Source organism: Aotus nancymaae, unplaced genomic scaffold (assembly GCF_030222135.1).
Source record: "Aotus nancymaae isolate 86718 unplaced genomic scaffold, 86718_ANA_hifiasm-v0.15.2.pri h1tg000028l, whole genome shotgun sequence".
Taxonomy (NCBI): Eukaryota; Metazoa; Chordata; class Mammalia; order Primates; family Aotidae; genus Aotus; species Aotus nancymaae.
In genome coordinates, this window is record NW_026988441.1 from 9,065,872 (window position 1) to 9,167,064 (window position 101,193).

Consider the following 101,193-nt stretch of genomic DNA (forward strand, 5'->3'; position numbering starts at 1 on the left):
GACTTCAAGCGCCGCACCAAGGAGAAGCTCGCCCGCGTGCCGCACTCCACGCAGGGTGCCGGGCCCGCCGCCGAGGATGCCTTCTCCGCGGAAGAGGAGACCATTTTTGCCATCCTGGGGCCAGGTGTGGCGGGGCCAGGGGCAGGTGCTGGGGCGGAGGAGCCCCCTGCAGCACCCTCCTCACAGCCGCCGCCCCCAAGCGCCTGCCCCCAACGCTATGTGTTGTCGGAAGACCGCAGGGAGGACCGACGTGCAGGTGAGTGTCTTCAGCATCGCCTTAGCGAGAGCAAACACAAAGTTGGCTGTGTGCCTGCGCTGTTCCAAGCCTTTACGTGGCTCATCCGAGACTTGCTGCAGCCTGTGAGGTGGGTGCTGTCCTCCCCGCTTTATAGCAAGGGAAACTGAGACGCAGAGAAATGAAATGACTTGCCGCAGGTCCCTTAGCTAGTGACTGTCAAGAGTCAGGAATGAAACCAGACCTAGGAGGCCTGACTCGGGTCCACACCTGGGATCGTCAGCACAGGCAGAATTTCATGAAAGGCAGTGTAGTGACTCCGGAGGCAGACTGCCTGGGCTCCAATCACAACTTTGCCACTCCACTGTGTCATCTGAGTAAGTTACTGTACTTCAGTTGCTGCATCTGTAAAATGGAGATAAAAATAGTCTGCACCTCAAAGTGTTGCTGTGAAGATTAAATGAGCTAATATGGGAAAGTTGCTGAGGTCAGCACCTCCTGAACTCTCACTGTTAGTTCTTGATAGAATCGTCATTGCGGCGAGATGCATACTATTTCACTGTTTCCTAAATCAAAAACTCAGACATGTTTGGTCATTTTCCCAAGGTCATGCCTTCGATAGAAGTGTGGAGAGCTGACTACAGAGACTTCCTGCTTAGCTTTGATTATGGATTATTTCTTCTACAGCCATTCCCTGAGCACCTGCTCTGTGCTGGATAAGGCTGGAGACACATGGATGACTGAGCCAGTCCAGTAGTGGGGCGGGGAAGACAGTGATGAGTTGAGGGGACAGGGCTGGGGTGGGGGATCCTAGGGACTGTGGGAGCCCGGAAGGGGTTTCTGACTCTGGTGGGAGAGGTGGGCGGGGTGGGGGAGAATCCAGGAGGGCTTCCTAGAGGAGGGGACATCAGAGCCGAAATGCAAAGAGTAAGATGAAGAGCTGGGAAAGTATTTTTGGTGGAGGAAACAGCATGTGAAATGGCTTACAGCAAGAAAGCTTGGCCAGTTTGGGAAACTAAAAGAAGTTGCAGGGCAGAGGGTGTAGAGGGGAAAGGTTGAAGAAAAGTAACATTTTGAGATGAGCTCAGAGAGGTCAGCAAAGGCTAGACCATACTGCGCCTTTAGGCCAAGGTGAGGAGTTTGGATTTTATCCTGACTGCTATGAGGAGCCAGGAAGGGTTGGAAGAAGGGGAGGAACATAGGCATGATCAATCAAGACAGTTCAAGATCATGTGATTCAGAGAGGTTCATTCACCAACACAAGGTCACACAGCAAGTAAGTGACAGAGTCAGGACTCAAACATAAGTGTGTGTCCAACTCCCATTCCATGGCAGTTAACCACTGGGCTAGATTGCCCAGCAATAACAAGAGTTAATATTGACCAGCAGTTAATGAGTGTGTCAGAATTAGATTACATGTGGTGTGGAAGTCAAGGTCAGGAATTTGAACTTGCTTTTTCCTTTTTCTTAGATGGAGTCTCGCTCTGTTGCCCAGGCTGGAGAGCAGTGGCACAATCTTGGCTCGCTACAACCTCTGCCTCCTGGGTTCAAGTGATTCTCCTGCCTCAGCTTCCTGAGTAGCTGGGATTACAGACGCCCACCACCATGCCTGGATAGTTTTTGTATTTTTGGTAGAGACAGGATTTCACCATGTCGACCAAGCTGGTCTCGAACTCCCGATTTCAGGTGATCCACCCTCCTCGGCCTCTCAAAGTGCTGGGATTACAGGCATGAGCCACCGCACCCAGCCTGGATTTGCTCTTAAGTGCATTCAGGAGGCATGAAAGTCTCTTAAGCAGGAAGGTGACACAATCACGTGGGATCCTTGTTCTCAAACCTTGAATCAAAGCTTGGTGTTTCCATCTGTTAGATGGCCCCATAGGACCAGAGCAGAGATGGCCAACTTATTTTTTCAGAAGCTGTATAACCGCTTCATTGACTCATTTAACAAATAATACATTGAGAACCCCTTCCAAGGCAGCTACTATCGTAGGTGCAGGGAATAATGTAAAGAAAAAGACAAGAGCCCCTTTCCTTATGGAGCCGACATTCTATGTAGTTGAAGAAAACAGACCACAAAGAAGTAACCCCCAAAACAGACTGTGTATACAGGAGGTGGTGAGAAGTAAGGCATATTCAGAGGATGGTGAGTCACGGAAGGAGGCTGTAAGACAGGGTAATCAGGAAGGGCTTCTCAGAGAAGGTGAAATTCAAGTAGAGGTGAGAATAGTGTGAGCCTGGCAGATACCTGGGAAAAGGGCACTCCTGCTATAGGAAACAGCATGTGCAAAGGTTCTGAGGCAGGAACATGCATAGAGCATCATCGATTAGAGCTTTACACAGGCCTGGCACGGTGGCTCACACCTGTAATCTCAGCACTCTTTGTAGTCCCAGGTCACACGCTCATTTACAAGTACAGAAACTGAGGGGCAGGTGCAGTGGCTCACGCCTGTAATCCCAGCACTTTGGGAGGCCGAGGCAGGCACATCACCTGGGGTCAGGAGTTCAAGACCAGCCTGGCCAACATGGCGAAACCCCATCTCTACTAAAAAATACAAAAATTAGCCGGACATGTGTAATCCCAGCTACTCAGAAGGGTGAGGCTGGAGAATCACTTGAACCTGAGAGGTGGAGGTTGCAGTGAGCTGAGATCGTGCTACTGCACTCCAGCCTGGGTGACGGAGCGAGACTCCTTCTCAAAACAAACAAAAACAACAAGTAGGGAAAACTGAGATCTAAAGTTTGCAAATAAATATGATTTTAACTCTTACAGTGAAGCCAGGCACAGAGGTATGTCTGTAATCCCAGCACTTTGGGAGCCTGAGGCAGGAGGATGCTTGATCCCAGGAGCGCAAGACCAGCCTGGGCAACAAAGTGAGACCCCATCTCTACAAAAAAATCCAAAAATTAACCAGGCATGGTGGCATGGCACCTTGGTCCCAGCTACACATGAGGTTGAGGCAGCATGAGGATCCCTTGAGCCTGGAAAGCAGAGGTTGCAGTGAGCCATGATCGTACCACTGCACTCCAACCTGGGCAACAGAACAGCTCCAACCCAACAAAAACAGCTGGGCATGGTGGCTCACACCTGTAATCCCAGCACTTTGGGAGGCTGAGGCAGGTGGATCACCTGAGGTTAGGAGTTCCAGACCAGCCTGGGTAACCTGGTGAAGCCCCATCTCTACTGAAATACAAAAGTTAGCCAGGCGTGGTGGTATGTGCCTATAATCCCAGCTACTCTGGAGGCTGAGGCAGGAGAATTGCTTGAGCTTGGGAGGTAGAAGTTGCAGTGAGTGGAGATCACACCATTACACTCCAGCCTGGGTGACAAAGCCAGACTCCGTCTCTAAAAGAAAAAAGTAAAAACCAAAAAAAACACTTGCAGTGGCCTCTATGACTCCTGTGAACCTGGTGGGCATGAAGGCTGGGCTACTTTCTGTTCCTTTTTACTCAGTAGACCAGAAAAGCCACATTTCTGAGTGGCTGCAATTCCCATGTTCCTTATAAGGAAGACTTCTTACTCATACCCACACCCCAGGCCCACCGCCCTTGCCCCAGGAGTGTTTAAGAGCATGGATTCTGCTGTGGTGAAGTGGTTCACACCTGTTGTAATCCCAGCACTCTGGAAGACCAAGGAGGCCAAGGTGGGCGAATCCCTTGAGAACAGGAGTTCGAGACCAGCCTGGTCAACATGGTAAAACCTCGTCTCTACTAAAAATACAAAAATCAGCCAGGCGTGGTGTATATGCCTATAATCCCAGCTCCTCAGGAAGCTGAGGCAGGAGTGAACCTGGGAGGTAAAAGTTGCAGTGAGTCCAGATTATGCCACTGCACTCCAGCCTGGGTGACAGGGTGAGACTCTGTTTCAAAAACAAAAAGAGCATGGACTCTGGCCATGCAGTGGCTCACACCTGTAATCCCAGCACTTTGGGAGGCCAAGGCAGGAGGATCATTTGAGGCTAGGAGTTTGAGACCAACCTGGGCAATATAGCGAGGCCCCCATCTCTACAAAACAAACAAAAGCACGGACTCTGGAGTCAACCCGGGTTCAAATCCCTTTTCTACATATGACACCTCTCTCTGAGCATCAAGTCACCTCATCTATCAAATGGGGCGATGATCATGATAGCGTCTACCCCAGAGAATGGCTGGGAGGACTCCATGAGATGATGTAAGAGGGGATTTAGCCCAGGGCCTGGCTCAGTTGTCCTGTCACTGTCTGCTCTGCTTCTCTCTCTCCCAGCCTCCCTACCTCCTGCTGGTGACCGGCCCAGGGAGGCTGGACCCCAGCAGCCAGGGCAGGAGGTGGCTGGTTTGTTGGTTTGTCTTTGAGACAGGGTCTTGATCTGTTGCCCAGGCTAAAGTTCGATCTAGTCTCACTGCAACCTCTGCCTCCAGGGTTCAAGCGATTCTCGTACCTGGAGTAGCTGGGATTACAGGCATGTACTACCACACCCAGCTAATTTTTTATTTTGAGTAGAGACAGGACTTCACCATGTTGGCCAGGCTGGTCTCAAACTCCTGACATCAGGTGATCCACATGCCTGGGCCTCCCAAAATGCTGACATTACTAGCGTGAACCATTGTGCCTAGCCTGGATGGCTGGATTTTTGTTTTTGTTGTTCTTTTTTTCTTTTCTTTTCTCTCTCTCTCTTTCTTTGGCTGGCTGTTTTTGAGAGAAGAGCAGGGTAATCTGATTTGGCCAAGGAGCGGGAGGCCAACTTCCCCAAGGAAGGAAAATCCGAAAAAAACATCCGAGCTGATACAAGAGGTAGTGTGAGCCTGGCCCAGGGAACAGCATGTGGGAAGACAGAAAGAAGGAGGTGGGAGCAAGCGCTGAGGCCCCACAGCCGTGGGAAGAGGCTGGACTTTCTCCTGTGGCTGCTGGGAGCTCTGGAGCCTGGGATCCAATCAGCGCTGACTCTCTGGAAGCCCCAGTTGTTTTCTCATTAAAGAAAAAATGTTGCGCTGGACATTATTCTAGGCCCCAGGTAAACAGAAGGGAGCGATACAAAGCCCTGCCTGATGGAGCTGACATCAGGAGGAGGAGAGAGACAGCAGACACAGAGCCATTCCATGCCAGGTGGAGATAAGATCTAGGAGAGGAATCAGGTAGGGTTAGGGGAGAGAAAAGGAAAGGGCCAAGGCTAGACTGAGCAACATGGCAAAACCCTGTCTCTACAAAAACAAAACAAAAATTAGCCATGGTGGTGCACACCTGTAGTCCCAGCTACTCAGGAGGCTGAGGTGGGAGAATCAATTGAGCCCAGGAGGCAGAGGTTGCAGTGAGCCGAGATTGCGCCACTGCACTCCTGCCTGGGTGACAGAATGAGACTCCTACTCAAAAAAAAAAAAAAAAAAAAAAAAAAAGAAGTAGGCCTGATGTGTTTGAGGGTCAGCAAGGAGCCCACATGGCTAGAGCTAAGTAAGCTAAGAGGGAGGGATGGGAGCTGAGGTCAGGGAGGCAGGGCCCTAGAGGCCTCAAGGACTTTGCTTTTACCCTGAGTGAGGCGGGAGCCACAGGACGGTTCGAGCATACAAACAATATCTGACTTATATTTATTTTTTTCTTGGAACAGAGTCTTGCTCTGTCGCCAGGCTGGACAGAGTGCAGTGGTGCGATCTCAGCTCCAGGTTCAAGTGATTCTCCTGCCTCAGCCTCCCAAGTAGCTGGGACTACAGGCACGCGCCACCACCCCCGGCTAATTGCTGTATTTTTAGTAGAGACGGGGTTTCACCATGTTGGCCAGGATGGTGTCGATCTCTTGACCTCGTTATCCACCCCCCTCGACCTCCCAGACTACTGGGATTACAGATGTGAGCCACTGCACCCGGCCTGACTTGTATTTTTTAAAATAATTATATTAGATATAATTCCCATACTATACAATCAACTCACTTAAAGTGTACAATTCGCTTGAGCTCAGGAGTTTGAGACCAGCCTGAGCAATACAGTGAGACCTCATCTCTACAAAAAAAATAAATAAAATTAGCCTGGCGTGGGGTTGTGTGTCTGTGGCCCCAGCAGCTCAGGAGGCTGAGATGGGAGGATCGCTAAGCTGGGGAGGTAAAGGCTGCAGTGAGCCGAGATCTCACCACTGCACTCCAGCATGGGCAACAGAGCGAGACTCTTGTCTCAAAAAAATAAAAAATAAAGTGTACAAATTAATGGCTTTTAGTATATTCACAGTTGTGCAACCATCACTACAATCAATTTTAGAACATTTTCATCACTCCAGAAAGAAACCCTGCACCTCTTAGCCATCCCCAATCCCCCATCTTCCCCCAGCCCCTGGAAGCCACTTGTCTGCTTTCTGTCTCTATAGATTTGCCTATTTTTTTCTTTTTGAGGTAGAATCTTGCTCTATTGCCCAGGCTGGAGTACAGTAGTGTGTTCTCAGCTCACCGCAACCTCCACCTCCCGGGTTCAAGCAATTCTTCTGCCTCAGCCTCCTGAATAGCTGGGATTACAGACATGAGCCACCACACTCGGCTAATTTTCTGTATTTTTACTGGAGACGGGATTTTACCATGTTGGCCAGGCTGGTCTCAAAGTCCTGACTTCAGTTGATCCACCCGCCTCGGCCTCCCAAAGCACTGGGATTACAGGCATGAGCCACCACATCCAGCCAGATTTGCCTTTTTTGGACATTTCACATAAATGGCCCCTAAGATCTGTGGTCCTTTGTGACTAGCTTGTTTCCTGTAGCCTCACTGCCTTGTAATTTAGTTGGACCCCTCAGGCTACTGGTGGAAAAAGATACTGTCAGGGGCAGGGGTGGAAGCAGAGAGCCGTCAGTGAGGTGGTGACTGCAGTGGTCCCGGTGGGAGATGCTGGTGGTTAGACCGGGGTGGGGGACCACGGAGAAAGAAGTTGGATGTATTTAATTTGAAGGCAGAGCCGATAGTGTCTGCACGCAGAGGGTGTCTTAGTAAATAAAACAGCAAAGGTGTTTAACCTGAGCAGCTGGGAGGATGGAGCTGCATCTGCTGAGATGGGGTAGCTGAGGGAGGAGCAGGTTTGGGGAGGATCAGAAGCCCAGCTCTGAGCAAGGGAGTTTGGGGCATTTTTAGACAATCTAGAGTGCCCAGCAGGAGAGAGGAGTCTGGAGCTCAGGCGAGAGGTTCAGGCTGGGCCCAGGAAGCTGGGAGCCTGTGTATGCAGACTGCGTTCAAGCCCATGAGCATGAGTGAGACCCCAGGTGAGTAGAGACCGAGGAAGCCTACCAGGCTGGGGGCTGAACTGGAAAATCCTGCAGCCTTGGTTGGAGAGAGTCTCAGGGAAATGTCCCCAGTACCCGGCTACCCTTACTCTCTCCCAGGCCCCTCTCTCACCTCCTGAGGATCCAGCAGTGGGTGCAGTATCCACATAGTTCAGGGCCTTGTCAAATGTTGGCCCTTGTCTGGGCATGGTCGCTCATGCCTGCAATCCCAGAACTTTGGGAGGCCGAGGTGGGTAGATCACTTGAGGTCAGGCGTTTGAGACCAGCCTGGCCGAGAAAACCCCGTCTCTACTAAAAATACAAAAATTTAGCCAGGCAGGGTGGCACGTACCTGTAGTCCCAGCTACTTGGGGAGGCTGAGGCAAGAGAATTGTTTGAAGCTGGAAGATGGAGGTTAGTGAGCCAAGATCATACGTGCACCACTGCACTCCAGCCTAGGCTACAAAGTGAGACTCTGTCTCGAAAAAAAAAAAAAAAGTGTTGGCTCTTACTGTGGGTGAAATGGGAGCTGCCTGCCAGCAAGGGACTTCCAAGACCTGTTTTCACTAAAGCTGGCACAGACTCTCCTCTGGGTACAAAGACTGGCCTGCCTTGGAACTTCTCGTCTAAGGCATGATCTGGCTTAGGTTTTAAAAGGATCGTTCTGGGGCTGAGTGCAATGGCTCACGCCTGTAATCCCAGCACTTTGGGAGGCCAAGGTGGTGGATGATGAGGTCAGGAGTTTGAGACCAGCCTGGCCAACATGGTGAAACCCCTTCTCAACTAAAAATACAAAAATTAGCTGGGTGTGGTGGTGCGCGCCTGTAATCCCAGCTACTCCAGAGGCTGAGGCAGGAGAATTGCTTGAACTCGGGAGGTGGAGATTGCAGTGAGCTGAGATCACGCCACAGCACTCCAGCCTGGGTAACAGAGCAAGACTCTGTTCTAGGTTTGGGTAGGGGGAAGGTGAGGGAGGGAGGGGGAATGGGGAAATCAAGACAGCATCAAGGGTCACTCACCCCTTACCTGCATTTCTCTCTCTACAGATACATCAGCCCACAGCAAGGGGGACTCCAGCAGCCCCGAGCCCTGGGCCCGGCCCTCCTGCAATCCCCAGGAAGGGGGCTGCCCTCGGCCCAAGGAGCGTGAGTCCCCACCCCCTTCGGCCCTGCAGCCAGTCCAGCTGCCTCGCCTGGCCTTGTCTCCACCGCCCCCAGCCCCTCCACTGCCACCCCAACTGCCGCTGGCCCAAGTGGCACCCTCACCCCCAAGCCCCCCACCCCCTCCTCGGCCTCCACCCATGCTCTCAGCCCCAGACCCCTCCCTGGACTTCCTGCGAGCCCAGCAGGAGACTGCCAACGCCATCCGGGAGCTGGCCGGCACCCTTCGACAGGGACTGGCCAAACTGAGCGAGGCCCTCAGCGCCCTGCTGCCCCTTCTGCCAGGAACCCCAGTCGACTCCCTCCCCCCACCTCTGCCCCCACCCCCACCCCCACCCCCAGCTCCCAGGCCTGTCCTGCCCCCTCCAGCCCCCAAAGTAGAGATCACCCCAGAGCCCGTGTCTGTGGTGGCTGCTGTGGTGGACGGGGCAGTGGTGGCAGCCAGGGGAGTGATCATTGCCCCAAGGAGCGAGGAGGGGGCGCCCCGGCCACCCTCAGCCCCACTGCCTCCACACGACTCCCCCCCACACAAGCGGAGAAAAGGTTTCCCTACACGGAAAAGGCGCGGTCGATGGAAATCTCCGTGAAATCTACTATCTACACTCCTGCCTGCACCCCCTCTTCCCAGCTTGGCGCAGTCAAGGGGGGCGACGCTCTCTGCCCATCCCAGCTGCACCCTAGCTCCCTGCTCCAGGGATGTGAGCACCCACTCCCTGTGCTAGTTAGTGCCTGATTCTCTGGGGGGGCCTCAGCAATGGGCTCCTCCAACCCCTTTCTCTGGTACAGTGCTGTCTGCCTGGCTGCCTCCCTTAACCCTGACTTCTAAGCCATCGATTTCATGTTATTTATTATTGCCCTATGTAGGGTGGGGAGGGAACCTCTCGGGTCTGCACATAGCCCCTCCCTAACAATTCCTGTTCTTGACTTGAAGAGAATTGACCCGTGGGGGACTCCCTATCTCCCCATTCCAGACTTTGGAGGGGGTGGGAGTTGTGAGACAAATCAAAATATGGATGACAAAGAGGATATAGCCGTCTATACCCTAGGGAGAGGAGACTCCGAGTTCTGATAGGAGAGGCAGAGGTTGGGTTCTCTGCCTACCATTGCTATCTCTGACTTCCGGAGCTCAACCCCCTCCTTTCTCCCCAGTGGTGACAAGATATCAATAAACTTATTTTTAATACAATTACTTGAGGCTCTGTCTGAGACAGGCCTGGGGGACCAGCACCTACACTGCCCCGCCTGCTGCATAGGCAGGCAATTGGGAGGCTGGTGGTTTTCCAGCCCTTTTTTTTTTTTTTTTTAGTTTTTAAAGCCATCAAGTCTTATGTCACATGAAATCTTACTCCTACTCATCCTTTAGATACCAGTCTAAATGTCACCTCCAGGCGAAAGCCCGAGATTCCCTCCCCAAGGCTAACGTGGGTTTGCCTCTTAGAGTCTCTCTCAGTGTCTGTGGTTCTTTTTCTTTTCTTTTGTTTTTTGAGATAGGATCTCGCTCTGTTGCCCAGACTGGAGTGCAGTGGCACTGTCACGGCTCACTGCAACCTCGACCTCCCAGGCTCAAGCAATCCTCCTGCCTCAGCCTCCCAAGTAGCTGGGACCACAGACCTGCACCATCTGCCTGGCTAATTGTTTTATTTTTGTAGAGATGGAGTTTTCCTGTGTTGTCCAGGCTGGTCTTGGACCTGGGCTCAGGCAGTCTTCCTACCTTGGCCTCCCAAAGTGTTGGGACTACAAGCATGAGCCACCACACACAGCCAGGTTCTTTTTCACGGTATCTCTAAATGAACACAGGACTTATTTGTTTAAGGCACATTTGCCCCATAATGTCATGAAGGCAGGAACTGGTTCTTTTACTCTACTGCAGGGCCAGGTAACAAAGTAGATAGTCACCATCATCCTGGACTCAGACATGGCTCAAGCCTTGAGGCTGCTCCAGCCAACTGTGTAGCCATGGGCTTCTAGCGTTCTCATCTGTAAATGGGCATAAAGATGTCAGAGGTTTTCTTCCTATAATTATATTATACTTTTTCTTTCTTTCTTTCTTTTTTTTTTTTTTTTTTTTTTTTGAGATGGAGTCCTCTGTTGCCAGGCTGGAGTGCAGTGGCACAATCTCGGCTCACTGCAACTCCACCTCCAGGGTCCAGGTTCAAGCAGTTTTCCTGCCTCAGCCTCCCAAGTAGCTGGGATTGCAGGTGTGGGCCACCACAACCAGCTAATTTTGGTATTTTTAGTAGAGCGGAGTTTCACAATGTTGGTCAGGTTGGTCTTGAACTCCTGACCTTGTGATCACCCGCCTTGGCCTCCCTAAGTTCTGGGATTTCAGGCATGAGCCACTGCGCCTGGCCCACCCAGCCTAATTTTTTAATTTTTAGAGACAAGGTTTCACCATGTTGGCCAGTCTGGTCTCAAACTTCTGACCTCAAGTAATCCACCCTCCTCAAGCCTCCCAAAATGCTGGTATTACAGGCGTGAGCCACCACGCCTGGCCAGGAAAGCTTTCCCTAACATATACTCCACAGCAGTTATCACAAATTTTAGTTCATCATTTTGAGTAAATTTAAGTTTAATATCTGCCTCCATCACCAGGCTGGGGCTTCTCAGGGGCAGAGCTTAAGCCTGTCCCAGTCACTGCCGTGTCCCCAGCAATGCCCAGAACGGAATAGGGGTTGAATAGTTGAATAACTGCACAACTTAAAAACAACTTCCATTTATGGCACTTCTGTTCTGGGCCAAGCATCAAGCTAAGCATTTATATGCATGTTTCCATTCAATCTGAAGGTACCCAAATAAAAACAGACTCGGGGAGGGGGGTGGTTTCCATTTTTCCCATGAAGTTTAGAGATTTGCCCAAGGCCACAGCTGGTCAGAGGCCAGTGCAGTCCACCTGAAGGCTGAATCAGGCCAGAAGTCTTAACTCCAATTAGTGTTTAGCAAATAATGGCCCAAAGGCAATTTTAAGTGACATATGAATACCTCTAGAATGATTCTGTAGTTTTAACTGATATATATTTTTAAAGGTATTCAGTACATGAAACCCATCATTGTGGACCAAGTACCCAGGATGAGGCAAAAGTAGATAAATCTTTTTCTTTTTTTTGAGATAGGGTCTTGCTTTATCGCCCAGGCTGGAGTGCGGTGGCGCAATCATGGTTCACCGCAGCTTCTACCGCCAGGATCAAGCAATCCTCCCACCTCGGCCTCATAAATCTTTTTTTAAGAGAGAAAAGTGTTCAAATACAGGTGGTAGGCAAAATTGTGAAACTATTTTGAAATTGTGAAGTCTGGGTAACAGAATCAGAGCTGCTGCGGTTGCAGTGGGACGGGAGGGGAAGGGACAGGCAGCCCCCTCAGTAGACTGAAAACCAGGGCCAACTGGCACGTCATTCAAATATTTTTAAGCACTTAACACGGACCCAGGCCTAGAAAGAGAAAGGGGCTGTTGTGGGTTAGAACCTGGAGACCCGCCTCCGCCCTTCCCCAAAGACAGCCTCGTCCCGTTCCCAATGCCCGGGAAAGGAAACAGGAGGGTCCCCAAAGCCTGATTGGGCCTCCCAGGTAGTGAGCGCTCAAGGTTGGGGAAAGGTGGTCGGGTATTTGCCCTTCCCCAGCAACTCCCTCCTCTTAGCCGCTTACTCTTCCCTCAAACTGGGGAGCAACAGAGGCTAAGGGTCCCACAAACGCCATGCTTCGAAAACACGCAAAGACCCCCCAGAAAATTGGGGGTGGGGAGCGGGGGAGGTAGCGCTAATGTGGAAGGCCTCCCCCAACCTCCCAGACGGCGGAAGTACGTCACTTTGTCCGCTCCGCGGTGCATTTTGGGAATTGTAGTGAAGCGGGTGGGGGACGCCAAGCGGCCGATGGGGTAACCCTTTAGAGACCAGAGCGCGCGAGCAAAGCTGGGACAGGGTTAGAGGGCACTCGGTCGCCCCCCTCCTTTAGCAAACTGAGGCACAGCTCTGACTTGGGAGCCCTTAGTCCTCTCCCTCCTCTGCTGTGGCGGGCCCCAGAGCCAGGGGTTCCGGGGGAGGACGAAGTGCCAAGTGGCCACCCCGACCCCCTCCTAGTTGGCAGCTAGCTTCCTGTCCCTTCTCTGAAGCCAATCAAGAGCTTCTCCGCCCCGCCCCAGAAGCTGCTGCCCTCCTAATTCGTCATTGGCCCACCTTTGCTGGGCGAGGAAACTGAGGCTCAGAGAGGGCAAGACATTTTGCCTAAAGCTGCACAGCAAATCGAAACAGAAGTTGGAAGCCCGGCAGCCTGTCCACCCACCCCCACAATTTCTGAACCCGGAGTAGCTCTGATGATTGGTATTTCGTCCTCGCTTCCCACCTTTGTGTCCCAGCTCCTCGCGGCGCGCCGAACTCCGGCCCCAAGGCGAGGAGGAGTAAGGGTTGCGCGAGGAAAGGCGGCGATCCCCGCAGCCGGCCGCTGCCCGCCGTTCCCTTTAAGAGCAGGCCCCGGCGGGACTACGTTTCCCAGAAGGCTTTGCCGGCGCGTTATGTAACTTTCCCTGCGAAGCGGCCTCTGGGGCAGAAGAAGGAGGTGGAGGCGGCGGCGGCCGTTGCAGCGGCGGCAGCGAGAGCGGCGGTAGCCCTAGGCGGCGGCGAGAGCGGCCCATCGTGGGACCCGAGCTGTGCGCCTCGGCTCGGAGCCCGGACTGGGCGGGGGCGCCGACGTGCCTCAGCCTGCCTTTGCGAGGGAGGCGGGAGTGAGCAAAAAGGCTTAGGGCCCAGGGGGCGGGGAAGGGGGGCCGGGCCTGGATCCGGCGGGGAGGCCGAGCCGGAGGCCGGACCGTCGCTCGCGCTGTCCCGGGGACGCAGATCGCACGGCGGCGGCGCGGATCGCACGGCGGCGGCCGGCGGAACGCGGGGGCCGGGCGGCGCGCGGACTGGGGCCATGGCGTCTGTGCAGGCGTCCCGCCGCCAGTGGTGCTACCTGTGCGACCTGCCCAAGATGCCGTGGGCCATGGTGTGGGACTTCAGCGAGGCAGTGTGCCGCGGCTGCGTGAACTTCGAGGGCGCGGACCGCATCGAACTGCTCATCGATGCCGCCCGCCAGCTCAAGCGCAGCCACGTGCTCCCCGAAGGCCGCTCGCCCGGGCCCCCGGCCCTTAAGCACCCGGCCACGAAGGACCTGGCTGCGGCCGCCGCACAGGGGCCCCAGCTGCCGCCCCCGCAGGCCCAGCCCCAGCCGTCAGGGACCGGCGGCGGCGTCTCAGGCCAGGACCGCTATGACAGGGCCACATCATCGGGCCGCCTCCCCCTGCCCTCGCCCGCCCTGGAATACACTCTGGGGTCCCGCCTGGCCAATGGGCTTGGCCGTGAGGAGGCCGTGGCAGAGGGGGCGCGAAGGGCCTTGCTTGGCTCCATGCCTGGCTTGATGCCCCCTGGGCTGCTGGCAGCTGCAGTGTCTGGCCTGGGAAGCCGAGGCCTGACGCTGGCACCCGGCTTGAGTCCTGCCAGGCCCCTCTTCGGCTCCGATTTCGAGAAAGAGAAGCAGCAGAGGAATGCGGACTGTCTGGCAGAACTGAACGAGGCCATGCGGGGCCGGGCAGAGGAATGGCACGGGCGCCCCAAAGCAGTGCGGGAACAGCTACTGGCGCTGTCCGCCTGCGCCCCGTTCAATGTGCGCTTCAAGAAGGATCACGGGCTGGTGGGGAGGGTGTTCGCCTTCGATGCTACTGCCCGTCCTCCAGGATACGAGTTCGAGTTGAAGCTCTTCACCGAATACCCCTGTGGTTCCGGCAATGTGTACGCAGGCGTCCTGGCGGTGGCTCGCCAGATGTTCCACGATGCTCTGCGGGAGCCGGGCAAGGCACTGGCCTCTTCGGGCTTCAAGTACCTCGAATATGAACGCCGGCATGGCTCAGGAGAATGGCGGCAGCTGGGTGAGCTGCTGACCGACGGCGTCCGCAGCTTCCGCGAGCCAGCTCCCGCAGAGGCCCTGCCCCAGCAGTACCCAGAGCCGGCCCCTGCGGCTCTTTGTGGCCCACCCCCGCGAGCCCCATCCCGGAACCTGGCGCCCACGCCGCGCCGTCGCAAGGCATCCCCCGAGCCTGAAGGCGAGGCGGCTGGGAAGATGACCACCGAGGAGCAGCAGCAACGACACTGGGTTGCACCCGGTGGCCCGTATTCCGCTGAGACCCCTGGTGTGCCCTCACCCATTGCCGCCCTGAAAAATGTGGCCGAGGCCCTGGGCCAATCACCCAAGGACCCTGGCGGAGGTGGGGGTTCTGTGCGTGCAGGGGGTGCCAGCCCTGCAGCCTCCTCCACGGCCCAGCCTCCAACCCAGCATCGCCTGGTTGCCCGCAACGGTGAAGCCGAAGTCAGTCCCACAGCTGGGGCCGAAGCTGTCAGCGGGGGTGGCGGCGGCACTGGGGCGACCCCTGGGGCCCCCCTGTGCTGTACCCTGTGCAGGGAGCGGCTGGAAGACACCCACTTCGTCCAGTGCCCCTCGGTGCCCGGACACAAGTTCTGCTTTCCCTGCTCGCGCGAGTTCATCAAGGCACAGGGCCCGGCTGGGGAGGTGTACTGCCCGAGCGGAGACAAATGCCCGCTGGTGGGTTCCTCCGTCCCCTGGGCCTTCATGCAGGGCGAGATTGCCACCATCCTTGCTGGAGATATCAAGGTTAAGAAAGAACGGGACCCGTAGGCCACCACTGCCTCCAGGCCACTGCCCTCTGCCCCTTTGCCACCCACCGCTGCCGCGGATAAATTATTCCCTCCCCGACCTAGCCCAGTGCCACCCCTACCTGTGTACATACTCCCTTCCTCTGCCCAGACGGGTCCCCTGGGGTAGATGCATTGTGGGTGGGGGGAGAAAGCTTGTGGTTCCTGTCCGAGGGGGTGTTTGGGGTCCCTTGGCCCCTCCAGTTTCCCTCTGTCCTCCTTGGCTTGGCTTTGCTGCTGCTTGTAGTTGGGGGAGAGGTGCCCCCCTCCTCCTTGAGAAGGGACCTCCTGAAAACTCGCTCTTTATAAACGAGGCAAAAGCATTTTATTGCCCCCCTCTCCCGCCCCCTTCTGCTCCTTCAATAAACCGAAAGATGGGTTTTTTTTTCCTTCTTGGTCCCTTAGTTGTGTGAGATGCTGCGCCCCCTTTGGGACTGAAGTGGTCCTGCGAGGGACAGGACGTTGCGCGGTAGCCTCCAGGTGGCGCCCGGCACCCAGGCGGTCCCGCCGGCTGACCTTCAACGAGTGCGACCCACTGGTCACGTTTTAGCCATCGGCCCCTTTTACAGATGAAAGAACTGAGGCTCAGAGAGGGGATAGCTCCTGCAGGGAGAGGCTCGGGAGTAGATTACCCTTCTGTAGCTGGCCCATCCCCTATCTACCTGGAAGGTGGAGGACTGAGCGCCCACGTGGGGACGGGAAAGAGGCATTGAGAGGCTTCCTAGAAGAAACAGGCAGTGGGTTCTTGCTGGGGAGGGGGAGAATTTGGGGTAGACTGCTACAGGGACTGCCCGAGGAAAGGAAATTTACCTCCATGGGGTAAACTAACAGGATGCCTAGAAACAACTTGGCTACTTCTCGCCCCTGGTGGTGCCCGAGAGGCAGACGTTTGGGAAGCCCCAACTGGACTCCTCACCCTCGTCTCGGGAGACAAGCCCCTTCGGCGGCCACCCTGGAGAGCAGAGTGAAAGGCACTTGCCCCGCGGCTGCCTCTGATGTGCGCGGCCTTGTCCCGCACCTGTCCGGGTGGCTGATCATTAACCAGGACTTCCTGCTCGCTGGCGTCACGGGGCGGGGCCTGAGCGGGCGGGCTGAGGCAAAGCAGGGGTTAAGGGGAGGGGGCGGCCCCAAGAGCCCAGCCTCCACCCCTCCGGCCTCCCCAGCCACGCCAAGGTGGAAATTCCGGGAAGGGGGAATGCGGGGCGCAAAGGCCCGCGGATGGACAGAGAGATAGGGAATGATTGTCCTACCACCCCACAGCACTGTCAGACAGCTCTGGGACCTTAGGCTGCCCCCAGATGTCCTCGGGAACTCAGGATTCCCATCACCTAAATCTGGAGGCCCCTACAGTCCTGACTTCATCAGCTCGGTTATCCTGGGGTCCCACTCACACTTGAATAACTACATGTCCTAAATCCCAGATGTTAGGGATCCTAGGGCTTCAACCTTCGCATCTGGAGGACCTTCTGTTCTTGGACTGAGGGGGGTCCCATCCTCCCCCACCCCCCAGCCATCAGCTCTCAGGTGTTCTACCACCCCTGGTACTGCCAGCCTGGGCTCTGGGCAGGGCTGGGAAAACCAGCCCTGATTAAATACACCAGGTGATAAGCTTGGGGCAAGAGAGACCTGGATGGAACTCCGTGCCTGGGCTCCCCTCCCGGGCTAGCCTGTGGCCTCCCCTGACCCAGCAGTCCCAAGTGCTGGGTATCTCCCCCACCCCCAAATCCTCAGAGCTGGAGGCCTCCAGACACCTGGCCCCTGTGCCCCAGTGGGAGCTAAAGAGCTGCGGAGGACACCTGGTCCTTTAAGAACAGCTGGTAGGTGGGTGGGGGGCAGGGGAGTCACCCCCAGCCTGGCTGGTGTGTATTCTAGATAGAGGTTGAGTTAACCATTAACAGAGCAGAAGGCCTGACCTGTGTGGGTGTGGGGGCTGGATCAGCCCCCCTTCCCTCAGTGCCAGGGTGGGGCCAGGGTGGAGGGGTTCTGGATTTATTTGGGAATCAGGCTATAGGTGGAGAGACTTCAAGACAGGGAAAATGTAGAGAGATACCCAGGGAAAGATGGGAGGCAACAGAGGTGGGAGGGAGAGATGCAGGACCAGCTCACTGAAAGACACAAGGAGAGGCAGGAGCTAGAGACCCAGAGCGACAGGGAGAGACTCGAGAGGACCTCGGGGATGAGGCAGACCAGAGAGGGAGAGACGGAAAAGAAAAGGAAACGGCCAATATTCTGATAGGTTGAGCGAGACTGAGATACACCTATGAGATGCCAACAACAGACACATAAGAGAGGGGACACTAGATGCAGAGAGAAGACAATAAAGAAGAGATGAGAAAAAAAGAAAAAACAACTTAAAAAGGGAAGAAAAAGAGGTGAGAGAGACTGAAGTCAGGAAAAGGCACAGGTGTGAACTAGAGCCAAGACATCCTCAAGCTCGGAAGCTCTGTGAGACAGAGGCGGGGAATGAGAGCTCTGTGAGAAAGTGCAAGGTTGCATCTGTTTGGGTTATTTGGTCCTCAGTCATCAGACCAAGGCACCTCCTCCAGGAAGCCCTCCCTGACCACCAGCCTGTATCAGGTGCCATTTCTGGGCCTCCCATATCCCTCTGTACTCCCCCAATCCCAGCCCTATCCATTCTGGAGTGTTGCTGTCTGGCAAACAGACTGTGAGCCCCAGATGGGAAGGCCAGGGGTGTCTTGATCACCACTGCATACTCAGCATCACCAAGCACAGGGTCAGCTTAAGAGATGGACAGATTAATGGGCTGCTTCTCTTCCTCAACAAGTGTTTATTCAGCATCCACCATGTGACAAGCACTGGGGGAGATAATGTGGATGGAGCAGGGAATAGAATGCAGCCCTTGGGCTAGGGACTGTGGCTCACGCCTATAATCCCAGCACTTTGGGAGGCCAAGGCAGGAGGATCACGAGGTCAGGAGTTGAAGACCAGCCTGGCCAACACAGTGAAACTCCATCTCTACTAAAAATACAAAAATTAGCTGGGTGTGGTGGCCTGTACCTGTAGTCCCAGCTACGTGGGAGGCTGAGGCAGGAGAATCACTTGAACCCGAGAGGCAGAGGTTGCAGTGAGCCGAGATCATGCCACTGCACTCCAGACCAGGTGACAGAGTGAGACTCTGTCTCAAAAAAATAATAATAATGCCTCCCCTACTTTCACTCCAGACCCGGTGACAGAGTAAGATTCTGTCTCAAAAAAAAAAAAAAAAGAATGCAGCCCCTCCTCTCATGGAGCTGACATGCAAGTGAGAGATGCAAACAGGACCATAAAGTGTGACAGCCATGGAGTGGTCAGTCCTAAGGAGAAAAAATAAACCAGGGAAAGGGGATAGAGAGTCATGCGGGTGGCTATTTTATTTTTTATATTAATAGAGACAGGGTTTCACCGTGTTGGCCAGGCTAGTCTCAAACTCCTGAGCTCAAGCAATCTGCCTGCCTCAGCCTCCCAAAGTGCTGGGATTACAGGCGTGAGACACGGCACCCAGCCCCGTTTGCTATTTTATTTTATTATTTATTTATTTATTTTGAGACAGAGTCTCGCTCTATCACCCAGGAGCTTCCACTTCCCGGATTCAAGCAATTCTCCAGCTTCAGCCTCCCGAGTAGCTCGGACTACAGGCATGTGCGACCACGCCTGGCTAATTTTTGTATTTTTAGTAGAGACAGGTTTTCAGCATGTTGGCCAAGCTGGTCTCAAACTCCTAACCTTATGTGATCTGCCCATCTCAGCCTTCCAAAGTGCTGGGATTACAGGCTTGAGACAGTGCGCCCGGCTGGGGCTGCTATTTTAAAAAAGGGATGTAGGGAAGGGCTCACTGAGCACGTAACACTAAGAACTGAAGCCGGGGAGGGAGTGAGCCAGGGGAAATCTGGGTAAAGAGCACATGTGAGGGTCCTGAGGTGGGAGCCTGCTCAGTTTGTCCCAGAAGCAGCTGGCCGACCAGTGCTAGCAGAGAGTAGTGGGAAATGGAATCAGAGGGATGGTGGGGAGCAGTAAGAGGACCTGTACACTGTGATAAGGACTTTGGATTTTGTTTTTTGTATTTTTTGAGACAGTCTTGCTCTCTGTCACCAGGATGGAGTGCAATGGCACAATCTCCACTCACTGCAACCTCCACCTCCCGGGTTCAAGCCATTCTCCTGCCTCAACCTCCCGAGTAGCTGGGACTACAGGTGCACGCCACCACGCCCAGCTATTCTTTTTGTATTTTTAGTATAGACGGGTTTCACCATGTTGACCAAGTTGGTGTCGAACTCCTGACAATCAAGTGATCCATCCGCCTCGGCCTCCCAATGTCCTGAGACTGCAGGCGTGAGCCACCGCATCCAGCCTGAATTTTGTTCTAATAGGAACAGGTGGGAGCTCTTAAGCAGGGGGTGAAGGGATGGAGCAAATGAGACAGAAATGGCACAGAACCCACTGGGACCGACATTTATCTGTATGTTCTCAACACGGAGCCCAGCACAAATGCCTGATGACTGTGCGTGCATGCATGAGAGAGACCCCAAACCAACAGAGAAAATGCCAGAACGGCATCTAGATGGACAGACAGACTCAGAGACCCCCAGAGAGAGGCCAGCTCAGGGCTCAGGGACACTCAGGGACAGCAGATACACACAGACCCACAGCAGCCCAGCTGAGAAGTCCCATTCCTTCCAGAACCCTCCCCACCCGGAAAGCTTCCTGAGCCTGGAAAAAAAAACCCAGGCCCTCCTGCCCGCCTCACCCGTGCCGTGCCCACTCACACCTCAGGCAGAGGAAGCTGGCAGGCCCCACAGGAACCTTTCTGTGCAGGGGGAGTGGAGGCGGGCAGACAGCAGGGACGAAGGGAGAAGAGTGGCAGGCATGCGGGCAGCGGCTACACAAAGGCCCCAGTGTCTTCCCCTGCTGCCCGGGTACAGATATAAATAATATGCACATATACGTTTATATATATATATACCAGCACACTGACGGGGGAGGCTGGGGGCCACACACTCCCCTAAGGGCCCGGGCATGGCAGAGTCTGTGCCTGTGGGGGCTGGGGGCTCAGAGACCCACAGAGATAGTCCCCAAGACTAAGAGGCTCAGGCAGACAGACGACAGAGAGAAGGAGAAGGAGAAACTTACAAAGTGGGACAGAAAGAGACTTGCGGAGAGAGTGCCAGCACCAGCTAGAAAGCAAGTGTCAGGAAGCAGGCGGACTCAAATGGAGACGCATCAGCCGAACATCCAGAGAAATGGAACTTCCCTGCAGAGACAGAAAGAGGGATGGTGACAGAATGAAGAGAGAGGGTCATTCCAGAGAGAGGCAGAGCCATGGAGAAGCCCGGGTGAGAGGAAGTAGGGATGAAGAGAAACAGAGAGATCGACACGCAGCGAGAGAGAAACAGACAGAGTTGAGGCTGAAGGCTTGGAGAGGCTGGTGCCCAGGGGAGGGGGAGGGTCAGGACACATTTCCAGTCTGGGGCTCACTGTCTACAGGGCTCTGGTCCAGCCCAGAACAGGCTGAGGGGCAGGAGCATGGGTGAGGGAGGTGGCCCTTGGGTTCCGGATCTTGGTGTTTACCTGGGGCAGGATTGCAAATAGGCACCCAGCCTGGCCCACGGTCGGCGAGGGTGGGATGGGCTGGGCCACAGCCCTGGCACCGGTGGGCCCGACACACCCACCTGTGGCCTGGGCGATGAGTAACACATGCACGGTGACACCTGGGTAGATGGTGACACACAGAGGGACAGACATGGTGACACACAGTGACAGATATAGACTAGAGCCACAGTGACAGGTCCAGAGTGACAGAGACATAAACAGTCACAGAGACACACTGTCACAGACAGTGACACACACAGTGAAGCGTGCTCATCAAAAACACAATGACAGGCAAACGTGTCGTCAGGCACAGAGGCACGGTGACAAAGCACAGAACGATGAACAGACACAGAGAACGTGGCAACGGCCACAGAGAAGACAACGATAGACAGAACAGTCACCTACATGTGTACACAGGGAGACAGTGACACCAACACAAACCCAGAACAGACAGCAACGCAGAGACGTCCAAGCACACGCACTAACATGCTGAACAGAGACTCATCACAGAGTAACACACAAGCTCACAGACACGGCGACACCGAGACGCTGACAGCCAGACACGTGAATGAAGCCCAGTGACAAACACGCCGACTGGGACACACATGTCCCACCTAGTTGTGAACCGCCCAGTCACCAGTGAGTATGTGGCTTCTGGGAGCCCACCTCCTCTCACATGGCAGGCTGTGGCGGAGAGTGGGGCTGCCTGCCAGGGAGGGCTTGGGGACCCCAGGACTGTGCTGAGCTGCCACTGGCCCTCCCATCCTACAGAACAGCGGGGTGCTTAGGGGCACTGACTCTGCGCCAGACTGCCTGGGTTCATGCCCTAGCACCCCACTTGTGATCTGTGTGACCCCAGGCAAGTCACTTCATGTCTCTGTGCCTTCGTTTCACGAAACAGTAAAGTTGCGGGGAGCGGGAGGGGTGGAGTCTGTCAGTTGTGTAAGGTGCTAACACAATCCCGGACTTGTGGGAAGCCCTAGGAGCTTTTAATCACCATCATCATCATCATCATCATCATTTCATGCCTTCTAATGCTGACAGCCCTCTGCCCACAGCTAGGACCCTGCCCCAGCCTCTGCTTCCCACCCACGAGCCCCTCCCCTGGACCATGTCACCTTAGGCCCACAGCCCAGGGCCGCCTATGTCCCCGTGGCCACCCCACATCCCTGATTCACGGCGTCCCGTGTCTGTCCACGCGTCCCACGTCTGACCGTGGTACTTTTCCACGCTGGACACCAGCCGGCTGTCCCTGGGGTAGGGGTCACACCTGCCCACGCCAGCAGAGCTGGTAGCCACCAGACACCCCAACGGACGGCCCCACCCTCTCCCAAGGACCCTACAACAACACCCCACCCCTCCGGCCACCTGAGGTCCCCAGTGGGGCGGCCTGAGGCCCGAGCCTGGGGACAGGAAGCCCCAGGCCTGGCCGCCCTGAAAGCTTCTTTCAGCCTGGGCCTCCTCCTGCCACCACCGACTCCTCCCGCGGAATAATATTTGGGCTGTTGGCCGGGGGGCGGGGGCCAGATCCGGAGGCCGCCTGGGAGAAGCCAGAAACCGCAGGGCTTCCTGCCTCGGGCTGGCCGACTCCGGGAGAGACCCCCAAGCCCGAGGGAGGGGGGCGGGTGCCTGGGGAGACTGAGGGCCTTTCTCTCGGCCCCAGTTGTTTTTTCCAGGAACCGGGAGGAATTCCCCGGCCTGCCCAGGACAGCAAGGCTGGTGGGACGGACAGGGAGCCAGCGCGGCAGGGGGCGGGGGTGACACGCAGCCTGCAAGGCGGGGCACAGCGACAGGAATAGAGGGCCTGGCCTGCGAGGTGGCAGGTAGAGGCGGAAACCAGGGAGCTGGGAGAGGGAAAGAAGCCAGAGAGAGAGAGACCAGTGATCCAGGAAAGGAGTTGGGGGAGATGGACCCCGGGAAAGAGTCACTGAGAAAAGGAGGGAGAAACCCAAAGTCCCAGGGGAAGGGAGGGCGGGAGTCCAAGCAGTAGAGAGAAAAAAAGAGAGGAGAGAGAGAGAGAGAGAGAGAGGGAGATCGAGGTGGGCCATGGGAGAGACAGCCACACAGAGACAGCACCAGCGACTCAAAGAAACCAAGAGACACAGATAAAGGCACAGAAAGAGGGTCAGGGACAGATAGATACAGAATGAAATGACACCGGCCAGGTGCGGTGGCTCATGTCTGTAATCTCAGCACTTTCGGAGGCTGAGGCAGGAGGACCGCTTGAGGCTAAGGGTTCAAGAATAGCCTGCACAAGGCAAGGAAACCCCCTCTCTATAAAAAAGAAAAAAAATTAAAAATAAACCAGGCATGGTGGTGCGTGCCTGTAGTCCCAGTTGAGGAGGGAGGATTGCTTGAGCCAGGGAGGTCAATGCCGCAGTGAGCTGTGATTGTGTCACGTCACTGCACTGCAGCATGGGTGATAGAGCAAGACCTTATCTCAAAAACAAAAGGAAGGTGGGAGGGAGGGAGGGAAAGAAAAAGAGGAAAGAAAGGACACTAAGAGTCAAGGAGAAAGACGGACCGACAGAAACTGAAAGACACATCACACTGGTGTGCACGCACACACAGGTGGATTAGACAGTCTTTGATCTTCAAATGACTGAATGGCTAGCTGGCTGACTGAGTAAATGAATGAGCAAAGAGAGCCAGCAACTAGGAAAAGCAGATGACAGGTGAGGAAAAGACAGAATCAGATCTGCTCTGTCCACCCACTCCAGTCCTGCTGAATGACCTCAGCCCAGCCCCATCCCATCTGGGCCTCAGTTTCCATTCTGAAAGGAGGGGTGGGAGGTACACAGTTGTGTTTCCAGGACAGTCAATCTGAGCAACAGACAGGCCGACTCAGAGTCACAGGAGAGACCTGGGGGACAGACACCCGGATCCCAAATCCAGAGGAGTGGCTGAAGGAGGACGCAGCTCCTTCCCCACACACCCTCCTGCAAAAGCGACGGACACACACCAGGCCAGCAGACACTCCACACACACTCACATGCAAATGCAATATTACAGGTACGCAGCAAAGGCAGGCAGCAGACACACACAAACACACATGCTTTTTTTGTTTGTTTGTTTTTGAGACACTCTTGCTCTGTCACCCAGGCTGGAGTACAGTGGTGCAATCTTGGCTCGCTGCAATCTCTCCCTCCCAGGTTCAAGCAATTCTCCTGCCTTAGCCTCCTGAGTAGCTGGGACTACAGGAATCATGAGCCACCACACCCGGCCTAATTTTTATATTTGTAGTAGAAACGAGATTTCGCCATGTTGGCCAGGCTGGTCTTGAACTCCTGACCTTAAGTGATCCTCCCATCTCGACCTCCCAAAGTACTGGGGTTGCAGGCATGAGCCACCACACCTAGCCTACATGCTTTCTTTAAAGCATGCAGATATACACGGACTCACAGAGATACACATAGAACACACAAGAACAGCCAGCCCTACCATATGTATGCCGTCCCACACACACGCTCTTTGAGGCAGTGAGTTAGGCAGATAGTGACATACAGACACACACGTAGCACAGAGTGGGCCCCAGAGGGACCCAGGGATAGGTGTACACAGACAGCCACCACACAAGACAATAAAGACATACACAAAAGGCCTGGCGTGGTGGTTGATGCCTGTAATCTCAGCACTTTGGGAGGCCAAGGTGGTCGGATCATATGAGGGCATGAGTTCGAGACCAGCTTGACCAACATGGTGAAAACCCGTCTCTACTAAAAATACAAAAGTTAGCCAGGTGTCGCGGCGGGTGCCTGTAATCCCAGCTGCTCAGGATGCTGAGGCCTGAGAATCACTTGAACCCAGGAGGTGGAGATGCAGTGAGCCAAGACTGTGCCACTGCATTCCAGCCTGGGCAATAGATCGAGACCCTGGCTCAATAAATAAATAAAAGAAATGCACAAGAGTCTGATATTCGCAGCCATCCAGGGCAAGTAAGCACACACCCAGAGTGTGAACAGATACGCAAACCCACATAATCAAGGGATAGCAACAATAGACAACACCCTGGCTGGGGGCTGGGGCTCCCGCCTGTAACCCCAGCACTTTGGGAGGCTTGAGGCAGGCGGAGCACCTGAGGTCAGGAGTTCGAGACCAGGCTGACCAACATAGTGAAACCTTGTCTCTACTAAAAATACAAAAATTAGCCAAGCGTGGTGGTGTGTGCCTATAATCCCAGCTACTCAGGAGGCTGAGGCAGGAGAATCGCTTGAACCCGGGAGGCGCAGGTTGCAGTGAGCAGAGATCAACTACTGAACTCCAGCCTGGGTGACTAGACAACACCCAGCAGTAGGCCATGAGGACCCCACACACACGCACACGTGCGCAGATAAACTCTGACACGTGCACCAACTCCAGTGGCTGAATTGACACCTCATCTGTCCTTTTTCCTCCTCCCCAGCTTTGCCAAAGATTGCTCGGCCCTTAGGCTTCCAGAGCCTCAGAGGTAGAGGTCTGTGTGTGTGTCTGGGAGGTGGGGGTGGGGAGATGGCCTTGGTCACTGCAGCACCACCTCCCCCTCTGCTCTGGCCCCACTGCTGCGGGGGCTGCTATCTGTGAGCAAACTGTCCTTAGGGTCAGGGACAGCAAAGAGCCAAAGGTCAGGTCGATGCCTCCCCCAACTCCTCCCCCGGAGGCAGCCGGCTCTTGGGGGCAGGAAGCAGAAGGGACAGAGGAACAGAAATTCAGGTGTTCAAGCCCCACAGGGCCCACTAGCCAAGGAAAGGAGACATTCAGTAAGAGGCGGACATGGTACCTTTAATGATTAAACGCAGCCAGTACCCCGCTTCCCGGGCAAGAATCAGACTTCGGTAGAAGTTCCCCACACCCTAACCAGCCTTTTCTGGTTTCTCCTGGACCGGAGTTGGGGGACAGGATGGGCTTCGGAGAAAACCAAGGAATATTCTCACCTCCATCCCTCACCCAATCCATGCCAAAGAGAATGGTGATGACATGGCCAACATGGAGCTGCAGCGGCCACCACGGTACGTGATGGCCCCAACATCGTCACTCACCCAGCATGATGGCTATCAAAGCACCCAATGGGCCAAAAAAGGTGTTATGTAGATGGTGGCCAACTTGGCACCCACTGTGCCAAGTACACCAAAAAAGAAGTGGGCACAGCACCTAATGGGCCAACGATGGCACTGAAATGGTATCACTATCACACCCAAAGGGCCAACCAAGTTGGTAGCCATCAAACCATGCGGTGGATCAGCCATAACACGAATCAATGTAGCAGTCCTCACAGTACCCAGGGGGCCTCCAAGATGTATTGACGGTGGTTGTCACAGTACCCAGTGAATCCACACCATGCCCACTGAGATGGCAGTCATTACAGTAAGTAATAGACCAAGCCGGATGTTAACCAGTGGGGCAAGCGATGTGTCACCAGAAGCATCAGGCCTCAAGAGCTCCAGCCATACCCACCACCATGTTCCCAACCCCTGCTAGGATGCATTAAGCAGAGAGCGGGAATAGAGGCTCTGGTAGTATACTGTACCAGGCTCCCCACCCTCAGCCCCATAGCCGCCAAACCCCACGTCCAGTTTGGGAGGCGCTGGTGTCTGTTCCGACATCAGGTTGTTGATGGAGAAAGGGTGGTTGAAGTTGTAGGGCGCGTCCAGCTTCAGCTCCCCTGGGAGCTCCAGGCCAGTGAAATAGGGTGTAGAAGAAGGGGGCGAGCCACAGTCCAGAGCCCCCACATCTTCCCCGCCCTGGGCTTCAGGCTCGGGGGCTGGAGGAGGGGGCTGGGGCGGGGAGGTGACCGTGGCAGCGGGGGTGGTGGTGGAGGCAGCAGACCCTGTCCCGTTCCTGGAGGTGGTGGCGGCCCCGCTGCCCCCTTTCTTCACCTTCTCCTCCAGCTTGAAGCGCTTCTGGCGGCGCAGGTAGCAGCCGTTCTCAAACATGTTCCCTGAGCTGGGGTGCAGGGCCCAGTAGGAGCCCTTGCCAGGCTTGTCTGGGGAGCGCGCCACCTTGACGAAACAGTCATTGAAAGACAGCGAGTGGCGGATGGAGTTCTGCCAGCGCTGCTGATTCTCCCGGTAGTAAGGGAAGAGGTCCATGATCCACTGGTAGATTTCACTTAAGGTCAGCATCTTCCCCGGCGCCTGCTGGATGGCCATGGTGATGAGCGAGATGTAGGAATACGGTGGCTTGGCGTGTGCCAGGGGCCGCCGGTACCCCTTCGGCATCTCCTTCCCGTGCACCAGCCCAGGACCCGGGGCCCCGTACCCTGAGCTGCTGCTGCCACCACTGCTGGTACCCAGGCCTGGGAAGGTGGGCCCCAGGGGTGCTGCGGGGGCTGGGGGGGCCAGGGGTCCGGAGGGCAGTGGGGAGGCAGGGAGGCCCCCAGGGGGATAGGGAGAGCTCAGAGGGTTCAGGGTCATGTAGGAGTTGAGAGGGGCCATGGTGGGCACTGGGGTCACCGGAGAGTAGACCTACAGGGAAAGATGAAAGGGGTCAGTGGGGCTCCACTCTGCTGGTCAGTGAAGGATCCCAGGATCCACTGCGTGTCTGGCTGGCTGTCCGTCTTGCCTCCACTACAGAGCCCTTCCATCATTACCTCTCTCTGCAGAAAGCTGTCTCTCAAGGTCTCTCCTCACTCCCTGGATACACTCCCTGCCCTCCCCACCCTGTTTCCCACCCACCATGCTCCCATACACTCAAGATCATGCTTGAAGTATTTCTCCAGGGTTTGGGACACCCAGGGGAGTCTCTGAAATCCTTTGAGGATGTCGACAAAGTAAAAACTATTTTCGAAATAATGCTTTTTTCGTTTGTTTGTTTGAGGCGGAGTCTTGCTCTATTGACCAGGCTGGAGTGCAGTGGTGCGATCTTGGCTCACTGCAACCTCTGCCTCCCAGGTTCAACCGATTCTCTTGCCTCAGCCTCGTGAGTAGCTGGGATTACAGGCACCCGCTACCATGCCCAGCTATTTTTTTTTTTTTCTATTTTTAGTAGAGACAGGATTTCCCCATGTTGGCCAGGCTGGTCTTGAACTCCCAACCTCGTGATCTTCCCACCTTGGCCTCCCAACGTGCTGGGATTACAAGCATGAGCCACCATGCCCGGCAATGCTAAGTTATTACTAGCCCTTTCCACTCCCTTTCTCATGAAGCGTACAGTGGAGCTTTCCAGAGGGTGTTCATATTCCAACAGAGAGAATGCAAAAGCAGCTAGGAGAATCCAGCTGTCTTCCACTGGGCCAGACTTGATTTGCAAAAATGGAAAACGGTGCCACTCTTTTGACTAAATTTTTTGAAATATATATATATATATATATATGTTTTTTGAGACAGCGCCTCGCCTGGTTGGAGTGCAATGGTGCGATCTCAGCTCACTGCAATCTCCGCCTCCTGGGTTCAAGAGATTCTCCTGCCTCAGTCTCCCAAGTAGCTGGGACTACAGGTGTGTACCACCACACCCAGCTAATTTTTGTATTTTTAGTAGAGATGGGGTTTCACCATGTTGGCTGGGATGGTCTCAGTCTCTTGACCTCGTCATCCACCCACTTTGGCCTCCCAAAATCCTGGGATTATAGGCATGAGCCACCGTGCCCAGCCAAAATATAGTTCTTTTAATAAAAATGCTTTTACACTAACAAATGATTGCTATTTTTAAATGAACTAATACAAGTTTTTAACATTTCTCAGTGTTAGTTTTAAATATGGAAAATGTAGATTGACATAACCCACATCAACAGAAACTGGGCTCCTCAGTAATTTTTTTTTTTTTTTTTTTTTTTTTTGCACAGGGTCTCAGTCTGTCACTCAGGCTGGAGTACAGTGGTGCAATCACTGTTCACTGTAGCCTCAAACTCTGGGGCTTAAGTGATCCTCCTGCCTCAACCACTCAAGTAGCTGGGACTACAGGCATGCACCACCACACCCAGGTTATTTATTTATTTAGAGACAGAGTCTCGCTGTGTTGTCCAGGCTGGAGTGCGGTGGCACAGCCTTGGCTCACTGCAAACTCCACCTTCCGGGTTCAAGCTATTCTCATGCCTCAGCCTACCAAGTAGCTGGAATCAGAGGCATGCACCCCACACCTTGCTAATTTTTTGTATTTTTAGTAGGGACGGGGATTCACCATGTTGCCCAGGCTGTTCTCAACTCCTGGCCTCAAGTAATCCTCCTGCCTTGGCCTCCCAATGGAATCTCAGCACTTTGGGAGGCTGAGGAGGGTAGATTACTTGAGGTCAGGAGTTTAAGACTAGTCTGGCAACATGGCGAAACCCTGTCTCTACCAAAAATACAAAAATCAGCCAGCTACTCAGGAGGCTAAGGCAGGAGGATCGCTTGAGCCGAGGAGTTGAAGGCTGCAGTGAGCTGAGATCACACCATTGTACTCCAGCCTATAAAACGGAGCAAGACTCCATCTCACAAAAAAATAAAAATAAAAATAAAAATAGGGGTCCTGAGACCAAAAAACTTAAGAATTGTTGGTTTATTAGATAAATCAGCAGTTCTCAAGTTTAGGAATTATAAATAGTGATTATAACTCTCTAATAATCTAACATATATGTGTAACTCTCTTCAGTCTTTTAGCTTATACAATTACTGTATTTAGGCTGGATGCAGTGGCTCACACCTGTAATTCCAGCACTTTGGGAGGCCAAGGCAGGCAGATCACTTGACGTCAGGAGTTCAAGACCAGCCTGGCCAACATGGGGAAACCCTGTCTCTACTAAAAATACAAAAAGTAGCTGGGCATGGTGGCAGGTGCCTGTAGTTCCAGCTACTCAGGAGGCTGAGGCAGGAAAATCTCTTGAACCCAGAGGTGGAGGTTGCAGTGAGCCAAGATTGCACCTCTGCACTCCAGCCTGGGTGACAGAGCGCGACTCCATCTCAAAAAAAATAAAAATACAAATAAAAAATTACTGTATTTATAAATAAAAGTGTTTGAATATCAGAAATTGCTTTTTAACCTAATAATATTATTTATCTATTTACTATATATCTTCAAATCTAAGACTTCTCTGGAAGCTGCAGCATTACTTTATATATTAATACAAATGGGAAAGACAGTTGAAATCACTGGACACCACTGACTGGAAGATGTATCCGATTTCTGGAAACGTTTAAATAGTGGAAAAAGGTGCATCTTAGCTCAATGGAACACGGTGGCTATTGCAATGCCTCTCTAAGTAACCCTCTGTATATTCTTTCATTCATTCAACCCATATTTATCAGTTGGCGGCTCCGTGCCAGGCGCTGCTCCAAGCACTTCACAAGAATGATCTCCTTTAATCTTGACAACCATACTATAGGAGGAGGTGTTATGATGATGCCCATTTTACAGCTCAACTAGCTGAGAGGCCCAGAGAGGTCATCGGGGTCACACAGCAAGAGTGGGGGCAGAACTGGGATTCTGCAACCAGGCAGTCTGGCTCCAGACCTGTTGTGGGTCATGCTATAAAAGCAGTGACTAGGACAGACAGAAATGCCTGTCCTCATGGTGCTAACAGTCTAGCAGGAACACAACAGTGAACAGAAAATGCCATAAAAAGGCATGTTAGAGGGTTGTTTCTTTGTATCTACCTACCCCTTCTTGACCACTGTCTCCCACCCTCTCTCCCCCATCCTCCATCTGGAACTTTCCGCACTGCCTCCTCCGAGGCCTGGGGTCTTATGGCATTGCGTGGGTGGGGGGTTCTGCTATACATAGCACTGACTAGAGCCACCAAATGTGAGTTAACTGGATACCGCCTCGTCTCCCACTACCATAAGCTTCTATTGTTTTTTGTTTGTTTGTTTGTTTGTTTTAAGATGGGGTTTCACTGTAATGGCCAGGCTGGTCTTGAACTCCTGACCTCAGGTGATACACCCACCTCGGCCTCCCAAAGTGCTAGGATTACAGGCGTGAGCCACCACACCCAGCTGCTTCTATTGTTTTTGTTTTGAGAGGAAGTCTCCCTTTGTCGCCCAAGCTAGAATCCAGTGTGTGACCCCCGCTCACTGCAACCTCCGCCTCCCAGGTTCAAGCGATTCTCCAGCCTTGGCCTCCAGAGTAGCTGGGATTACAGGCACGTGCCACAACACCTAGCTAATTTTTGTATTTTTACTAAAGACAAGGTTTTGCCATGTTGGTCAGGCTAGTCTCGAACTCCTGACCTCAGGTGATCCACCTGCCTCTGCCTCCCAAAGTGCTGGGATTACAGGCGTGAGCCACCGTGCCTGGCCCTACCACTGTAGACTTCCGCAGGTCACAAGGTCCGGAGAGAAATGAGTCTTGCCAGGGTGGCTTAGGGAATCAGGGAGAGGGGTCAACCAACTCAACCCTAAGTCTCAGTTCCACTGGAAAAATCTGCTCTTTTCTCTTCATGTCTCTCCATGGAGCTCTTTCACCGTATCTCTTTGAATCTCTGTTGGCTATTTTTGCCTTTGTGTTACCTGTCTTAGTACCATTACCCATCTTCCTGTCTCCCATCTTCCTCCCCACCCCACATTGTCTCCCCTTCCATCTCCTCCCCAACCTCTTTTGCTCTTCCTGCCCACCCCTCTCCAGTCCTCTCCCATCTCTCTTTCCCCTTGATCTTGTCTCTCTCTCCAGCCTTCCACCTCTTTCTCCCTTCCTTGGCACTCTCTCACTACCCCACTCTACCCTACTCCGCTCCCACCTCCTCCCACTCCCACCTCTCTTCCTCCTGCAGTCCATCTTCCTGTCCTTTTCTTTTTCTTTTTATTTTTTTTAATTTTTGAGATGGAGTCTCACTCTCTTGCCCAGGCTGGAGTGCAGAGGCTCGATTTCAGCTCACTGCAACCTCCACCTCCCGGGTTCAAGTGATTCTCCCATCTCAGCCTCCCCAGGTAACTGGGATTACAGGCATGAGCCACCACGCCCAGCTAATTTTTAAATTTTTAGTGGAGATGGAGTTTCACCATGTTGGCCAGGCTGGTCTTGAACTCCTGACTGCAAGTGATTCACCCTTCTCAGACTCCCAAAGTGCTGAGATGACAGTCACGAGCCCCCGAGCGGGGCCACCATCTTCTTACCTATCTATCTATCTTTCTCTTTCCCTCCCTCCCTCCCTCCCTCCCTTCATCAAATTCATTCCCCTTCACCTCAAGTCTCACAGTGAAACTGCAGCCATAGTTATTCCTTTCCTCCACTCAGGCTCTCCCCCTGGTTGGTGGCTTCGGGCCCCTCCCCAGAATAAAAGAGATGAGGTGAGAAGGTGATGGATTCAGAGGGGTCCACAGAGTTTCCAAATCCCCCTATACACCCACCCCCATTTCGCCAACCCAGTCAGGCTCTCTGGTATTGCAGAGTAAGACAGATAGGGACCCCAGGTCCCTCCTTTCTGGCTCCCCACCCACCCGGAAGTCCTCCTTGAGGTCTGACCTCAAGCACTCCAGCTGCCCTAATCCACCCTAGGCTTTCCCACACCTCGGGGTGGGATGAACCCCTGGTGTCCGGGTCTGAGCCGGATCTCCCCTGCCAGGGTGGGGCTGAGATTGGGGGGAAGCCCTCGGGGGACTTGCACCCCCACACCAGGAGACTGGAATTTCTCCTCTTTCATTTCCTTATTGTCTCTGGAGAAGGGTGTGACGGAGCAGAGGAAGGCAGAGTGAAGCCAGAAGCCAAGTTTCTAGTCCCAGACCCAACCCAGGACCCCAGCCTTCTGCGTGTGGGGCTTCCGAGTTTCCACCTCAAAAACGGGGGAGCAGCTGGATCAGCTAATCTGCAAGAACCTGAGGCCAACAGGGCTATCCTGGGATGGTAGCTGTCCAAGTTCCCTGCAGACAGCAAGTTCCCCGAGTGTTAATGTCACCCCAGCCGGAGGGTGCTATGGGCAAGAAGTAGTTTGGGGACCCTCTCAGTTCTCATTTGCTGGCTGAGTGTAGATATTTCTCTCCCCATTGTTCTGACCCAAGGGGAAGAGGTGGCCTCACTTGATGGGAAGGTCAGGAAGAGCCTCAGACAGTACCCCCCAACCATTTCCATTCCTGCACATACTGACTCTTCCAAAATATGCCCCGAAATGCTTATTACCTGCAGACTGTCCCTCTATTACTATTATTATTATTATTTTTGAGAGAGGGTCTCATTTTGTCACCCGGGCGAGAGTGCCATGGTATGATCACAGCTCCCAGCAGCCTCTACCTCCTGGCCTCAAGCCATCCTCCCACCTCAGCCTCCCAAGTAGCTTAGACTATAGGCATGGCTGGCTAATTAAAAAAAAATTTTTTTTTTTTTGTAAAGACAGGGTCTCCCTATGTTGCCCAGGCCGTCCCCGAACTCCTGGGCTCAAGTGATCCTCCTGCTTCGACCTCCCAAGGTGCTGGGATTACAAGTGTGAGCCATCGTGCCAGCTATCCTTCAATTTCTGACACAATTTCCATACAAATTGTCCCCTAAACTTGGATCTATTCAGACTGTGCCCCAAATATCAACTCCTCCTGCCTAGACCCCCGTCATTTACTTAAGATGTGCCCCTAAAACATCTGTAGTTGGTTTGTACAATTGGTCTGTAGTTGGTTCCTTTAAATCGGGTCCCCAGACTTTGAGTTCTTCAGAGGTCCAGCTGGGATCACCCCCCACGACCTGGAAGCCTCCACAGGGAAGGTCTCTGCCTTCCACATCTCTCAACTGATACCTCCAGCCACCCTGACTCCACCTCTCAACACTCCCAATCCCTTCCCCAGTTGGCCCTGCCCCACCCCACGTGCACCTCACACCTCTCCAAACCCAGGACTGGCCCCTCCCGGGCACCGTGCCAAGCCCTGAAGGCCTGGGGATCCAGGAATCCCACCCTACAGTTTCAAGCCCCAGACCCAAAACTCAGGCACACTGGGGCCCCCGCAGCCACCAGATCTTGACTCCTTGAAGAACCCAGCCATTCCTGCCGCACACCCCACTTCAAGCTCACAGTCCCCTTCCAGGTTAGAAGTCCAAGTGTCCAGACCCCATCATTCTCAGACAGAGACCCCAACCCCCAGCCCCCACAACCTCACAACATTGATTATAGAGTGAGTTAGCTAAGGTGTCGGAGTCCTTGCAGCAAGAGGAATGTGAGTCAGACTCAGGGAAGGACTTTCTGTCTGCTGGGGTGAGGGAATTAGGACATGCCCCCACCCCCTACTCCAGGGAAGCCTTGTCTGAGGTGAGACTGGATGGGAACTTTAGCGATAGCTGGAGTTTGCTGGATGGCAAGGAGCAGGGGAAGGTGCATAATCTAAAACTCTCCAGCTTCCGACTTGGGGAGTCCCTGCTGAGGGTCAGGGGTAGGGTCGGGCTGGGGCTGGGGGATGGAGATCGGCCCCTCTCCTGCCAATGCGGACGGCCACATCTTCTGCTCCTAGATGCCCAAGTCTAAGCCACCTGTTATTTCGGACTCCCGAAACGAAGCTTCATCTCTGAGCGCCCCATCTCTTACCCCGAACACCAGCCCCTATTTCTGACCCTACCTTACATCGCCAGCTGATCCTCACCCCCGAACCCCAGTTCTTTAACACTGTATGCTGGCCCTGAGCTCCCACCTCACTCTTCCCTTAATGGTGACTCCTCCTCCATCTTTTAGTCTTTCTTTCCCTCCAACTTTGAACCTCACATCCTGAATCCCCCCACCCTGTCCCCTACCCTGGAACTCTGATTCCTATCTTTGATTGGTTCATTTAAATCCCTGGCTTTTGGGGGCCCCCAACACCCGGCTCCCAGGTTTAAGGTGTGACCCGACCCTTGGCTAAATGTTCCTGACTTCCATTTTTAAGCCCCGGCCGCGGCGAGGCTGCCCTAACAGGGCTCCCATCTATGCCTCGTCCTGGGTCCCTGACTCCCACACCTGGTCTCCGCGCCCCCAGTTCCCCGGCTGCCCAACTAGATGCCTTTGCGCCCATTTGAACCCACACCCAGTCCCTGCTCCATGTGAGCCCACAGCCCGATACCTGCCCCCCACTTCCCGCTCCGCCATCCCCGAGGACACACCTCGCCCGCCTCCGGGTAGTAGCTCCACTCGGCCAGGTCATGGGCCTCCATCTTCACCGAGCCCAGCATCCCCTGGGCTTGCGCCCCCACCCGCCCCCGCTCCGGCCCCGGGGGAACGGAGCGCTGTGGATCTCTCCGTGGGCACGGCCAGAGCTCCCACCAGCGCCCGCCCGTCCGACCGCCCGGGGTACGGCTGTCCCGAGCGCCGCGGGAGGTGGCCACGCTTTATAGCTGGGACACCCCCGCCCTCGCCCGCCCCGGGCTCCCCTCCCGCCTCCCCAAGGGCGGCGCTCTTGGACTGGGGCGCCCCCTGCGGGACTGCCAGGAGACAGACCTCAGGCGCCGGGGACCGCAGCCCCGGGACGCGACAGCTGGGGGTGATTCAGGAGTGAGGGAGCTGCCGGTGGAGACGTTGCAGATACCAAGGGCCCCGAGGGCAGAACTCTGGCGCCTTTCTACCGCAGGGGGTTTCATCATCTCAACAGGAGAGGACGAAGAGCCAGAGCCATGCATGAACACCGCGGAAGAAAGGGGAATCAGAGCGCTAGGGCCTCTATGCGACTATAAAGACCCGTAAGCGAAATCACATCCCCATCGGACAGACAGGAAGACTGAGGCTTCCGACGGCTAGAAATGCTTCAACTTGGCCGGGCGCGGTGGCTCACGCCTGAAATTCCAGGGCTTTGGGAGGCCGAGGCGGGCGGGCGGTTCACTTTAGGTCAGGAGTTCAAGACCAGCCTGGCTAAGAAGGTGAAACCGCATCTCTACTAAAAATACAAAAACTAGCTAGGCAGGGTGGTGCATGCCTGTAATCCAAGCTACTCGGGAGGCTGAGGCAGGAGAATCGTTTGAACCCTGGAAGCGAAGGTTGCAGTGAGCCGAGATCGCATCACTGCACTCCAGCCTCGGCGACAGAGCAAGACTCCGTCTCAAAAAAAGAAAGAAAAGGAAATGCTTTAGACTGTTGAAAGGGTCAAGAACAAAGGTGGAGGTGATCGGGGCCTCTGCGCAGACCCCACTAGGGCAACACACCACCTTCCTTCCAAGACCAGGAGCTTCGCTGCCCAGACTCCCCATTCTGCAATATCAGCCAGCCGTCCAGGGACTCAGCACCACTGAGAACTTCATTTCCCAGAATGCTCTAGCTCCCTTTCCGTCCTGTGCTTCCCAAGTGACTACATTTCCCAGAAGACATAGAGACCCAGGGCAGGAAATGAAGGGGCCGCTTGCCTTATTATGGAGGCGCGCAGAAGACCGCTCGCACGGTGCGAGGCATGGGAGGGGTCGGGCTGTAGTCTGGACTCCATTTCCCGGCGGCCCTGCTTGTGTGGCGCGTGCGCACCGTTCCCGGCGGCGAACGGAAGATGGCGGCGGCGGCGTCTAGGAAGAGGCGCTGCTGAGGGGGCACGAGGGGGACGGAGGCCGGAGCCGCGGTGAGAGGGAGGCGGCGTAAGGGCCCGGGGACAAAGGGAGGAGGCACCTAAAGAAAAAGGGGCGCGGGTGGGGATGGCGCCACTGTAGGGAGAAGGGAACAGTGGTGTTCGCGACCCGTGTTTCTTTCCCTGCTCAGGACCCTTCTTTGGCTCCCTAGTGCCCTCGGGCAAAGTTCCAACGTGGCCTCCTGGCGTATTCGCCCCTCAGACCTCGCCGGCTTCAACTCGGCCTCTTTGCTTCTTCCCCGCCTCTCACAGCCGCCCTGGCCTTTCGGTTCCTTAAACTTGCTATGTGCTTTCCCGCTTCGGAGATTTTGCACAGGCTGTCCCTTCTGCCCGCAACATCCTTTTACCCATTCTGTCTGGCTAACCCCCATTCATCTTTTGGGTCTCGGCACCAACGTCACTTCCTCTGCGAAGCTCTCCTTCCCTGCCTTCCATCCCGAAATCCTCCTGTTAAATGCTCCTTTCGGTCCCTGTTCCTTCATGTCACATGTGGTCTAATTTGTTATCCGACTCTTATCTGTGTGCTGTTTTATGATGTCTGTGACCGTGTGTTCCATGAGAGTAGGGACTGGGTTTGTCTCTGTCGCCACTGTGATCCCAGCACAGCGCCAATCACGCCTGTGGCGCTAATGCTCGTTGAATGAATGAAAGATACTCCTAGGGCCAGTCTGGGGAAACAGGGCAGTCGTCTGATTCTCAGGTGGCAGTAGGGCAGGGTACCACTCTTCTCCGAGTACACCGAGAGGGAAAGGGAAACAGTGATACTGTTCATTATAGCAAAAGGCTACACCCATCCCAAATGTTCTTTTTTTTTTTTTTTTGAGACGGAGTTTCGCTCTTGTTGCCCAGGCTGGAGTGCAATGGCGCGATCTCGGCTCATCGCAACCTCCGCCTCCTGGGTTCAGGCAATTCTCCTGCCTCAGCCTCCTGAGTAGCTGGGATTACAGGCACGCGCCACCATGCCCAGCTAATTTTTTGTATTTTTAGTAGAGACGGGGTTTCACCATGTTGACCAGGATGGTCTCGATCTCTTGACCTCGTGATCCACCCGCCTCGGCCTCCCTAAGTGCTGGGATTACAGGCGTGAGCCACCGCGCCCGGCCCCAAATGTTCTTAAATAAGACTGGCTGAAAGAAACTATAATACATCCACATAAAAAAATACTATGCAACTCTAGAAAGGAATGAGGTAGATGAAAATCTCTATACACTGATATAGTGGCCTCCAACATATATATTAAGGTATTAAGAGAAAACAAGTGAAGTGGAGGTTAGTGTTTATTGTATGTTCTGTTTTGTTTTGTTTTGTTTTTGAGGCAGGGTCTTACTCTGTCGCCCAGGCTGGCACGATCTCAGCTCACTGCAGCCTCCGCCTCCCTGATTCAATTGAGTCTCCCGCCTCAGCCTCCCGAATAGCTGGATTACCAATGTGTGCCACCACGCTCGATAATTTTGGTATTTTTAGTGCAGACGGGGTTTCACTGTGTTGGCCAGGCTGGTCTTGAACTCCTGACCTCAAGTGATCTGCCCACCTTGGCCTCCCAGAGTGCTGGGATTACAGGCCTGAGCCACCAAGCCTGGCTTATATATGTTCTTTTTACAAAAGAAAGGGAAATATGTATATATGGGGTTTTTTCTTTTTTTTTTTCCTTTTTTTGCATAAAATCCAGCTCCTGCAGGAGAATTTTGTATAAGTGTGTTTCAAAAAACAAAAACTGAAAGCATTAACCAAAAAGTAGAAGAAGAATGAAACGGTAAAATATTTTGGTAGATCTGGATGTATTATCATCATGAAAAAAAGTGGAAATGTTTATTATGGGGTTTTGTGTTTGTTTTTGTTTTGTTTTTTTGAGGCAGAGTCTCACTCTGTCTCCCAGGTTGGAGTGCAGTGGTGCTGGGATTACAGGCATGAGCCACCGTGCCTGGCCGGTTTATTGAGTATGCTGGTTGTCAGGTGGCCATGATCCTTGGCTTACATAAACAGACCTGGGGGTGAAAAACAATTCCTTTCACATAAACAGTACTACAGCATAGTGGTAAGGAAGATATTCATCCATGCTGCTGGCTCTACCTCTTACAAGCTGTGTGCCTTTGATCAGGTCACTTTACCTCCTTAGTCTTCAATTTCCTCATCTGTAAAAGTGAAGATTAAAAATAATAACTTCCAGGGCCAGGCGTGGTGGCTCACGCCTATAATCCCAGCACTTTGGGAGGCCAAGGCAGGTGGATCACCTGAGGTGGGGAGTTTGAGACCAGCCTGACCAACATGGAAAAACCCTGTCTCTACTAAAAATACAAAATCAGCTGGGCGCAGTGGCTCACACCTTTAATCCTAGCAATTTGGGAGGCCAAGACGGGCAGATCACAAGGTCAAGAGATTGAGACCATCCTGGCCAACATGATGAAACCTCATCTCTACTAAAAATACAAAAATTATCTGGGCATGATGGCCCGCACCTATAATCCCAGCTACTCAGGAGGCTGAGGCAAGAGAATCGCTTGAACCCAGCATGCAGAGGTTGCAGTGAGCCGAGATCATGCCACTGTGACAGAGTGAGACTCTGTCTCAAAAAAAAAAAGATACAAAATTATCTGAGCATGGTGGCACATGCCTGTGATCCCAACTACTTGGGATGCTGAGGCAGGAGAATCGCTTGAATCTGGGAGGCAGAGGTTGCAGTGAGCTGAGATCACACCATTGTATTCCAGCCTGGGCAACAAGAGCAAAACTCCGTCTCAAAGTGATAATAATGATAATAATAACTCCCAGCCTGGGCAACATGGTGAAACCCTTCTCTACAGGAAGTACAAAAATTACCTGGGCATTCGCTTGCAGTCTTAGCTACTTGGGAAACTGAAGCAGGAGGATCACCTGAGCCTGGGAAGGAGAGATTATGGTAAACCGAGATTATACCACTGCACTCCAGCCTGAGCAACAGAGTGAAACAGACCTGTCTCAAAAAAAAAAAAAACGAAAAACAAAAACAAAAACCTAACTCATGTATGTTAATTCTAATATACATATTAACTCATTTAAACCTTGGTGTCTGGGGTTTAAATGAGTTAATATGTTTATTAGAACTGTGCTTAGCACATCTTAAGTGTTCTATCTATCAATCAATCAATCTATCTATCTATCTATATATGTGTGTGTGTGTGTGTGTGTGTGTGTATATATATATATATATATTTTTTTTTTTGACACAGAGTTTCCCTCTTATCACCCAGGCTGGAGTACAATGGTGTGACCTCAGCTCCATCTCCCAAGTTCAAGTGATTCTCCTGCCTCAGCCTCCCAAGTATTTGGGATTACAGGCATGCATCACGATGCCCAGCTAATTTTTTTGTACTTTTAGTAGAGATGGGGTTTTGCCATGTTGACCGGGCTAGTCTCAAACTCCTGTCCTCAAGTGATCCGCTTACCTTGACCTCCCAAAGTTCTGGGATTACAGGATTGAGCACCACACCATGGCCTTTTTTTTTTTTTTTTTTTTTTTTTTTGAGACGGAGTTTTGCTCTTGTTACCCAGGCTGGAGTGCAATGGCGCGATCTCGGCTCACCGCAACCTCCGCCTCCTGGGTTCAGGCAATTCTCCTGCCTCAGCCTCCTGAGTAGCTGGGATTACAGGCACGTGCCACCGTGCCCAGCTAATTTTTTGTATTTTTAGTAGAGACGGGGTTTCACCATGTTGACCAGGATGGTCTCGATCTCTTGACCTCGTGATTCACCCGCCTTGGCCTCCCAAAGTGCTGAGATTACAGGCGTGAGCCATCGCGCCCGGCCTTTTTTTTTTTTTTTAAGACTTTATTAAGTGCAGTAGTGAGAAAAGGGGAAAGAGCACAACAAGTATAGGTATTAATTTTCAAGGATTCAAGAGTGAAAGGGCAGGAATACTGAGCCCAGTAGTTGGGGAGACCCTTTGGTGGGAATGTTGATTCATTCAGCAGATGTTTATTGAGCACCTACTAGATGCCAAGCACTTTTCCATGCTGGGAATATAAAAAGTAAAGAAACAAAGTCACTGTTCTAGGCTGGAGACGCTGGCTGAGACCTGTAATCCCAAGCACTTTGGGAGGCCAAGGATGGTGGATTGCTTGAGTGCAGGAGTTCAAGACTAGCCTGGGCAACATGGCGAAACCCCGTCTCTACCAAAAAATGATTTTAAATAAATAGATCAATCACTGTCCTTGTGGAGTTTATAATTATGTAGTGTGTGATGATGATAAATGCCGTGGAGAAAAATAAAGCAACACATGGATCGAGACGGAGTTGAAATTTGAAATACGGTCATCAGGGAAGGTCTTACTGCAGAGACATGTGATTGGAGACTTCTGAAAGAAATGAGGGGCCGGGTGTCATGACTCACGCTTGTAATCCAAGCACTTTGGAGGCCAAGGCGGGCGGATCACCTGAGGTCGGGAGTTGAAGACCAGCCTGACCAACATGGTGAAACCCCATCTTTAAAAAAACAAAAAAAAAAGAAATGAAGGAAATGAGGAGGGAAGGAGTTGTGCTGATATCTGGGAGGAGGAGTATTCCAGGCAGAAGGAAGACAGCCCCAAAGTCTTCAAGGAAGGGGCATGTTTGGCATGTTCACGGGACGGCAAGGAGGCCGGAGTGGGTGGAGCAGAGAGCTGGAGGGAAGTGGGGAGAGGCAGGCAGAGGAAGAAGAGGCCAGATGCCATAAGTTATTGTAGGCCTTGGTGGGGACATTGTCCCTGACTCTGAGCAAGATACGGGAGTGACAGGCAGCAGGGAAACTAGGGAAGAGGCTGTTGGCTCTCATTCAGCAGACACCTACCATGTGATACTACTGTAAATAGCTATTTTCAAAAAATACATCATTTTCAACTGGGCACATGGCTCATGCCTGTAATCTCAGCACTTTGGGAGGTTGAGGAAAGTAGATCACCTGAGGTCAGGAGTTTGAGACCAGCCTGGCCAACATAGCGAAACCCCATCTCTACTAAAAATACAAAAAATTAGCCAAGCATGGTGGTGGGTGCCTGTAATCCCAGCTACTTAGGAGACTGAGGCAGGAGAATCACTTGAACTCTGGAGGCGGAGGTTACAGTGAGCCAAGATCGCACCATTTTACTCCAGCCTGAGTGACAGAGCAAGACTGTCTCAAGAAAAACCCATATATATGGTTTTTTTAAAATCATTTTTACCCTCCTGAGATTTTTTGTTTTTTTTGTTTGTTTGTTTGTTTTGTTTTTGGGACAGCGTTTTGTTCTGTCACCCAAGCTGGTGTGCAGTGGTGCCACCTCGGCTCACTGCAACCCCTGCCACTGGGGTTCAAACAGTTCTCCTGCCTCAGCCTCTCAAGTAGCTGGGATTACAGACATGAGCCACCACACCCAGCCTTACCCATTTTTTTTTTTTTACCCTGTTTCCCTTCTCTGCTGCTTTTTGGTTTATCCTTTTGAATTTTTTTTTTAACGTATGTATATATTTTTTTCCCTTTCTTTTTTTTTTTTTGAGACAAGGTTTTACTGTGTTGCCCAGGTTGGAGTGCAGTAGCCCCAATCTTGGCTTACTACAGCCTCTGCCTCCTGGGATCAAGCGATCCTCCTGTCTTTGCCTCCCTGAGTAGCTGGGACTACCAGGTGTGCCACCACACCCAGCTGGTTTTTTGTATTTTCTGCAGAGACAGGATTACGCCATGTTGCCCTGGCTGCTCTCCAACTCCTAGGCTCAAGCGGTCTGTACATTCCAGCCTCCCAAAGTGCTGGGAATTACAGGCATGAGCACCTACACCTGGCCCCATTTTTTTTTTTTTTTAGGATACAAACATATAGTCAACACTGTCTTCCGCTTTGCTTGTTTTCACTTCATATATGCACTCTCTATCAGTGTCTAGAGATTTTTCTCATTCTTTTGTTTTTTTCCTTGTTTCTTGTTACAGTTCCATAGTATTTTTTTCATTTATTTATATATAAATATATATGTGTATTTTTTCACTTCTTTTCACAAGTGTTGAAGTCCTATAGTCTTTTCTTATGTATAGCAGTGTTTTTCAGCCAGTCTTTCTATTTGAGAACACTTGGGTAGGGCCGGGCACGGTGGCTCTCGCCTGTAATCCTAGCACTTTGGGAGGCCAAGGTGGATGGATCACCTGAGGTCAGGAGTTCAAGACCAGCCTGGCCATCATGGTGAAACCCCATCTTTAAAAAAAAAAAAAAAAAAAAAAAAGAGAACACTTGGGTTGCTTCTAGGCTTTATTATCAATAGTTTTTTTTTTTTTTTTTTTTTTTTTTGAGACGGAGTTTCCCTCTTGTTACCCAGGCTGGAGTGCAATGGCGCGATCTCGGCTCACCGCAGCCTCCGCCTCCTGGGTTCAGGCAATTCTCCTGCCTCAGCCTCCTGAGTAGCTGGGATTACAGGCATGCACCACCATGCCCAGCTAATTTTTTGTATTTTTAGTAGAGACGGGGTTTCACCATGTTGACCAGGATGGTCTCGATCTCTTGACCTCGTGATCCACCCGCTTCGGCCTCCCAAAGTGCTGGGATTACAGGCGTGAGCCACCGCGCCCGGCCCTATTATCAATAGTTTTGTAAGTGGCATATCCTGCTGTGTTAATCATTTCATAGTTTTGCCAGTGTGACCGTGATAGATGCCTAAAAGCCCCCTTCCTCCCTTTTAAAAACAGCTTCATAGTATTCTAGAGAGCGGCTGAAACATCATTTATTGAAGCAGGCCTTTTCTGATGTATTGAGTGCCTACTGTGTGCTCGACTCTGACTGGTATTCCTCAGAGCTGTGTTTTTTGAAAGTTTGCTCTGAGCCAGGCACTGTGGTTCACGCCTGTAATCCCAGCACTTTGGGAGGTCAAAGCAGGTGGAAGTTCGAGGTCAGGAGTTCGAGACCAGCCTGGCTAACATGGTGAAACCCCATCTCTACTGAAAATACAAAAATTAGCCGGGCATGGTGGCACGCACCTGTAATCCCAGTTATTCGGGAGGCCGAGGTAGGAGAATCACCTGAACCCAGGAGGTGGAGGTTGCAGTGAGCCACGATTGTGCCACTGCACTCCAGCCTGGGTGACCGAAAAAAATTTTGTCAAAAAAAAGAAAGAAAGAAAGTTTTCTCTGGTGCCTCAGGCACATCCCAGATGAAGAGACGGGAAGCATGGAGACTGCAAGGTGACTTGCACATTCATGTGGCCCGTGATTCAGCAGATGTTTGTGGTTGGCCCACTCTGTGTAAAGCACTAGAGGTGAGGCTTAGACTTCTGCCTCTGCCTTGGGAGATAGTCTCCTCCATGCACACATCCGTAACCCCCATGCACATATCCATAAGCCAGAGACAGACCCTGGAAGGGAGAGAGGCTTCAGAAGGCCTGACTGGGGAGTTACAGGTCAGGAAGGAGGCTTGAGCCCTTTTTGTAAGTGTTCGGGTGACAATCCAGCCCAGCCCGTCTGCTGGTCCCCTGAGCTTGACGCATCCTCTTCTTTCCCAGGGACGACCTGCCGACAGCATGGCAAGCAGCAGTGGGGACAGCGTCACCCGCCGGAGCGTGGCATCACAGTTTTTTACTCAGGAGGAGGGGCCGGGCATTGATGGCATGACCACTTCAGAGAGGGTGAGCATGGGTAGGGCTTGGAGTGAGGCAGCACAGCGCCTGGCTTTGGACACTCCACATTTAGGTGGCAGAGCCCTGGGAGTGTCGAGGGGGCTGGACTGGGCCGGACTGGACTGGAGCTATCCCCTGCCCCTCCCCCTCCTTCTAGGTGGTGGATCTTCTGAACCAGGCAGCGCTGATTACCAATGACTCAAAGATCACAGTGCTTAAACAGGTGAGGGCTTGGTGGCATCCTGGGCCGATCAGGACAAAGGGAGGAAGCTGGGAACCTGAGAAAGAAGACACTGGCAATAACACCAGCGTCCACATTTACACACGCAGTGCATGCCAGCCACGGTGCTCAGTGCTGTGCCAGCCTGTGCTCCTGTGTCATGTCCTAACTGTCTACCAGGACCTGTGCCTTGTAGGATCTCATAGCCTTCTAACATCCCTGTGAGGTGATGTTTAAGAGTCTCGTTTTATAGAAGAGCAAACTGAGGTTCAGAGACCATGCTCAGGGCTTGGCACCCTTGGTAGGGAGCAGCAGAGCCAGGCATTGAAATGAGTGTATCTGCTGTCTTCCCCTAGACTCTATTGGCCCCTGGTTTTATATGGGTATTCCTCCTCCCCACCCCCAATCTCCTTCCAGGTCCAGGAACTGATCATCAACAAAGACCCCACACTACTGGATAACTTTCTGGACGTGAGTGACTGTTAAAAAAGAAAGGGATATAGTATAGGGGAAAGGGGATGGATTCTGGTGTAGCCCTGATCTGCCTTGTCTCTGACATTGGCAGGAGATCATCGCATTCCAAGCAGACAAGTCAATCGAAGTGCGAAAATTTGTCATCGGCTTCATCGAGGAGGCATGGTATGGGACGAGGCAGGGAGCCCCGGGAGCATTCTTACTGGAGGCAGCCTTCAGCTCCTGGCCTGACCTGGAGACCACCACTGAGAGTCCTGCCCTCCTCTTCCCAGACCCTTTCTCTCTCTAATGCACACTGATTCCCCAGCAGATACTTAAGATTGAAACCCTGGGGTCATCTGTGATTCCTCTGCTTTTTCCACACTTCACATCTACATCATGACTAAGGACTGCGGGCTCTGCTTTGAGAATAAATGCAGCATCTGACCATTTGTCAATCACTTCCTGTGCCACTACGCAGGTCCAAGCCCCCTTCCCTCCCGCCCAATGACTTCAGTGGGCTCTCTCTGGCTCCCTTGCTTCTCTTTTCTTTTTAGTTAAATTGAAATTCATATAACAAAATTAGCTATTTTGTAATCTTTTTTTCTTTTTTCTTTTCTTTTTTTTTTTTTTGAGACTGAGTCTTGCTCTGTCATCCAGGCTGGAGTGTAGTGGAACAATCTCGGCTCATTGCAACGTCCACCTCCCAGGCTAAGAGATTTTTGTGCCTCAGTCCCTGGAGTAGCTGGGATTACAGGGACCTGACACTACAGTCAGCTCATTTTGTTTGTTGTTGTTTTGTTTGTTTGTTTTTGTTGTTGTTGTTTTGAGATAGAGTTTCACCCTTGTTGCCCAGGCTAGAGTGCAATGGCATGATTTTGGCCCACTGCCATCTCCGCTTCCCAGGTTCAAGCAATTCTCCTGCCTCAGCCTCCCAAGTAGCTGGGATTACAGGTACCCACCATCACGCCCTGCTAATTTTGTATTTTTAGTAGAGATGGGTGTTTCACCATGTTGGCTGGGATGGTCTCAAACTTCTGACCTCAGGTGATCCACCTGCCTCAGGCTCCCAGAGTGCTGGGATTACAGGCATGAGCCACCACACCTGGCCGAGGCTGGGATTTTAACTCATGTCTGCAATGGATGCCAGAGCCCAAATATCCTGTCTCCCCATTTACTAGCAGAATTTGTGGTAAATTTTCTAAATTTGTAAGAAGTCTGTTCAGCAAATATATACCATGTGGCTGCTGTTGTTTCAGGCATTCGTGTTAGACTGTAGTACAGCAGTGAGAAAAACGTATTATTCCTGCCTTCACGTAGCTGACAGCTAAGTTTCATATTTTTTTGACTGATTTAATTAATTTTTCGGATTGTAATGTATGCTCTGAATTCTGTGCTGAGCTCTTATTTATTCATTGAACAGACATTTAATGGAGGCCCTTCATTTTTTTCAATGAAAATGACCCTGCTGGGGTTGTTGCTAAGCTAGGAAAGGGTCCCCACTTTTTGAGCCCTCAGATTGAGGCAAGCAAAACTAGTAATTACATAAAACAAAGTGCTTTCAAGTAATGATGGCTGGTATTTGCTGAATGCTTTCTGTATGTCAGGCACTGTTCTAAGCACTTTATATGTATTGTTGCAATTTTCCCCCAAAATTGCGTAAACAATTGAGATAGATATTATTATTCTAAATGAGGTGAAGTCGATTGTCCAAATTCACACAGTTGTCTGGCCCTACTGTCCCTTATGTGAACAGCAGGCCCCTGAGAGAGCAAAGGAGTTGGGGTTGCAGGACCACTCTAGATAGGGGATTCAGGAGCGGCTCATTTTGGAGGCGCCAAACACCGTTCCCAGCTTCTAGATGTGTCATTCCGGTCCTCTGAGACAGGCCCCTGATTTGCCTTTCCTCCTGAACCTCAGGCTCCTCTCACCTGCCCTGAGACCACCTTGACCTCACCCCTTTTTTCTTCATCCCTCAGTAAGCGAGACATTGAGTTACTGCTGAAACTCATTGCAAACCTCAACATGCTCTTGAGGGACGAGAATGTGAATGTGGTGAAGAAGGCCATCCTTACCATGACCCAGCTCTACAAGGTGGCCCTGCAGGTGAGAGCCCCCTCCCCACCCAGGGCCATCCTGCCTGATAGGTCTCATTGACAAACGGATATGTTGGGGTTCAAACCCAGCATCCGATCAGACTCTGTGAGCAAGATGTGCTGTTGATCTGTGAGAACAGACAACACGGAGATCTAATGTCGCTTGGGTCAGGAATTTGCACTTAAATATCATTCCTTCCATTGATCTAGCCATTTATTCACTCAACAAGCGTTCCCTGAGCATGTCCTCTGTGCTCAGCCCTGGGCTAGGTGATGCTGGAGACATAGCAGTGACAAAGACAGATTACTGCCTTCACAGTGCTCATAACTCAAGGAGGGAGGCAGACCTTAATTAATGAATCACATAAATGTTGATTATGGACTCTGAGTGAAAGCAAACACTGTGGTGTGATGTACATTACCATTAATAAAATGAATGAATCCGTTTTATCACCACCATCTTGTAAACTCAGCATTCTTACTCCTTTACTCTGAGTGGTTGCTGTCTGTATCCCCATGTGGGCAGGGCAAGGCATGGCCACTTCTGCGTCCTGTCTCCAGCATCACTCAGCACTGGGCTAGGGCGGAGTTGGAACTCAGGAACTGTTCTCCATGGTTCTCTGGGTATTGGTAGAGGGTGTTGGTGATTGATGTGTTGTCTTCACCTCTTTGTCTCTTCTATTCCTTCCTGGTCTGCCGGCAGTGGATGGTGAAGTCACGGGTCATTAGCGAGCTACAGGAGGCGTGCTGGGACATGGTATCTGCCATGGCGGGGGACATCATCCTGCTGTTGGACTCTGACAATGATGGCATCCGCACCCACGCCATCAAGTTTGTGGAGGGCCTCATTGTCACCCTGTCACCCCGCATGGCTGACTCGGAGATACCCCGACGCCAGGAGCATGATATCAGCCTGGACCGCATCCCTCGTGACCACCCCTACATCCAGTACAGTGAGTGCTGCCTTCAGCTGGTGCCCTTGACAGCCCTGCACCAGCTTCCTCTCCTTCACTCCTTTCCCTCTCCCCCTTATCTTTCTTGGTTTTACATTTCTGAAACAGTGTGTGCAGAAGTAAAGAGCCCTGATGCTAGGTTCAGATCTGAACTGCATTGATTACTCATCATGAACCTGGGCAAGTTACTTGTCTCTGTACTTCATTTTCTTTTTTGTAAACTGGAGACAATAACATAGTACCACTTTCACAGGTTTGTAGTGAAGTTTTATGAGTGTGAGCTAATCAATGCTAGCTAGTTTTATGGTTTTCTTAACGGTAAATTATAAAAGTAGTACATAGGCCAGGTGTGGTGGCTCATGCGTGTAGTCCTAGCATTTTGAGAGGCCAAGGCATGCCGATCATTTGAGGTCAGGAGTTTGAGACCAGCATGGCCAACATCGTGAAACCCCTTCTCTACTAAATATACAAAAATTAGCCAGGCATGGTGGCAGCCACCTGTAATCCCAGCTACTTGGGAGGCTGAGGCACGAGAATCGCTTGAACCAGGGTTGCAGTGAGCTGAGATTGTGCCAGTGTACTCCAGCCTGGGTGACAGAACAAGCCTCTATCTCAAAAAAATAAAAAAATAATAATAATAGTAGTATATATACACTCAGTGTCAAGCAATATGGGTTAGTATAGAGGAATAATACCCTCTCCCTCAGTCCTGCTTCCCAGAGATAAACACTGTTAAGAGTATTATATTTCCTTCCAGATCTTTCCCATGCAGGTGTAGGTATTTGTATGTGTATAGGTGTAGTGTCTGCATTTGTTTGCTTTTCTGTTTGCAAAAACAAGGCCATGTTTGTGTTTTCATCTGGGAGACATTAGAGTATAGTGGCTTGTGTCTGAATCTCAGCTCCACCATTGGAGATGTAGCCTATTGTCTCTGAGCCTGATTCCTCATTGGTAAATTGGGTATCATTATTATGGCATCTAATTTAGGATGTAAGTATGAGCATTTGGTGAATTAATATGGCTGGAATAGTAAACATTCCATAAATATTAGCTATTCTTAATGTATTATTTGACAGCCTTTATGACTTAATGGTATCAGTAATGTCTTTCCCTGTGAGAGTCATGTTCAGTTGCTACATGATATTCCATAGTATAGTTACATTACATTCTATTAAGCAATAATGCTCTGTTGATGGCCTTTCAGATTTTTAATGCACTATTTCAAATAATGCGACATTCAGATCAAAACTACAATGAGATATTGTCTCACCCCAGTTGAAGTGACTTTTATCAAAAAGACAGGCAGTAACAAATGCTGGTAAGGATGTGGAGGAAGGAAAACACTTGTACACTGTTGATGGGAATGTCAGTTACCACAGCCTAAAAATTGTTTGGAGTTTGGAGTTTCCTCAAAAAATTAAAAATGGAGCTACCATATGATCCAGCAATCCCACTGCTGGATATATACCCGAAAGAAAGGAAATCAGTGTATCAAACAGATACCTGCACTCCCATGTTCATTACAGCATTAGTCACAATAGCCAAGACTTGAGAGCAAACTAAATGTTCATCAGCAGATGACTAGATAAAGAAAATGTGGTACTTAATTGAGTACTATTCAGCCATAAAAAAGAATGAGATCCTGTCATTTTCAACAACGTGGATGGAAGTAGAAGTCATTAAGTGAAATAAGCCAGGCATGGAAAGACAGCTTTGCATGTTCTCACTTATTTGTGAGAGCTAGAAATGAAAACAGTTGAATTTATGAAGACAGTAGAATGATGGTTACCAGAGGCTGAACAGGGTAATGGGCAGTTGGGGGAGGAAGTGGGGATGGTTAATGGGTACAAACAAATAGAACAATAAGATCTAGTATTTGATAGCCAGGCATGGTGGCATGCGCCTGTCATCTTAGCAACTCAGGAGGCTGAGTTGAGAGGAATACCTGAGCCTGGGTGGCAGAGGTTGCAGTGAGCCAAGATCATGCCGCTGTATTCCACCCTGGGTGACAAGAGTCAGACCCTCATCTCAGAAAAAAAAAAAAAAGATCTAGCATTTGATAGCACAACAGGGTAACTATACTCAAAAATAATTATACATTTTTAAATAATTGAAATAGTATATTGGAGACCCCATTTACCCTGATGTGACAATTATGCATTGCATGCCTGTATCAAAGTCTCATGTACCCCATGATTATTTACACCTACTAATTACCCATTAAAATTTTTTAAATTAAAAATATATGGCATTCATTATGTTTCCATATAGGAAAAGTCTGGAAAGATATCCACCACAGTTTTAAGCATTTACTTTTGGGGACTGTGTTGAGGGGAGTGGTGTGACAAGGGGCTTTGAGTTGTGTGTATATACACATATATTCTAGGCTTTCACTAGTGCAAGCCAATGCTTTCAATGTCCTTATAACTAAAAAAAAAAAAAATTTTTTTTTAAATTACAGAGTCTCACTCTGTTGCCTAAGCTGGAGTATAGTGGCATGATCTCGGTTCACTGAAACCTCCGCCTCCTGGGTTCAAGCAGTCCTCCTGCCACAACCTCCCAAGTAGCTGGGATTACAAGCATGTGCCTCCACGCCTGGGCTAATTTTTTGTATTTTTAGTAGAGACAGGGTTTTACCATGTTGGCCAGGCTGGTCTTAAACTCCTGACCTCAAGTGATCCACCTGCCTTGGCCTCCCAAAGTGCTGGGATTACAGGCACAAGCCACTGCACCCAGCCCCTTATAACTAAATTTTTATACTCATTAATAGTCTCATAGAACTAATCAACCACTACGTTTTCTGTTTTTCCCACCATTCACAGACATCTAGGTACCAGGATCTGCCCTTCCTTTTAGTCCCAAGAGCTGCTGTCTCCAGAGGCCTGGGAGAAAGGATCCCACTGACTGGTTCTCCTCTCTGTCTCTTAGATGTGCTGTGGGAAGAGGGGAAGGCAGCCTTGGAGCAGCTGCTTAAGTTCATGGTGCACCCTGCCATCTCCTCCATCAACCTGACCACAGCTCTGGGCTCCCTTGCCAATATTGCCCGCCAGAGACCCATGTTCATGTCTGAGGTGATCCAGGCCTATGAAACTCTGCATGGTATGTCAATGTCCTCCCTGTGTCTTCTTCACTGGCCAGTCTGCTCTTTTTCTTTCTTTTTTTTTTCTTTGAGATGGAATCTTGCTCTGTCGCCAGGCTGGAGTGCAGTGACGCAATCTTGGCTCACTGCAACCTCCGCCTCCCGGGTTCAAGCAATTCTCCTGCCTCAGCCTCCCAAGTAGCTGGGACTACAGGCACGTGCCACCATACTCAGCTAATTTTGTTTTTAGTAGAGACGGGGTTTCACCATGTTGGCCAGGATGGTCTCGATCTGTTGACCTCATGATCTGCCCACCTCAGCCTCCCAAAGTGCTGGGATTACAGGTGTGAGTCACTGCATCTGGCCTCAGTCTGCTCTTTCTTAAAGAAATGTGAGGTTGGTGGTGGACCCCAAGTACCAGTTAGCCATCTGGCAGGCCTGAGATTGTCCAGATTAGACAGGAATCTTTTGGCATGTGACAGAGACCTGGTTCAGGGCTGGCTTTAATATTGAGGTATGTGGGGGTGAAATGACATAATGTCTGTGAAATAGTTTCAGATATTTCAGTCCTCACACCCCTCACCAAAAGGGAGGCTAGATGTTCCAAGATCAGCAAAATGTTGATGGGCACACAGTGACTCATGTTATTTTCTCTGTTTTGTGCACAAATGAAAACCGAGAAGTCCGAGGTTGGGGCATGAGTGCATACACGTCATGTTGGATCTGCGTCTCTCCATCTCTTGGCTCTTTGTTTCTCCATTTTGGTTTCACTCTCTGGCTCTTTCCTTGGAGTAGCAGGCTCCCATTCTGTTCACTTAGCAACACCATAGGAAAGAGAGTGTCTCCTTCCCAGCCATTCCAGCACAAATCCAAGGGCTGATGGTCATTGTTTCTGATTGGCTGAGCAGAGATTATGAGTCAATCTCTGAGCCAATTACAGTGGCCAAGGGAATGTGGTGTTCTCACAGGCCCCAGGTTTCATGCCCACTCTGACTGAGAATGGAGAAGGAGGGTTTCCTTGGAGAAAGGGGATTTCCCTCACCAGGGAATGAGAATGTTCTTGGCTGAAGACGGGGCAGTGGATGCTAGGCAGGCAGAATTACAGGAATCCTTTTTCGGTGTAGAACAGGGGACACTCACTTATCAAGGTGACGATTAAAAAGTCATTTGAGTGGCAGGGAGACCAGCAGTGAGCTGTTGCAGCAGTTCAGTTGGGAGTTTCTGGAGGTGAAAGTGGTGATTATAACCTTCCCCAAGTGAAGCATATGTGAATTGCCAGACCAGAGATGGAGGGAAATGAGACTGTATATGTTTAATAAAAGAGAGGGTGAGTTTTTCTCTTTGTTTTAAGGTTAACTGATACTGATGGAGACCTCCAGGGTTTTAAGCACCAACTTGTAAGGCGGAAAGCCACACATTAGATCTGAGGGTGAAGGAACTTTTCTAGTAGATGCCTGCAAGACCACTGCCCAAGTTTCGGGTTGGGAATTAAGATTGGCAGCATGCCGTGAGATCTGTCCACAAGACAGAGCTTCTGCCTCTTTCCTTACAGCCAACCTGCCCCCGACGCTGGCCAAATCTCAGGTGAGCAGCGTGCGTAAGAATCTGAAGCTGCACCTGTTGAGTGTGCTGAAGCACCCAGCCTCCTTGGAGTTCCAGGCCCAGATCACCACTCTGCTAGTGGACCTGGGCACACCCCAGGCCGAGATTGCCCGCAATATGCCCAGCAGCAAGGATACCCGCAAGCGGCCCCGAGACGACTCAGACTCCACGCTCAAGAAGATGAAGCTGGGTGAGAGGGGCTGGCGCGGCAGGGGCACACAGGCCATGCTGAAATGTTTCATTATGTACCTTAAACTATGCTGAATTTGTATTTATTGAGATTATGTTATAGATTATATTATGTGGGCCAGTCACGGTGGCTCACACCTGTAATCCCAGCACTTTGGGAGGCCGAGGTGGGCGGATCATTTGAGGCCAGAGTTCAAGACCAGCTTAGGAACATGGCAAAACCCCATCTCTAATACAAAAAAAATATGAAATAATTATAAAAATAAATATATATAATATAAATGATTACAACAGAATTAAAATATATAATACATTTAATAAAGTATGAATTATTTAAATTTTATGGAAAGGAATAAAATGAAAATTGTCTCTCTCTTATCCCCTCCCAAGAAGTCACCACTCCCCAGGTGTGAACACTTCCTTGTTTTCTTCCAAACGTGCTTTATGTAGAGTGTAGAGCTCTTCTTTCATTTCTTTGTTTTATTTATAAGAGAATTTCTTGCCGGGTGCGGTGGCTCACGCCTGTAATCCCAGCACTTTGGGAGGCCGAGGCGGATGGATCACAAGGTCAAGAGATCGAGACCATCCTAGTCAACATGGTGAAACCCCGTCTCTACTAAAAATACAAAACATTAGCTGGGCGTGGTGGCGCGTGCCTGTAATCCCAGCTACTCAGGAGGCTGAGGAAGGAGAATTGCCTGAACCCAGGAGGCGGAGGTTGCAGTGAGCCGAGATCGTGCCATTGCACTCCAGCCTGAGTAACAAGAGCAAAACTCCGTCTCAAAAAAAAAAAAAAGAGAGAATTTCTTTTCTGAAGTAATTTTCTAGTGGTCATATTATTTGTCAATAGTGTCAACTATGGCAGACTTTTTTCAAGATTTTTTTTTTTATATCACATTTTTTTTTAGAGCATTTACAAAATATTTATTTTCTTGTTTAAAAAAATAAGGAATTGCCAGTCACAACGGCTCATGCCTGTAATCTCAGCACTTTGAGAGGCCAAGGCAGGCGGATCACCTGAGGTCAGGAGTTCAAGACTAGCCTGGCTAACATGGTGAAACCCCATCTCTACTAAAACCACAAAAATTAGCCGGGAGTGGTAGCGCGTGCCTGTAGTCCCATCTACTAGGGAGGCTGAGGCAGGAGAACTGCTTGAACCAGGAGGTGGAGGTTGCAGTGAGCCAAGATTGTGCCACTGCACTCCAGCCTGGGTAACAGAGTGAGACTCTGTCTCAAAAAATTAAAAAAAAGGAATTTATTTAAGGAGTGAGGTAGGGATCTTACTATATTTTTTCATAATTAAATATACTAAGCAAAGTATTCTGTATGTTGAGTTGTTTTCATTTGGTTTCATTTACTTTCATCTTGGAGTTCTTTCTATATCTGCAGATAGAAATCTACTTCCTTTTTTGGAGACAGTCTTGCTCTGTTGCCCAGGCTGGAGCGCAGTGGGGCTATCTCAGCTCACTGCAACTTCTGCCTCCTGGTTCAAGCAATTCTCATGCCTCAGCCTCCTGAGTAGATGGAATTAGATGGGTGCCACCACGCCCAGCTAATTTTTGTATTTTTAGTAGAGAGGGTTTCACCATGTCGGCCAGGCTAGTCTGAAACTCCTGACCTCAAGTGATCTGCCTGCCTCAGCTTCCCAAAGTGCTGAGATTACAGCTGAGAGTCACTGCGCCCAACTACTTCATCCTTTTTAATGGTGGCCTAACAGTTTGTAGTGCACTTGGATGCCAATCTCCCTGTTGATGGACATTTAATCTGTGTTCATTTTTAAAATTTTTAAAATTTATTTTTTGTTTCAGAATTGTCCTCTCGTTCTGTCCTTTTTTCTTTTTTTTTTTCTTCATTTTTTGAGACGGAGTTTCGCTCTTGTTACCCAGGCTGGAGTGCAATGGCGCGATCTCGGCTCACCGCAACCTCCGCCTCCTGGGTTCAGGCAATTCTCCTTCCTCAGCCTCCTGAGTAGCTGGGACTACAGGCACGCGCCACCATGCCCAGCTAATTTTTTGTATTTTTAATAGAGACGGGGTTTCACCATGTTGACCAGGATGGTCTTGATCTCTTGACCTCGTGATCCACCTGCCTCGGCCTCCCAAAGTGCTGGGATTACAGGCGTGAGCCACCGCGCCCGGCCCTTTTTTTCCTTCTTTAAGACAGTCTCACTCTGTCACCCAGGCTGGAATACAGTGGTGTAGTAATCTGGCTCACTGCAACCTCTGCCTCCAAGGTCAAACAATTATCATGCCTCAGCCTCCTGAGTAACTGGGATTACAGGCATGTGCCACCACACCTGCCTAATTTTTGTTTTCTTTCTTTTTTTTTTTTTTTTTGAGATGAAGTTTCACTCTTATTGCCCAGGCCAGAGTGCGGTGGCCCAGTTTTGGCCACTACAACTTCTGCCTCCCAGGTTTAAGCAGTTTTCCTGCCTCAGCCTCCCAAGTAGCTGGGATTACAGGCATGTGCCACTACGCCCAGCTGATTTTGTATTTTTAGTAGAGACAGGGTTTCACCATATTGGCCTGACTGGCTTCAAACCCCTGGCCTCAGGTGATCCACCCACCTCGGCCTCCCAAAGTGCTGGGATTACAGGTGTGAGCTACCGTGCCCCGCCTAATTTTTGTATTTTTAATAGAGATGGGTTTTGCCATGCTGGCCAGGCTAGTCTTGAACTCCTGGCCTCAAGTGATCCCCCCACCTCAGCCTCCAACAAAAGTGCTAGGATTACAGGCATGAGCCACATCACCCAGCCCCATTTTATTTTTAAAGTGTAAGGATTGCTATATTATAACAGTCTTGTGTGTATACCTAATCATGGGACAAATTCTTAGTGGTGGAATTGCTGGGGCAAATGATTTTTTTTTTTTTGTGATGGAGTCTCGTTCTGTCAGCCAGCTGGAGTGCAGTGGCACAATCTTGTCTCACTGCAACCTCTGCCTCCTAGGTTCAAGCAATTCTCCTGCCTCAGCCTCCCAAGTAGCTGGGATTACGGTATCTGCCCCCACGCCCGGCTAATTTTCTGTATTTTTAGTAAAGATGGGGTTTTATCATGTTGGCCAGGCTGGTTTCAAACTCCTGACCTCACGTGATCTGCCTGCCTCGGCCTCCCAAAGTGCTGAGATTACAGGCATGAGCCACTATATCCAGCCAGGGTTTGTGTATTTAAAGTTATATTTTACCCGCCAACTTTATCTTTCTGTTTCCTTAAGTTTTTTATTTTGAAATAATTTTGAATTTACAGACAAGTTATAAAAATAGTACTAAAAGCTGTGTACTTTTATGAGGCATGGATCACACGTTGCGTTTAGTTGGCATGTCCCGTTAGTCTCCTGAATCAGTTCCTCAGCCTTCCGTTGTGTCTCATGACATTGACATTGCGAAGAGTCCAGGACAGTTGTTTGGTAGAATGCCTTCCTTCCATTTGGGTTTGTCTGCTCTTGCCTCATGACTGGAGTCAGGTTAGGCATTTTGGCAGGAATACTACAGAAGTGATCCCCTGGTCACCTAAGTACGTGGGATCAGGAGGCACATGATGTCTGTCCCATTGTTGGCGATGTTAACTTTGAACTCTTGGTTAAGGCAATATCGACCAGGTTTCTCTAGTGTCAAGTGCCATTTTTCTTTTTGTCAATAATAAGCTGGGGGGGATATTTGAAACTATGTAAAATACATGTTTCGCAGCCAGGCGCAGTGGCTCACATCTGTAATCCCAGCACTTTGGGAGGCCGAGGCAGGGGAATCACAAGGTCAGGAATTCGAGACCAGCTTGACCAGCATGGTGAAACCCCGTCTCTTCTAAAAATACAAAAATTAGCTGGGTGTGGTAGTGCGTGCCTGTAATCCCAGCTACTCAGGAGGCTGAGACAGGAGAATCTCTTGAACCCAAAGGCAAAGGTTGTAGTGTGCCGACATCACGCCACTGCACCCAGGCTGGGTGATAGAGCAAGATTCTGTCTCAAATAATAATAATAATAACAATATCTTCTTAGAGCTTAGCGTGATAAGCTGCAGTGGTGTGTGGCTTATTCCCCTTTCCCAGATTAGGAGAACTGAGGCCCAGAATGAGTCAGGTAGTTGGCCAGGGTCATATGGTGCTTTGGCACCAGAAACAGGGCCTGCAGCCTAGATCTTCATCTGCTGTTTGCTCCTGTTTGCTGAGGCTGACCAGAGGCAGGCACCACCTGGGCACCCTGGGAGGATGGAGGGCCCGCTGCTCTCTCTATAGCCAGCATCTTGTTATTTTTGCTTACCCCAGAGCCCAACCTGGGCGAGGACGATGAGGACAAGGACCTGGAGCCAGGCCCATCAGGGACCTCGAAGGCCTCAGCCCAGATCTCCGGCCAGTCAGACACAGACATCACAGCTGAGTTCCTGCAGCCACTGCTGACACCTGATAATGTGGCCAATCTGGTGAGGATGGGTGAGGAGCGTTTTCCCCCCGGGCGGGAAGGAAGGTTCTCCTCAGTCTTTCTCCTGCCTCCACTTCACACTGTCCACCTCCTCCAGAGTTCCCTCCTAATTTATAAAGCCAAGGGGTCTAATTGGCTCAAAGTTCTACAGGCTGTACAGGAAGTGTGGTGCTGGTGTCTGCTCAGCTTCTGGAGAAACCTCAGGAAGCTTCCAATCACAGTAAAAGGTGAAGAGGGAGCAGGCATCTCATGTGGCAGAGCAGGAGCAAGGGAGAGGGAGAGTTGAGGGGCAGGGAGGTGCCACACACTTTTACGTGACCAGATCTTGCAAGAACTCGCCATCCCGAAGACAGCACCAAGCCATGAGGGATTCCACCCCCACGATCCAAACACCCCCCAATCAGGCCCCACCTCCAGCATCGGGGATTGTAATTCAACATGAGATTTGGGCAGTAACAGATATCCAAACTACATCAGTGAGCCTCACACCTGGATATGCAGCCTGCTTCTGATCATCCTCCATTTGGATGTCCCAGGAGCATCTCAGACTCACCGTTGCAGAACTACACTTTTCCGTTTTCTCCCCATGATCCTCTGCAGGCCCCTTCCACTTCCCAAACCAAAAATCTGGGAATGAACCTCTTTCCCGTCTCTCCCTAATCCTTGCCCTCTTTTCCACCCCTGTAGCCCTTGCCCTGGGCCAGGCCCACCCTTTTCATCTGAAGCCCAACCCTCCCTTACTACCTGGCTCCAACTTCCTTTAAGTAAAATTTAAATTCCATTTGCCTTAGTCGGCCATCTTTGATCTGGCTTTTGTCTTTTTTTTTTTTTTGAGATGGAGTCTCACTCTGTCACCCAGGCAGGAGTGCAGTGGTTCAATTTCGGCTCACTGCACCCTCTGCCTCCCAGCTTCACGCAATTCTCCTGCCTCAGCCTCCCATGTAGCTGGGATTACAGGCACCCACCATGGCGCCCAGCTAATTTATATATATATATATATATTTTTTTTTTTTTTTTTTTTTGAGACGGAGTTTCGCTCTTGTTACCCAGGCTGGAGTGCAATGGCGTGATCTCGGCTCACCGCAACCTCCACCTCCTGGGTTCAGGCAATTCTCCTGCCTCAGCCTCCTGAGTAGCTGGGATTACAGGCACGCGCCACCATGCCCAGCTAATTTTTTGTATTAGTAGAGACGGGGTTTCACCATGTTGACCAGGATGGTCTCGATCTCTTGACCTCGTGATCCACCCACCTCGGCCTCCCAAAGTGCTGGGATTACAGGCTTGAGCCACCGCGCCCGGCAATTTTTATATTTTTAGTAGAGATAGGGTTTTGCCATGTTGGCCAGACTGGTCTTGAACTCCTGACCTTACCTCAGGTGATCCGTCCACCTGGGCCTCCCAAAGTGTTGGGATTACAGACGTGAGCCACCACTCCTGGCCATTCTACCTTTTGTCTTATCACCGATAGGAAATTGACCTTTTCAGTTTTGCCATGAAGCTGCTCAACATGTATAAAAATACCTGCTGTCCATAGTATAAATACTGTATGTCTGTAATGTGCTTCTTCTCCGTTGGAACCACTGTGTCCAATCTTGCAACATATTTGCTTGTTTTCAGTCATCTCAAAGAACTACCTCTGTTTTGTTCATATTCTTTTGGCACTTTTTCTGTTTTATTCTGTTGCCTTTATTTCTTTCCTGCTACTTTCTTTGAATGTTTTTCCCCACGGTTTTAAGTGATTGGCTCATTAATTTTTAGTCATCTTTTCCAGTGTAAGCAAGCATTTAAGGATTTGATTTTTCCATCTAAGTATATTTTAGCTGCATTCCACACATTTAAAAGTGTAGTAGTTCCATTATCGTTCTGTTCCAATTATTACTTAGATTGTGCATTTAAAGTTCACTGTGTCACCTTGGCAACATAGTGAGACCCTGTCTCTACAAAAATAAAAATAAAAAAATTAGCCAAGTGTGGTGGCGTGTGCCTATAATCCTAGCTACTCGAGAGGCTGAGGCAGAAGGATCCACTTGAGCCCAGGAATTTGAGGCTGTAGTGAGCTGTGATGGTGCCACTGCACTCTAGCTTGGACAATAGAGTATAAGATCCTGTCTCTAAGAAAAAAATAATAATATTTTTTTAAAGTTCCACATGTAGAGGGAGTTTGAAATTATCTTTTGTTACTAATTCCTGACATCCATGGGTGTTCTTTGTTAGGCTAATGGGGATCTTTTTGTTTGCTTGTGTTTTGAAGTCAATTCCCAATCCTTACACTCTTCAGTGAACCTCTTTTTGCTCTTTGTTATTTATTTATTTATTTATGAGATGGAGTCTTGCTCTGTCACCCAGGCTGGAGTGCAGTGGCATGATTTTGGATTCACCGCAACCTCTGCCTCCGGGGTTCGAGTGATTCCCCTGCCTCAGCCTCCTGAGTAGCTGGACTTACAGGCATGTGCCACTGCACCCGGCTAAATTTTGTATTTTTCGTAGAGACGGGGTTTCACCATGGTGGCCAGGCTGGTCTTGGACTCCTGACCTCAAGTGATCCGCCCTCCTCACCCTTCCAGAGTGTTGGGTTACAGGCGTGAACCACCATGCCCAGACTGTTGTACTTTGGGCAGGGTGCCTGCTCTGCTGCTTCTTAGCCTTTTCCCATGCTGTTCCTCTCTGTGGAATACACACCCCTCCCACTGCAAAACCTTGACTATATTATGCTAACTCCTGCCCTCTCCTCAGTTCTCAGCCTCAGTGCCTCTTACCCAGGGAGCCCTTGCCTTGCCTGGCTCCTGCTGTGGCTCATAGTACCCTTTACTTCCCTCTCTCAAGCACTACACTCTATCATTATTTGTTTTCTCTGTGACTTCCCCCAAGAGGCTGAGCTCCGGGAGAGTAGGCCTACTTCGGTCTTAGGCACTGCCATTTCCCCAGTATTGGCATGGGCATGGAAAGAAAACTTGCTGAGCTGATGACTAAGAAGAGGCTGTCTTCCTGGGCATCCCACAGGTCCTCATCAGCATGGTGTACCTGCCTGAGGCCATGCCGGCCTCCTTCCAGGCCATCTACACCCCTGTGGAGTCAGCAGGCACAGAAGCCCAGATCAAGCATCTGGCTCGGCTCATGGCCACACAGATGACAGCTGCCGGTCTGGGACCAGGTGAGTGTGTCCTGGCCCTGATCTGGAGCAGGGGTAGGCACTTATGGCTTCTGGGATCTCTTTAATGGAAGAACACCTCCTTGTGCAGGCGAAATTGTGTGGGAGCTAAGGTATAGCTAATGACAGCTGCCACAGATAGATGGCTCAGTGTTTTTAAGTCCTGGGATTTGGAATCAAACAGGCCTGGGTTTAAGGTCTGAGTTGAATCAGATCTCATCTACTTAATAGCTTTATGACTTTGGTCAAGTTAGTTAACCTCTCTGAGCTTATTTTAACAGTACTATTAAGGTATAATACACGTAAGTGAAATGCACAGCTCTTAACTGTAGACCTTAGTGAATTTTCACAAAGTGAACACTAGTGTAACCATCTCCCAGATCAAGATACAGGTTAAATATCCCTTATCCAAAATGCTTGGAACCAGAAGTGTTTCAGATTTTAGACCTTGGATTTGGAATATTGGCATATACATAATGAAGTATCTCAGGGATAGGACCCAAGTCTAAACATGAAATTCATTTATGTTTCTTATACACATGGCCTCAAAAGTAATTATATATAATATTTTTTAATAATTTTGTGCATGAAACAAAATTTTAACTGCCATCTATCACATGAGGTCAGGTATGGAATTTTACACTTGTGTTTTCTTGAGGCTCAAAAAGCTTTGGATTTATAGACCATTGCCACTGTAGAAAGTTCCTCCTTGTTCCTCCAGGGATGCCTCAGGGCATCAAACTCCAGAGATAACCAGTGTCTTGATTTCTGCCTCCATACACTAGTTTTACCTATTCTTGAACTAAACTAAATAGGATCACAGAGTCAGGCTTCTCTGGCTTACCATAGGTTTTTTTTTCTTTGTTTGTTTGTTTTGAGGTGGAGTTTTGCTCTTGTGGCCCAGGCTGGAGTATAATGGCACAATATTGGCTCAATGCAGCTTCTGCCTCCTGGGTTCAAGCAATTCTCCTGCCTCAGCCTCCTGAGTATCTAGGATTACAGGCACCCACCACCACACCCACGCCTGGCTAATTTTTTGTTTTTCGTGTTTCTGTTTGTTTGTTGGTTGGTTTTGGTTTTGTCTTGGTTTTTTTTTTTGTTTTTTTTTTTGAGACAGAGTCTTACGCTGTTGCCCAGGCTGGAGTGCAATGGCATGATCTCAGCTCATTGCAACCTCCACCTCCTAGGTTTAAGTGATTTTCCTACTTCCCAAGTAGCTGGGATTACAGGCACACTAGCACCACGACTGATTTTTTTTTTTTTTTTTTGGTATTGTCGGTAGAGACAGGTTTCACTATGTTGGCCAAGCTGGTCTCAAAGTCCAGACCTCAGGTGATCCACTCTCCTCGGTCTCCCAAAGCGCTGCAATTATAGGCATGAGCCACCGTGCCTGGTCTACTGTATGTTTTTGAGATTCCTTCATTTTGTCATGTGAGATGGTAGTTGGTTTTTTATTGGTCAGTAGTATTCCGTTATATGAATATACAGTCTTTTGTTTATCTACACCCCTATTGATGGATCTGTGGTTTCTTTCTAGTTTTTGACCATTAGGAATAAAGCTGCTGTGAATATTTGTGTCCAAGTCTCTTCACATACACATGCTGTCATCTATCTAGAGCATATACCAAGGAGTGGAACTGTTGGGTCATAGGGTGTGATCAGTGCTATTAAAAACTGCTGTGGGCTGGGTGTGGTAGCTCACACCTGTAGTCCTAGCACTTTGGTAGGGTGAGGCAGGTGGATCACCTGAAGTCAGGAGTTCAAGACCAGCCTGGCCAACGTGGCGAAACCCCGTCTCTACTGAAAATACAAAAATTAGCTGGGCATGGTGGTGGGCATCTGTAATCCCAGCTACTCAGGAAGCTGAGGCAGGAGAATGTCTTAGACCCAGGAGGCGGAGGCTGCAGTGAGTCAGGGTTGTGCCACTGCACTCAAGCCTGGGCAATGGAGCAAGACTCCATCTCCAAAAAAAATAAAACAGCTGAGGGCTGGCCACAGTGTCTCATACCTGTAATCTCAGCACTTTGGAAGGCCGAGGTGGGAGGATTGCTTGAGCCCAGGAGTTCAAGACCAGCCTGGGCAACATATGGAGCCCTCGTCGCCACAAAAAAATACAAAAATTAGCCAGGTATGTTGGCATGCACCTGTAGTCCCAGCTAATTGGGAGGCTGAGCGGCTGAGGTGGGAGGATTGCTTGAGCCCAGGAGGTCGAGGCTGCAGTAAGCCATGACTGCACCACTGCACTCCAGCCTGGGCAACAGAGTGATGGCCAGTCTCAAAACAAAAACTGCTCATCCTGTTTCCAAAGCGGCTATACCAGTCGCTGCTCCCACCAGCAATGAATGGCATTTCTAGTTTCAGCCTCAGTTGTATTACACAGTGGGGATAAAGAGGGTACCCAGCTCAGAACAGAGCTGGGCACACAGGAGGTCCTCGGGTCGAAGCAGGTGGGTCTGACCTGCTGGGTGTCCGTTTGCTGTCTCCCTCCCAGGTGTGGAGCAGACCAAACAGTGCAAGGAGGAGCCCAAGGAGGAGAAGGTGGTGAAACCGGAGAGCGTCCTGATTAAGCGGCGCCTATCAGCCCAGGGCCAAGCCATCTCAGTGGTAGGCTCCCTGAGCTCCATGTCCCCTCTGGAGGAGGAGGCGCCCCAGGCCAAGAGGAGGCCAGAGCCCATTATCCCTGTCACTCAGCCCCGGTGAGTCCTCTTCTCAGTACTGGGGCAGGACAGGAGACCTGCCCCGAGGGTTTGGTTCTCAGCTCGTGTGTGTGTGTGTGTGTGTGTGTGTGTGTGTGTGTTTAAGTGTGAGGCAGACAGACAGAAGTCTGAACCAGGTTCTCTCTGACTCCGAAGTCAGTGCTGACATAACCCCATAACCACTAAGCCTTTGCTGTTTTCTTTTTTTTTTTGAGACAGTCTCACACTGTTGCCCAGGCTGTAGTGCAGTGGCTCAGTCTCAGCTCACTGCAATCTCCGCCTTCTGGGTTCAAGTAATTCTCCTGCCTCAGCCTCCCTAGTAGCTGGAACTACAGGCGCGTGCTACCACACTCAGCTAATTTTTTTGTATTTTTAATAGAGACGAGTTTCACTGTATTGGCCAGGGTGGTCTCCATCTCCTGACCTTGTGATCCACCGGCCTCGGCCTCCTAAAGTGCTGGAATTACAGGCATGAGCTACTGCTCCCAGCCTTTATTAATATATATATTTTGAGATAGAGTTTTGCTCTTGTTGCCCAGGCTGGAGTGCAATTTCACAATCTCGGCTCACCGCACCCTCCACCTCCCGGGTTCATGTGATTCTCCTGCCTCAGCCTCCCAAGTAGCTGGGATTACAGGCATGCGCTACCACATCTGGCTAATTTTATATTTTTAGTAGAGATGGGGTTTCTCCATGTTGGTCAGGCTGGTCTGGAACTCCTGACCTCAGGTGATCCACTTGCCTCAGCCTCCAAAGTGCTGGGATTACTGGTGTGAGCCACTGCAGCTGGCTGCTGTTTTCTTTCCTGTAAAAAAAACCCCCTTTTTTATGAATAAAATTCGGATAATGATAGTATCTTTCTCATAAGGATCAAGGAAGACTTAAATTAGTTCTGTGATGATGATGGTTAGATAACTAGATTAGATAACTCAAGTGAAAAGTGATTGTGGGCAGGGCTCAGTGGCTCACGCCTGTAATCCCAACACTTTGGGAGGCTGAGGCAGGTGGAGCAAATGGTCAAGAGATCAAGACCATCATGGCCAAGATGGTGAAACCCCATTGCTACTAAAAATAAAAAAATTAGCTGGATGTGGTGGCGGACACCTGTAATCCCAGCTACTTGGGAGGCTGAGGCAGAGAATTGCTTCAACCCAGGAGGTGGAGGTTGCAGTGAGCCAAGATCACACACCACTGCACTCCAGCCTAGGCAACAGAGTGAGACTCAGTCTCAAAAAAAAAAAGGAAAAAGAAAAGTGATTTCGACTGTCAAGCATTTTACATGGTTCCTGATGTGTAGTAAGTGCTTCTGGCTGTCACCATCCTTGTCCCCATTATTATCTCCCTTATACACCACAAAATCCAGCCAGTCCCAGCCACCTAAGTCTTACTAACACGGCTGAGTGAGATCTGCTACCCTCACCCCTCCTCCAGCCATGCCCACAAGCAGGTTCCCACCTCAGGGTCTTTGCCTGGAGAGCTGGTCCCCCAGACATTTGTGTGTCTTGTTCCTGCCTCCATTCAGATTCCCACTCACAGAAGCCTTCCCTAAGACACCCTCTGCAAAACCAAAATAGCATCTTCTTCCTTCCTTTTACCCACTGCCCCACTGTGCCTCAGAGTTACAGGGAAGTTGGAGAGGCAGCAGGGGGCTGGGGGCATCTCTGTGGCTTATCTGGACCTTGAAGTCAGGACCGTCACCAGACAGGCCTGTGCTACAAGAAAGATGATCTGAGTCACTGCGTCGCCGTCACTGCTCTTCCACGTAGGCTGGCAGGTGCTGGCGGGCGCAAGAAGATCTTCCGTCTCAGCGACGTGCTGAAGCCCCTGACCGATGCCCAGGTGGAGGCCATGAAGCTGGGCGCTGTAAAGAGGATCCTGCGGGCTGAGAAGGCTGTGGCCTGCAGCGGGGCAGCCCAGGTATGCCCCTGCCACCCCTCCAGCCCATCCTTTCAGTCCCTCTCCCCAAGCATTTGCCTCGCATCCAGCAAAGAGTCTGACCCCAGCGTCAAACCTCCCTGGCTGTGGACCCCAGCTCTGCTGCTCACAGCCGCTTCTCCAGCTCACTCCCGTCCTCCATAAAACAGAGACAGTAGTGGCAGCTCCTGCTGGGTGACAAGTAAACGTGGAAATGCACATGCGCTCGGGCGCACAAGGCGGGTGCCGGGGGCCTCTGCAAGTGAGGGCTGCACTTGTGGTCTTGGTTCTTCCCAGCTGTTAATATTCTTACTGTTACTATTTAGCTTTAGAAATATACTTGGTTCTCAGTCCTGATTCTGCCACTTGCTGGCACTGTTACCTTCAAAGAATGGAGAAAAGTGACTTTTTCCCTATTCTATGAAGTTAATTTTTGATTAGCCAGTAGTATAGGAACACACTGTCTGTGCTGAAAAATATTTCCAGGCAATCCAGATCTAGTACTGTCTTCTGTGGCCATCACCTGCGCCCCATCCCCCTCTTTAAAGGTGACAAGGGCACAAATTGGGGGAATCTTTGAGGATCTTTTTCTGTGCACTTAAGTACATGGGTGCTGCTCCTAGAAACTCATTTTTATTCTGTGATGATCAATCCCCAGCCTGGCACCCCCACCCTCCACCACACAAACAGGACCTTCCTGGGCATAAGGGACCTCTCTGGCCTTCCTCACTTCACTCCGTGTCTGCTCTGAGAGTTCCTGCACCTGGGCGGGAGGGGTCACAGGGCACGATTGCGGAGTCCCTGGATTGCCCACCCTACACTGATGTGCTGGCTCACCCTCCCACTAGGTGCGCATAAAGATCCTGGCCAGTCTGGTGACACAGTTCAACTCAGGCCTCAAGGCGGAGGTCCTGTCCTTCATCTTGGAGGATGTGCGGGCCCGCCTGGACCTGGCCTTCGCCTGGCTCTACCAGGAGTACAATGCCTACCTGGCCGCAGGTGCCTCGGGCTCCCTGGACAAGTATGAGGACTGCCTCATCCGCCTGCTGTCTGGCCTGCAGGAGAAACCAGACCAGAAGGATGGGTGAGTGGGCTGGCCCTGCACCCTCCTGTCCCCGAGAGGCCCCCTCTCCTGGTGCTGCCCTCCCTTTCTGGTTCTGACCACCTCCCACTTCATCACCCCCCGAGGCAGTCCTCCTCACGCTTATCCCACTCTCCTCTCCTCTCCTTCCCCTCTGGAGGGTTCTTGCTTTGGGTGTGGGCTCCGGTTGCGCTCCCTGAGCTCCCAGCTCTGCCACTTGCTCTGAATGGCTTTGTCACTCCCGCTCTGTGCCGTTTTCCCATCTGTAAATAACAGTGCTCACCCACGGGCCTGGAGATGGACTTCTCTGCACCCCATTTCCTGCCTGAGTTGGTTCTGTAGCTTCCTCCCTATCCTTGGCCTCCAGCTTACTCATCTGTCCTCCGCACAGCAAGTCAGGAACACTCTGTTACATAAATCCTTTTACTACTTCCCCATAAAGAACCTTCCGTGGTTCTCCATTGCTCTTGGGATAAACACAGCCCCCTCACTGTGACCCAGCCTCTTTGGCCTTACTCCCTGAACATTAGCCGCATTGGCCTTCCGTCTGTTCCTCGAACGTGCCAGGGGCGCTAGTGTTTCCTGTTCTGTCCACCTGAAATGTTCTTCACTCAGCTCTGCGGGGTTGGCTCTTTCTCATCCACCAGTGTACTCAAACGTGACTTCAAAGCAGCCTTTGGAGGCCACCACATCTAAAATCCCATCATTCCCTCCCATTGTTATGTTCAATGAATACAGTTAGGAATTCCCGTTTGATGAAAGGAAGAAATGAGGTTCAGAGAGGTACAGTCTTTGCCCAGATCATCCAGCCGGCAGCTTTTGAACACTGGTCCATTCACCTCCAAAGCTTTATAACCAGGGGCTTGAACAAGCAGCACCTGAGGGATGGCCCCACTGGCTCTGAGCTCCTATAGTTAAACAGGGCCAGGGAGCCAGGCGGCCTCTTCCTCTGCACCATGTCCTCCCCTCCCTCTCTGGCAGGATCTTCACCAAGGTTGTGCTGGAGGCACCGCTCATCACAGAGAGTGCCCTGGAGGTGATCCGCAAGTACTGCGAGGATGAGGTGAGGGCAGGCTTGGTCACCGCTGCCTGGGGCAGGGGACAGGGCCCTGCTCTCAGGGGTCTGAAGGGCATGCAGCCTAAACCTTGTGGCAGGAGGTTTCAGGAGGCACCGGGCCCTTTTGTCCAGTACCTGATGAGAAGGATGCAGGAGAGACAGCCCAAAGGCACACTCAGGTGGACTGAACTCGGGTCCCCTCCCTCTTGCTGCAGAGCCGCACCTATCTGGGCATGTCCACGCTTCGAGACCTGATCTTCAAGCGTCCATCCCGCCAGTTCCAGTACCTGCATGTCCTCCTCGACCTCAGCTCCCATGAGAAGGACAAGGTGATCCCCTCCTCCACTTCCTGGCTGCCCACAGCCTGAGGAACCAGCCCAGCCGCTTCCACACTCCCTTGCATTTCTCTGGGCCCACCACCTTCTTGCATTGGTTCTTTTGGCTGTTGCCAGGTTTCTGTCTGTTTGGTTTTTTTCATTTTCAGTGGCATGAAACTGCCTAGAAACCAGGGTCACCATGCCTGAGTCTGCCTGCGGTGTGTACACACGCACATGTGTACTTGCCTTCCCGGGAAGGGCATCCCATCCTCGCTCTTAGGCCACCTGTGGCAGCCAGCACCGGCTCCTGGTGCAGCCCAGTCCTGTGCTGGGGCCTGAGGGCATTGCCCAGTCAGGGAGCCGGTGTGGCCTCAGCCAGCAATGAGGACACGGTGTGCTCAGCGGCTGAGCAGAGCAGCGTGCAGCTGTGGAGCCCTGGGGAGAAACGGGCCAACCATCTGGTTGTGGGGTGGGCAGGGGAGATGTTTCAAGGAAGGCTTGCAGGAGGAGGGGATGTGTGCACGGAAACCTGGAAAATGAGTAGCTGGATGTGCTCTAGACAGAGGGGACGAATGTGCATGTGCTGTGGTTGAGAGAGCACGCTTGACCCAGCCTTGTGCCGCAGCCTTGCCCAGCGGCGTGTTCATTCATTCGACAGACCTTCAGCGTGCACCTCTGGCCCTGGCCCTGGGCTGCTGCTGGGGTCAAAGCAGTGCCCAGGACCAGTCCCTGGCCTCACAGCTCCCAGCGGATGATACCTGAGTGAAACAGGGTTTAGCTGGCAATAGACGTTCTAGGGAGACTTGGCAGGGAGCAGCACTTTTAAGGGACCAAGACTTCCCTCTGCTTGGAGCTTAGGGAGCAGGGCAAGGAGCAGTGATGGGCAGATGGGCTGGTGAGGCAAGCAGTGAGGTGGTGCCGCAGGTCCGGCCCTGGCCAGGATATCTCCCTCCTGCACTGGGGACCAGCCCTGGCCCTGGTAACAGCTAGGCTGCCCTTTCTCAGGCTTGGGCTTGTTTTCACAGGAGTGTTGCCACACTCAGAGGAACAGCTGTTCTTCCCCTTCCCTCTTCCCTGACCCCAGTCTTCTCCATCTTCCTCCTCAGGTGCGCTCCCAGGCCCTGCTATTCATCAAACGCATGTATGAGAAGGAGCAGCTGCGGGAGTATGTGGAGAAATTTGCCCTCAACTACCTGCAGCTCCTGGTGCACCCCAACCCACCATCTGTGCTGTTTGGAGCTGACAAGGACACAGGTTGGGCTCAGGTCATCAGATGCATATTGAGCGCAGCTGTATCCGGGCTCGGCCCTGCGAGCAGAGGGGCTGAGTGGGGAAGCCAGCAGTGACAGGAACAGACAGGACTGGGACAGCCACCTAGGGGCTGTGGGAGTGAGGGTGGGGGGCACCTGACCCAGCTTGGGGGGTCAGGGAAAGAGACCTGGAGAACAAGGAGAGCCAGCCAGCGGTGAGACCCCAAGAAGGACCAGGCAGGGCCAGCTCAGGCAAGTTCCCTCAGCAAAGCCCTGGGTCCCCCAGGATTACAGACAGGTAGATGCAGGCCCTGAGTAAATGAACCATTAAATGGAAAGGTTGGGGCCATGACAGGGCAGCACAGGAGGCCCAGCGTAGCCCAGGTGCCAGGAAGCATTCCCAGGAGAGGCACAGCCTTTGTGAGGCCCAGAGGCTGAGCAGGTGTGGAGGAGCTGGGGCGCTGTGGACCAGGCAGAGGGGAGGGTGGACACAAAGGTGCATAGACCAGGGCCCTTGAGACTGTTTGAAGGGGCGTGTGACCAGCATGGAGGGCAGCATACAACTACCCTCCATGCTGGTCACACACCCTCCTGGGGCCACCCCATACAACACTGGCAGACAGTGCAAGGCAGGGACCTGGAGGTTTATCCCAAGGCCACGAGGCAGGCGTGGCTGGCTTGGAGCTGGAGAGGGACAGGGTCAGGATTGCACTTTAGAAATATCCTTCTAGCTGCTTTGTGTGTTGGCAGTCGGGAGGCTGGAGGTGGGAAGTCCTGGTCCCACCCCATTTCTCTGCCCTCCCTGGTTCCCGCTGACCCACTGCTTGAGAAGGGACAGGACCAGAGGGTCCAAGGGGGTTCGAGAAGAGTGTGGGCCAAGCTGATGCCCACCCCTGCCCTCTCAGAGGTGGCAGCGCCCTGGACGGAGGAGACAGTGAAGCAGTGTCTCTACCTCTACCTGGCCCTCCTGCCTCAGAACCACAAGCTGATCCACGAGCTGGCGGCCGTGTACACTGAAGCCATCGCTGACATCAAGCGGACAGTGCTGAGGGTCATCGAGCAGCCGGTGAGGCCCCTGAGCCCACCAGGCCCTGCCCACCCATGGGCAGGGCTGCGTCCCCACCTCAGTTCTTCCCCTACCTGCTCCACCTCAGAGTATGCCAAGTCCAAAGGGTGGTCACCCCGGGCCAACCCGGGCTGCATAGCTTGCGGGCGGTCTGCATGTCACTCATTGGTTTCTGAGGAAACATCAGAGTGGCCCAGCAGTTAGGAGCCTGGAGCTGGACAGAGCTGTGTTCCAGCTCTCTTCCCACTTTCTCACTGCAACCTTGGGCCTTCTGTAAAAATGGGGAAGACGTTCCAGTCCCTCCACACTGATGCACAGGGTCCGTGAATTCATGCACATACACCTCGGTGTCACTGTCACTGTCTATGAGCTGGCCTTCCCTGTGTTGCTAATGGGACTCTTTAGCTGTCATTACGTAAAAATAAGTCCTTCTCACTCCTCCCCCTGGAGCCACAGAGCTGCCCAGAGCTGCCCATGTGAGAAGCAGCTCAGTGACAGACTGGCACCTGAGATTAGAATGCCTGCTTTTCCAGTTTGCAGCAGGATTTGAAACCACCTTTTTTCTCTCTGCCCCTGACATTTTTGGATTACAGAACATTTTCGTGTTAAACGGAAGAGGGAGAAGTGTACGTTCATCCCCACCTATCTGCCATTTGGGTTCATTAGCACCCTTACCTGGAAGATGGGGATAGCAGGCTTCTTGTAGTCAGGAGGAAACAGATCTTTAGACCTATTCTCAAAGTCAGCCAGCTGTGTAGAAAAGTGATCCCAAGGGGCTGTGAGCTCCTCGAGGGCAGAGACAGTCGGTTTTAGTCAGGAGCAGAAACGTTACTAGGGGAAGGTGGCGCCTGCCCCAGCTCCTGTGTTTGGCGTTCACTGTGGGGCAGGTTCCAGACGCAGCAGCAGGTGGAGCCTCGTCTAGGCTCTCGGTCATGCTGGCTGCGTGTGAGAAACCAAGTCATGAAGGGAGTGGGTGGGGCTAGGAATATCTTTACCAGTGAGTGAAGCACAGTGTGGGCATTCGAGGCAGGTCAGGTCTGAGCCACAGAGGAGGGGCCTGCAGGAGGACAGCCCGGCCAGGGCTGGGAGCTCGAGCAGGCCCTCGTCCGGAGAGGCTGTGAGAAGAGGCCAAGGTTCCTCCGACCTCTCCCGCCTTTCCCCCCGCCCTCCGAACCCTGTCACCAGCCTCACCCTGGGCCCCAGCAGTCTCCACAGCCACCCTGCCACAAATACCCAAGCCTCCCCTGAGCTCTCACCATGGGTCTGGTCATCCCTGTCTCTGCCTCTAGATCCGAGGAATGGGCATGAACTCCCCGGAGCTGCTCCTGCTGGTGGAAAACTGTCCCAAGGGGGCAGAGACACTGGTAACGCGGTGTCTGCACAGCCTCACAGACAAAGGTGACCCCAGAGACCCCCACCTTTCCTGCTTTCCTCCCTCTCCTTAGCTTTCCCCGGGACCTGGGGATCCGAGCCAATGGTCCCCAGATGGTCACACCTCTTGTGGGTCTCTGCCTGTCCTTGGGCCTCAGTTTCTCCATCTGGAACGCTGTGGTGCTAACTGCACGTGAGCAGCCAAGGGTGAAAGGTTCCTGCTGTGAAATTGCTCTCCCCTCTTGCACACCCACCTGCTTGTCTTCCCTGGGTGCCCATCCTCCCCCCTGCTCCCCTCCGCCTCCAACACGGTGCTTCCTGCTGCTTCCACGCAGTCCCACCCTCCCCGGAGCTGGTGAAGCGGGTCCGGGATCTCTACCACAAGCGACTGCCGGATGTCCGCTTCCTCATCCCGGTGCTCAATGGGCTGGAGAAGGTATGGAGCTGGAGCCCTGTCTGTCCCCGCTGCCTGGGACATGTGGGACTGGGAGGGGGCAGGGCAGCAGGTAGCTTCAGCAGCAATTGAGCCAGAGGCACGTAGCAGGGGGTAGAAGGCACCCTATCTGTGGTCAGAAGTCGTGGAAACCACCGACACCCATGTTCTGATATGCACAGCAGCTCCTGGACTCATCTTCATGGGTACCGGGTGCCAGTGGCTCTGCTGCTTTCTCTACCTCAAGCAGGTCCCATCCCCTCTTTGAGACTCTTTCCTCATCTGTCAGGGATCATGATGCCCCTTGGCACACACATGTGACATGCAGGGGGCTCAGCTGGGGCACTGCCCTGAGGGCGTAGTGAGGGTAGGAGGGGCTGGGTGAGCCAGAACTCGCCCTCACCTCCCCTGGGCGAGCAGGAGTGGCTTGTCTGGAAGGGGAGTGAGGTGTATCTGACTCAACCCCCCACCCCACTGCCTTCTCCTCGTAGAAAGAGGTGATCCAGGCCCTGCCTAAACTCATCAAACTCAACCCCATCGTGGTGAAGGAAGTCTTCAACCGCCTGCTGGGCACCCAGCATGGTAGGTGATGCAGCCTCCTCCCTCCTCCCCACCAGGAGGCCCACCCACCCGGGTGCTGGGGCAGGAGGCAAGATGCAGGGTGCCGTGCTCCCTGGAACACCAGCTGTACTGGATGCGTCCGTGTCCTGGAGCTCCCAGGCCACCCTCTGGGATGTTTGGATGATGGTTTCATTCACGGCAGGGGCAAGACCATGGAGCTGAGGGCGGAGGCTCCAGCAGCGTCTTCCCTTCTAGGATCTGGCCTCACCAGCCCCTCTCAGGCCCTGGCTCCATTCTGGTCCCTCCTCAGATCTTGCCTGAATCCCTCAAGCTGTGGGCCAGGGGCATTTTGTGTTGACGAGGTCAGAAAGAAATGAAAGTAAAATTTTCAACTTAGGAAAACTACCAAGTAAGGTAGAAGGGGTTCTTTGCCCCTTACCCCAGTGGTTGGAACTAGAGAAAGAATGGGGGCTGATCTGTTCCACGCAGACCCTGGTGGTTTAAAACACACACACAGACAGCTCTGGGACCATCAAAAGAACAGCAAAGACCGCCCCCCTCAGCCTCCTCCCATCCAGGCCCCGTGCAGGGGAAGGTTCCAGCCACTTTATGGAAGTCCACAGCCTGGCCCCATCCTGCCCTGTTCTGCAAATGCGCATGAGCCCTGTGCTGTCTTGGTGTCCGTGTTGGGGACTACACAATGAGGTGGTCCTCCCTGCCCTCAGGGGTACACAGCCCAGGGCCAGAGACACCCAGCCATGCCACACTCTGCCCAGGGTGGGAGCCCAGGATGGGGAGGAGCACACCGTGGTGACCTGAGGGTGTCTGCTGCCTTCAGCGTCCCCTTTTTCTGTTGTCAGTCACTTGCCCTGCTCCAGCCCTGAAAGCAGAGGGTACCTCATCTTTGCTCACAGCTCCCCCGATCTGAGGAACTCAGACCCGTCTCTTCACTTAGGCGACCGCACTGTCTTCTCCCACCCTTCTCCCGCCCGCTGCAGGTGAGGGAAACTCGGCCTTGTCCCCGCTGAACCCTGGAGAGCTCCTGATTGCATTACACAACATCGACTCCGTGAAGTGTGACATGAAATCCATCATCAAAGGTGAGGTGCTCTCCCCACTCCAGTGGCCTGGCCCCTGTGGCCCCACGGGCAGGACTTCAATCACCCACATGCCTCCACTGGAATCTGCCAAGTCAAAGACTGTGCCACTCACAGCCTCACCTCTCAGCTCTGCAGAGACACCTCCCTTCCTCCCTGCCTCCCTCCTTTTTGTCCCTCCTCCTCCTCCTTCCTCCCTCCCAAGTTTTACCCTTTAAAACCCCACCTTTTTCTGCCTCTAAGGCACTCTGACATACCCGCTGTGGGCTGGCACAGAGTGGGCCTAAAGCAGTCGGGGTAGCCACAGCCCTTGCCCTGAGGAACAGAAGGAAGCAGGGCACACCATGAGTGGTAGTCAGAGGTGCCGCAGCAGGGCAGACCCAGGGCTCCAGGGCGCCTGTGGGCTGGGGTAGATGAGACAGGAGAGCTTGCCTCCAGGGCAGCAGGGTCGGTGACAAACTGGCTGGCTCACGATGGTCCACACTCACTGAGCACGCTCTGCGCTGGGCTCTCCCTGAACACCTACAGGCCTGAGCCTGCTGGTCCTCGAATGTGCCACCTGGTGAGTATGTTCACTCCCATTGTGTAGACAGGAATTAGAGGCTCCAGAGAGGTTAGGTGACTTACTCGGGGCCTCACAGAAGCTGAGTGGTGTATGGAAAAAAACAGAATCTGAAGTGAGATGGACCTGAGTGGGAGCCCCAGCTCTGCTGGTTCCAGGTCTGAGGACCACCTCCCCTGAGAGCGCCCCTCCACCCCTCCCTGAGTGAGGTTTCTGGGCCAGGAGCCATCCTGTCCCACGGAGCTGTACACCCTCACTGTCGCCCTCTCTACTCCAAAGACCGCTGTCCTTTGATTCCTCTTCTCACCCTCAGACCTGGGGAAGGGGCTTCCTCCCTGTGCCGCCCACTTCCGTGCTCCAGCCTGAAACAGCTTTTCAGTGACTTACTTCCTAACCTTCCCCCGCAAGTTCTCTCAGAAACTTTTGAAGTCAAGAGAAGAGTTTATGGAAATGTCAAACCCACATTAAAACCGAGCAGGCGCCAAAGCCTCCGGGGGAGACCAGCAGGGAGGAGAGAGCTCCAGGCTCAGAGGCCAGGGCTGTGGTCTCACATTCCTGGACTTCTCTGGTGATCTGAGGGACGTTCTACCGTTCCCAGGACAGTACGCTCATACTGTTTTCATACAGTTTGAGGGGATTCACGCACACACACCCCAAGACCATATGTGGACCCAGATTCTCCTAGATGCCCTGAGGAGCCTAGGCCCAAGGAGAAAGGGCCTTGCCAGAGGTCACACAGGCGACCAGGAGCCAGGTCCCTGGAGGGGTCAGCAGGGCCTACCCTACACAACCCCACCTTTTTTCCAGCATGCCCAGGCCTGCACACTGTGGGCTAGACAACCCTCCAGCTGGTGTCCCCGGCACCCAGGCCACATTTTTCCCCTGCTCGGGCACCAGCAATCCTGCTGGCCACACTCTTAAGCTCCAGGTCACGAAGTCCAGTCCTTTTCTTGTGCACCGTTCGCTCCCCCATAGACTACCCTGTTCCTCTGGAGAGCTTGTCTATAACTGGACCCACTCCTGGTAGTCTGTTCCAGCATTAAGAAAACTCAGCATCTCTGCTTCCCCATATCCATCCTGGGTGGTGCTGGGGACACGGGAGGGACAGTCCCTGGCCAGTAACAACTGAAAGGAGTGTCCTGGGACTGGGCAGAGGGGTGACCTAAGCCAGCCTGGGTGTGGGACATCAGGGAGGTCTTCTCGAAAGAGGGGACACTTGGGCTGAGACCAGGGAAGGATGAGTAGGCAGCAGCAGCAGGAGGCTGCAGGGACCGAGGGAGGCGCTTGCCAGCTGGTTCTGGACCTGCAGTGCCAAGCCTGGCTGACCTAGGGGATGAAGGAGGGGCCCTGGTCAAGAGAAGAGGTCAGGCTGTGGCCATTGGGGAGGGCACCCCTGGGGGCTCTTGCAGGTCAGGTGGGAATTTGGCCTGTCTCTTGAGGGTCTCTGGGAAGGGAGTCAGGTCTGATCTTTCCAAAGCCCCCTTCAGGCTATTGTATGGAAAGTGGATCAGAGGCTCATGGGAGGCCCAGGTTGGGGCCCAGGGAAGGAGGGGAGGGGTGATTCTGAACCTTTAGGTGGCTGAGTGGGCAGCACCAGTGACCACCTGGCCCTGAAGAGGAGCGGGGCTTCCTCGGTTTCTGGCAGGTCCTCACTGCCACTCTCTGCTCTGCCCATTCAGCCTCCTCCCCACCTGTCTACGCCTCCCCCTCCCTTAGAGGCCCCACCCCTGTTCTCTGTTAGCCTCTCAAGGATTTTTGGGGTTGTCGGGGGTGCTCTTCTGGCTCAATAAAGACTTCCTGGTTGACACTCACATGGCAAGTGGTGTTTGGGGAAGGGCTTCAAAGGCAGCTCCTGGGGCCTCCCATTAGCACAGTGGATTGTGGCACAGCCACCCACTCGGGGAACAGACCCCAGGGCCTGCCTTCCTGGGTGCTCGTGCTGTGCCAACCCTCTAGGTCCTACTGGTACTGGCACTGGGTGTTGAGCTGGGAGCTCATTGTATGCCCCGGCTCCAGCCACCTCTTGTCCCTCCCTTCACTATTACTCTACTGATTGTGCCCGTATCCCCCACACAGACCTTGGCCTGGCATCCCCCATCTTCCCAGCACCAGCGCAAGCCCTGCGTCCCTGTCAGGAGTGGGTGGGCAGTTCGTTAGCCCTCTGCTGAGCTGGTCTGTGGATTGCTGTTCTCCCTGGAGGGGCTGGTGGAAGCCAGTAGCTGCCTTCTCTCCCTAGCAGGGGTGGGGGGCCCTGCCACTCCCCCAGGGCTTGGCAACACATCTTTCCCAAAGTCATCCTCAAAGAGAGGGTGTCACGGGCTCCCTGTTCCACCCACTGTGGGGCTTCCTGGAGTTGGATGTCTTCTCCCTTGAACCAGGCCTGCAGATTTTCCAAGCGCGGGGCTGCAGTGTGCCTTCTGCTGGGTCAGGGGAGTCTCCTGTCTCCGCCGGAGGCTTTAGAAGTCAGGGTTGGCTCTTCCCCTCATGTGGGCAGACAGCAGGGTGGGGCTCTCAAAGGGTGGTGGGGCTCCCACCTCCCAGGGCGCAGCTGGGCAGAGAGGACAGGCCCACTCTCCGCCTCCTCGCAGCCACGAACCTGTGCTTTGCGGAGCGGAACGTGTACACGTCAGAGGTGCTGGCCGTGGTGATGCAGCAGTTGATGGAGCAGAGCCCCCTGCCCATGCTGCTCATGAGGACCGTCATCCAGTCCTTGACCATGTACCCCCGCCTGGGGGGCTTCGTCATGAACATCCTGTCCCGCCTCATCATGAAGCAGGTAACCCACCCCCGGCCACCCCATCCCCAGGCTGCAGTTGGCAGCATGCCGTGCTGACAGAACTCCCCTTCCCCTCCTGACCCCCAAGGGAGCCGGGTGGAGGATGGCTGGCTCTGCTCTGCCTCCTGCCAGGAAAATAGCAGTGCTCCAGGGTCTATGACTTGGCCAGCTCCCAGGTGATGAGGGAGGGCAGCTGGGTGGTAGGAGCATGGTAACCTTCAAGGATTGTGCACTCAGGAGAGACATGGCCACTCCTTACCCCCACCACTGTGTGCCCGGCCAGGATGCATCCCAGAGCTGAAACATGGTCCAGGTTTTTGAGAGGTGCTGGAAATTTGGGCTTTAGAAATGCCACGATTGAGTCCAGGCGTGATGGCTCACACTTGTAACCCTTTGGGAGGCCAAGGCAGAAGGTTTGCTTGAACCCAGGCGTTTGGGGCTGCAGTGAGGAAGAATCGCCCTACTCACTGCACTCTAGCCTGAGCAACGGAGTAAGACTTGTCTCAAAAAAAAAAAAAAATTACCATGATGAAACAAAAACTAAACCCCATCTGCAAGCCCCAGACTCGAATTGGCCTATGGGTTGCCACTTTACAACATCTGACTTAGAGGTTATATGTGGATTCAGACAGACCTGGGTTCAGATGTGCCCCTCCTTCCTCATTTGACCCTGGACAGGTCCTGCACCCCCATGGACCTCCGCTGTTTAGCAGGGTTAATATCGCCCCCTGGAGGTTGCAGTGAGAATGTACATGTGACCCTGGGCAGGTCTCAGCACCCCCACCGACCTCTGCTGTTTAGCAGGGCTCATATCGCTCCCTGGAGGCTGCCGTGAGAATGTCATGAGAGGTGCTCCTGCAGCACTTAGCCTGGGCCTGGCCCAGCAGGGAAGGTCCAGAAAAGGCAGCCCTGGCTTTTATTCCACCTCCTTCCCAAGTTGACCTCATGGTCCAGCTGCCTGGTTTGGGAAGACAAAGGCCCCTGGAGGGAGGTCAGGGCTGCTTGTGGACCATGCAGAGGAATGGACGGTGGGATTTGGGTATGGTCTTGGCAAGGTCTTTCTTCCAGTGTCGGGGCTGGGGGTCTGCCTGTGTGCCCCTCCCGACGGCTACCTCCCTGCCTGGTCCAGGTATGGAAGTACCCCAAGGTGTGGGAGGGCTTCATCAAGTGCTGCCAGCGCACCAAGCCCCAGAGCTTCCAGGTCATCCTGCAGCTGCCGCCCCAGCAGCTGGGAGCCGTCTTTGACAAGTGTCCCGAGCTCCGGGAGCCCCTGCTGGCTCACGTCCGCTCCTTCACCCCCCACCAGGTACCCCTTCCCCCTACCCCAGATGTGTGGTGCCCCCTGGGTCCCTCCGGTTCGGGGGGAAATGAATGGAGGTGAACACCAGAAGGCCCTGCACTGCTGGGAGCTCTGGAGGGTCAGGGCTCCAGGATCTGAGGTGTGCAAGTGGGGTCTCTGTGCCAGAGCTGTCCTCAGCACCCCCTTCCTGCTCTCCACCCAGCAAGCTCACATCCCCAACTCCATCATGACCATCTTGGAGGCAACCGGCAAGCAGGAGCCAGAGGCCAAGGAGGTGTCTGCGGGGCCCTTGGAGGAGGTGAGGGCCCTGCAGCCTACCCATCTGGATCCTCAGATCCTCACCCGGTACCCCAGGCCAGCAAGGCTCACCATGGCCTGCTCCCGACCCCGAGACATGCAGGCCACCCCTGCCTCTGAGCCACCATCCCAGGGGATGCTCCTGCTGGAAGGGAGTTGAGGGTCTGGGGGACAACTGCCCCTCCCTCCCTGTGCCCATAGCGAAGAGCTCAAAGACCACCTCAGGGTGGCCCCTTCTCTTTCCCACTGTCCTCTGAGCTTCTGTGTGGCCCTCTCCCCCCCAGGATGACCTGGAGCCCCTGGCCCTGGCCCCTGCCCCAGCCCCCCGGCCCCCACAGGACCTCATCGGCCTGCGGCTGGCCCAGGAGAAGGCCTTAAAGCGGCAGCTGGAGGAGGAGCAGAAGCTGAAGCCGGGAGGAGTGGGAGCCCCCTCCTCTTCCTCCTCCTCTCCCTCAGCCCGGCCGGGCCCGCCCCCGTCGGAGGAAGCCATGGATTTCCGGGAGGAGGGGCCTGAGTGTGAGACCCCGGCCATCTTCATCAGCATGGATGATGACTCGGGGCTGACTGAGGCCGCACTGTTGGACTCTAGTCTGGAGGGGCCGCTACCCAAGGTAGGGAAAGCAGAAGGATCCGGGCCAGGGTGAAGGTGGGGGGCGGGCGCCAGGGTGCAGAGCGTGGAGGGGACCGCGCCCTCCGACCGGCTCCCCTTCTCCTGTCACCAGGAGGCTGCAGCAGGCGGGTTGACCTCGAAGGAGGAGCGGAGCCCCCAGACCCTCGCTGCTATTGGAGAAGATGCTGTGAAGACCCCCAGCCCGGGCGCCGATGATGTGGGGGAACCCGAGGCCAAGGGGAACAGCTGACGGGGCTCGAGGGGGAAGGGGGATGGGACTGGGACGTGAGGCTGGGAGATGGGAGCGGAGCTCGACCTGCGGGTGGTTTGCCTTAAAAAAAAAAATAAAAGATGTGAAATTGGACAAGTTACTGAAAAGAAAAAAAATGGGTAGTGGACCTGGGTCGCGGGTGTCGTCTCGTGCCTGGCGCGACGTCAGCTATGGGCTGCGCGGGATCGGGAGTGCGCGCCCAGAGCCGGCGCGGAACCCACCCTGGCCCAGCTCCCCGTGCCCTCCCCGTAACGGCTCCCCTCCAATGCTCGGAAACCTGCACCTGCGGTGCCAACGGGCGGCTCGCTCGGCCTCCCTGTCTGCAAGCCTTCCTCCTAGAGGGCTGTGCCTCCTTGCGAGCCATGGGGGACCTGCCGCCCTACCCTGAGTCCCTTCCCCAGCAGCCCCCGAGCCGGAGGAATTCTCAGGCCTCCGAAAGACGGCGCAGTCGGGGCCAAGCTCAGCCCCTGGCAGCCGACCCCGAGGAGGGGCGGCAGATGCCTCCAGACGCCCAGCACAACGCCCCGGGCTGGTCACAGAGGCGCAGCCTTTCCCAACAGGAGAGCTTCCTGATGCCCCAGGCCTTCCAGGCTGAGGAAGCCCAGCTGGGTGGCACGGAGTACCCATCCATGAACTCGGGCTTTCCCTCAGAGTTCCAGCCCCAGCCTTACCCAGACGAAAGCAGGGTCCAGGCTGCCCAGGGCACCACCAGCCTAATACGGCAGCGGCTCCAGCAGGGCCAAGGCGGCCTGTTCCAGCAACTGGACTCCACCTTCCAGGAGCCCCCGGTCAGCCCCCTGGACCAGTTCAACCTCTACCAGACAGACCAGATCTACGAAAGTGCCCAGCATGGGCCCTACAGAAGAGACGACCCTGCCCTTCAGTTCTCGGGCTCTGAGCTGGGCTTCCGGCAATACAGCGCCGAAGTGCCCGAGCCGGAGCCGCTGGAGCTGGCCGTGCAGAACGCCAAGGCCTACCTGCTGCAGACCAGCATCAACTGCAACCTCAGCCTGTGAGCAGGGGCCAGGAGTGGGGCCGGTGAGGGACCCAGGCAGGGAGCAGCCCCAGCCAAGGCCCTGCCTCAGTCAGTCACACAAGGGATGTCCCTCATGGAAAACCAGTGACTGCTCCGGGCCTCTAGTTCAGCTCAGAGTCGGAATCAATGGCACCAACAGCTAGCATTTACTAATCAGACATATGCTGGCACTGCACACACTCACACTTAATTCTCAGCTGAGATGAGCACATCTGCTCATCCTGCTTTACAAAGGAGGAGACAGACACACAAGTTGGGTTGCTTACTCAAAACCACACAGCTAGGATGTGGCAGAGTCAGGGTTCCAGAACACGTGATTTGGCTCCCCAGGCCCTCTTCCTTTATTTTTTTCAGGCATAGTCTCACTCTGTTCCCCAGGCTGGAGCACAGTGGCATAATCTTGGCTCACTGCAAGCTCCGCCTCCTGGGTTCAAGTGATTTCTCCTGCCTCAGCGTCCCCAGTAGCTGGGATTACAGGCGCACTCCACCACATCCAGCTAATTTTTATATTTTTAGTAGAGACAAGGTTTCACCATGTTGCCCAGGCTAGTCTTGAACTCTTGACCTCAAGTGATCTCCCTGTCTCAGCCTCCCAAAGTGCTGGGATTACAGACATGAACCACTGCACCCAGCCCAATTCCCAAGACTCTCTTCTTATCCAGCAACGAAGCCTCCCTGCCTGAGGAAGACAGTTGCCAAAGCCACTTAGCTGCAGTCCCAATGCACCGCTGTCAGCCTCCATGAGATACCCAGGAAGCTCTCATTCTAGGGGAGTGGGCAAGAAACAGAAAAACTGATAAACTGAAGTTAAGGGGGGCTCAAGTGAAAAATAAGGGAGGCTAAGAGGGCTGGGAACACATGTGAAATAGTGTGGGTCTGGCCAGGTGCGGTGGCTCATATCTGTTATCCCAGCACTTTGAGAGTCCGAAGCAGGCGAATCACCTGAGTTCAGGAGTTTGAGACCAGCCTGGCCAACATGGCAAACCCCTATCTCTACTAAAAAATACAAAAATCAGCAGGGTGTGGTAGCGTGGGGCGGTAATCCCAGCAACTCGGGAGGTTGAGACAGAAGAATTGCTTAAACTCAGGAGGCGAAGGTTGCAGTGAGCCAAGATCACGCCACTGCCCTTCAGCCTGGTCAACAGAGTGAGACTCCATCTCAAAAAAATTGTGTGGGTCAGGGAAGGCCTCTCCGAGGAGGTGACATTTGATTAGGGCCCCAAAGGAGGCGAGGGAGGGCACCTTGCAGATAACTGAAGGAAGAGTGAGCCAGGCAGAGCACATGGCAAATGCAAAGGCTCTCAGGCTTGCTGTCTTTGAGGAGCAATGAGGGGGGGGTGTCTGGAACCAAGGGAGGAAAAGGGAGAAGCAGGAGAAGTGAGGTTGATGAAGTAATGGTTCTTGTTAAACACAAAGCTTGGCCCCATCCCTCCAATGCTCAGCACCTGCTATGGCTCCCCTTTGCCCACAGTGGGAAACTCAGACTCCTCACCACAGCCTTCAAGGCACCTGGCCTGAACCATTTAACACCCTGCTTATGCCTGCAACCCCAGCACATTGGGAGGCCAAGGTGGATGGATCACTCGAGGTCAGGAGTTTGAGACCAGCCTGGCCAACATGGTGAAATCCCGTTTCTACTAAAAAATTTTAAAAATAGCCAGGTGTGGTGGTGCATGCCTGTAATCCCAGCTACTCAGAGGCTGAGGCAGGAGAATCGCTTGAACCCAGGAGGCAGAGGCTGCACCAAGCTAAGGTCATGCAGCTGCACTCCAACCTCTCAAAAATAAATAAATAAAATAAAGTTGCAAACCCTCTTCCATCCCTGGCACCCTAGGCCCCATTCTCTACTTTATGTGTCACCCTAGAAATTACCACCCCATGCCTGACACACTATATATATTTTGCTTGTTTGATTAGTGTCAGTCTCCATCATAAGACTGTCAGCTGGGCACAGTGGCTCACGCCTGTAATCCCAGGACTTTGGGAGGTAGGCAGATCACAAGGTCAAGAGTTCAAGACCAGCCTGACCAACATGGTGAAACCCCATCTCTACTAAAAATTAAACATTAACCAGGTGTGGTGGTGCACACCTGTAATCTCAGCTACTCAGGAGGCTGAGGCAGGAGAATTGCTTAAACCCAGGAGGCGGAGGTTACAGTGAGCCAAGATGGTGCCACTGCACTCCAGCCTGGGTGACAGAGCGAGACTCTGTCTCAAAAAAAAAAAAAAGAAAAAAAAATCAGCTACACCTGGTCAGGGACCTTTCTGTTCCCTCCTGTGTCCCCAGCAGCAGGCACAGGGCCAGGCACAGGGCAGCCGGCTCAGTGAGCTGAGTGAGTGATGTCCCCCTCCTCCCACTCCTCCTGCGGGAGGCAGGTATGAGCACCTGGTGAACCTACTGACCAAGATCCTGAACCAGCGGCCCGAGGACCCCTTGTCCGTCCTGGAGTCGCTGAACCGCACCACGCAGTGGGAGTGGTTCCACCCCAAGCTGGACACGCTGTGGGACGACCCAGAGATGCAGCCCACCTACGAGATGGCAGAGAAGCAGAAGGCGCTGTTCACCCGGGTGGGAGGCAGTGCCGAAGGCGAACAGGAGATGGAGGAGGAGGTGGTGAGTGAGCCAGACAGGAGAGGCGGGTGGCGGGATGGGGGCGGGGGCCCAAGCTTACTTAAGGCACAGCCTGTGCCAAGGCCTGGAGGCAAACGACAGCATTCCACAATCCAGTCTCAAAACAACTTCAGTCTTGGCCGGGCGGGGTGGCTCAGGCCTGTAATCCCCGCACTCTGGGAGGCTGAGGCAGGTGGATCATGAGGTCAGGAGTTCGAGACCAGACTGGCTAACATGGTGAAACCCTGCTTCTAGTAAAAACACAAAAATTAGGCGTGGTGGCGGGTGCCTGTAATCCCAGCTACTCAGGAGGCTGAGGCAGGAGAATCACTTGAACCTGAGGGGCAGATGTTGCAGTGAGCCGAGACCGAGGCATTGCGCTCCAGCCTGAGCATCAGAGTGAGACTTTGCCTAAAAAATAAATAATAACGGGCACGGTGGCTCACACCTGTAATCCCAGCACTTTGGGAGACCGAGGCGAGTGGATCACGAGGTCCAGAGATCGAGACCATCCTGGCCAAAATGGTGAAACACAGTCTCTACAAAAAATACAAAAATTAGCTAGGCGTGGTGGCGTGCGCCTGTAGTCCCAGCTATTCAGGAGGCTGAGACAAGAGAATTGCTTGATCCTGGGAGGTGGAGGTTGCGGTGAACCAAGATTGCGCCACTGCCCTCCAGCCTGGCACCTGGTGACAGAGTGAGACTCTGTCTCAAAAAATAAATAAATAAATAAAATTAAAATTCATAGGTCAAAAATGCTTTAACACCCTGAAAAACCCACCCTAACATTGAAAAATCTAAGTCAAATTATCTTAAGTCTGGGACTGTCTGTATTTAATTTCACAATCCCACAATCAGATAATGCTTAAAATTTGGGTCAAGCATTCTTTCACTTGTTCAACAAACTTTTGTTGTGGACTCTATGATAATTCTGACACCTGCTTGGTCCCGTGCTAAGAGCTTCCGGAGTGTGCTCTCATTTCACCCTGTTACCCAAGCACCAGCCATGCAGGCTACATGCTGCTACTCTCTGCACACAGAGCCAATCACTGAGACATTCAGAATTGCCAGCTGGAGAGTTCTGTTTTTTTTCCCTTTTTTAAAAAAAAAATTAATTAAGTTAGGGCTGGGCACAATGGCTCATGCCTGTAATCCTGGCACTTTGGGAGACCAAGACAGGCAGATCACGAGGTCAGGAGTTCAAGACCAGCCTGGCCAACATGGTGAAACCCCATCTCTACTAAAAACACAAAAATTAGCTGGGTGTGGTGGCACGTACCTGTAATCCCAGCTACTCGGGAGGCTGAAGCAGGAGAATTGCTTGAACCCAGGAGGCAGAGGTTGCAGTGAGCCGAGATTGTGCCACTGCATTCCAGCCTAGGTGACAGAGCAAGACTCTGTCTCAAAACAAATAAATAAAAATAAATAATTGAGATGGGGTCTTGCTATGTTGGCCGGGTTTGTCTTGAACTCTTGGCCTCAAGCCATCCTCCTGCCTCAGCCTCCCCAAGTGTTGGATTACAGGCATGAGCCACCACACCTGGCCAAGAGCTGGAGTTCTTAATCTGGGGTCTGTGGAAGGGCAAAATTGGGGGCTTTGTGGCCTGTGAATGCTTCTAGGAAATGACTTATAAAAAATGGGTGATTTGGCATTTTCTATTTTTTTTTTCTGTCTAGTGTAAGGCAAGGCTCTTATTTCCCTCGTTCTCTATCTTCCAGACAGCTAGCCAGGACCTTCAACGGCGTTTAGGCGATAAAGCATTCCTTCCCACCCCACACAGTTTTGAAATGCCTCCTGCACCTTCTGTTTCTGCTGGGGTCTCTGCTCCCGGCCTTCGCTCTGTGGATGGCTTCCTGCTCTGAGAGCCTCCTGTTTACTGCTGACAGCAGCTCATGCCGGGTGTCGCTGTTTCGGTAGCTTAAGTCTCCCCATCACTGAACCTCAAGTACTTGACTATTCTCACGTCTATAATTTTATTTATTTATTTATTTATTTATTTGAGATGGAGTCTCACTCTGTCACCCAGGCTGGAGAGCAGTGAACTCCACTCACTGCAACCTCCACTTCCCGGGTTCAATGTGATTCTCCTGCCTCAGCCTCCCGAATAGCTGGGATTAGAGGTGTATGCCACCACGCCCAGCTAGTTTTTGTTTTTGTATTTTTAGTAGAGACAAGGTTTTCCCATGTTGACCAGCCTGGTGTCGAACTCCTGACCTCAAGTGATCTGCCTGCCTCAGCCTCCCAAAACGCTGGGATTCAGGCATGAGCCATGCACCCGGCCACATCTATAATTTTAGACTAATTTTAGGGCCGAGTTTTGTTCTTGTTGCCCAAGCTAGAGTGCAATGGCACGATCCTGGCTCACTGTAACCTCTGCTTCCCAGATTCAAGCCATTCTTCTGCCTCAGCCTCCCAAGTAGCTGGGATTACAGACATGTGCCACCACACCCAGCTAATTTTGTATTTTTAGTAGAGATGGGGTTTCTCCATGTAGGTCAGGCTGGTCTCAAACTCCCAACCTCTGGTGATCCACCTGCCTTGACCTCCAAAGTGCTGAGATTACAGGCATGAGCCACCACACCAGCCTATTTATTTATTTCTTTCTGAGATGAAGTCTCACTCTGTCGCCCAGCCTGGGGTACAGTGGCATGATCTCAGCTCACTGCAACCTCTGCCTCCTGAGTTCAAGCCTCATCCTCAGCCTACTCAGTAACTGGGATTACGGGCACCTGCCACCATGCCTGGCTAATTTTTGTTTGTTTTTTTGAGACAGAGTCTCACTCTGTTGCCAGGCTGGAGTGTAGTGGCACCATCTTGGCTCACTGCAACCTCCGCCTCCTGGGTTCAAGCAATTCTCCTGCCTCAGCCTCCCAAGTAGCTGGGACTATAGGTGCCTGCCACCAAACCCAGCTAGTTTTTTGTATTTTAGTAAAGATGAGTTTCACATGTTAGCCAGGATGGTCTTGATCTCCTGATCTTGTTATCCCCGCCTGCCTTGGCCTCCCAAAGTGCTGGGATTACAGGTGTGAGCCACCGCGCCCAGCCAATTGTTTCTATTTTCTTTTTTTTTTTGAGACGGAGTCTCGCTCTGTCACCCAGGCTGGAGTGCAATGGTGCAGTCTCACCTCGCTGCAACCTCCGCCTCCCAGGTTCAAGTGATTCTCCTGCCTCAGCCTCCTGAGTAGCTGGGATTACAGGCACCTGCCACCACACTCGGCTAATTTTTGTATTTTTAGTAAAGATGGGGTTTCACCATGTTGGCCAGGCTGGTCTCGAACTCCTGACCTTATGATCCGCCCGCCTCGGCCTCCCAAAGTGCTGGGATTACAGGCCTGAGCCACTGCGCCCAGCCTTAGGAACCTTGTGATTCCATCAGGCCCACATGGATACGCCAGGATAATCTCAAGATCCTCAACTTGATCCCATCTGCAAAGTCCCGCCATGAAAGGCACGTATTCATAGGCTCTGAGAAGTAGGACGCAGACATCGTAGAGGTGGTGGAGCGGTGGCCGCTATTCTGCCTTCCACAGCTCCTCTCTCTCTGTCCTGATTTCAAATTCTGGCAAGAGAGCAGATGGTCCCCCTGGTTTGAGTCATGTGTTTCTCTGGCCAGGTCAGGTCAGCCAAGGGCAGGCAGTTAATGCTGATCTCAAAAGAAAAGACCTACTTGGGGCCGGGTGCGGTGGCTCACACTTGCAATCCCAACACTCTGGGAGGCCGAGGCAGGCGGATCACTTGAGGTCAGGAGTTTGAGACCAGCCTGTCCAGTATAATGAAACCCCGTCTCTACTAAAAACACAAAAATTAGCCAGATATTGTGGTTCAAGCCTGTAATCCCAGCTACTGGGAAGAATTGATTGAACCCAGGAGGCAGAGGTTGTAGTGTACTAAGATCATGCCATAGCACTCCACCCTGGGTGACAGAGTGAGACTCTGTCTCAAAAATAATAATAATAGGCCGGGTGCGGTAGCTCACGCCTGTAATCCCAGCACTCTGGGAGGCTGAGGCAGGCGGATCACTTGAGGTCAGAAGTTCAAGACCAGCCTGGCCAACATGATGAAACCACATCGCTACTAAAAACACAAAAATTAGCTGGGCCTGGTGGTGCACACCTGTAATCCCAGCTACTGGGGAGGCTGAGGCAGGAGAATGACTGGAACCCAGGAGGTGAAGGTTGCAGTGAGCCAAGATCATGCCACTGCACTCCAGCCTGGGTAACAGAGCAAGACTCTGTCTCAAATAATAATAATAGTAATAAATAAAGATTTGGGACCAGTTGGATAATAAAGTGTTGGAGACAGCCTTGTGGCCACATGGATAGGGGCTGGCAGGTATCTCCCTGGGAAAGGGAAGGACATTGGTCTGTGGCCTATGCAGATGTACATCACACTTCTTCCCCTGGTTTCTGAGCCAAAACTTTGCTGGCTTCTAATTTCAGCCTGCTTGCTTTCAATCCCTTTCTGAGCCTCTCTCTCTCTTCCTTCCTTCCTTCCTTCCTCTTTTTCCTCCTCCTCCTCCTCTCCTTTTCTTCTCCTCCCCCACCCCACCCATCCTCTGGCTGTGTGAATCAAGCAGATGGTGTAGATGGAGGCAGTGAGGGCAGGACTTACCACCATTCTCTAACATCACTGACTCCTCCATTCCCGACCTGTCTTCTCCCTTAACTTTCTGTGAAATATGGAGTACGTGTTAGGAGTGCTTTGGGCTTCAAGTCACAGAAATCATGACTAAAAGTGCGTTCTTTGTTACAGGAGCAAGAAGGCCAAGGTGGGTAAGGCAGCTGAGCGATGCTACTGGGGATCAGGCAATATCCACCATTCAGCTCCACCACCATTAAGGGTGTAGGACTTTGTCTCCCATGTGTTGCCTCATGGTCCCAAGGTAGCTGCTGTGGCTCCAGATCTTACATCACCATTCCAGACAGGAAGAATAGGGAAGGACAAAAGGCAGAAGATTTTCTCCTAGTGTGGTTTTGCCTTTTCTTCTCTATCAGGGACATCCTGTCCAAGGGCTTTCTCTACATCTCATTGGCCAGCATGAGTGGCCTGAGCAGCTGAATTACAAAATCTTTTAGGTCTCTCGCTCTCATTTTTTTTTTTTTTTTGGAGACAGAGTCTCACTGTGTCACCCAGGCTGGAGTGCAGTGGTGCGGTATCAGCTCACTGCAACCTCTGCCTTTTGGGTTCAAGCGATCCTCCTGCCTCAGCCTTATGAGTAGCTGGGATTACAGGTAACTACCACCACGCCTGGCTAATTACTGTATTTTTAGTAGAGACATGGTTTCACCATCATGACCAGGCTGGTCTCAAACTCCTGGATTACCTGAGGTAATCCGCCTGCCTTGGTGTCCGTAAGTGCTGGGATTTCAGGCATGAGCCATCACACCAGGCCTTTTTTCTTTTTTTTTTTTTTTGAGACAGGGTCTCACTGTGTCGCCCAGACTGGAGTGCAATGGTGCAATCTCAGCTCACTGCAACCTCCACCTCCTGGGTTTAAATGATTCTCCTGCCTCAGCCTCCTGAGTAGTTGGGATTACAGGTGTCCACCACCAGGCCTGGCTAATTTTTATATTTTCAGTAGAGATAGGGCTTCACCATGTTGGCCAGGCTGGTCTCAAACTCCTGACCTCAGGTGATCCACCTGCCTCAGCCTCCTGAAGTGCTGGGATTTCAGGTGTAAGCCACTGCCCCCGGCCTCTCTTGACTCTAGAAGAATCTTTAAGAGCGAGGCTAGGAAGTGGAGCCTCAGCGTTCTCCCCTCTGCCCTCCACCCTACCCTGCTGCAGGGGGAGACGCCAGTGCCCAGCATCATGGAGACTGCCTTCTACTTCGAGCAGGCTGGCGTGGGCCTGAGCGCCGACGAGAGCTTCCGCATTTTCCTGGCCCTGAAGCAGCTGGTGGAGCAGCAGCCCATCTACACCTGTCGCTTCTGGGGCAAGATCCTGGGAATCAACCGCAGCTACCTGGTGGCTGAGGTGGAATTCCGGGAGGGCGAGGAAGAGGTGGTGGAGGAGGAGGAGGAGGTCGAGGAGGTGATGGAGGGCGCCAAGGTCCTGGAGGCGCACGGTGAGGAGGAGGGCGAGGAGGACGAGGAGAAGGCCGTGGACTTCATCCCTAAGCCCACGTGGAAGCCGCCGCCTGTGATCCCCAAGGAGGAGAGCCGCTCGGGCGCCAACAAGTATCTATACTTTGTGTGCAACGAGCCGGGCCTGCCGTGGACGCGCCTGCCCCACGTCACACCGGCCCAGATCGTCAACGCCCGAAAGATCAAGAAGTTCTTCACAGGCTACCTGGACGCACCGGTTGTCAGCTACCCTCCCTTCCCGGGCAACGAGGCCAACTACCTTCGGGCCCAGATCGCCCGCATATCGGCCGCCACTCAGATCAGCCCGCTGGGCTTCTACCAGTTTAGCGAGGAGGAGGGCGAGGAGGAGGAGGAAGGTGGTGCTGGGCGCGACTCCTACGAGGAGAACCCCGACTTCGAGGGCATCCCCGTGCTGGAGCTGATCGACTCCATGGCCAACTGGGTGCATCACACACAGCATATCCTGCCGCAGGTGAGTTCCGGGAGCCCGGGCGTGACCCTGCAGTACTGACGTCAGGCTGGGTGCGGTGGCTCATGCCTGTAATCTCAGCACTTTGGGAGGCCGAGGTGGGAGGATCAAGGTCAGGAGTTCGAGACCAGCCTGGCCAACATGATGAAACCACGTCTCTACTAAAAATACAAAAATTAACTAGGTGTGGCGGCGTGCACCTGTAGTCCCAGCTACTCGGGAGGCTGAGGCAGGAGAATTGCTTGAACCCAGGAGTCGGAGGTTGCAGTGAGCCGAGATGTCGCCACTGCACTCCAGCCTGGCAGAACAAGACTCCATCTCAAAAAAATAAAAAAAAAAAAACTGGCCGGGCGCGGTGGCTCACGCCTGTAATCCCAGCACTTTGGGAGGCCAAGGCGGGTGGATCACGAGGTCAAGAGATCGAGACCATCCTGGTCAACATGGTGAAACCCCGTCTCTACTAAAAATACAAAAAATTAGCTGGGTATGGTGGCGTGTGCCTGTAATCCCAGCTGCTCAGGAGGCTGAGGCAGGAGAATTGCCTGAACCCAGGAGGCGGAGGTTGCGGTGAGCCGAGATCGTGCCATTGCACTCCAGCCTGGGTAACAAGAGTGAAACTCCGTCTCAAAAAAAAAAAAAAAAAAAAAAATACTGACATCAAGTTCTTACTCTCTGCTAGGCATTGCTCATTCATTCATCCGTTCATTCATTCTTTCATCAATTCATTCATTCATTGGTTCAACAGATATTGGTGGATAATCCCATCAGAAACCTTTGGGGACAGATGCATTTTTTTTCTTTTTTTCTCTTTTGGAGAAGGATTCTCACTCTCGGCCAGGCTGGAGGACTGTGGTGTGATCGCGGCTCACTGCAACCTCCGCCTCCTGGGTTCAAGCAATTTTCCTGCCTTAGCCTCCCACGTAGCTGGGACTACAGGGGCACGCTGGCATACCTGGCTAATTTTTTGTATTTTAGTAGAGACGGGGTTTCACTGTGTTGTCCAGGCTGGTCTCAAACTCCTGAATTCAGGCAATCTGCTGCCTCAGCCTCCCAAAGTTATAGGCATGAGCCACAGCTCCTGGTCCATTTTTTTTTTTTCTTTTAAACAAACAGTCTTGTTCCATCACCCAGGCTGGTATGCAGTGATGTGATCATAACTCACTGCTACTTTGACCTCCCAGGCTCAAGCAATCCTCCCGCCTCAGCCTCCGGAGTAGCTGGGACCACAGGCATGTATTGTCACCACTAATTTTTTTTAATAGATGGGGTCCCACTGTGTTGCCCAGGCTAGTCTCAAACTCCTGGGCTCTTTCCATCTTCCAAAGTGATCCCTGTGCCTTGGCCTCCCAAAGTGCTGGGACTACAGGTGCTGGCCATCGAGCTCAGCCTCTACATTGTTTTGTTGAATCCAAGTAACTCATTTTGAGATGAGCACAACCATCATTCCCATTTCAGAGTTGATGACACAGAAATTGGCTATAGCTTGCGCTTATGTTCATCCATTCGTTCAGCAAACGTTTATTGGCTCTTGGGCTGAGTGAGTTGGCTCACACCTGTAATCCCAGCACTTTGGGAGGCTGAGATGGGTGGATCACTGCAGGTAGGCATTTGAGAACAGCCTGACCAACATGATGAAACACCGTCTCTACTAAAAATGCAAAGTTAGCTGGGTGTGGTGTTGCATGCCTGTAATCCCAGCTACTCGGAAGGCTGAGGCAGGAGAATGGCTTGCACCCACCACTGCACTCAGCCTGGGAAACAAGAGCAAAACTCTGTCTCAAAAAAAAAAAAACTTTGCTGGGCATAGTGGTTTTCACCTATAGTCCCAGCTACTCGAGAGGCTAAGGCAGGAGAATTGCCTAAAACTGGAAGGTGGAGGTTGCAGTGAGCTGAGATCATGCCACCGCCTTCCAGCCTGGGCAATACAGTGATATTCTGTCTCAAAACAAACAAAAACATTTATTGGCTCTTGGGTATCTCATATAACGCAACAACAATCCAATGAGAGAGGCACCCACGACACCCCCATTTCACAGATGAGCAGAGAGGAGATCCTATGGACTGCTGAATGTCAGCTGTGCAAGCGGGGAGGCTTTGGGGATCTCTTCAAGGCTGTATGCCCAGTACCCAGAGCAGTGCTTGTATAGAGTAGGTGCTCATTAGATATATGTTAAAGAATAAATGAGTGGGCCGGGCACGGTGGCTCACACCTGTAATCTCAGCACTTTGGGAGGCTGAGGTGGATGGATCACTTGAGGTCAGGAGTTCAAGACCAGCCTGGCCAACATGGTGAAACCACGTTTCTACTAAAAATACAAAAATTCTGGGCGTGGCTGGGTGCAGTGGCTCACGCCTGTAATCCTAGCACTTTGGGAGGCTGAGGCAGGTAGATCACGAGGTCAAAAGATTGAGACCATCCTGGTCAACATGGCGAAACCCTGTCTCTACTAAAAATACAAAAATTAGCCTGTGTGGTGGCGCGCGCCTCTAGTCTCAGCTACTCAGGAGGCTGAGGCAGGAGAATGGCTTGAACCTGGGAGACAGAGGTTGCGGTGAGCTGAGATCGCGCCATTGTACTCCAGCCTGGGCAACAAGAGCAAAACTCCGTCTCAAAAAAAAAAAAAATTAACTGGGCGTGGTGTCGGGCACCTGTAATCCCAGCTACTTGGGAGGCTGAGGCTGGAGAATTGCTTAAACCGGGAGGCAGAGGTTGCAGTGAGCTGAGCTGAGATCATGCCACTGCACTCCAGCCTGGGCAGCAGAGTGAGACTCTGTCTCAATTAAAAAAAAAAAAAAAAAAGAATCAATGAATGAATGAATACGTGAATGAAGGTCGCACAGTCAGGAGTCCTCATCTCAATATAGCAGCTCTGTCGGCCTGTTTCCCACCTCCCCTTAACTGTGCAGCTAAATCTTGCCCTCTTGCCCATGCCTGCGTCTCTGAGGACAGGGCCATGCTTTAGTCCCATTGGGCCTTCCCCTCCCTGCAGGGTGCAGGCTGGGCTCCGTACGCTGGGGTATTACCTGAGCTTCCCCTGACCCCCAGGGCCGCTGCACTTGGGTGAACCCTTCACAGAAGACAGAGGAGGAGGAGGACCTAGGGGAGGAGGAAGAGAAGGCGGATGAGGGGCCAGAGGAGGTGGAGCAGGAGGTGGGCCCCCCACTGCTAACACCACTTTCAGAAGATGCAGGTAAGAAGCGTTCTCAGCCTGCACACCACTGGCCAGGAAGGGCTGGGAAGAAAGGGAGGGGCAGACTGCTGGGGTCCATCTCCCCCGTCCTTCCCTCCCAGCCTCAGAGGTTCACAGTGCACCCCCCATCAGGAGGTTCTGGGAACATGTCCATAGACGTGTGGCAGTGGCCCAGACCTTAGGATATGGCCTTTTGAGTCCTGCATGAGCCTGAAGGGAGGGAGATGTAGTTGGGGAACCCTCCCTAAAGACTGGAGCTGGATTGGATCACAAGGTCAAGCGTTCAAGACCAGCCTGGCCAACATAGTGAAACCCCATCTCTACTAAAAACACAAAAAATAAGCCAGGTGTCATGGCTCCCAGCTGCTCGGGAAGCTGAGGCAGGAGAATCACTTGAACCTGGGAGGTGGAGGTTGCACTGAGCTGAGATTGCGCCACCGCACTCCAGCCCAGGCAACACTGTGAGACTTTGTCTCAGGGAAAAAAAAAAAAAAGACTGGAGCTGGGTGTGTGTATATTGTTGTTGCTGTTGTTGTTGTTTTGAGACGGAGTCTGGCTCTGTCGCCCAAACTGGGGTACAGTGGTGCAATCTCTGGGTAACTGCAACCTCAACCTCCCGGGTTCAAGCGATTCTCCTGTCTCAGCCTCCTGAGTAGCTGAGATTGCAGGCGCACACTACCACACCCAAATAATTTTTGTATTTTTAGCAGAGATGGGGTTTCACCATGTTGTCCAGGCTGGTCTCGAGCTCCTAACCTCAAGTGATCCACCTTTCTCAGCCTCCCAAAGTGCTGGGATTATAGGCATGACCAATGTGCCCAACCTGGAACTGGATTTTGGATGAATGGACAGGAATTCCTAAGGTTGGGGCCTCAGGCACCCACAGAGTAGTGGAGAGAGAGGCTAGGAGTGGGTAAGGGGACAAGTCCTGGATTTGAAACTAGATCCTGCCAGCCTGTCCCCTCTGCACCCTGGTCCAAACCGATGGCCAACCCAGAAGTGGAATCACAGCGGCTCCCCAGTCTGGGGGCTCTGCTGGGTGCCAAGCACTGCAGCATATGTGCTGCAGACACTGTCATCAGGCCTCAATACCACCCTCCAACAGAGGCCAGGTGAACCTCCCCATTTTCTGGGTGCAGCTACTGAGGCTCAGACAGGTGAACTGGCTTCCTGGGGCCACATAGAGAGTGGTCCAGGCTGGGTGCGGTGGCTCACACCTGTAATCACACTTCAGGAGGCCGGAGTGGGTGGATCACCTGAGGTCAGGAGATTTGAGACCAGCCTGGCCGACATGGTGAAACCCCGTCTCTACTAAAAATACAAAACATTAAACCAGGCGTGGTGGCACACGCCTGTAATCCTAGATACTCAGGAGGCTAAGGCAAGAGAATTGCTTGAACCCGGGAGGCAGAGGTTGCAGTGAGCTGAGCTCATGCCACTGCGTTCCAGTCTGGGCAACAGAGCAAGACTCTGTCTCAAAAAAAAAAAAAAAAAAAAAAGTGTGGTCTGCAGCCAGGGTTCAAACACCACAGCCCGAGCTATTGGTCGCTGTAGTTCCCTTCATAACCCTCCAGGCCTCCCTCATTGCTGTCTGCCTTCCTATGGGGTGCAGTGCAGGGCCTGGGGCCTCCCTGACCCTGCCGCCCCTCTCTGCTGCCTCTCCACCACAGAAATCATGCATCTGTCACCCTGGACCACGCGCATGTCCTGCAGCCTCTGCCCACAGTACTCGGTGGCCGTCGTGCGCTCCAATCTCTGGCCCGGGGCCTATGCCTATGCCAGCGGCAAGTAGGTGTTCTCCCAGCCCCTGCCAGCGGGGCGATCCTTTAGGACTTCTTTGAGGCCTAGTTGGGCTGGGTACCTCGCCAGGGTGGGCAGAGATGGGGAGGGCCCCCTTCAGGAAGCCCCCAGGACTGACCCCCTCACAGCTCCTAGGAGTTTCACGGGTGTTGGGAACCAGCCCAACCCTGTTCGTGGGTGCCTTGTGTCCCGGCAGTGAAGAGGGAGTGAGAAAAGAAACAAAAAGACACAAGAATAGAATTTTACAGCATGGTTCCAGGGGTCCAACACACTCTCGCAGGGTGATCCGCGTTAGCATTGAACTCCCACCCAGCTCCATACTCCCCACAGTCCTTCAGCCTTCCTCACCAGGCGCCTGGCCACCGCCTGCTCCACTGCAAGACGGGGTTTGCAGCTGGCGGTAGGCGCACCTACCAGCTCTGTCCACCAGATGGCGTGACGACTTTTCCTAGAATTTCCTTTTTTTTTTTTTTTTTGAGACGGAGTTTCGCTCTTGATACCCAGGCTGGAGTGCAATGGCGCGATCTCGGCTCACCGCAACCTCCGCCTCCTGGGTTCAGGCAATTCTCCTGCCTCAGCCTCCTGAGTAGCTGGGATTACAGGCGCACGTCACCATGCCCAGCTAATTTTTTGTATTAGTAGAGACGGGGTTTCACCATGTTGACCAGGATGGTCTCGATCTCTTGACCTCGTGATCCACCCGCCTCGGCCTCCCAAAGTGCTGGGATTACAGGCCTGAGCCACTGCGCCCGGCTAGAATTTCCTTTTTAATCTCAATGCGAACCAGGACTATTCGCTCCAATATGAATCACAGCCATGGTGGGATTGCACGTAATCTGGATACTTTAACACATTCCTGGCATTTTTTTTTTTTTTTTTTTTTTTTTTTGCCTTCTCTGGAAGCTGGGAAGAGGCATGTTTGCTTTTGCCAACTCCCTTCTTCTGGCCATACCCCAATATGCCAACATCCCTCTGAAAGCAAAAGACCCAAACTTGAGGGTCTGCCCCCACCCACCCACCTGCTCTTCTGTCCCCCACGCAATCTGTGCCCATCCATTGTTGCATTTTTCTTTTCTTTTCTTTCTTTCTTCTTCTTCTTCTTCTTTTTTTTTGAGACGGCATCTCTGTCACCCAGGCTGGAGTGCAGTGGTGCAGTCTCAGCTCACTGTGACCTCCACCTCCCAGGTTCAAGCGATTCTCCTGCCTCAGCCTCCAGAGTAGCTGGGATTCCAGGCGCCTGCCACCACACCCAGCTAATGCTGTATTTTTTGGTAGAGATGAGGTTTTGCCATGTTGGCCAGGCTGGTCTCGAACTCCTGACCTCAGGTGATCCACCTGCTTTACCCGCCTTAGCCTCCCAAAGTCCTGGGAATACAGGCATGAGCCACCACACCTGGCCAAGTATTGTGTCTTGAGGGGATCAAGGAAGAATTCCTGGGAAAAGCAGTTTTTCTTTTTCCCATTACCTCTTTCTTAGGGAAAGGAAGAGATAATGGGGAAAAGCAGGCAGAAGGAACATGCTAGACCAGAGTTTCCCTACTGTGAGTGCGTGGCAATCCCCTGGGAATCAGGTTTGGATGCAGATTCTGGTCCCATGGGTCTGCGATGGAGCCTGAGGTCTGCGTTTCTGACAAGCTCCCAGGTGTAGCCAAGGCTACTGATTCAAGGGCCACCTGAACCAGGACAGGTAGGGAGTACAAGGCTTCCAAAGAAACTGTGCCTTTGAAGGCTCCAAGGAAGTCCTGGAGGAAAACAATTCTCTCCAGAAAATCAAGAATGTAAAAATAAGGTCAAACCCAAACTGCTCCTGCATGCAAACTCCGCATCCTGCCCTACCTTGCTTCTTGCTCTTTCTCCCTCTACTTCTGTCTTTTTTTTTTTCCTTAAGTTGAAGTCTCGCTCTGTTGCCCAGGCTGGAGTGCGATGGTATGATCTCAGCTCACTGCAACCTCCGCCTCCCAGGTTCAAGCAGTCCTCCTGCCTCAGCCCCCTTAGTAGCTGGGATTACAGGCATGAGCCACCACGTCTGGCTAATTTTTGTATTTTTAGTAGAGACGGGGTTTCTCCATGTTGGTCACTCCTGACCTCAGGTGATCCACCTACCTTGGCCTCCCAAAGTGTTGGGATTACAGGCGACTGGCCCTCTCTTCCTCTTTATTGGCCTCTGTGTCCCTCTCTCCCTACCTCTTAGTCCCCTCCCTTTCCTCCCATTTATTCCTCTTTCCTTCTGTAGTTAAAATTCTGCACAAAGGTTGAATTGACAGGGTTAGGACTGGGCGCTTACCTCCTTGTTCATTATCAATCTCCTCTTATCGGAATGTAAGCACAACAAGAGGGAGTTGTTTTTTGTTTTTTTTTTAATAAGATGGGGTTTCACCATGGTGGCCAGGCTGGTCTTGAACTCCTGACCTCAGGTGATCCACCCACCTTGGCCTCCCAAAGTGTTAGGATTACAGGCGTGAGCCACCGAGCCCAGTCTTTTTTTTTTTTTTTTTTAAATGAACCTTGCTCGGTGGCCCAGGCTGGAGTGCAGTGGTGTAATCTCGATCTCATTCACTGCGGCCTTCACCTTTTGGGTTCAAGTGATTCTCAAGTCTCAGCTTCCTGAGTAGCTGAGACTACAGGCACCTGCTACCACGCCTAGCTAATTTTTGTATTTTTTGTAGAGATGGGGTTTCACCACGGTGGTCTCGAGCTCCTGACCTCAGTTGATCCTCCCGCCTCAGCCTCCCAAAGTGCTGGGATTACAGGCCTGAGCTGCTACACCTGGCAGGGATTTTTGTCTAGTTTGTTTACTGCTGTGTCCCAAGCACCTAGACCATTTTATTCATGTCCCACATAATATGTCCAACACAAATAAAATGTCACAATATAAACTGATATCCAACATGAAATTATGTCTCACTTAAATAAGAGTCACATAAATAATTTAAAATTTTTTTTTTTTTGGGACGGAGTTTCGCTCTTGTTACCCAGGCTGGAGTGCAACGGCGCGATCTCGGCTCACCGCAACCTCCGCCTCCTGGGTTCAGGCAATTCTCCTGCCTCAGCCTCCTGAGTAGCTGGGATTATAGGCACGCGCCACCATGCCCAGCTAATTTTTTTGTATTAGTGGAGACGGGGTTTCACCATGTTGACCAGGATGGTCTCGATCTCTTGACCTCGTGATCCACCCGCCTCGGCCTCCCAAAGTGCTGGGATTACAGGCTTGAGCCACCGCGCCCGGCCTATAATTTAAATTTTTTAAAAAATTTTATTTTATTTTATTATTATTATTTTTTGAGACGGAGTTTCACTCTTATTACCCAGGCTGGAGTGCAATGGCGTGATCTCGGGTCACCGCAACCTCCGCCTCCCGGGTTCAGGCAATTCTCCTGCCTCAGCCTCCTGAGTAGCTGGGATTACAGGCACGCGCCACCATGCCCAGCTAATTTTTTGTATTTTTAGTAGAGACGGGGTTTCACCATGTTGACCAGGATGGTCTCGATCTCTTGACCTCGTGATCCACCCTTCTTGGCCTCCCAAAGTGCTGGGATTACAGGCGTGAGCCACCACGCCCGACCCTAAAAAAATTTTATTTACTTATTTCTCGATTTATTTTTGAAACACGTTCTCACTCTGTCACCCAGGCTGGAGTGCAGTGGCATGATCATAACTTACTGCAGCTTCAAACTCCTGGGCTCAAGCAATCCTCCCACTTCAGCCTCCCCAGTAGCTGGAACCATAGGCATGTGCCACCACAACTGGGTAATTTTTAATCTCTGGGAGGTGGAGGCGGGCAGCTTGCTTGATGTCAGGAGTTCGAGACCAGCCTGGCCAAAGTGGTGAAACCCCCTTTCTACTAAAAATACAAAAATTAGTCCAGGCATGGTTGCTTATGCCTGTAATCCTAGCACTTTGGGAGGATGAGGTGGATAGATCACTTGAGGTCAGGAGTTTAAGACCAGTCTGGCCAAAATGGTGAAACCCCGTCTCTACTAAAAATACAAAAATTAGCTGTGTGAGGTGGTATGCGCCTGTAGTCCCAGCTACTCAGGAAGCTGAGGCAGGAGAATGGCTTGAACCCAGGAGGCAGAGTTTGCATCCAGCCTGGTTGACACAGAAAAACCCAGTGAGCACATTTCAGCCTGCCATCCTCGACTTTGCCATCCTGCTACGCACAAGCTGGGTCCTACCTTTAAAGGAAGTCAAGGCTGGGGCCTTTGAAGGAGAAGTTCACAGTGTCTCACTGCCTCTCCAGAAAGTTTGAGAACATCTACATTGGCTGGGGTCACAAGTACAGCCCCGAGAACTTCAACCCGGCCCTGTCAGCCCCCATTCAGCAAGAGTACCCCAGCGGCCCAGCGATCATGGAGATGAGTGACCCCACAGTGGAAGAGGAGCAGGCCTTGAAAGCAGCTCAGGAGCAAGTCCTGGCAGCCACAGAGGAGGAGGAGGAGGAGGACGAGGAAGAGGAGGAGGGTGAGGAGACAGATGACTGAGGTGCTCAGTATAGCCACTTTCCCCAAGCAGGTAGATAGCAGATTTCCCCTTGTAAGTAGTTAGTATGGATTATATTTTCACTGTCTGCTTCCTGTCCCCAGAGGGCAGGGATAGAAGAGGAAGGCAATTGCCTCAAATAAAATTCCTCCACGGCATTATGGATGAGCCATTCATTCCTTTGTTTGCCACGTCTGTTGACCTGGACTCCAAGTCAGGGCTCTTGGGCCCTGCAGAAGGCACAGAGGGCACAGACATTGCCTGACTGAGTCTCTCCCACCTGTTTGGTTTTTGTTGTTGTTTGAGACAGGGTCTCATTCTGTCACCCAGGTTGGAGTACAGTGGCACAATCTCAGATCCCTGCAGCCTCAACCTCCCGGGCTCAAGCAATCCTCCCATCTCAGCCTCCTGAGTGCACATCACCACATACATTAATTTTTTTTGAGATGGAGTCTCACTCTGTAACCAGGCTGGAGTCCAGTGGCACTATCTCAGCTCACTGCAACCTCCGCCTCCTGGGTTCAAGCGATTCTCCTGCCTCAGCCTCTGATGTAGCTGGGACTACAGGCACGTGCCACCACACCCAGCTAATTTTTGTAGTTTTATAGAGACAGGGTTTCACCATGTTGGCCAGGACGGTCTCAATCTCTTGACCTCGTGATCTGCCCACCTTGGCCTCCCAAAGTGCTGGGATCACAGGCGTGAGCCACAGCGCCTGGCCCACATTCACTAATTTTTGTATTTTTTGTAGAGACAGAGTCCTGAGTAGCTAGGACTCCAGGCACAGGCCACCATGCCCAGCTAAATTTTTTCAGTTTTTGGGGGGTCTCACTATGAGATGGGGTCTCACTATGTTGCCCAAGCTGGTCTTGAACTCCTGGCATCAAGCAATCTGCCGGTCTTGGCCTCCCAAAGTGTTGGGATACAGCCACTGCGACCAGCCCCACCTGTTTTATTTATTCACTTATCTGGCCATCAAACTACTACTGAAATACCTCCTGTCAGCCCAGCCCTGTGCTGGGGACACAGAGGTGACCAGACAGCTGCAGCCCTGCCTTCCTGGACCTCACAACACTATAAGGAGCAAGACTCATCTCTAGACAGTGACAGCCCAAATAGGGAAGCCCAGAGGACTGACAGAGATCACGAGCCAACTCTTAAAGGGTCGAGAAAAGGACAGGAGAAGGCATTCCAAGAATAGGGAACAGAAGTGCAAAGACCCAAGGGCAAGAGAGAGTGTGATATGTTGGCGTAGTTTTTCAAGCCTCATTTTAGGTGGTAGATAGTGTGAGGACTTAGTAGTGAGAGATGAGATTGAAAAAAGGTTGGCAGGGGCCAGATCACGTGGGGCTTAACTTTGTCCTGAGAGCACTAGGGAGCTACAGATGGGTTTTGAGCAGAGGAGGGCCCTGATCATATTCATGCTTTAGAAAGACCTCTCTAGGCTGGGCGTGATGGCTCATGCCTGTAATCCCAGCATTTAGGGAGGCCACTCCCATAAGTGGGTGGATCACCTGAGGTCAGGAGTTTGCAACTGGCCTGGTCAACATGGTGAGACCCCATCTCTACTAAAAATGCAAAAAGTAGCCAGGCACGGTGGCGGATGCCTGTAATCCCAGCTACTTGGGAGGGTAAGGAGAAGAATCGCTTGAGCCTGGGAGGTAAACGTTGCAGTGAACAAAGATTACGCTGTTGATCTCCAGCCCAGCAGGTGACAAGAGTGATACTCCATCTCAAAAAATAAAAAAGAAAAGAAAGACTAAAGACCTCTGTACATGCCAAGTGAAAGGTAGAAGTGGGGATGAGACAGAAATCTGGGAGACCAAGAGGCAAGGTTGATGTGAGGGGTGCGGAAAGGGCTCGGGTAGAGGAGGAGCTTAGATCAGGGCTTCAGAGAACAAGGAACTGAAAAAGAGGAATTCCAGGTGGTCAAATGCAAAAACTTGGAGGCTGGAAGTGAGGACAGAGTGAAGACAAATGGTACACATCTAGGAAGACACCCAGGTTTGTGGCCTGGTTGACTGAGTGGACAGCAGAGCTAGCTCTAAGATGCAAGAGAGGGGCAGGATTTAGTGTAAGACACCAAGTTCATTGTAGGATTCTTTTTTCTTTTTTTTTTCAGAGACTGAGTCTGGCTCTGTCCCCCAGGCTGTAGTGCAGTGGCGTAATTATAGCTCACTGCAGTTTTGAGCTCCTGGGTTCAAGAGATCCACCTCAGCCTCTCAAAGTGCTGGGATTCTGGGGTTCCAGGCATGAGCCACCCTGACTGAACTATTGTAGGATTTTTATTTTTTATTTATTTATTTTTAAGATGGGGTTTCACCATGTTGGTCAGGCTGCTCTTGAACTCCCGACCTCAGGTGATCCACCCACCTTGGCCTCCAAAGTGCTTGGATTACAGGCGTGAGCCACCACGCCCGGCAGGATTTTTTTTTTAAGTGTGAGATGCCCTTGGGAGAAATAGGGGAGGCCATTGACTACGTGAGACTAGAAAGATCTATGATAGGGCCTGGTGGCTTCAGCACACATGGGGAGCACTGGCTACAAGTAGGAACTGTTGGGATCAGGGGGAGACTTTGGGTTACAAGTGGATCACTGGGACACTGGGGCACCGTGGGGATCAATACAATTTGGGAATCAGGGGTAGGTTTTGGAGGCCAAGTGAGGTTGTTGAAAATAAGTCATGAAGGTTAACATTGGAGGTTGGTGGAAAATATGAAGGATGTTTGGGGTTAGCATTAATCAATAGTGGGTCAGAGGAAGTCCTTGGAGTTGTGTGGGAACACAAGGATTTGGCGGGTCACCAAGAGTGGGAAAGAATGGTAGGAGATGCTGTGGTAATTTGGGGACTTGAAAACGTCAGTGGGAAACTTTGGAGGTCAGAGGAGTGTATGTTGGGAGTCTAAGGAGA

At 52.3% G+C, this 101,193-nt stretch overlaps 5 protein-coding genes across 7 annotated transcripts in view; 4 read left to right on the plus strand and 1 right to left on the minus strand.

The window, feature by feature from the left end:
- The window catches only part of MYPOP (Myb related transcription factor, partner of profilin), a 10,084-nt gene extending 301 nt beyond the window's left edge, over positions 1–9,783 (plus strand). Inside the window, exons 1-2 of the mRNA XM_064380677.1 lie at positions 1–256; positions 8,484–9,783. The exon at positions 1–256 is cut by the window's left edge and continues 301 nt beyond it. Coding sequence (XP_064236747.1) covers positions 1–256; positions 8,484–9,184 — 957 coding nt within the window. The 3' untranslated portion in view covers positions 9,185–9,783. The remainder of the gene's footprint in view (positions 257–8,483) is intronic.
- A 3,346-nt stretch (positions 9,784–13,129) lies between these two features.
- Positions 13,130–15,657, plus strand: IRF2BP1 (interferon regulatory factor 2 binding protein 1). The gene has a single exon (XM_012446517.2). It carries the CDS (start codon positions 13,497–13,499, stop codon positions 15,249–15,251), a length of 1,755 nt encoding a protein of 584 aa, XP_012301940.1. The 5' UTR covers positions 13,130–13,496; the 3' UTR covers positions 15,252–15,657.
- Positions 15,658–25,475: 9,818 nt separating this feature from the next.
- FOXA3 (forkhead box A3) lies at positions 25,476–34,983 on the minus strand. Its single transcript, XM_012446668.2, has 2 exons — positions 34,784–34,983; positions 25,476–27,294 (listed from the first exon to the last, which is right to left on the minus strand). The coding sequence occupies exons 1-2, from the start codon at positions 34,850–34,852 to the stop codon at positions 26,305–26,307; spliced, it is 1,059 nt and encodes a 352-aa protein (XP_012302091.2). The 5' UTR covers positions 34,853–34,983; the 3' UTR covers positions 25,476–26,304.
- A 1,160-nt stretch (positions 34,984–36,143) lies between these two features.
- SYMPK (symplekin scaffold protein) lies at positions 36,144–78,726 on the plus strand. 3 transcript variants are annotated; one of them, XM_012446669.2, is made up of 27 exons: positions 36,144–36,216; positions 43,686–43,808; positions 43,957–44,022; positions 44,437–44,490; positions 44,585–44,658; positions 46,452–46,578; positions 47,272–47,521; positions 50,450–50,620; positions 52,153–52,392; positions 56,650–56,804; positions 59,804–59,954; positions 62,443–62,647; positions 64,414–64,564; positions 65,410–65,645; positions 66,624–66,705; positions 66,915–67,028; positions 68,123–68,270; positions 69,172–69,332; positions 70,622–70,730; positions 71,039–71,139; positions 71,628–71,718; positions 72,696–72,797; positions 75,945–76,132; positions 77,262–77,438; positions 77,635–77,730; positions 78,014–78,340; positions 78,452–78,726. In XM_012446669.2, the coding sequence occupies exons 2-27, from the start codon at positions 43,704–43,706 to the stop codon at positions 78,587–78,589; spliced, it is 3,819 nt and encodes a 1,272-aa protein (XP_012302092.1). In that variant the 5' UTR covers positions 36,144–36,216; positions 43,686–43,703; the 3' UTR covers positions 78,590–78,726. The 3 variants fall into 3 exon arrangements, with proteins under 3 accessions (XP_012302092.1, XP_012302093.1, XP_012302094.1); XM_012446670.2 differs by having other exon boundaries at positions 78,068–78,340; positions 78,452–78,715; XM_012446671.2 differs by lacking the exon at positions 50,450–50,620 and having other exon boundaries at positions 78,452–78,716.
- A 114-nt stretch (positions 78,727–78,840) lies between these two features.
- RSPH6A (radial spoke head 6 homolog A) lies at positions 78,841–98,440 on the plus strand. The gene is made up of 6 exons (XM_012446672.2): positions 78,841–79,622; positions 82,023–82,260; positions 88,045–88,815; positions 91,859–92,003; positions 93,674–93,791; positions 98,044–98,440. Exons 1-6 carry the CDS (start codon positions 78,973–78,975, stop codon positions 98,282–98,284), a joined length of 2,163 nt encoding a protein of 720 aa, XP_012302095.2. The 5' UTR covers positions 78,841–78,972; the 3' UTR covers positions 98,285–98,440.
- The last annotated feature ends 2,753 nt before the right edge of the window (positions 98,441–101,193 follow it).

Excerpts from the sequence above, each read along its gene's own strand:
- IRF2BP1 (XM_012446517.2), top strand. The coding sequence starts at position 13,497 with ATGGCGTCTGTGCAGGCGTCCCGCCGCCAGTGGTGCTACCTGTGCGAC.
- FOXA3 (XM_012446668.2), bottom strand. The coding sequence starts at position 34,852 with ATGCTGGGCTCGGTGAAGATGGAGGCCCATGACCTGGCCGAGTGGAGC. Across the intron at positions 27,295-34,783 it reads ACTACCCGGAGGCGGGCGAG|GTCTACTCTCCGGTGACCCC; the intron begins GTGTGTCCTCGG and ends CTTTCCCTGTAG.
- SYMPK (XM_012446669.2), top strand. The coding sequence starts at position 43,704 with ATGGCAAGCAGCAGTGGGGACAGCGTCACCCGCCGGAGCGTGGCATCA. Across the intron at positions 47,522-50,449 it reads CCACCCCTACATCCAGTACA|ATGTGCTGTGGGAAGAGGGG; the intron begins GTGAGTGCTGCC and ends TCTGTCTCTTAG. Across the intron at positions 50,621-52,152 it reads GGCCTATGAAACTCTGCATG|CCAACCTGCCCCCGACGCTG; the intron begins GTATGTCAATGT and ends CTTTCCTTACAG.
- RSPH6A (XM_012446672.2), top strand. The coding sequence starts at position 78,973 with ATGGGGGACCTGCCGCCCTACCCTGAGTCCCTTCCCCAGCAGCCCCCG. Across the intron at positions 79,623-82,022 it reads ATCAACTGCAACCTCAGCCT|GTATGAGCACCTGGTGAACC; the intron begins GTGAGCAGGGGC and ends TGCGGGAGGCAG. Across the intron at positions 88,816-91,858 it reads CACAGCATATCCTGCCGCAG|GGCCGCTGCACTTGGGTGAA; the intron begins GTGAGTTCCGGG and ends CCTGACCCCCAG.